Source organism: Camellia sinensis, chromosome 12 (genome assembly GCF_055761805.1).
Source record: "Camellia sinensis isolate YWXY chromosome 12, ASM5576180v1, whole genome shotgun sequence".
Taxonomy (NCBI): Eukaryota; Viridiplantae; Streptophyta; class Magnoliopsida; order Ericales; family Theaceae; genus Camellia; species Camellia sinensis.
In genome coordinates, this window is record NC_138972.1 from 100,499,104 (window position 1) to 100,643,282 (window position 144,179).

The 144,179-nt window shown below is 37.9% G+C and overlaps 2 protein-coding genes and 1 long non-coding RNA gene across 11 annotated transcripts; 2 read left to right on the plus strand and 1 right to left on the minus strand.

The window, feature by feature from the left end:
• Positions 1-27,697: 27,697 nt before the first annotated feature.
• Positions 27,698-38,307, plus strand: LOC114278122 (uncharacterized). Of its 7 annotated transcripts, none has more exons than XM_082899426.1 (11): positions 27,720-27,923; positions 29,408-29,911; positions 30,033-30,131; positions 32,111-32,171; positions 32,264-32,452; positions 34,356-34,492; positions 34,583-34,701; positions 34,816-34,945; positions 36,851-37,178; positions 37,272-37,447; positions 38,222-38,307. In XM_082899426.1, exons 2-10 carry the CDS (start codon positions 29,856-29,858, stop codon positions 37,428-37,430), a joined length of 1,278 nt encoding a protein of 425 aa, XP_082755552.1. In that variant the 5' UTR covers positions 27,720-27,923; positions 29,408-29,855; the 3' UTR covers positions 37,431-37,447; positions 38,222-38,307. The 7 variants fall into 7 exon arrangements, with proteins under 7 accessions (XP_082755554.1, XP_082755553.1, XP_028075930.1 ...); XM_028220127.2 differs by lacking the exon at positions 38,222-38,307 and adding an exon at positions 37,782-38,127; XM_082899425.1 differs by lacking the exon at positions 38,222-38,307 and having other exon boundaries at positions 37,272-37,728.
• Positions 38,308-57,233: 18,926 nt separating this feature from the next.
• Positions 57,234-59,077, plus strand: LOC114278121 (uncharacterized). Its single transcript, XR_003634822.2, has 2 exons — positions 57,234-57,698; positions 57,839-59,077. It is a non-coding gene; the product is annotated as an uncharacterized LOC114278121 (long non-coding RNA).
• LOC114278120 (uncharacterized) lies at positions 59,072-82,038 on the minus strand. 3 transcript variants are annotated; one of them, XM_028220120.2, is made up of 17 exons: positions 81,830-82,038; positions 81,558-81,630; positions 81,253-81,366; positions 80,979-81,110; positions 80,565-80,661; positions 80,380-80,475; positions 78,353-78,556; positions 76,358-76,441; positions 74,004-74,099; positions 73,861-73,911; positions 63,344-63,379; positions 63,135-63,206; positions 62,536-62,730; positions 60,435-60,723; positions 60,005-60,081; positions 59,677-59,731; positions 59,072-59,549 (listed from the first exon to the last, which is right to left on the minus strand). In XM_028220120.2, the coding sequence occupies exons 2-17, from the start codon at positions 81,596-81,598 to the stop codon at positions 59,365-59,367; spliced, it is 1,824 nt and encodes a 607-aa protein (XP_028075921.1). In that variant the 5' UTR covers positions 81,599-81,630; positions 81,830-82,038; the 3' UTR covers positions 59,072-59,364. The 3 variants fall into 3 exon arrangements, with proteins under 3 accessions (XP_028075921.1, XP_028075923.1, XP_028075926.2); XM_028220122.2 differs by lacking the exon at positions 78,353-78,556 and having other exon boundaries at positions 81,830-81,965; XM_028220125.2 differs by lacking the exons at positions 59,072-59,549; positions 59,677-59,731; positions 60,005-60,081; positions 60,435-60,723 and adding an exon at positions 62,250-62,444 and having other exon boundaries at positions 81,830-81,965.
• Positions 82,039-144,179: the final 62,141 nt, after the last annotated feature.

The window sequence follows — 144,179 nt, forward strand, 5'->3', positions numbered from 1 at the left end:
AATGAAGAAACTACGAAGCTGGGGCTTTTGTAGAGGATAAGGTGTTGAGTAGAAGACAGGTGGCAACATTCTGGTGGTCCTTGCCATTCTTGGCCGGCTGGCCAAAAATAGTGCCGACCGACCATCACTTTTGGCCGATCGGCTAAAAATGATGGCCGATGGCCATTTCTTGTGGCCGGTAGCCTTCCCCTTTGGCCGATGGCCTTCCTTCTTGTTCCCTGAGCTGTTTATGTATTGAACATGCTGAGAATTCATGACTGGCACCACTCCAAATGCCTTCTGATGATGATTTTGCAAAGTCGCGCCTCTGTTACTCCAATTTGCTTATTGAGTTGTATTTCACATTCTTTAAGTCTTTGTTTTGCTTATTGAGTTGTATTTACATTTAATGAGCTTATCGAGTTCTTTGTTTTGCTTATCAAGTTGTTTTTGTCGTTAGTCGATTCACTACCTGATTATTATAATGCGAGTGCTTAATTTTCAAAACAGAGTTCAATCTCATTTACATTATTATGTAATGCGATGCCATGCATAGAATATACAAATGTAACACTTTTTGAACGGAACAACTGTTTCATTTCATCATATGTCTTTTGCAAAAGTACATAGTTTTGAAGAAAATAAAACCTGCCTGAGGTAGTACAATGTGCTCAAACTACCGGTAAAAAGAAGAATAAAGCAGAAAGAGAAAAGCAACAAAATGTCTGAATAAAGCAAAAAAAAGAAAAACAGCGGAAGTCTGGATCAATATCAGTCATCTCGAGTGCGGGAATCCGTCTTGGTCCTCTTCCTGGACGAAGGTCTAGGAACATCACCACTGGCTCCGTAGTCTGAGTCTGTGCTATCTCCAGTCTCTTCCTCAGACGACTCTGCCTCTGCCTCTACCTCTACCTCTCCCTCCAACTCATCGTCATCTGGAATCGGCGCCCGTGAGCTGCTTCCAGGGTGAGTACGCCCGACTTTGGTGCGGGGGTGTACTGGGACTCCTTACCCTACTCCCCGAGCAGATACAGATGATCCTGCTGGAATTCCCCCTGCGGTCGGAATCTGGAATGGGGCCTGAAAAGGACAGTTGGCACACACATCAGTTATGCTATGCAAAGTCGAGTATGAATACGAATGTAGTGTATGAGTACGGTGTATGGATGCTGTGAGCAATGTATGAATACCGAGTATGAATGCCATGAGCAATGCCGTGAGCAGGATGTGAGTTACAATGTATTAGTGCAGTGAGTGCTGTGTGTCAGGTGCCGTATTGGTAATGCGATACGTCAGATCATGCATGGAATAGAATATGCAAAGTTTCAGGACTAAGTTTGAAAGAACTTACCGGGATCCCATAGATGGTGAGCAGGTCGATGCTCCACTGCAGCATCCCCATCACCGAGGCTGTCAGCTCCAACGCCTGCCCAGTGTACTCAATCGAAGCTTACAAAAGTGTTGAAGTCATTAGTATTCCGCGAGATATGAAATGAGATGAAATGACTATACAGAATGCAAGGTACAATACATACTGGGGTCGAACCACGAACTCCGACGAGCTCATGATCAGCCGAGGAGGAGCGATGGGTATCTGATAAGTCTCTCCACCCTGTCCTCGGCATGTCATAGTAGTAGGCAACATTAGCCACCCGGCTCCTTGTCCCCTTCGGGACCCACTCCTGTTATGGGCCCAAGCTGCCCTAGATGTCCCCACTCCTATCGCGGGCGCCGCAGGTCTCTCTCTCTCTCTCGACCCGGCGAGTGCCGGTCAAAAGCCGCATGAGATGCATCTGAATAAAGTCGCTATAGTCACCCTCCTCTCAGAAGAAGTCCGAATCCCAACCAACTGTGTAATTGACCATCTCCTGCCAAGCATATCTCTCGGTATGCCTCATATGGGTAGGAGGCGGTGTCAGAACTGCCTACTTCGGTAAACCGAGGGTCTGGCGCAAGAAGCGCTCACCCAGATACCATGCCCGGCAAACCGGACCCTCCAATAAAATCCTGAACCGAGCAGTCTCCCGAGCGCCCGCATACTGCTCCTTCACTGCGTTAGGCAATGGAGCCCAGGGCCGCCAAGTAATCTGCAAACAAGGAAATACACAGTCTGTTATTCATTGTTGAATGTACAATGTAAAGCGAAGCTTAAATGAACTATAAAGTTTTGAAATACCTCTACGGCGGTGATGGTGTCGAAGTACCTGCGAAAGAACGGGAAAGACTCCCGTGGTCTCCGCTCGTATCTCACGTCAAAGCGGTGAGAGAATGGGACGCCAAGGGAGATCTCCTCATCGGGCACTGGGGCAAGCCTCGGGAAGTAGGCGTACACCCACAACTACAGAGTGTGATAGGGCAAACATCAATATGCTTATCAGATAAAGCAGAATGCAGATAGAGTAGAAATCACAGAATAGTATGCAGATTGTGTAGTGTGTGCAGTGTACAGTCAGTGTAAAGCAGATTGCATGTTTGCAGTATGTGCAGTGTACAGATAATGTAAAGCAAAATTGAAAAGACAGAAAGGGAAAATATACCTCCCATGCTTGCCAATAGTCCCCAAGCAACTGTCCGCTGCAGCGAGATGATGAGCTCATATATCCATAGAGAGTGGCCAAGCCTGCGCCACCCCAGTCATAGCGGTGGATCCTGGTCACGTCCACCAGTGCGCTCAGCAAGTAGAGGGCAACGGTGTTCACCCGGCCGGTGACAAGCGTGGTCCCTAGCAGAAACATGATAAAACCGCAGGTGTACTGCTCCTCCTCCTCCCGGGTAGTGGGCGCCTGGACCCGGAAATGGTCCTCGAACCATGAATACCTCATAAATCCTGCACGGGCAAGAGGTGGCTGAGTGCCAAGCAAGTACAGCTGAGCGGCGTCCCATTCGTCCATATCAGTATCAAAGGGGATTGAATCACCCCCTGCCCCAATGCCTGTGAGCATAGAGAAGTCAAAAGGAGTCATCGTCATCTCCCCAGTGGCAGAAAGGTGGAAGGAGTCGATGGTGTCCCACAACCTCTCCACCAAAGCAGCGAGAAGGGGCCTACTCGCAGTAAGGTGCGAGAGTCCCATGTAGAAGGTCCCGAAGCCGGCCTGGTCAACAATCTGGCAAACTGCATTAGGTAGCTCCATATACCATCCTCGGGCAACGATATTCCCATACCCCCGGAAGGCATGGGAATCCCCCTGTGTTCAAAGACAAACAGATGCGAAGCAGTGTCAGATGTACAGTATTTGAATGCATTCAGAATTTGGGAAAATATAGTGTGTGTGCATGTGTTCAAATCTACACAGATATCAGTGCGAGTGTGCTCGCAGTGAACTACAGCATATGACGTGTCAGTGCGTTTGAGTTTAGTCCAAAATGCAGTGTGTGTGCATATGTTCAAATCTATACGGATATCAATGTGAGTGTGCTCGCAGTGAACTACAGCATATGAGGTGTCAGTGCGTTTGAGTTGTTCAGTCCAGAATGCAGTGTGTGTGCATGTGTTCAGATTTAAACAGATATCGGGTGTGGGTGTGCTCACAGTAAACTACAACATATAATATATCAATGTATCTGGGTTAAGCAGTTAAAGAACAGAATTGACTATTGAAGTTATACGGTCTACACTGTAGAAAGTAAAGAGGAACAATGTACCTCAGAAGAGCCGAATGAAAGGTGTGACTCAGGCTCACGCCGCAGGAGGTCCTCCGGTACGCCTCGCACATAGCTCCTGAACTGGCGAATGCCATCGGGAGGCAACACATGTACGACCAGCCTGTAGGTCGCCGGATCAAAAGGTTGAACACTCAACGACAAGAGCTCGACCTCGGGATCCACGTCCATCTCCGGAGGACTCCCACCCTGTGGAATGTCGTCAGCCATCTCAAGAAGAGTGCGAAAATGACCAAAAGTGGGAAAAATGGGCAAGAATGTGAAAAGTCAACCCTAAAGTCAACCCCGAGAGGAGAAAAATGGGAGGAAAGGTCGAAAGTGTCGAAAAGGCACGAAAACCAAGTAAACTCAGGGGGAAACAAACCCCAAGTAGTGGAAATCAAGAAGGAAGCACCGAAAACGAAGATTTGTTCGGTTCAAGGTGTGCGAAATGGGAAGGGTTTCGCGAATCGAATGACGAACAAGGCCCGAAAACAAGAGAAAAACAAGGATCTAAGAGAGGAAACTCACCTAGAGAGAGAGGGGAGGGATTTTCGACCAAGGAGGAATGAGGAAATAAGGGTTTGGAACCCTATATTTAAAGACCCGTGGCCAAGTGTCGAAACTACCCCGACACAGCCATTTTTGGCCGGTCGGCTAAATTGTTGGCCGGTCGGCTAAATATTTGGCCGATGGTCTCATTTGATGGCCGATGGATGGCCGGTGGCCTCCCCTTATGGTCAATGCAGCTCCTACACCCTTGTTTGGGTCAAATATGATGTTTGGGACCTCCATTCCTCAAGACAGTGCAAGAAAGTACACTTTTGAAGCTTAATCGGCCTTCGTGTTAACCTCGAACCGTTTCTTCTGTGTGCGACTCTCGATACGCATGAGGTGTATCCTTTTGTACTATGGCAAAATTCAAGAATTGCTCGAGAATTGCTTTTGAATATGTTGCATCTCAATATCGCAAATAACATGCCTTTACCATGCTTATGTTGAACATAGGCCTCCTTTTGCTATTGCATTACTATACACATTGCATACGTTGTCGCGTATGCTTTACTTACATGTGTTTATTCCTTGCTTTACACATTGTATGCGTTGTCGCGCATACTTTACTTACATGTGTTTATGCTTTGCTTTACACATTGCCTGCGTTGTCGCGCATGCTTTACTTGTGTTTATGCTTTTCCTCGCACTGAAACACATTGCTTGCGTTGTCGCGCATACTTTACTTACATGTGTTTATACTTATCTTGCTTTACATATTGCTTGCGTTGTCGCACATGCTTTACTTACATATGTTTGCATGCATCTCTCCGCATTGTTATGCGTCACACCTAAATTGCATTGTTATGCTTCTCTCTGCATTGTTATGCTTCTCACCTAAGTTACGTTGTTATGCTTCTCTCCGCATGGTTATGCGTCACACCTAAGTTGCATTGTTATGCTTCTCTCCGCATTGTCATGCGTCACGCCTAAGTTGTATCGTTATGCTTCTCTCCGCATTGTCATACGTCACACCTAAGTTGCATTGTTATGCTTCTCTCCGCATTGTCATGCGTCACGCCTAAGTTGCATTGTTATGCTTCTCTCTGCATTGTTATGCGTCACCCCTAAGCTGCATTGTTATGCTTCTCTCCGCATTGTTATGCTTCTCTCTGCATTGTTATGCGTCACACCTAGGTTGCATTATTACGCATCCCTCCACTTGCGTTGTCACGCACTTTTCACTTGCATTGCTATGCATGTTTCCAATGATATTATACCTGTTAAGTTTCTTTCTTATGTAGGCACGATATTGTATGTACGGTTCATTTGAAGCTGGCGCGACCAGACGGACCAGGCGATATTGTATACTCCGTGTGAGACGCAGCGAGAATTATATAATTCTCTTGCATCCTTTCTGCATGAAATGTAGTTTGGTTCATGTTCACTTGCTTAAAATGTTGTATTTGTTTTGTATGAATGCTTCATTACTACTCTCTTTGCATGATCATAAGTTATGTTCGGCATTGTGCGTGTCCTTTGCATCTTGCCCCTACCTGCGAGTGCATCTCTGTTATCTTGTATCCTTGTCTAAGTCTTCGGCCTCGTCAAAAATAGGTTGTCTCTGGGCTTTGACATTCACTCCCGTCATCTTATGACTTTCGAGTTCTGTCAAAGAGGGGCAACTGTAGACACCCCATTTTTGACCGTCCTCAAGACTTGGACGTCATCGACGGAACGCTCGATGATTATCCATGTTCGTGTTCATTTTGAGTTCTCGGAAGTCTCGGCCGCGCGCCTTGCCTCGGGATCTCTCAACTTGCTTGTTTTGTGCTTGGTTGTGGACCAAACACTTATGTTTTTGCTTCTGAGGGAAGAGGGTGGCTTGTTAGCCATTCCCTCAACCCACCGGCCAAGGCTTGAGGCCACCGGCCTTGTTTCCAGTCCATCGGCCAAAAGTGTTGGCCGATCGGCACTTTATTTGGTCGGCCGGCCATTTGTTTGGTCGATCGTCCTTATTTTCAGGCCGAGGCCTATTTTTCTGCTTTTGCAGACTTGGTGCATGCCAGCTGTGCCAGCTAGAAGGCACGGAATGGCTCCTCCATACACGTGTATGGAGGGATTTCATTCTTAGCTAAGCTTCGAAGCTTTGGATTTGATTTCTATAATAGGGAGTTCATCCTCCCTTCCCAAGGGTTTTGATTTTTGGCCGATATAGAAGATATATCACTCTCTCTCTATATTGGTGTGTGTTTTGATGCTTAAAAGGTGTTTTTGTTCTTAGTTTTGTACTAAAACACCTAGTGATAAACCATCTTTGAGTTACAGAGGTGCTAAGGAGTGGTTTTTAAAGTTCTTGAGTTGATTTTGATCAGAAGAAGGTGCTGGTTTTGTGTTCTTGGATGTGTTCTTCAAGGGTGAGCATTATTGCTTTATATTCTCCATTCTTGCATAAGCTTTTAGCCTATCTTGCATACTGTTTAAAGCTTAGTGTTCTACTGATAAAAGTTCTGATTTTTCATGCTTAAGATGTTTTATTAAGATCACTTTTATTTTTGGGGTTGTCTACCCCCTCTTAGGCCTTGTTTGGCCTCTTTTTATGCCTTTTCTTTTTGAGTTTTGGTACCTTCGTGTATTAACCTTCTTACCACTGAAATCCAGAGGAATTTCAGTGGTGGAGAAGTGGTTTCGAGGTCTTATATAGGAGAGGGACACCCCTCTCCCTTTTTGTCTCATTTGCTTGTATTTAGGGCTCATAAGAATAGCAAGTTTGCTTAGCTTTATTTGGCCCCATTTCAGAGGATATTTGGTGTTATTTGGTCATATTATACCTCTGTTTTAGGTTGGTTTGTTGGTATCGCATGCATCATACACTTGCTTTGCAATCCTCTCATTTGCCTAAACATGTATCATGCATTTAGACCATCATGCTTACATGCTTTGACTTAACTTTGAGAAGTTTTTAGTCATGTTTTACCATATTTAAGCTCTGTTTGGTATTGATTTGATCATAAATGCCATGCTTTGCATAGCCACCATGCATTCTAGCTTGTTGGCTTTGGGTGTGTGAGTCATTAGCATGCTTTACTTGGGTCATTTCAGTGATTTGGCATCACTTGTCATGTTATTTCAGTCCATGTTTCATGCTCATATGCTTGCATTTGCCATCCTTTCTATGCTTTGAAGAGTTGATGTCTTATGATCTATGTTTAGGCCATTGTGCATGCCTCCATGTTTAGATCATTTAGATGCCATCTAAGTGGGTTTTTGGGTTGACTTTAACATGCCATAGCTCTGTTTTTGGTTGCTTAATTCATGTCATTCTTGGTTGCGGTAGGTGTATGTAATGCTCTCATTGTAGCCTTCCATGCCCTATGTTTTGTGCTCATCTTTTTAGCATGTTTTGGCTTCATTCCATGCATGTTCTAGCCTTGTTTTGGTCTACCTTGGGACTGTTTTGGTTTATCTTGGCCTTTTGAGGCTTGGTTGATTTGGCCTTGGTGTGAACCCCTTGGCTAGTCTCAAGTTTTGGGCTCCTTTGCATGCTATACTTCACTTGTGTATTTGGTTTGGCACTGCTCTTAGCATATTTCCAGAGCTCAGCATGTTTGTAAAATGCCCATGTTTGTCTCTTTTAAGTGTGCGCAACAACTCCTCTTTTATGTCTTAGGTGATAGGCCATTGTGCATGCATGCTTGTATGTGTGTTTTATGCCTTTGTTGCATCATTTTGGCCACTGATTTGGGCATGGCTGAGGTTTGCCCATTTTGGTTTAAATCCATCTTTGCATGTTGTTGCATGTTTGTCACATTACATGTTGTTGCATGCTTGTTAGATTGCATGTTGTCATATGCTTGTTGTTAGCATTGTTGTTGCATGCTTATTACATTACATGTTTGCATTTTGCATGCTTAATACATTGCATGTTTGCATGTCTAGGTCGCATTACATTTTTGCATACTCGTTACATTACATTTGGCATGCTTAGGTTGCATTGCATAACATCTCCATGTTGCATGCATTGCATTGTGTTTGGTTTGGGTGTTAAACCAAACACGAGGAACGAGGGACGTTTCGTACTCAAAGTGACGAAACGTGCCTCAATCCTCGGTCGCTGACACTCTTGATTCAACATGATAGAGTGTGTAGCATTCATTTGTTTTGTTGCATTCATTCTACATTTATTTGCACACTTGACACCTTTGGCCATCATGCATTGAAATGCGTGATTGGTGGCCCGAGGGTCGAGAGCCGTACTCCCTTGAACTCATAGCATGATAGGGAGGGTAGTCGTGCGTACATCGTCCTGTGAATACCTTGCCGTGCACTGTCTGTCCTCTGCTGCAGCAAAACAGGGTTCTGCAGGAAGTTATGGCCAGTTGGCCATATTCAGTGCCGGCCGGCTACCAAAATCTAGCCGGTGGTCCCACTTTTGGCCAATTACCATTTTTCCATGGCCGGTGGCCCTATCTCCTGGCCGATGACCTCCAACAGTGCTAAGGGAGTGGTTTAGAAGCATCAAAAATATTTTCACAATTCTCAGAGGTGTAAAACAGTGCAAACAAAGGCAACATGTGGCATGGCAACGTGTTTCCGAGCGAGGCGCTCGAGCATGCATCATCCAATCATTCGGAGGCAGGGCTGTGGCCGCCTTCTTTTGTAATGAATCTGTTAATTAATTAGGGTTTTGTAATAATTAATTAGCTAGCTGATTAGTTAATTTGTATTATTCTTTCGGACCCTCTGTCGAGAGGGCAAATTTGTAATAAGTGTGCGTGTGTGTGTGAATGTCTTCCAACCCCACGTCTTTTTCCCTTTTACTTACTTGCTTTCAGTGGTTAGTTCTAGGGCATATTTCGATTAGCATACTTATGCTCACATGATTGCATTCATTCATCTGTCTTGCATGCACCGGGTTCGGCGCATCATACTAACTGCATTGTATTTCAATACCTATTTGAATACGTGTATCAATTGTCGCATTTCACATGACATCTTAGAATAACCGAGCCCATTTCTAGTTGCATTTTGCATGCGTTGCATTAGCCATTTTAACATGAACTAGGATCATGCATTGATTACTAACTAGTTTCTGTTTTGGCTTGGAGTACTCGTGAGTGTTTATGCTTTAGCATACTTGCATGGATGTGAGTGATTGCCATGATAGCATGCTTGCCATGAGACTATTTGCTTATGTGATATAACTGTCTGAATGCATGTGGGTGAAGGTTGGATTACTTGAATTGGAGCAATTTATCAAATACGATCTTTAAGCCCACTTGCGAGTGGCAAAATCATGTTTTTCTAAGCCCACCTGATGGTGGCAAATCCACATCTTAACCTACTTGCGAGTAGCACCTTCAAACCATTTTCAAATAAACATGAGATGTTTTGTTCCAATTTAGGAGTCTATACTTGTATGCTATACGTATCACATAGTAAATTCTAGGCTAATAACCGGAATAAGAGCACATGTGTTTTCAAAAATAAGATATCATGTTTAGTAGTGGCCGATCTTTGATCGGGCGAGCGAGGGTGCTCATAGATGACCTTCCCCAATCGTACCCAAGTTCCCGAGCCAAGGCAACTTTGGTGATGATGGACACGTGGCCTTAGGCAACGAGTCAGGGTTTCTTAAATTTCCCCCAAAATAAAATATTTAGGTGGCGATTCTGTATCTGGCAAAGCAGTCCATGTTTGGCACTTTTTTACAAAAATCAGTTTTCCAAAACGATTTGTCGGATTTGGACTCTTTGGTGATTTATCAATCTTGTATTGCATTTTGCGAGATCAGATTAAGAACCGTGACATCTGAGTCCGAACTGTAATAGTGAGCTCCTTGGGGGCACGTCTACAATGTGAAGTAAGAAAATTTGTTTGGTTGTGAGTTTTGGAAAAAGTTTTCAAAACTTAATTCAAATTGTTATAACTCATAACAAAACACACTATTTTCACACTATTAAAAATTCTGATCAACACTGATAATCAAACTCTTTTTAAAATTCAATTAAAAAAACTTATTATTAACAGAAAATAACATTAATCTATTTTTTAATTGAAAATACTACAAAGGAAATAATTTTTTTTCAAAATAAATATTCAAAAAATTTAAATCATAAATATTTAAATAATTTAAATAATCTAAAAAATTTAATAAGTAAAAAATTAAAATAAATATTCAAAAAAATTAAATTGTAAAAATTTAAATAATTTAAATATTCAAAAATTTTAAATAATTTAATATTTTAAATTTAAAAACAACTCTACACTCAAATTGTAACCAAACACATAAAGCAAAACTCAATTAAGAAATTATTTTTAAAAATCCTAACCAAACACATAACTCAAAACTCTATAGTATACTACTTTTACAACTCTACACTCAAAATGTAACCAAATACATAACAAAAAAATTAAAATATTTAAAAATATTTTTATAAAATAGAGTTTGAATTTATTTTTATAAAATATTTTAAATTTTAAAAAATTAAAATCATAATATTTAAAAATTAAATTATTTAAAAATATTCAAAAAATTAAAAATTAAAAAAATCGTAACATATTTAAATATTAAAATATTTAAAATCTTAACAAAATTAAAATATTTTTAAAATATCTAAATATTTAAAATATTTAAAAAATTAAAATATTGATTTGAATTGAGTTTTGAATTATGTGTTTGGTTATGAGTTTTGAAAGATAATGATTATGTTTTGAATTGAGTTTTGAGAAATGAGTATAGAATTATGATTTGAAAATTCAAAACAAACACTACACTTAAATCAATAGGTGAAACTATAATTTAAGAGACTTACCAAACAGAGCTCTATTTTCTTCCTAACCATTTTTCCCAACCATTCCTTACATAGAGCACTATGTAGGGGGAGCACGGTACAAGAATAAGTAAAGGAAAGAATAATATAATAAAAGAATAAGGCAAGATTTAAACATATCTATTAGGAAGGAGCCTATAATGTAAATAAGAAGCCTATAATGTAAATATGAAATACAAAGAATAATATATATATTTTATATATTAACATTCCGCCAGACCACCATCCTTTTCCAAGTAGAACTTGTTTAGGGTTTGGATTCGAAAGCCATTTGCGCAATCGGGGTTATTGGGATTCGAGCTTCTTGTTATGGTTCGCGACCATTTATCACTGAAACAAATCTCATCGGTCGGTCGGTTATCACCAACCTCTACATTTCATAACCCAACAGGTTGGTCATCTCTGTGCACACTCTCTCTCTGTGCTTGGGTTATATTGCGTGTTGTTGGGTTTCCAAGTTCACTCAGTTTTTTTTATTTATTATTTTTTTTATGTTTTGTTTTATGTTACACGTATATAATTGTCCATACAGTGAGTTGACTCAGTGATTCAATAGATTTGGGTTTCGATTCAGTAGATTTGACTCTGTTTTGATTTATTAGTCTATTAGGTTTTATTAAGATAATCTGTTGTCTCCGTGATTCAGAAGATTTGGGTTTTGATTCAGTCTATTTGGTTTGGTTTCTAAACAGAATCTGGCTGAGTCTCATTTTATGTTTTGGGTATTAAGTGCTTTATTTAGTTCATTGGAATGAGAGACAACGGAATTATCATTCCATTACATTTCATTCAAGTAAACCAACAACTATCTCAATGTTTTACCTCATGAAATAGGCAAATTTATGCTTAGAGCTGGTCATTTGGGCTGGGTATCCCTTGTTGCTAATTATTGCATTTATTTGAAGATCATATAAATGCCTGAATTACTCTGTTATAGCATATTATAATTATAGTAATAATTATTACTATTGTTATTTCACTGAAAACTGCATTCACACTACAACATTTTCTTAGTTTAGTGGCATTTGAAAGTGTCACAAAACTATTCTTCTAATGACATTTTTTGGTCTTGTGGCATTTTGAACAAGTGCCACTTCTATCGGTGCCACGGTAGATACGAGTGCCACGGTAGATACTTGCAAGTGCCACTGCACCATCATGACTGAAAACTTTCAATGACATTTTAATGTCATGGTAGATATTATTTGTGGCACTATCAAGCGCCATTAAAAAAAGAGTTAGTGACACTTGTAAGTGTCATTACACCATCAAGACTAAAACCTTTCAGTGACACTTTAATGTCATGGTAGGCACTATTCGTGACGCTATCAAGTGTCATTCATGACAATAATTCGTTGTAGAACAATGTGATCCGCTCTTGCGAAGACTCGAACCGCCAACCTTCCGCACCATAAACCTTATACACCACACTCTTCCCACTACACCTCTATAGCACCACATGATTATATATGCAACATATATTATTTATATAATACATACATCCATATCAATATAAAAGTATATGTATAAACATAATTATTTTATCGAACATAATTTATGTAAAATAAACTATTTACTACCAAAATAAAAAAAAATCACTTTTGGCGACTAAAAATATTTTTTAGTTGCCAATTCTATACTTTTGGCTACAAATTATTTTTTAATTGCTAAAAAACTTAACTTTTGTCAACCAAAATCGGATTTGGTCGCCGAAGATGCACTTTCAGTTACCAAAATTTTGGTCACCAAAAAATTTTATTCCCGCCTTAGGATTTTAGTTCTCCCGCGCTAAAAATGACCACTTTTGGCAACTAAACTTATTTTTTAGTCGCCAATTGTAGACTTTTGGCTAATAAAATTTTTTTTGGCACCAAAAAGCTTTACTTTTGGCTACTAAAATTTTTTTAGTCGGTAAAACCCATATAATCAGCGACCAAACTTATTTTTAGCCGCCAATTATAGACTTTTGGTTACTAAATTTTTTTAGTCGCCAAAAATCTTTACTTTGGGCTACTAAAAATTTTTTAGTCACTAAAACCCATATAATTAGCGACCAAACTTAGTTTTAGTCGTTAATTGTAGACTTTTGGCTACTAAAATTGTTTAGTCGCCAAAAAGCTTTACTTTTGGCAACTAATGCTGTTTTGGTCGCTGAAAGCTTTACTTTCAGCGACCAAATTTTTTTTGTCAGGAAATTTAGTCGCCAAATATGCTTTTTCTTGTAGTGTATATTGAGTTTAATTCATTTATTTTTAATCATTTACTGCATTTTAAAAATTTAGAAAATATATTGGTATTTTTTGTTTTTTCAAAAATGTCATTATAAGCTTGGAAAGTTTTTGGCTTAGTGGCATTTCTCAAAATGCTATAAAATATTTGTTTATGACACTTTTTACCTAAGTGCCATAAAAAGTAATTTGCACGTACCTAGTGTCCTGACATTTTTTAAAAAATGCCATTGCAAATATTCATAAAAAGTTTTTGTAGTGACATTTTTGTTGTAGTGAAGTGACACTTTTTTTAATTGGAATGCCACTAGAGCCTTGCATGTTTGTAGCTCTATGACATTTTTCTAAAAAATGCCACCAAATATTCTTTTTGTGACATTTTTTAAGAACATGCCACTAGTATGGTGTCACTAAAATATGTTTTTGTTGTAGTGTTGTGACACTTGTTCATTGAAATGTCACTAGAGCCTTTTATGTTTGTCGTTTTGTGGCATTTTTCAAAAACGTGCCACTAAATATCATTTTTGTGGCATTTTCTAAAAATATGCCACTAGTGTAGTGCCACTAAAGTATGTTTTGATTGTAGTTTTGTGACACTTGTTCATTGAAATGTCATTAGAGCCTTTTATGTTTGTCGTTTTGTGGCATTTTTCAAAAATGTGCCACTAAATATCATTTTTTGTGGCATTTTCTAAAAATATGCCACTAGTGTAGTGCCACTAAAGTATATTTTTATTGTATTGTCAATTCATTGAGTCCAACAAATTACCACAAATATTAATAAAGCCAACAAAGACCCCAAACAGATTTAAGCGAGAATATTTAGGTTGGAGAATATATCCTTTGAGTGTGTGAGAAATTAGTTTATTCAATTCAAACTTTAGGTTATTTATTTTCATTGGGTAAATGAGTCAACAACAGTGACTTTGGCTTATTATTTACTTTTGTCTCGTAATGGGCTGATTGATTTTAGGTACATACAGGCTTGCTCCATACATTGACCAGCTGTGCATTTCCCTTGCACTAACAACCGCCGTAAATTTTTTTCTTTTATTTTTTTTTTATATTACTAGTATAGAAAGCACGTGCATTGCACATGAGAAATAACATTATACATGTGTCCGTTTCATTAAAAATAAATAAATGATAAAACAAAAAATTGATAGCAAGTGAAAATAGTAAAAAGTGATATAAAATAAAATATATTTCATATATGAATTTGATTAGGATGAAAGGTTTGTAAAAAAATAAAAATAAAATTTCTAATTATAAACTACTTTTATAATAAATGTAAGCATTCGTGTGCAGAAAATATTTAACACTATTCAAAAGCTTCTACAATTTTACCTACAATGATATGATATGATAAGTGTTCATTTTTAATTTATTATACCCACAATGATGTTAGGGTCTAACTCTCTTATCACATTATTGTGGGTGAATTTGAAGATCTAAAATTATAAGTTTTTAACACTTATGTTCTTGTATTTTGCTATATTTTTTTGCAATGAATTAAGATCTTAGTTATCATGCTATCGTGAGTTACACAAGTAAATTAAATTTCTTATAACTTCAACTATTCATGCTCAACAAACTTGGAATTTATTATTATTATTATTTTTTTTTTTAATACCTTCCATTATTTTTATGCTAACCCAACTTAGCCTAACATGAAAGAAAATGTTTGAAATGAAAAGTACAAAAATAAAAAAACCAAATATATAGGGGGACATGAACAAAATTATTCATGTACAATAACTATAAATTATAATTTTTAGTTTGACATATAAATTGATTGCGTCAGTCCTATCTATTTTCTGCTTATTGTCATCTTATGAAAAAGGAAGTATGCATGTGCTATATGTTGCCCTCTATCTTAACCATTATATTCAGGCAACTCCTTATTTAAATTACTTATAAGTGGAGGTGAGACATATATTTATTTATTTTTATTTTTTTTTAAAGGCGAAAATCTTAGGGGATGCAAGTTTTTTTTAAATAATGTTTTTCTACGTAAAAAACACTTGCACCTTCACACAGATTACTATAGTTGTCCTATTTTATATAGGGGAAATCGGTCTAAGGTCCCTATCCAACTTTTAGTAATAGATTAGGTCCACAATCTGTTCTTTTGTAGTCTAAGGTCCCTCACCCCATTCCCACTCCTAAACTCACCCATCTCACACCACTCTCACCACCACCACCACCGCCGGAATCTCGCTACTCTCTTCCACTCCTCCAAATCCCCAAACTCAACCTTCTTTCTTTCTTCCCCATTATTATAAACACTCTGCTTCTAAAATTTTCCAGAACCTGCTTCATCTCTCTCTCTCTATGGTGGCCATCGAGTCTCTCCTGCTTTTTCATAATCTCAAGTTCATTTTGAGGTTGTTGTTGGACAATATGATGGCTACACTGAGGACCCGACAGTTTCAGACAACTCAAATACTGCCACTTTTGCAACTATGATTCTGGGAATTCACAATGAAATATAGGAATGTGTGATATAAGATATCTACACAAAGTGAAGCATTCTATCACAGATCTGGCGCACTCTCGAGTATTCGTTTCTGGGTTCTATTGCTGGGGTTAGGAGTTCCTCACTGCTCTCTTGTTCTTTAGTGGTTCCTTCTAAACAACAAACACTTGAACATCCCCAAAAACAAAACTAGGGAAATTCGAGTTTTCCCCAGATTTCTTCTTGTTTCACTAGATTATTATGTTGTTTTTTCAGATTTGTTCTGATTTCATAGATTATTTTTTGTGGGTTTAGTGAGAGATTGATCGATTGATTGATTTGTTGGGTGGGAGATGGGGCAGAGGTCAGTTCCGGCCCCGTTTCTTACGAAAACATACCAGTTGGTGGATGATCCGAGCAGCTAACATTCATCCCCCGCCAATCTACCAGTCTCTTTTTCTCTCATGGTATTCTCTATCCTCTCATTTCCCTGAAACTCCTTCAATTTTATTCATGCATATATATATAGAGAAAAGAAAGCTAATTTATATGATATACACTCATTGATCGAGACAGATTGGGCGATCCATGGCGGTGTTTCACTTCAGTCTTGTTGTTTCCTTGCTTCTATCGCTGTGCCTGCTTGCACCTTTCACTCAAGCCTCTGATGTTCGCTAATGTTAAGGCAATTCAGAAGTGGAATATTTGTCAGAAACAAAATTAGAGAGAGGGAGAAGATAATATTGACATGTATGGTGAACAACCCAAATTGCTATTATCCAGTACATGGTGGTTTTACGACAACTGTTGTTTGGTTTTATTCCTTGATATCTCAATCTTATGTAAATTTACTGAAGTTCAGATCAGCCATTTATTCGGTTAGGTGCAGCACTTGAGTTGTTGCTATTTCACAAGCAGCTCAGGTAATGCTTGCTCTCGTCACAGGCCGAGTATGTAAGCAAATCAGATTGAATTTTCTTTGGATAGTGTGATTTTTCTCTTGATGTGTGAATTTTCTCTTGATGTGTGATTTTTCTCTGGACTATGAATTTTTTCCAGATGTGTGAATTTTCTCTGGACGTATGAATTTTCTCTGTGCCGACTTGCAGTTCATAGTTTTCACACCTGTGTTGACAGGTAACAAAAAAACCCATTAGAGAAAACCTAAAAGCTAAGAAGGTGTCCAATAGAAACCCATATTCATGTTTCTTTTATATACATATATATCCAAAAATTCAAGTCTTGTATTTTTGTTAATATAATACAGTTCAGTTTGTCAAGATTTTGGATTTTCTCTAGTAAAGGATTTGAATTTTCTCTGGTTTCATAGAGACAAGATCCTATACAAAAACAAACAATTTTGTTCTGATAAATTTCATTTTTCTCTAGAGAGAAGGGAAATTTCTCTGGATTGGAGAGGAAGAATTTCTCTAGTTTGGGTTGGAAAGGAAGAATTTCTCTGGGTTAAGTGAATTTCTTTGGATTGGAGATGAGAATTTCTCTGGTTTTCAGTGAATTTCTCTACGCAGTCCAGAATTTCTCTGGAAATTTTTTTTGAGAAGTTGCCTTTCTTTCTCACCTTTGAGAAGCAAGGAAGTGAGTTGAGGTAGGGGAATTCCTATGTTCAAAAAAAAAGAGCAGAGAAATTTAGAAAGTTTAGGGAAGTCCGGAGAAATTTTCAAAATTTCTCTGGACCAATTTTCTCTGACTTGAATTTTCTCTGGTCCAATTTTCTCTGATTTGAATTTTCTTTGGACCAATTTTCTCTGACTTAAATTTTCTCTGGATCAATTTTCTCTGGATTGATGTTGAGGGACCTTAGACATCATGAAAATATTTGATGTCCTTTATAATGTAAAATCATAATATCAGGGACCTTAAAAAAAATACCCCTTTTATATACTAATATAGATTACATAAGTTTTTAGTTTTATTTGCTTATTTTTGTGAAGAGAATGACCTTTCTAACTTAGATCTAACGGAAATGTATACGAAAAGGGAACAATTTTAAAGTTGCAGAGATTATTCACCAAATAGTTGGTTTGAATGGAAAAATTGTTCAATCACAAAAATTGTAACAGAACAAAGTGTGCATTACAACAGAACAATTTTAAGAAAACACCTATTAAGGTGAGAAAAATTGTTCAATCATAAAAATTGCTATCTCCTTCAGTAGACAAGATTGGTGAAAACTATCTAAAGTTAAAGAGATTATTCACCAAATGGTTGGTTTGGATGCAAAAATTACTCTTTGAATTCAGAGAGCCCAATTGGGATGGATTTTCTTAAATTTAGAATATTATTTTTATAGCAAAATAGTGTGAAACACTAATGTTGTGTTTGGTTGGGGGATTTGGGGAGGGATTTGGAAAGGGAAAGGGAAAAGGTGTGTGAAATTAGGTGAAATATAGGCATGTTTTATTCACATTTCATCTACCTTTTCCATTTTCCTTTCTAAATCCCTCTCCAAATCCCCCAACCAAACACAACATTAAGGGAATCTGTACATTTATACACACCAGAGATTTTCTTCTTGAGTGATTTTTTCTATTGTTTTGATTTGATCGAGAGAGGAAATGCTAGTTCCCAAATACTGTTGTTGATAGTACCAGAGGCTAAACAAGGGAACTGAATCAATTTTGTTATCATGGTGCTGTGAGAAAACGGCCCAATGAAATGAAATTATAAAACTTGTGTATATCATTAAACTAATTCGATGTTGTTTAAGAGGAATATTTTCAGACAACTTAGGCACACATTTTGGCCTTTTGGAAAGTAAAATCTTAGGTGATAGGTATATGCATAAGCCTGTTCAAAAAAAAAAATGAAAAAAAAAAAGAAGGTATATCCATAAACAAGAAAATTCACAAATAAACAGGAATCATGTTTTCAAATGAGTAAATGTTTATGAGACATCAAAATGAAAAGTAGTAAGTTTGGAAAATGTTTACCTGATTTAATGGTTATCTGTGAAAAGTGAATTTTACCGTACCGTTAAGGAAGGAGATAGTTATTGTTGGAACAATCTTCTGTGTAAATAAAATAAACAGAAACTAATTCAAACAAAATAAAATAAAACTTACATAACTTATTTTGTTGAACCGAATAAATAATTAAAGACCAAGTCGAATGTGAGACACTCTGTCCTAAAGACAGATTCGCTCCGCTACGGTGCTTACCGTTATGTGGCGTCTATCTCCCAGGATACAATGATCTTAACCAATTTGTAGTAGCACTCCAAAACAAATTGAACAACGAACTAAACCTGCGTTCTAACTCTCTGAAATTTATTCTAAAACTAATATGAAGAATAATGCACCAAAGACAAAAGTTGGACAACACAAATGAATTAATTTCAGACTGTTTTTTTCCATAGAATACTGCTAAAAATGTTGGTATATAAAGGCATACAAAGGCTGTCCGAATAGGTAAGTTTCTGTAACTTCAACAGATGCTAAACCCTTGAACAGATTTAGTAAGGAAATTAGACAGATCTGCAACTGTGCAGATTTTGAATTTGTCTAGAATTTCAACAGATTGAAAACCTGTCTGGACAGAATTTACTTGATGTTTTGATCAACCAAAATTTGCTGGAACAAGTCTAGAATATACAGACCCGAACAGGTACTAATTTGAATTGAACAGATGCTGTTTGAAAATCAAACAGATCTGGCAGTTACAACAGATAACTGCACTATAGTTAAATCTGTTCTGGACAGTTTGAATCTGTTTGGGTATAACAGATTTTATTGTTGCAAAAATGGTGTTTTATAAGGCTTATTTTGGGCTAATTTTGAGCCAAAAATGGATTAGGCCCCAAACGTCTTTTGGGGTAGGTCCGAAAATGTGCGTGTTCCTTGCCGCGTGGCAAGTCACACGGGAAAGACAGCTCGTCAAAACCATTTATGAGTGAATGGGAACTTGACGTCGTTTTCGGGTTCATGGAATGGACATTTAAAGATTTAAATGTAGGTTTCCTTAAAATGGATTGTCCCACATTGAAACTTTAATAGAGCTTTTTTGTGTATATAAGCTCTAGACTACAACACTTGGGTTGGGCCCCAAGGGGCACCCCAAGTTTGTAAAAGGGAAGAGTTATGGACAAAGTGAACCTTAGCCCAAACCACCACACATGCGCGGGCCGTCGCCGTCCGTCCGGCCGTGCCGGGCGCGGTTGTAGGTCGGGTCAGTTCCAATATAAAATTTTTGGACAAAATTCATTTGAATTTTTTCCAAAATTCTTGCGTGAAAATTTTATTTTCTGAACCGAAATAAATTCAAAGTTGAATTTTTTTTTTTTGTCCATATATTTCCTCTTCCAGTTCATTATTTCTGAATAGATTTGAAAAACAAACAGATCTGGCAGTTATAACAAATAACTGCACCGCAGTTAAATCTGTTCAGGTGTAACAGATTTTGAGACCTGTTTGGCCTGATTATCTATTCAGAAATAATGGACTGGAAGAGGAAATATATGGACAGAAAAAATAAATTCAAATTTGAATTTATTTCGGTTCAGAAAATAAAATTTTCCAGCAAGAATTTTGGAAAAAATTCAAATGAATTTTGTCAAAAAAATTAATATTAGAACCGACCCGACCCGACCCACAACCCACACCCACACCCGGACGGACGGACGGCGCCCGCGTGTGTGGTGGTTTGGGCTAAGGTTCACTTTATCCATAACTCCTTCCTTCTACAAACTTAGGGTGCCCCTTGGGGCCCAACCCAAGTGTTGTAGTCTAGAGCTTATATACACAAAAAAACTCTCTTAAAGTTTCAATGCGAAACAACCCATTTTAAGGAAACCCACATTTAAATCTTTAAATGTCTATTCCACGAACCCGAAAACGACGTCAAGTTTCCATTCACTCATAAATGGTTTTGACGAACTGTCTTCACCTTGTGACTTGCCATGCGGCAAGGAACACGTCACCTTTTCGGACCCACCCCAAAAGACGTTTGGGGCCCACTCCATTTTGGGCTCAAAGTTGGCCCAAAATAAGCCTTATAAAACACCATTTTTCCAACAATCCCCTACATGAATGGAATTTGACGAAGAGATAATGCAGCAACATGATCTAAATACAGAGAGTACAGAAATTGAAAATATTCTGCAAATGATAGGTAACTTTTGGCTTTGAACCTTCCCTTGTGAGACACTATCAGATTTACTAGCTAACCAGTGAACATGATGTCTTGAACTGTTCAGCCGTTTGTGTAAACCAAGACAATAGAACTCACACAGTATATCCCCAAACATAGTTTAGTTTTCACTATTGTGTTCATTTTGGCCCTGAACAACCTGGTCTTTCATGAGTGCTCTAGAGAATTATAGCCCTTCACAATTCTCATAGAATCGGCCCAGTTCACACTCATATAGGTGATTCTTATGAAGAGTATCCTGCCATACTCCACTAGGTTTACCTAGATGTAAAAATCATTAAAATTTTACTTAACCTAAAACGCTGCAGACATCACTTATTTCATCATAGAAATAGGTAAGAGTTAGACTCTCTAGTGATCCTTCTGAGTCATTCACAACTCGGTTGTCCCTTTGAACCTAGATCTTGGGATCTCCAGTCAACTAGGTTGGGTTACTGTTGTAGTAACTCTTATTTAATAGGCTTAAGTCCCATTCCCCTCGATGAATTCTCAACTAACTCTCTTGCTAACCCTTTGGTTAGTGGATCTGCTATGTTGTCTTTAGACTTCACATATTCAATGGAAATAATTCCATTAGAGAGTAGCTGTCGCACGGTGTTATGTCGATGACGAATGTGTCGTGACTTACCATTATACATATGACTCTATGCTCTACCAATTGCTGATTGCCTATCACAATGTATGCATATAGCAGGCACTGATTTTGGCCACATAGGAATATCTTCAAGGAAGGGGCGAAGCCATTTTGCTTCTTTCCCAGCTTTGTCTAATGCCATGAATTCTAATTCCATAATAGACCTACCAATGCAAGTCTGTTTGGAAGATTTCCAAGATACAGCCGCTCCACCAAGAGTAAAGACATACCCACTGGTAGACTTTGAGTCTCTAGTATCCAATATCTAATTTGCATCACAGTATCCTTCAAGTACTGCTGGATATCTAGTATAATTAATCCCAATGTTACGAGTAAATCGGAGATATCTTAGAACCCTTATAATTGCTTTCCAGTGTTCTACTCCTGGGTTACTCGTATATCTACTTAATTTACTTACTGCATAAGCTATATCTGGACGAGTGCAGTTCATCAAGTACATTAAACTTCCAATAATTTGGGCATACTCTAATTAAGAAATACTTTCCTGTACATTCTTAGAAAGATACAAATTAACATCTACAAGTGTTCTAGCAAGATGATCATCATCATTGCTGAATTTGTCAAATATTTTCTCAATGTAATGAAATTGTGACAAAGCATATCTTTCTAATGTTTTGGTAATTTTCATACCAAGAATTACATCAGCAATGCCCATGTCCTTTATGTCAAAATGTTTATTCAACATTTTCTTAGTAGTTTTAATCATATCATTATTACTACCTATGATGAGCATATCATCTACATAAAGACATACAATGACATAACTTTTGTCTGTGTTTTTAATATAAACACATTTGTCACACTCATTAATTTTAAATCCATTTGACATCATTGCCTTGTCAAATTTCTCATGCCATTGCTTTGGCGCTTGTTTTAAACCATATAATAATTTAACCAATTCACACACTTTCTTTTCTTTTCCTAGAACAGAAAAACCTTTTGATTGTTATATGTAAATTTCTTCATTTAACTCACCATTTAAGAAAACGGTTTTTACATCCATTTGATGAATTTCTAAATTGTATAAAGATGCTATGGCAATTAACATTCTAATGGATGTTGTTCTACTAACCGGTGAGTATGTATCAAAGTAATCAAGACCTTCTTTTTGTCTAAAACCTTTGACCACAAGTCTTGCCTTGTATTTGTCAATTGATCCATCTGCTTTTATTTTCCTTTTGAAAATCCACTTGTACCGAAGAGGTTTACAACCTGGTGGCAAATCCACCAATTCCCAAGTGTGATTTTGCAAGATGGATTCAACTTCACTATTGACAGCTTCTTTCCATAAAGGAGCCTCAGGACTGGATATAACCTCTTTAAAAGTTAAAGGTTCATTTTCTAACAAATATGTTAGAAAATCTGAACTAAAAGATTTTGAGGTTCTAGCATGTTTACTACGTCTAAGTTCATCTTCCTCATGTTGGTCTAACTCTTGTTCTTGATCATGCTCTTGATCCTGACTAGTAATAACATCATGAGATCTTTTATTGTTAATAGTCTTTTGTCCAGTCTTATTTGGAAATACATGTTCAAAGAAAGATGCATTCCGAGATTCAATAATAGTATTTATATACATTTCGGAATGTTCTGATTTATGAATCAAAAGCCAATATGCACTACTATTCTTGGCATAACCAATGAAAATGCAATCAATGGTCTTAGGACCTATTTTAGTTTTTTTAGGACCAGGAATAGCCACTTTAGCCAAACACCCCCACACTTTTAAGTATTTGTAGGATGGTACTCTTCCATGCCACAATTCATAAGGTGTTTGATTCATTTTCTTTTGGGGTACTTTATTAAGTATATAATTAGCAGAAAGTATTGCTTCTCTCCACAAGTTCTGAGGTAATCCAGAACTGATTAACATGGCAGTCATCATTTTTTTTAAAGTCCTATTTTTCCTTTCAGCAATTCCATTTTGCTGAGGTGAGTAAGGAGCGGCGGTTTGATAAATTATTCCATGTTCTTTACAAAATTCACCAAAAGGTGATTCATATTCACCACCTCTATCACTTCTAAGTTTCTTGATTTTCTTACCAAGTTGATTTTCAACTTCATTCTTATATTGAATGAAAGTTTCCAAAGCTTCATCCTTGATTCGAATTAAATAAACATACCTATATCTAGTATAGTTATCTATAAAAGTGATAAAATATTTTTTCCCACCTTTTGTTTGAATTAATTTAAAATCACATATGTCACTATGAATTAATTCAAGTGGTTCCGTACTTCTTTCAATTGAATGAAAAGGAGTTTTAGATAATTTTGCCTCAACGCAAATTTCATATTTATAATTTGAATTAATTTCAAATTTAGGTAAACATTCCATATTAATTAATCTGCGTAAAGATCTATAATTAACGTGCCTTGGTCTACCATGCCATAAATTTGAAGACTCAAACAAGTAAGAAGAAGATGTATTTTTATTAATAACTGAGAGTACAACGGTCATTACATTCATTTTGAAAAGGCCATCAAACATGTAACATTTTCCTACATACATCTCATTCTTAGTAAGTACAAATTTATCACTCTCAAACACTAGTCTAAACCCATTCTTAATCAACAAAGATCCGAAAATAAGTTTCTTGCGAATGTCCGGTACATGCAGCACATTGTTGAGAGTGAGTTCCTTACCAGATGTCATCTTAAGAACAATCTTCCCTTGTCCATCAACTTTGGAAGTTGAAGAGTTGCCCATAAAAAGTTGTTCACCATTGTCTACTGTAGAATAAGATGTGAACATCTTTTTGTCAGCACAAATGTCGCAAGTAGCACTAGTGTTCACCCACCATTCTTTAGGATTTCCGACAAGATTTGCCTCGGAAACAACTGCAGAAAGATTGATGTCATCTACACCATTGGAAATATTATCCACTTCGGTCATATGGGCTTTAGCAACCTTTTTACTTGATCTTCCTTTGCCTTTACGTTTGTAACGGCAATCTTTGGCCCGATGTCCCTCTTTGTTACAAATGTAACACATGCCATTAATTTGTACTTCTTAGTTTCCCCTCCTTTAGATAGCATTTTCTTATGTCATTTTTTAAAAACAGTTCCTAAGAACTTCTCTGGTTTTTCACCATGATTCACTGGCACAATCCTAACATAAGGAGGGGTTGGTGTGATGGCAATCACCATACTAGTACTGGTTTGAATATTAGTTTGACTAGTTTCAGTAGCCATAAATTCTAAATTATAAAATAAAATTATAATTAGAATTTACACTACATAGAAAATTAAACCAAATTTATTGAATTAAATTCTGTAAAAAAAAAAGAAAAGAAACAAGAATGCAACTTTTATTTTTCAATTAAGTTGGAAATAAAATAAAATTTTATTTAACCAAAATAATTCCACACAGAAAATTAAATTTCTGTAACACTCCAATAATTAAAATACTGAAATAGAATTTTAATTAATAAACACTCAAAAAATAATTTCTAAAAACCAAAATTAATTTCTGACAAAATTCCACAAATAAATGTTCTGAATTGTTAATGACACCAGTATATTACTACTCGTTGTCAAAGGAAATAGACAGTATATTACTACTATCTGTCAACTAGCATATAATCACTATTTGTTTTTCCAACCAAAATATTATTTTGTAAATCCACAGAAAATAATTTTTTTTAAAAGAAGAAAGAGAAAAGGAAACAAACGAAAAATTCTGTAAATAAAATAATTCGAATCTGTCTTAAGATTGTTGGAACAATCTTCTGTGTAAATAAAAAAAATAGAAACTAATTCAAACAAAATAAAATAAAAATTACAGAACTTATTTTGTTGAACCGAATAAATAATTAAAGACCAAGTCGAGTGTGAGATACTATGTCCTTAAGACAGATTCGCCCCGTTACGGTGCTTATGGTTATGTGGCGTCTATCACCCAAAATACAATGATCTTAACCAATTTGTAGTAGCACTCCAAAACAAATTGAACGGCAAATCAAACCTGTGTTCTAACTCTTTGAAATTTATTCTAAAACTAATATGAAGAATAATGCACCAAAGACAAAAGTTGGACAGCACAAAGGAATTAATTTTAGACTGTTTTTTCCATAGGATACTACTGGAAATGTTGGTATATAAAGGCATACAAAGGTTGTCCGAACAAGTAAGTTTCTATAACTTCAACAGATGTTAAACCCTTGAACAGATTTAGTAAAGAAACTAGACAGATTTGCAATTGTGCAGATTTTGAATCTATCCAGAATTTCAACAGATTGAAAACCTATCTGGATAGAATTTACTTGATGTTTTGATCAACCAAAATCTGCTGGAACAAGTCTAGAATATATAGACCCGAACAAGTACTAATTTGAATTGAACAGATGCTGTTTGAAAATCAAATAGATCTGGCAGTTACAACAAATAACTGCACAGTAGTTAAATCTGTTCTGGATAGTTTGAATCTGTTTAGGTGTAACAGATTTTGAGACCTGTTTAGACTAATTAATCTATTCAGAAATGATGGACTACAAGAGGAAATATATGGACAGAAAAAATAAATTCAAATTTGAATTTATTTTGATTCAGAAAATAAAATTTTCCCGCAAGAATTTTGGAAAAAATTCAAATGAATTTTCTTCAAAAAATTAATATTAGAACCGACCCGACCTACAACCCACACCCGCGTCTGGCCAGACGGCGGCGGCGCGCGCGTGTGTGGTGGTTTGGGCTAAGGTTCACTTTGTCCATAATTTCTCCTTTCTACAAATTTGGGGTGCCCTTTGGGGCCCAACCCAAGTGTTGTAGTTTTGAGCTTATATACACAAAAAAGCTCTTTTAAAGTTTCAATGTGGGACAACCCATTTTAAGGAAACCTACATTTAAATCTTTAAATGTCCATTCCATGAACCCGAAAACGGCATCAAGTTCCCATTCACTCATAAATGGTTTTGACGATTTGTCTTCACCGTGTGACTTGCCACACGACAAGGAACACGTCACCTTTTCGGGCCCACCACAAAAGATGTTTGGGGCCTACTCCATTTTGGGCTCAAAGTTGGCCTAAAATAAGCCTTATAAAACACCATTTTTCCAACAGTTATATGGCAGAGAATTAAATTTCTTAGAGAGCTTTCTGTTTTCTTTTCTTTTCTTTTTTCTTTTTTCTTTTGTTTCCTTTGTTCCGTCTTTTACTCTCGTTTGGACATCCATAACCAAAGTTTTGCAAAGTGATCTGCAACAACAAGCATATCGTTACAACATAAACAGGAAAAAAAATGAAGCTTTCGCTCTTTTGCAATTCTATTCTTTTCCAATACTCTTCTTTCTTTTGCTAATATCTACAAGACCCAAAAGAATGAATTGTAATGTAATTCCTAATTTGTGAATTGCTCCAGCCCCTCATTGTAATCGCCGTCGTCCATTTCCCAATCGACATCCCTTTCCTCCTCTCTTTCAATCACAATGCCAACCCCCGTTCTCAACCATTGCCATCCATTCATTATCTTTACCCATCATAATGCCACCGATTTTTTTTTCTTTCTTCTTCTTCTTCAATTTGTATATAAAATACATGGTATATATAATATATACACACATTACAAGAAACAATGTGAACATTGGGTTTAATCTCAAGCTTTATATTGATTGTTTACTAGATGTGTGTAAAATCCATTCTTCACAGTTCATCCGTGTATAATCTATTATCTTCACCGTATATTCCTCAATTTGATGCACCAATGAAAGCAACAGAATTATGTGAATTCTTCCTATGGACTATAAAAAAATAGATTTGTGGTGTTCATTGCCTTAAAGAATGAGACGAACCATGAATTATCGGACTCTTGATACTACTGTGTGTTTTCATGCAATCATATGGGATAAGATTGTGCCAATTTGATTGTTGAAATCTTGTTTTGAGTTAGAAACAGAGCATGCCACATTTGGAACGGCAATTTTACTTGTAAATAGATAAATATATAAAGCACGGGTACTCCAAAATTGTTACCGTACAAGTATCGGGTACTTCCCGAGTGCGGATACACGTACCGGTACGGCTGCACGCGTACCAGGTACGCCAAAAATGCACCGGGTACGTTTTATACGGTTAGTATACGCCATGGGTACAACTGGATACGTCAGGGGTACGTTTTTGGGTACTCCGGTGTAAAAAATGAAATTTTTTATAAATTAAAGGGTACCAGAGCAATATTTTATGTCTATTTTGAAGAATTATAAAAATCTCGGGTTCTTTTGTAATAAATAAAACATGAAAACAAATAAAATTAGGGTTTTGTATTCTCTCTATCATTCGATCATCTCAGCTTCGTCCATATCTCATTCGAGTCATTCCGAAATACTCCAAGAAGACTGAAGAACTTCGAAGGTGCTAGGGTTCCATGTCTATTCGATCATCTCCTTCCAGTAATACTCCCAAGAGAGTCTGAAGAACACTTCGAAGGTGCGATTGAAAGGTTTAATCGAAGGTGCTGCTGATTGATTCTCATTCGAAGGTTTAATCATCTCTCTCTCTCTCTCTCTTTTTTTTCCCGATATATTTCCATATTTTTGAACTAAAATCTTTCCAGATTTGTTGAACTAAGATCTGTCCTTATTTTATTTTATTTTTTCTGATATATGTCCAGATTTTTGAACTAAAATCTGTCCAGATTTGTTGAACTAAGATCTGTCCTTATTTATTTTTTTCTTGATATATGTCCGGATTTTTGAACTAAAATCTGTCCAGATTTGTTTAACTAAGATCTGTCCTTAATTTATTTTTATTTTTTTTCTGATATATGTCATATATATATGCAATATGATATTGGTTGTAAAGCTTGATGACAAATTAAAATCCCTTGACACCTTAAATTCTCTTTTGTAGCAGTTTATTTTGAGGGGGAGGGATGGGGGTTTTGTAACTGAAAAACAGAGCATTAATTTGTGATGCATAACCATTGGTTTTGAGTTAAGTTATCTGTCTGTTTCCACATTGGTTAATTTCCTTGCAATGCTTGATGTTGTGGGTGGATATGATTGGTTATTGTTTCATTGTCTTTCATGAACTAAAATTAAGAGATACTTTGTAGGTCAATATGGGAATCAGATTGAAAGGTGTTGTAGTGTCCTTGTTCGTCATACTTGTCACTGAAATATATATTTTATTCAATATATGCAATATATTAGATCTGTCCAAATTGTTATTTACATATTTGATGTGCAAAAAGAACGATTTTTAAAATAAATTACATATTTGTCTTTTAGTTTTGTTGTTTTCTTTTTAGTTTTGATATTTAATTTTAATTTATAAGTTGGATCCTTTAACCATAATTATAAAAAATTATAAAAAAAATATATATATATATCGGCGTACCGCAGCCATACCCGTATCATACTTTTTTGGGATTTTGCTGTATCAGCATACCCGCACTCATACCCGTACCGTGCCTGCACCCGTGCTTCCTAAAATAATATAGGCATTTTCATGAATCAATATATATGGTTATTTTGAACAGTTGTATCCCTTAGTTACCAATTGTATCTTCTATACATTGAGAGTATTGGAACCACATTCCAACATACGTGTCTCTTCGGGTTGCAATGTACATTTAAGGGAGGGTTATTTTCGGAATAAAAAAGTGTAGAAAACACTTTCAAAATTTTCACTTTTTTATAGTAGTAGAGATAGAGATTGGAACTGCATTCCAACAGACATGTCTCTTCGAGTTACAATGTACACAAGTAATATAGCATTAAGGGAGGGTTATTTTTGGAAATAAAAAGTGTGGAAAACACTGCAAAACCTTCACTCTTTCATAGTAGTAGAGATAGAGATTTTTTTTTTGTGTGTGGTTACAATCGGGCCAAAGCCAACAGCCTACATAGAATGGAGCGAGTGCTTTCCTTACTTATTAGCAGTTAAAGCTGTCAACAGATCTGGTGGCATATCAGAAAGAACCACATTCCCATTAGATAATTGAAGAGCTTCTTTTGCTAGGAAATCCGCACACATATTAGCCTCGCCCGACTGAAAGGAAGATACACTGCCAGTATTGAGACATCAACTCTCGAATTTCCTGAAGGAGATTAAAGTTAGCATCAAGCACACTTGGGTTGTTAATGCCTTGGATAGCTTCAATAGAATCTGATTCAATAAGAACCTGACGAAATCCTTGAATCCATGGTAGCTGTAACCCATTCGAAATAGCCCACCGCTCTGCTAGAACCATAGAAGCTCGACCCACATGATATTTGAAGCCCATAATCCAATCACCCTGGTTTGATCGAATGAGACCCCCTACTCCCTCTCGGCCACTCCATTGTGCAACAACTCCATCGACATTGATCTTAACCATAGTTGTCAAATCGGAATTCGTATCGTGAATCGAAATGGCCTCGTACCGAATCGCGAATCGAATCGAATCGTGAATCGTAAAGATTTGGTAATGGAGAAGGAAATGATGAGCAAAGGATATAAGACAGCTTCCAAAATGCGTAAAAGGTTAAGTTCTACACTCTCTCTCTCTATCTCTCTCTCTCTCTCTACACAGTCAATTTGATCCTAACTCGATCGTCGGAGAATCTGCTGGGGGATTATCTCCCCCTTTTGGACTTTTTTGCAGGCACCTCATGTGGGCTTCAAGACCTGCAAAGCTATTAGAAGTGTGGACCAGTCCAACCTATCTTCCGTTGGAACTAGAACGTCATCAGGATATAAGCAAGTAACATTATTTAATGTCTATTTTGTCACTTTTTCTAAATTACTTAAAAACATATATCTACACATTTAGATGTTAAATATATCTTATGAATATAAAATATTTAGACTTAAATTAACAAAAATGTTATTTTGAATGATAATCACGTAATTTAATAGGTAAGAAGTTAACAAAGGTTCCTATGTAAAATCACCATCTTACTTATTTTTTATTTTTTAAATATTTTTTTATCAACCATTCTTAATAAAGATAATAACCTAATAGACAAACTATTAATTTCTAAAGTAACAATAGTTAACAATGATATTGATATTTGGACAATAAGCATATATACTTTTTTAAGTAAGAGCGAGCAAATAATAACAAAGAATTATTTAAAATATTTTATTTTAAAACCTAAAACATTTTAAAAGGTATAACTGACCTCACACATGTAATATTCAATTTAATAAAATAGTAATAGATAATTCATAGTGTAACTTTAATCTTAAACATCTTTAGAAGATATATTACAATTTTTTGAAGGGGAAAAAATGAGAAGAAAGGTTAAAAATATGTTAGGTCTGACTAAATCTGATTGGATACTATAAAAACTTCATGATCACTAAAATAATAACAAATCATACATATATATGTTGGTTATTTTGGTATTAAATGCTATTAGAAGTTGTATTAGGTCATTTTCACTAAAAAGATGGAAAAAATGAGTCGAAAATATGTTGAACGCAATAATTTAAAAAATTGCATAAATTGTAAAAAGTGAATCGAATCGTGAATCGATTGTGAATCGTGCGATTCACTAGAGATTCACTTCCAAAATAGATTCACTCATAGATTCGTATCGATTTTGCGAAAATTGCGAATCGAATCGCGAATCGTAAGATTCTGATAACAGAGATCTTAACCCAACCTTCTGGAGGCCTAATCCATTGAGATGAACCCTTGGGAGTGCAGCTCCCCTTAGCTAGACTAATTTTTGCATCCTCAAATTCCTTAACCCTGCCCTTAAGATAAGCAACTGGACAATAAGGTTGTTTAAAGGTAGGATCATGTAATTGTTTATTACGCCAGAACCACAGAGGAGATAGAGGCCAAAAATAACAGAATCCAACTTTGTACATCAGGGCCTACCCATGGGCAATTCCTCAAATTTGTATCCACCAACTCACCAAAGGTAGAGAAAAGAATCGTAACCACTGAGGGGGAGGAATAAGCTCATGCCATACCTGCTTCGCCCTTTGACAATCCTGAAGTGCATGGAGGGTTGTTTCACTGTAATGACCACTCAAAGAACTGGTAGAATTTGGGCTGAGTTGTCTTCTCATCTTCATAGCATTGGCTGGGAGCCTATCATGTCTGGCCAACCAACCACGCAAAATGCTTCCATCTTTGGGGACTAGAAATTAATGATGCCAAAACTTTGTCCAACCTGAATCAACCCCAGTTGAGTTGGACTCCAGATGAAGGCAATCAAAGGCGGACATAGTTGAAAATTTTCCTTTAGAAGAGTACTTGCAAATGGTTTGGTCCTCATCAGTCTTGAGCACCATTGCTCGCAAAGTATCAATTATGTTGTGTGGCAACCACAATGAAAACTTGGTCCAGTCCCAACCTGCCCTATAATCCAATACTCTCAAACCCGCTTGCCTATTATTTGGTATATTGGAGGGTAATCTGACTCTAAAGTGAGATGCATGTGTTCTAGCCATTGGACTCACCTAAGTGGTTAATGCTGATTTCCTTATGCGTTATAAATTGTAATTTATTTGTCATGAAATTTAGTGAAATTGCATTATGCTAATAAGTACATTCATGGTTTGTTCATTTTGCGCTTTGAGTTTCAAACTTATTTTGTTCTTCAAAATGTAGCTAAATGCCGAGTTTTGTTTTTATTTTTATTTTTATATAGAAGGACAATAGAACTCCGTCAAAATCTTTCTTCTCCTTTTTCTTTCTAATTATTTACTCTCTTTTAATATCAGGATTCTTGTTCTTTCTTTCCATTGTGATACGAGGAAGAAGTGCAACATGAGGAGCTATACTGTGATATTCTCATACTATTATTTTGTTTTTTTTCATTGGTTTGTTAAATTGTTTAATTATGATTTTTTATTAGAAATTCTCTTTATCTATAGGCATCTTTTGGTGCTTCTATTTGGACCGAAACTTCAATTTCTAGTAGCCAAGAGATGTATTTCGGGCAAAACAAGGAAGGTGGCACATTTCGTCTTGTGCAATTCCAGTCTTCTGATGAGGCCGAGCAACTTTATGGTGCTCTAATGCGCTGTCGACATCCGAACTTGGCGCATGTTTTACAATTTACGGTGAGACCTTATGTTTTATAAAGTAATCTAATATTATCTTGAGTATTTTTTGTACTTGCATGTTTTTGGATTGTGCATTTTTTACTAAATAATTAAAAAATATATAGAAAAATTTAAAGAAATATTACTAATTGGTTTAATTGAATCTTCAATTTTCATACAAATTTTTTTGACAAGTTAGTATATTATATAACATTTAACACATTAGATTTAGGCAAATTTTCCAAATTATGATGCATGAGATAAGCTTGGGTGGACACAAGTTAAGTGGAGATGGGTAGCACTCTATAGTAAGGGATGCTAATATTGACCCAAGTCCATCCTCTATTATTGACCTGGGGCTTATATTCTTCATCCTAAGACCGGCCCTATGATGTTTTTGTTGGGCCTAAGCTTGGCCTGACATCTTACTATGAAATACAAATCAATAGCTTAAATTGAAAAGAAAAAATAAATCACTACAACTACCACATGCCTTGATGGCTTAAGTTTTTATTCATATCTCACTGAGGTTAAGTGTTTTCAATATACTAACAAAATTATGTATATGAACATAGTATTTATGCAAACTTTGGCAAGGGGCCTTTAAGCACTAATCGCAAGCCTGGTCCAAAAAGTGTTTGTGGCTTAGCCTGTATAGATCCTTTGAGCCTAAACACTAATTCGAAACACTATGATAATTGGGTCGGGCTATCAAGTTGATGTCCACCCCGCTTTAAAACTGTAAAAAGTGCAAGTTGAATAAAAGTCTGATAGTCTCTTTCGCGCACACACCCATTTCCTTTTCTAGTTGCTTCTTTTTGATGTCATGTCTTCGTTATTGTAGGAAACATATGTCACTGTTGGAAATTGCTTTTTTTTTTTTAATTTTTTTTTAATTTTCTAGTTGCATACTTTCAGTGTTCTCATTATATATTTTTTCTGTTCTACCTATAATTTTTCTCTTGGCTAATGTTATCAATTTTTATTTTTTGGTTACTTTTTGGAGTACTTTTACCTCATTCCTGCTTTAGGTCTCCTTTGGTAATTCTGCATCCAAAGGAATAGATGGACCACGATTTATTATATATGCTATAGTGTCAATTCCTTCCCAGAATGGTTTTGACAATCTAGTGTGTATAGTCGTACTTTTTGCATGTTCATTTAAAGTTCATGCATTCTATAAAACACCCCTAAAGACCCAAAAAAAACGTCACATTGGTTTAGCTAGATGACTTTAGGCTTAAAACCAAAAAATGACAGAAACACCCTTCACTAGACGTCCATGTATATTACCCAATATACATACTTACCTGGTTTGTGTCATAGTTTAAACTAAGTTGTACAAAGATTAAAAAATTAAAGGTAAAGATAATGAACATTATGAAATAAAGTAGTAAATGGAGAATAAGGAAGAGTAATAGGAGGTAGAAGGGATTAAAAACAAAGAAGATATGGTAGCACCTTGTCTAGTTTCCATACAGCTTTGACAAAACTATCTATCTAGTGGTTTTGTTTTGGGTTGCATCCATTTAAGAACTGTATACTTAAAATGTGAGGTCACTACTAGAGGAAGTTACACGCAAACTATATATTTAATTTCAAGTTTATGCTTCAAATTTCTTTGTATGTAGTATGATTGTTGCTTTTATTTTGAGAAATATTATGGATACCCTTCACATCCATTGGTAGCAATCAGTGTCATCCAAGTTAAATATGCCGTGTGAAATTCTTCCAAAACATAAAAAATACAATAAAAGGGTCAACACTACAAAAGAAAATCCTAACATACGTTGCAAAAGAAATTAGAGATGGCATTCTATTGTTATATATTCTTTTGAAAATGAATTGCTACTATTGGTATACTTTTCAGTTAATTAAGACGGGCTAAATTGTTATTTGTATTTGACAAAACATATTTTAGGTGGAAGAAGAAGGAGGTTTTTTTTTAGCCTTCAGGAGACAAGGTACAAGCTTGAAAGACATTTTGGAGAAATTTGTTGATGTAAAGAAATTTTATGAGGATATTCGGATTACACCTTTCTACCAAAAGATTTTGATGTAAGTACTAGTACTTAAAATTTAGTATTTCATGATACAAATAATTATAATTCTTTTAATGCTTATTAATAAATATTTTTACCAATGCAGTGACTTACTTCTAGTGGTAAGGCATTTGATGGATACCAAAGTCAAGTGCACACTTGATCTGTCAGACATCTATATTTTGGATAAGGGACATGTTATGATGACAAATTTCAAATTGAGAGGTATGGCAAAATGTATAATTTATTGCTTACCCAAAAAAATGTATAATTTATTCTTATTATACAATTATTAGTACATACAAGTTTCTCTGTCTAAATAACACGGTTTAATTGCAGATTGTCCAAGTTCAATTTCTGAATGGAAAGAATTAGCCGTGGTTGTGAAGGCTATAAATGAAAATATCAATTATGAAGCAAACATGGAAATGAATATTTTTATAAAGTATCTTGAAAGTGAAAATGCAAAGTAAGTGCCTTATTAGATTTTTATTTTATTTATTATTTATTTTTATCTTTCAATTTTAAAGGTTGATTCTTATTAGCAAAGTTATTTGGGGAGCAAAATGAATCATTTGGATGATATGTGTACATTCTCTTATATTGTAATCTAATAAATTTGGCTTTTGTAGCAATAGTATTATATATGTTTTTTAAACTTGATTTAGGCCCAATTGCAGTAAATAAAAGTTCAAATTTTTACTGATTGTTACACCTTTGGCTATTAATCTTTTGTGTAGAAAATTCTGAACTTGATTTCATAATCTCGGCATGTTTTCCCTCTTTGTATCTTTGACTCCCTATTTAGATTCTCTCTTCTTGGATTTTTGTGGTTTATCTATGAATGAATATAATGCTCTGTGTCTGCTAGGTGTTTGATAAAATGCCATAAACAGAGTATTTGTCTCTTTCTCTGTGTGTCTATCACTGTCTCTACCCACCTTTTGTGTATTTTGCTGTAAATATTTATTTTCTTTATGTTTTATTTTTTTCTTGGTTTAGTTGTTGAAGCCATAAACAAACATATATAGAAGCTGTAAAGAACTTCATTGGGTCTTCGTCAAAATTCATAGCTGTGAAAGTGAAACAGTGAATGACTATTGTACTGAAGTCTTTTTAAATATAAACTTGTGTTTCATATTTCTTGCTGAAGTTATTTGGAATTGGATGATCTTTTCAATAAATATATAATATATAATATTTGTAGCGATAAATCTGAAACGGTACCGGAAATTTACCAATACCGATACATACCATACAAATGGAAAAACCGGTACGTTGTCTGGTATGAGATTGACAAGTTTGAACGATGTTGGTACTGTTAATAATAATGAAATAAGTGCAGTGGGAAGGCAAGCCACTGTCCACCTAATCCACTTAGGATCAAAACCCAACTTGGCCATCTTGTAAATAAGGCCTTTCTACTCTATCATAAGTTTTTGCTGAATCAAGTTTGAAACCATTGAATTGTGCCTCTTATTCTGAAGATAATGCTCCATTTCTGGGGCACTGAGAATGTTATAAAATATTTGTTGTCCCTTCTTGAATGCTCATCGGGACATGCATTACACTACTCAACATGTTGGACATAACCTTCACCACAATCTTGTAAACAACATTACATAGAGAGACTGGTTATAGTGGGTGAACTTTGTCACAATCTTGTAAACAACACTACATAGAAAGATGGACTATAATGGGTGACTAGAGAGGAGGGATTTTGATCTTTGAACTAGTGCAATGTGTTTATAATTCATGGTTTGTAACAAATGACCTGAGTGGAAAAACCTATGGATTGGACAGGAAAAATTAGCACCCACCACATCCCAAAAATGTTGGAAAAAGGCTAAATTTGTGCCATCAAGTTTGATACATATCAAATAGAGCGATTGGTTGCTCCACTTGATCACTAATAGACTTCTTCACTTGACTATGTAATTTGTCTCTATAAGTTACCTACTCGTAGCGATATTTGTTTCTGTCTTTGTGCATATATATTTCCAATTTATTTATTTATTTATTTTTTTAAAGAAGAAAGTCTTCATCCATCATTAACATTACAAGTCAAAAAATTTATAGGTGTAATTTTAATTTTTTATTAGTTGTTTGTCAAACAATTTTTTTCAGACCATTGTCTAATTTGTTGCCGAAAAAATTAAGTGACTTGAAAAATCAAATATAAGTGTTCAAATATTTTTGAGTTTAAATTTTAAATTTGGTTGAGGTTCTTTTCTCATGGAGAGATGCAATTGTGTTATAAAATTTTTGGTAAGGGATTGATAGATGATTAATTAAAATATTTGAATAGTATTGGTAGGTATTTATAACAATTATTTTCATAGTTATGTTCTTATTTTTGCCATTTTTCTTGTAGGAATTTTACAAACTTGTCCAAACTGCCTCTCTTTTGGACACCAGAAGAGAGAGGATTATTTCCTCGTGCTGTTTGGGACTTCATAAAAGCAAAACCTTCTCTATCTAGTGTGATAAATAGCTCACCTTTCGAAGGAAGTGTCAATGTGTTTCAAAACGATCCTATATTGAGGCAACTAAAGCAGGGTGTGGACAATTACGAAAGTCAATTCGGAAAGGATCCAGATGAGTTTTCTGGTTTCGATATAGCTGAAACTGAAGTTAGGAACACCTTGGGCATAATCAGGAAGTGCTTGTCCCACTTTCACAAACAGAACATTACAAGCTTGGTAACAATTTTTTTTTTCCTTCCTTTTTCATGTGATGTACTTTGGATATGATGTACTAAAATATTTGTTTTTTGAAATTATGTTATTTGATAGGGTCTCAAAAATGAAGATGAAGTGGCAAAATATTTTGAAAAATCATTCAAGGACTACATCGGACAACTATATAAGTGGGCACTGATTTTTGAATCTAGTTCACAAGTAAAATTACTTCCGCAAAGGACAATTTTGAGTAAGCTAAACAAGGAACCATGAATGTTGATGTTTTTGTGGTAAGTGGGCTTTTGATTCACAACCAAGAATTTACATTTGTGTAAGACAAGTGTTATGTATTCTGGAGGTCTTGATGAATCTTGTCATCTTGTTTGTTTTGGCTCAATTGACTATCTTTCGTTTATTCTTTAGGCTTCTAGGAGCTTAGAATGATAGCTAGGAGCCATGACACATGAAGCTCAAAATTCGATGAATTCATAAGTTTCCATAAGTAAATGTCAACCTGTGCACATGAATACTTTTTATTAGTTTTCTTCAATTGGTTGAAATTTTAAGCTAATCTTCTGTTTAAACTTAGCTTATTACGCGATACAATCCTTTCATTTCTCCTAGAACATATGCTGTGCTACATATACAATGGAGATAAATGCTCTGGCATATCAGCTAAAATGGGATTGTTTGGAGGGAAACCAGTGGGAGTAGGTGCAGAAGTGAGTCTCAATGGCACCATTAAAGGTGTCCAGGGCTCATCAGGATGTTGTTGGATAGCTAACTAAAGTTTTTATCCATTTTGTCACTTGGGGACCTGTTTTTGTGGCAACAATCTCTAAAGGCGGCCTGTGATTTAATGGTCCTGTTGCTACTATCTTTTAATGTTTTGTAAGATAATGGTTTCTTGAGACTGTGACCTGAATATCTCTTATTGTGAATTGAAATTATGAACCAAAATTTAGCATTATTTGTTTGTAATGTTACTCTGCAGATTTCCTCTTGTGGAATTAAGATATAATTTAAGTTGCCAGCAGCGATAAACTGTGGTAATTGCTCTGCAGGGGCTTTGTGAATTTAATCATGTCAATCCACAAGATGATGAGGATGTAAAAGAGTTTTTGAATGCAAGAGCAAGTGTTTTTATTAAGTGATACATGGAAATGATCTTTTCCTTTCTTCTTCTTCTTCTTCTTCTTTTTATTTTTTATTTTTTATTTTTTATTTTTTTTATGTTATGCTTGGTTGGGAGGATTTGGAAAGGGAAAAGAAAAAAGTGTGAAATTACGTGAAATGTAGATATTTTATTTACATTTCATCTAATTTTTTTGTTTTTCAAATCCCTTACTAAATTTCCAAACCAAACACATCATTAGGGTATTAAAGTGAGTTATGATTTAGGCCAAGTTTGGGAAGACTAAAAAAGTGCATTTTTTGTCTTTTTGGACTAAAAAATTGAGGTTGAAAATATGGATGTTTGGGTTAACTTTTTGACTTTTTATTGAAAAATGTGTAATAAAAAATTGTAAAAATTGATTTGTAGGGAAAATTTTGAATTGGGAGTTGTGCAGCTGTAATTGTTGACTTTTGGTGAATAGTGTTAACTTTTTAACTTTTTGAGTAACTTTTTAGCTTTTTGGCTTTTTTGGATCTTCCCAAACTTGCCCTTACTCACACATTATCACTACTATAACAACCTTTCTGTATGTCATGTAGCATTTTTTTCTCTTATATATTGACCTTTTGTTTTTGGATGCTTGAAAAATCTATTATATCTCAACGTGACCCGCATGCTATCTTAACATGGGAGAATGCAATAAGTCCATTGAAGCATATAAGAAGGGGATACATCTCAACTGTGACAAACCTAGTTAACTAGCTGTCTTGTTTGATTGCTGAACTTCATTGGTTCATTGCTGAGTCAATTGGATATTTAAATTGGTCAACAGTCATTAGTTAGGTTATTGAAATAAATGATTGTTTTCTGCTGTCCTTTTTTTGGTTTCTGTTTTTCATATCTCTCTCTCTCTCTCTCTCTCTCTCTCTCTCTCTCTCTCTCTTTTTCACACACACACACACAATGATTATTATACCAAAGCACCTCTCTCTCTCTCTCTCTCTCTCTCTCTCTCACACACACACACACACACACACACACACACACACACACACACACACACAATGATTATTATACCAAAGCACCTCTGAAAAATTGGTCATTAAGTTTACGTCATTCCTGTGGAGTTCAACATTTGACAAATGGTATTTGCAATAAGAAGTGATATTACTTCATCCATGAGTTGAATGACCTTAGAATTAATCTGCTAAAGTTTGTGACAGAGAAGGCCTGAAATTTGGTGATCACATTCATATGAAAGCCTCTGGATATAACACAATTCAAGCTTCCACGGCACAGTAAAGCTCAGTTAGGCTAATCACTTTGATGGTCTAAATGAATAGTAGTACGGGTTAATACCATATGTGGAATCTAAAATGGGAGGTGAAAAGCTTTTTGGATAGGCTACGCAACTCCTAATAAATGGGTTGAGTTTTGATCATCTGATAATGAAATTTTAAATGATAATAATAATAAACTTCTCGATAATACTAACTTAGAGTCTTGGCACTGATCCATGAGTCTTCTCATGCATACATCTTGTATGAGAGGGTTTAAGAATGTTGTCGGAAAATTTGAGAGGCCATGGGAAATTTTGAAGATCGCCGGAAAGCCTGAATTCTCTAGAAATTGTGTGAGATTTAAATTCTTCAACAGTCGCAACTAGAAACACAGTAGCAGATAAATGATGGAGATAAGAGATTGGGTGAAAAAGAAGGCAAAGTAGTTAGAGAGAGAATAATGGCAAGACTCTCCTATGGATCTCTCACTTTCAAGGTAGATAACGGAGAAGGAAAATTAGTTCTTTCCCAAGAATTCTTTTCAAAATCCAGCCCTTGTAAAGCTATAGATGGGTGTTATTTATAAGCACTTCATAATGTAAGATGAGCCCATGTGTAAGGCACATGGGGACTATTCCCTCTAACTACCTTATCCGATGAGGTGACCTCTCCGAGGATGAGGAAAACCTTGAAGAGGAGATCAACCTCTTGGCGAACCCTTCTTCTTAGTCACATTTAACCAATGATCTCCAATCATCCCAAAGGGTCAGAGATAGTCCTAGAGAATGCCCTGTCCCAGAAGGGTCAGAGATACTTCAAGAGAACTCCCTGCTGCAAATATTTGAGTCTCAGGGATCCCCTGGATCGTGCCATCTCGACCCCAGATATAGGCTAGTTTAACCGAAGAATGAATTTATCTCCACTCACTGTCCTTGGGATCGGGTCCTTTGTTTGGACTCTATCACGCCCATGGTTCTGGTGCGTAGCTCCCGGAGAGCTCCAAGCTTGCATGTGTTCTAGGATTCATTAACGGAGCGACTTTTAGATTGCGTTCGAATCCATTCAAAACCAAGTGTTTCGGATCTCTAAGTACGTGGATCTAGCCCTTTCAAGTCCGAGCTTAAATAGGTCTCTAGGTTCGTGGTTCCGAGCCCTTTCAAGACTAAACCAATATCTTGGAGAATGAATCTCCTCCAAGGGTTTCATCTCTCCTAAAAGCAACGGTTAACTTCTTAGGATGTCTGTATGATTTGGGCCTCATCGGATGGGCCTGTTGGATTCTCCTTAGATATATAAGCCCGATGGGTCCTCTTTGGTCCAATTTGTTGACTTTTTCACAAGTCCATTCAATAGAATTCATTTAAGACCACTTGGTGATAATTTTCCTGAACCCATTAATTTTTGGAATTTTCGATTGGGCACTGATTAGACCTAATTAATTTAACGGGCTCAAGTTAACCCCCTCCAAAAATGGTTAACCGGTCCTCGAATCTTCACCCGCAATCACAATGCGCATAGCACGGCATATCGAAACATAGAATTACTCTCTCGATCAAATTTATTTCTCTTAATCTTTTCTTAGTCAAATAAACCAATCCTTTACTTTGCTCCTTAACCAGTTATTTATGTTGGTTCTAAACTCACTAGTCCTCAATTTGTCATAATTCATATCTAGGAAAATAGGAAGAAATGAAAGGAAACTGGGTTAGGAGAAGAAATAGCATGAAACGGTTAGAAAAAACGTGAACAATCTTCTCTAATTTGAACATATTTATTTGTGTACTGAGAATTTGGATGTGAGACCACCACCGTTAGAAACTTGACTTCCGGGGCTTGAATTTAGACTTAAGAATCACTTAAAATAGAATCTGGATGAGAGAGATATGATTAGTTAGGCTGAAACCGGAGAGTTCTGCACGTACGGGACCAAAACCGCACGTACGGGAAAGCCAAGGCACGTTCGGGGGGCACATGAAATTATTTCAGAAGAAAAATAGTTGTTGGAAATAGACTTCCTGCACGTGCGAGAAGCCCTACAGCATGTGCGGTTCTGGGAAAAATCTTGCTACCGAAATATCCATTGGTTCTATCACTTGTTCTTCCATTTTTCAAGTTAGGTTTCAACCCAAATCACTCAAAAACATGTAAAACTAATAGAAAACATGAGATTATGATTGTTTTCTAAATCAAAACATCAAAAATACAATGAATCTTCAAGCAAGAAAGATCAAAATTCTTGTTTTAGTTCTTTTTCAAACTTTTTCAAAACTTCTTCTTCCAAATTCACATAGATCTTCATTTTGTATGTAATTTTATGAGTTCAAGCCATACAAAACCTCAAGATTAAGGCTCAACTTCTCACAATCAACTTCAAGATAAGCAAATATAAGGGAATTAACTCTCAAATCTGACAAATGCAAAGATCCATGTTTAATTTCAAGAGTATAATTTGCTCAAGCTTATGAGTTACAAACCCTAACTCATTTGAGTGTGAAATCTCTAATTTAAGTCTTCATTTTACACAATTGAAGAGGTATTTTTAGTTGATTTATACATACCTTGAATTAAATCCTTGAATTTCCTTATAATCCTTCAATTTCCTCATGTTTCTTCTTCAATCTTGAGTTTCTCTCTCTCTCTCTCTCTCTCTCTCTCTCTCTCTTGATTTTTATTTTCCTTTCTTTTGTTGAGTCTATCTCAACTATGGTCCATATACTTATATATATAAATATACGATATAATATTTAATATCAATTTAATTCATTCTGAATTAGATTTTTACAAAATTTCATACTAGGCTCTAAAAATCATGTTGATCATAAATATTTAATCCGTTTTGTTTTCTGACACGTCTAAGATCCTCAATTTTCAGTTTAAAGCTATAACTTCAACAGATTTTCTACAATCAACAGATATAACTTTAAATCGTTATAATTTACATCCTTAGACATGCAATTGCACAATAACCACATAATTAAACTAATCATGACTAATCACAAATCCCACATAATTTATTTAACCTAATTTGACTTTCATTAGAGCCCAATTAATTATATTTAACTTTATCAGTCTAAATCAAAATTTTAATCAAACCCCCAAAAGGCCTCAAATATCTAATTAAGTTTATTTTCATCATCAATTGTGTTTTCTCACATCAGTAAGGCCCTTAATTTCTGGTTAAACCCAAGGTCTCCACCAATAAATTACATACTCAAATTGAATACCTCATTGTTAGGTTTTTTTTTTTTTGGCAAACCCGTTTGACAAAACTCCTTTGAGTTGTAATTTTATTCGCATTTTTATTTCAGTGAGACTTTGAGTGTTTAGATGCAAATCCAACCCGAATCAAGCATTTCATAGAAGTTTGTGATGATAAAGCTTTCAAGATTGCCACTTGTAGACGCGCCCGCGGGCCTCATGCTACAGTTCGGACTCTCAATTTGTGTCACGGTTCTTAATCTGAACCAAAGAGTCCAAATCTGGCAAATCGTTTTGAGAAACAGATTTTTGAAAAAGTAGTGCCAAACATGGACTGCTTTACCAGATACAGAGTCGCCACCTAAATATTTTAAAATGGGAGAATTTAGGAAACCCTGACTCGGTGCCGAAGGCCACATGTCCGTCATCACCGGAGTTGTCTCGGCTCGGGAGCTTGGGTACGATCGGGGAAGGTCAGCTATGAGCACCCCCTCTCGCCTGGTCCGAAGACCAGCCTCTACTAACCGTGATATCCAGTTTTGAAAACGTTATGTGTTCTTATTCCAATTATTAGCCTAGAATTACTATGTTATGCGCGCAGCAAACAAGTATAGACCAAATTGCCCAAATTGGAACAAAACATTTTATGTTTGTTTTGAAAATGGTTTGCTACTCGCAAGTAGGCTAAAATGCAGGTTTTGCCACCCTCAAGTGGGCTTTTAGAAAAGATGGTTTTGCCACTATCTAGTGGGCTTTAAAATTCACAGTTTTAATGTGTTATCCCAATTTAAGCAATTCGACCTCCATCCACAGGCATTCAAGCAATTTATCTCATGTAAACACTTAGCCGCATGGCAAGCATACTATTATGGCAACATTCACACGCATGTTGGATGCTAAAGCATAACCACTTACATTGTACTCCGTGCCAAAACAATAAACTAGTTAGCAAATGTGCGTGTCCTAGTTCATGTTATTTTGCCTAATGCAACACATACAAGATGCAATTTTAGTTAGGCTCGGTTAACCTAAATATGGCATACGATATGCAACCAACTGATTCATGTATTCAATTTTGGAATTTGAAAATACGAATGCGGTTAGTATGATGTACCGAGCCCGGTGCATGTCAACAGATGCATGAATGCACGCATGCACATCATAAGGTATGCTAATTTCAAAAAATGCCCTAATCTACCATCATAAGCAGGTAAATAAAAGGGAAGAAAGAAATGGGGATTGGAAGACATACACACACTCACCCACACTTATTACATGTTTACCCTCACTCAGAGGGTTCGAATTAATATTACAGTCCCGAAATAATGAACAAATAAAATTATTACAAAATTTCCTAATTAATTAAAAAGAAAGGAAGCAAAAGAAAGAAGAGGGTGGCCACAGCCTCTGCCTCGGGGTGCCCAGATGATGCATGCTCGGAACTTCGCTCGCCCGAAAAACCCGTACTGTACTCCTGTCGCCTCTGTTTGTACTGCCTTGTCTTTCTGAAAATTGCCAAAGTACTGGAGCAAGTTCCTTGCGTCCTGCAGAGCACCACCGGCCGGACAGAATTACCACCGGCACTTCACAGTTCTCATCGGCACTTTATTGGATTCATCGGCACTCCAGATAGTGCCGGTCGGCACTAAATTCTGCCGGTCGGCAGAAACTTCCTGCAGAAGACAATTTGACAGCAAACAGAGAACATACAGTGCATGGCATGGAGTTTTTGGACACATGTAAGCATGGTCCTACTTCTTATCATATTTTGAACTCAAAGAAGCATGACCTTCGACCTTTGAGCCATCAATAGTGCATGATGACTCAAGGGATCAAATTTGCCACTTAATGTAAGGATGTATGCAACAAACAACATGAAAACCGGGGCCTTATCAAGTTGGAGTCAAAGGTCCCGATGACCGGGAATCGAGGCACATTGCATCACTTGAAGTATGAATGGTCCTTGATTCCCACACTTAGTTTGACACCCCAAACCAAGTAAATGCAATGCATGTAATGCTCAACAAGGCTCAAATGTATCATGCCACAAAGATGTAAAGCACAACAAGCATTATGCAACCAATATGACAAATGTATAATACCAAGCATACAAGGTACAAACATGATGCAAACATGGACCAAATTGACCATGGGATTGATGTGCTACTAAGCTTAATGGAACAACTATGCAACAAACATGGAGCAAGCATGCAAGAGGGCTTAAAATGGCAAAGGGGCAGGCCCTCACCCTTCTCAAAACAGTGGCCAAAAGTGCTCAAAATGATAGACAATCAACTCATGTTAACAAGCAAACTTATGGTCCCAAGGTTAAGGCACAAAAGGAGACAACTTACCCCCACCAACATGACCTCTCATGGCATGATCAAAACAAGTAAAAACAGAGTTTTTGCATGCAAAATAGGACCCCAAAAACTCCTAATATGGCAGCTAAAATATCTCCCATGAAGCATATGCACTAAGGCTCATTCTTAGGCATAAGAGGACACACCCTCAAGGTATGAAAGGGGCCATGCATGCACACATACAAGCATGATTCTTGGACTAAAATGCGGTCCTTAGATGATGTTAAATCATGAGGGATAATCACAAACATACATGTTAGAGGTCAACATGCTCAAAGCTTTTAAGCTAAAATACAAAGCAACCCTAACAAACATGTCAAGCATGGCTAAATGGATAACCAATAAACCTTAAGCATGGAAAAACATCACTAAGAACTTCATGGAACTAAGCCAACTCTCACAAGAATCATGGCCTAATCATGATATGTACTTCTAAGCAAAGTAGAGCAATACAAAGCAAGTATTACAAGCATACAAGGAGGCACAAGTTTGACCAAAAACAGAGGTTATATATGACCTAAGATGCCTAAAAAAATGCTGAAATGAAGCCAAGAAACATCAAGCACACATGCTATCCTTTTGAGCCCAAAAAGCAAGGAAACAAACCATGAAGGGAGAGGGGTGTCCCTCCCCTATGCAAGACTTCAAACCATCCTTTTTTGACACTAAAATACACTGATTTTCAGTGGTCAAAAGACCAAAACACTGAAGTGAACAAAACCTTATGAAAGGAGCAACAAAATGGATCAAACAAGACCTATGAGGGTGAGTTTGCACTCAAACCACAAAATGACCTTAATGAAAGTGCTAGAGCAGGAAAATTTAAGCCTTTTTCATGTTATACACAAGAGCTAAAATAGTAAAAAAAATAGGTAGAAAACCAATGCAAGTTTGGGGAATAAAAGGGAAGATGCTCACCCTTGAAGAACCCTTGAAGAACAAATGGTCTAGCCTCCTTCTTTGGATCAAAACCAGTCCAAAACTCAAGAAACAACTCCTCCAAGTCCCTCAATCTCGGAGTAAGGTGTAATGGTGTGTGTAATGGTGCAAAAGTAAGGTAAAACACACATTTTGAGCTAAAAAACACACACAAAGGAGGAGAGGGGGGAAGGTATAGAGATAATATGTATCTATATTGCTAAGGGCTGGTTTTTGCTTCTGTTTTTCTAACCTAGAACCAAGAGGAAAGCCCCTCTCTTATAGGACTCCCTCTTGCAAAGCTTATACAACAAGCTTGGCTAGAGGGAAATCCCTCCATACACGTGTATGGAGGGGAGAAGAGTTGGTGCCAGCTATCACAGCTGGCACAAAATATCTCCATAAAGTGGATGAACAGTGGTCGGCTGCCCAAAAATGCTATTTCGGCAAAAAACAGTGCCGATCGGCAACATATTATGCCGATCGGCAATAAAGTGTGCCGACCGGCAAACAAAAGTGCCGATGGAAGAGAAAGACCATCCGGTGGCTTCCAGCCACTGCCGGTGGTGTGTGGGGATGCCTCATAAGGCATTCCCTGCCCTTTCAAGGCAAAACACAAGTGTTCGGTGCAAAACCAGACACTAAACGGTCAAGTTCGGAGATCCTGAGGCAGGGCGCGCGGGCCGAGACCTCTGGGAACTCTGAACGAACACAATCATGGATAATCACCGTGTGTTCAAACAGTGACGTCCAAGTCTTGAGGACGGTCAAAAATGGGGTGTCTACACCACTTCGCTGATTATGATGGGGATCGAGCTGCCCGGTCAGCTCGCGGGGTCGAGGGGGCAGCGCCCCGTGGCGGGTCCGGGGCAGCGCCACGGCGGGGTCGAGGGGCAGCGCCCCCGAAGCAAAATGCAAAAATGCATTCAAAGTGCCTGTTCGATCATGTTATATTTTTCTAGTTTTTCCAGTTTTGGCCTGTCCGCTCGAGCGGGGAAACGGGCGCTCGAGCGGGGATTGGAAGCTCTCAGCATCTTTGCAGTCGCCTGAAAAAGTACTGGATGGTGTGATTCGCCGCTCGAGCGGCAAAACCGACGCTCGAGCGTGGAGCCTGTATGAAATCACAGAATTTGAAGTCTCCGCTCGAGCGGGGAAAAGGGCGCTCGAGCAGACCGCGCGATCCCAGATTTTCAGATTTGATTAAAGAGTTGGTTTTCTTCTGAAATTAGGATTGCTTTGGTTTTCTATAAATAGTTGGTTTTCTCCCAACACTAGGGGAACTTCTCCAGATCTTCTTTTTGGTTCTTAAGGTTTATATCTGGGGATATTTTGTTTGTTTTCTTTGATGTTTTTATTGAGTCTTCAACTCATGATTTAAAGAGAGTACATCAAAGGTTTGTTTGTTATACACAAAAGAGAGAGTTATTCTTCAGTTGTGGATTCTGAAGAATTCGAGCCTGAAGCTTTGGTGGAATCCGGAGTGGCTCATTAGAAAGACAATTCCGTGGTGAAGATGGGGTTGGAAGAGGCACATAGAGGTTGGTTCAATTAGGCGTTGTGGATTCGCTAGGTAATTGAGAGTATACCTGTGTAATTCCTTTAAATCTTCTTAGTGGATTGTTTTGTGGCTGTTGCCCGTAGTTTTTTTATCACAGTTGGAGGTGTCCAATTGTGGTTTTTCCACGTAAAATCGTTGTGTCTCTTTGTCTTGATTGTTTGATTGGGATTGTTATATTCTACTTAAAATTGATACATAATCACAAATCAACATCTAGGGGATTTCTAGATTTTTCACTCATAAATAAATTTAACTCGCAATAATCTTAATTCACACTCCTCATAACGTGATTAACTCCAATTTCGACCCAATTAATTTAATCTCAATTTTACAAATCTGAATCGAATATTTAATTAAACTCCCATATGGTCTAATACTCGAAATTAAAATAATTCGACTACTACTTATTCTTTCTTGAGCCAATTAGGCTTTCAATAAATAAATCTTCAATAAAATCGTATACGAATTAGTCTCCATAATTTTCATAATTTCCAAATTAAATCAGAATAATAGGCAATTAAAATTCAAATCTCCGTCATTAATTAAATATAAAGTATTATATGATGGGGTTATCTCAGTACTTGTTATGTGAATGAATCCTTATCATATGGTGGGCGTGTAATTGGGCTAATATGTAACCGAAATAATGAACGATGTGTTGACTTTGTCCACAAATCATAATGGAGAATGACTTGAGGAATTGATGGATTGGGATGTTGCTTTGGGGTCCGTTTCCCGCCGTATTTGAGCCGACAAAGCGTGGCGTTTAATAAAGGTTTCGCATTCCTTCTAGAGTAGCACCCGGTAAAGCGTATGGGTTGATGAGACGTGTAAAGGTTCCACATTCCTTCCAGCTTGTGACCTGTAAAGCTTGAAGTTTTGCATTCCTTCCGGCTCATGACTGGTAAAGTATGAGGTTCCGTATTTCTTTTAGCTCGTGACCGGTAAAACGTGGGGCTCCGCATTCCTTTCGACTCATGACCGGTAAAGCGTGAGGTTCCGCATTCCTTTCGGCTCCTGACCAGTAAAGCGTGGCAGTGCGATGATGTGCCTTGGTAATGGGAGAGAAGTTGGAGTTTTAGAGTGAGGTGCTTTCCAATGAAGGTTTTGAAAAGGTAGAGAGAGAAAGAGTCAAAGAAAAGTGATCCAAAATGTCACTTTTTGAACTGATATAAAAGTCGCCCCGCTCAAGCGTGGAACTTCCCGCTCGAGCGTCAAACACATACTTACGCTCGAGCGTGAAAAGCGCCGCTCGAGCGTCGATTGCACACTTCCAGAAGTTTTGCAGACCATGGTCCCCGCTCAAGCGTCAAACTCTCTGCTCGAGCGGAGGAACAAAATCGAAGGGTCACGCTCGAGCGTCAAAACCCTCGCTCGAGCGTCCGATGACCTGCAGAGAAAAATACTGGGAGATGGATATTCACGCTCGAGCGTCAGAACTCCCACTCGAGCGGAGAAGCAACAACAAAGGGCTCGCTCGAGCGTCAAAAGCCCCGCTTGAGCATGAAGGCCAAAATCTGGGCATCAACTCTAGGTTTCCAAACACAACCAACCTGTTTCAAACCTGCCCAACACAAACCAAGACTCCAATACAAATAGTAAGGGATGGAAATGAAAATAAGACAACAACACACTCCACGGAACCGAGTCCGGAATACAATAAATAAAGAAGGGAAAAATCGGGATCGCTATACTACATTTTAAGAGGCACATAAATTGTTAAGTGATATCAATTGTGGTTATCAAACAAGCATAATTGATTATTACTTAATGCATTCAGTTTTAAGTTTTGAATTAGCTTATCACTTAATTTTTGGAATTAATAAAACTAAATTGAGTACTGAAATGTTTAAGCATTAAACTGGAATTGCAATTTTTATACGAAGTAAAAAAATATGTGGATATAAAAAAATTCAAATATATCAACTAATTTAATAAAACAGAGTGCTGCTATTAGCACCCTATCAATTATTTTGGACCCTCCATTTTTTAGCTTCTTTTTTTTTTTTTTATTATTGCAATAATAACCTCAAATGAAATTACTAAAAAGGACATCAAAATTTTTGGGACACCCTATCTCACAATTAAGCCTACACACCCACTACATCATGAGTTAGGGTTTACGAGACCACCCACCTATTACACGATCTTGGGTAGAACTCACCTCAAAAGCTAGCTATTAAGGTGAGGGCGCCCTCATGCTTATATGCGTAATATTACTTTAGTACTCAGGTAATGTGGGACTTCGCTTCACATCCTCCCTCACGCCCAGCGTGCTTACTTGGCAGCACCTGTGGCGTGTGGGCTAGGGACATGCGCCCTACCCATCCTTTAGTACTCTGGCTTTGATACCTTGTTAACTTTCTAAATCAAATTGTATATTCAATTGTGTTTTAATACAATGTGTATATCTGATATATATATATATATATATATAGCAATTCTAAACCTAATCCTAAATAGGAAACAAGAATAAACCTAAACCAATACTAAATAGGAAACAATATTCACATAATATATACTATACTAATATTATTCTCAGACCCCCGCTCAAATTCAAGGTGTTTGGGTAGAAAACACTGAGAGTTTGCTAAGAAGAAATAGAAACCGAGCAGTAGTGTGAGTCTTGGTAAAGCAGTCAACAAGCTGCAGAGCTGAAGAGATGAAAGGAAGCGAGATAAAGTCAGACTGCCAATGCTGACGAACAAAGTGACAATCAATCTCAATGTGCTTGGTCCGCTCATGGAAGACAGTGTTATGTGTAATCTGAATAGCACTGCGGTTGTCACAATAGAAGGAGGACGGAGAAGACTGAGAGACGTCCAAGTCAGAGAGAAGACAACGAAGCTAGACAACTTCAGCAGTAGTATGAGCCATAGCACAATACTCAGCTTCGGCAATAAAGCGAGCAACAACAGTTTGTTTCTTACTTTTCCAAGAGATCAAGGAATCGCCAAGAAACATACAGAAACTAGATGTGGACTTGCGATCAGTAACATCACCAACCCAATTAGAATCAACATAGGCCACCAAATCTAGAGAGAAAGTAGAGGACAATAGTAAACCCTGAAATATAGTACCTCGGAGATAGCGAAGAATCCGAACCAAGGTAGCCCAATGTGTGGAGCGAGGAGTAGAGACAAACTGGCTAACCACATGAACCGCATAGGCAAGATCAGGACAAGTAACCGTTAGATAGACTAAGCAACCCACGAGCTCTCGATATAGAGTAGGATCATCCAAAAGAACACCATCAGTAGTGTTGAGCTTTACATTAACCTCAATAGGGGTATCAGAAATCTTAGTGTCAGTAAGACCGGCGCAATGAATAACCTTATTGGCATACTTCGCCTGAGAGAGAAAGTAGCCCTTGGGAGAAGAAGTTACCTCAATACCAAGAAAATACCATAATAGGCCCAGATCCTTCATTTCAAATGTGTGGAAAAGATGCTGCTTGGACTCAGATATAGCAGAAGAGTCAGAACCAGTGATGATCATATCATCCACATATAGTAATAACGCAACAAATCCAGTAGAGGTGTGGAGAAAAAATAAAGCAGAGTCTTGGACACGAGGATAAAACCCAAGCTCAGTAACAGCAGTCTGAAAGCAAGCATACCAAGCACAAGGAGACTGTTTCAGACCATACAGAGCACACTGAAGGCGACAAACCTGTCCAGAGGAATGGTGAAGGCCAAGGGGAGGACACATGTAAACCTCTTTAGTGAGATGGCCATTAAGAAAAACATTTTAACACCTATCTGATAATGAGACCAAGAACGAACAGCAGCGACAGATATCAAAGTACGGACAGTAGTCATCTTGGCAACAGGATCAAAGATCTCCTTATAATCAATACCATACTCCTGTGAGAAACCTTTGGCAACCAGACAAGCTTTGTAGCGTTCAAGAGAACCATTAGAATGAGTCTTGACTTTGTAGTCCCATTTACAACCAACTAGATTCTTACCAGTATGAAAAAGAACCAACTCCCAAGTACGAGTTTTCTGTAAAGCAAACAACTCATCCTCCATAGCTTGAACCCAATGAGGATCCTGACAGGCCTCCTTGTAAGATTGAGATTCTGAAAAAGAGTGAATAGCAAACAAAAAATATGATAGGAACCAGAAAAACATGTATTAGACCAACCTAACCAGTTTGGAGGATGACGCGTTTGAGTAGGATATCGGTGTGTAGCAGGATCAGAGTCGTCAGAAGCAGGAGGATCAACAATAGGGGCAAAGACAATCGGTGGAGTAGGAGCCTTGCGACGAAAATAAACTAACAATGAAGGAGGAGAAGAAACTGAAGGAGAAGAAGATGGAACAAGCTCAGGAGAACTGTGGAGATGTACTAATTAGATGGAACCTTGGAAGGAAACGGATCAATATGAACCAAATCCTCTTTGGAAACTGGGGCGGTGAGAGGAGGAAGCTGAAAATAAGGTAGACGTTCGAGAAAAGAAACATGACGGGAGACATAAAGATGACGGGAAATAGGGTCATAACACCGATAGCCTTTCTGAGTAGGACTATAACCCAAAAAGACACAGAGGGCAGACCGTGCACTAAGTTTGGTCCTATCTTTGTAGGGAAGAAGGGCAAAATAGGCAGACCCAAACACATGAAGGAGGGAGTAGTTAGGAATTTGGGAGAAAATGCCTCATAAAGAGATCGGCCAGAAAGAAAGGGAGTAGGCATGCGGTTGAAAAGAAAAGCAGTAGTAAGAACTACCTCCCCCCAGAATGGAACCAGAACTGAGGCAGAGAGAAGAAGTGACCTAGTTGTCTCAAGAAGATGACGGTATTTACGTTCGGCTCGACCATTTTGGGCAAGTGTATCTGTACAGAAAGTTTGGTGAATGGTACCTAAATTGGCCAAATACTCATAGAACTCATTTTTAAAATATTCCTCACCCAAGTTAGACCTTAACACTTTAATTGTAGACTCAAACTGAGTAATAATCATAGATTGAAATGTACAGTATATCCGACAGAAATCGGACTTATGAGTCATAAGTTAAACCCAAGTGTAACGGGTGCAGTCATTAACAAATGACACATAGTATGCAGAACCCCCTTTAGTAAGGACACGAGAAGGGCCCCAAATATTAGTATGAACTAAAGAAAATAGTGTATCAGATATAGAAGTAATTTTACGAAAAGGTAAGGTTGTCATTTTGGCAAGTTTACACCCCCGACATTCAAGAAGGTCACTAGGAAAAACTTTACCCAATATACCTAACTAAGCTAAAGACCGTAAGCGGTCAGCAGACAAATGCCCTAATTTAGAATGCCACAAGTAGAAATGAGTGGACAGAGAATCTAACTGAAAAAAGAAAAAAGCAGTTGGAGAAGTTGTTATCTGCAGATGCAAGCTCTCCACCACATAGAGGTCTCTAACTTTACGGCCTATCTCAATCTACTGCTTAGACATTCGATCCTACACAGAACAGATAAAAGAAGAAGAAGAAGAAAAGATAATATCAAAACCGGAAGTATCAAGCTGATTGATAAATAATAAACTGACAGATAACTAGAGAACAGAAAGGACAAATGGAATAGAGACAGCAAACATAGCAGACGGTAAAACAGACCCAACAGATATAACAAACATACCAAACCCATTAGTAGCATTAACAGTAATAGAAAAAGGAGGGGGAGTACAATTTTAAAGTAAGAAGAGATGGAGAGTCATATGATGAGAGGTACCAGAGTCAAAAATCCAGACAAACGAAGAGATACCTGAAGAAGACCCAAGCAAACCTGAATGAAAAGAGGAAATAATGGAGGCAGATGGGGATCGTTGGGAGGTAGACAGTGTATGTTGAAGCTGACTGATTAATCTGAGCACTCAAGGAAGCCAGGTCAGGATCAAGAGCTGGAGCAGATGCAGTAGAACTGGCGAAAGCCTGAAAATTACTCGGAGAAGAAGGGCAAAATTGGGTTTGAGACTGCTAAGAATACGAGCCAGATAGACATCCCTTCTTGGAACAATGATACTTCCAAGGCAGAAAGCACACTCATCCAGAGCTAGAGACATCATAATAACCAAAAAGCTAAGAGGTTCAAGTGTAATAAACCCTAAATAGCCAAACTAGGGGTCAAAGGATAATAAACAAAAATCTGATGGGGCAAAATCTAATAAACTAATGCCAGATGGGCCAAATATGACCAAACATAACTAGAAAAGGAGTTACGTAATTCCCAAAACAGATGTAGCGAACCAGAGAAGAGATGGGTCAACCAATCTGACCTAGAACTAGCGAGAGAGAGAAAGCAGACCGTCGCAAGAACCAGACGAAGTACCCAAGTGAGATGGGTCGACTACGTAAGACCAGAGATTAGGATCAGAGATGGCTGCCAGGGTACTTTGAAAATTCAACAATCCATATTCTCTAAATCCAACAATCACCACCTCCATCACCACCCATCCATCTTTGCCAAATCCAATAATCAAAACCTACCCACTATCAAAACCTTGAAAAATCTTTGGCGTCAATATTCCGGCTGCAATGATGGCTACTATTTGATTGCATACACTTTTCCAGCGATGACAATGAGTAGAAGTTTTTTCGACAACCACAAGTCCATGAGACGAGAGGAATACAACAATAAAAACTCAAAACAGATTCACAACTTTGATGGTTTTCTTAGTTTAGAGGAGATTGGCCTTGTAAGGGTAAGTATCTTGAAAAAAATGGCAAAAATAATAAAAATTGTTCGTTATTTTTTCAGGACTGAACTTCCAAACATATGACCAAAATCTGGAACACAGGTCCGAACATTGTTTGTTTGTTCAGGAATTAGGAACCGAACATTTCTTATTTGTTCTGGAACAAATAACCGAAGCAGCAACAGAAGCAGGCAGACAAAAAAGGTCCGAGCACCCTTGAGTGGTCGACTGGTGGGTGGAATCTTGTCTAGTTTTGCTCACACAATGAGTCCATGGATAAATGACAGAAAACCAACTAGAGAAGCATGAGAGTAGGTTGTGTTGTATGTGTGACAAAAGATAATAGGGGGAAAAAAAAATAGATTGACAGACATCATAATGAAGCAAAGAAAAAAAACTTCTTAATCAGCACAAATTTTTTCTACTGGTTTTCAAAGGTTCTACCGTCATGGGTTTTGTTAGGTTTTGGGAGAGAGGCTTTTTTGGGGTGTGGTGGCGTGCATTTGAATGGGTGGAATGTTTTTACAAAGATGATTTTGGTATCATTTGGGGTAAGAAAAAATATTTTAAAGGTTTTAAAATTTATAAGTGGGAGTCCAAAGAAGTAAGGGATCCAAAATAATTGATGGAGTGCTAATAATAACACTTATAAAAAAAACATAGAACCAACTTGCATTTAAAGATTAGCTTTCAGTGACTAGTCTCATTGGCATAAGATTCAGAGGTTTTTTTATTTATTATTTTAAAGAAGATTTTCAACTTTAAGGTGGTAACCTATTGTGTGCTATGAAATGCACTTGATTGTCCAACCACTGAATATATCATGAAGTAAGCATTTCTTATATCTCAAATCTTGATAACAAAAGCATTCAATTTGTACGAACCTCAAAATGTGGTCAGTTTGAAGAATTGAATGCTGTGCATTTTTTTTTTTTTTTGATCTTACGTGCATTATATGTTCTTTTGAAATCATCTTGCAAGAAGAGCCAAAACAAAAATAAGGACAATAAAATTCTCCCTATTGGTGAAACATCCCAAAAAGTGTTTATGTAAATCGAATGAACCCAACTCCCACACAAAATAATCTTGTTGCATGTAAGAATCGAAATTTGCAAAATAGATTCACTAGAACATTTTCGTTTGATAATGTTGTTGATTTCTTGTTTTCTGTTTACAAAAAACAGAAATTGAGTTTTAAATAATCTAATAAATGTGAGTAATGAAATTTTAAATATTTGCAGAAATTAGGGGCTTTTATGGACCCGACCTATTTGCCAAAAATGACCAACCTGATTCAATCCACCAACTTTTAAGCAGTTTCAATAGTATGGGTGGATGGATGTAGATGGAGATTTCTAGATCCTCTTATGTTCGGAGGGATGGCAGATGAGAGGCCACTAAAACACCATCTAGGAAACCAATCCAAAAAAAAAAAAGATATTTATTGACAACATTATAAATACACTTCTTGTTTGCTTAAAATATGAGCTTTGTAATTTGAAAAATTATAAATATTTATTATCAATTTTTTTTTATGAAAAATTAAAATTTGTAACTGATCTCCTATACAATGATAAAATTATCCAAATTATTAATTGAAATAAAATTATGATATCATTAAAATCTGTTAATTGACATCATAATTTTTTAATAAAATAAGTCATTTGTTATGAAATTAGAAATTCAATGAGTGGGATATAATTTTTAAAAAGGTTTAGCTTGTTTCTAGTTGGAGATCAAGACTAGACCGTACAGTCCGCAACATGGGCCCACTTTTGGATCCCATCTCGATGATCTGAACCGTTCACATTTTACAATTCGTTGAGTATATCATCCATGCAAAAAATCAAATCGATCGAATAACAACAATCACTCGTTCGAATCAATTTTATATCAATCATTTATTTTTTTATCGTCCATTTTTTTTTTTTACCTTTATTTGCCTTTTACCCTTATTCTTTATTCTCTCTTTAGTTGTTTGCTAGTAATTTCTTTATTCTCTCTTATGGAGGGAAAGAACTTCTAAAAAAAGGTGTTGTTCTGGGTTGTTAATGACACTAAAAGATCTTTTTGAAGACCAATGGATACCTACCACAAACAATGAAATGTTTGGTCGAAGAATGGGTAGATTTTTATCACTTTTTCAGGTTGCCGACTGAATAGAAAAAACTCCAGAGCTTGGAGGGAACCATTACTCAAATCTCTTTTCCCGCTAGAGATGTGCAAGGAATCAATTGACCCGACAAATCCGTCCGATCCGAATAGAACCCAGGCTCTATGGTCGGCTTCGTCACTCTGGACAGTCAGCAATGGTTTCATATTCTATAAATTTGTTATTTGACGTTCAATGGATTGATCTAAAATATAATTATTAAAACCGAACCGAGCGAGATATATATTATATTATGGGGGTGTTTGGGAAGAAAAAAAATAGCCTAATTTAGGTTAAAATTTACAAAAATACAAACAACAATGCTTGAGGGCCACAATTTTTGTGACCACAAACATTTTCTAAATACAAAATAGGCTAAAATAGCTAATAAGACAAAATATCACATCAAACCCATAATCATTTCACTTTTTCTCTCACAAACATCACATCCAACCATAAAAAAATCCAATTATCTTCCCAAACACAAAAATTTTAACCTACTAAAATAGCCAAAAACTAAAATAACCTACTAAAATAACAACTTCCCAAACGAAACCTATATATATTCAAATAGATAGTGGTCCATCTTGGGAATACACACCTCTCTTCATATAATATTTTATATGAGTAATACTAGAGACTCTAAATATTTTACTAAAAATTTTACCAAATGTCTCACATGGGTGTGGGACCCATACAATGTGAGTTTCATGTGAATCCCACACCCATATGAAACATTTAGTAAAATTTTTAATAGAATTTTTAGAACCTCTAACATTTTTGATTTTATATTTACCTAAGAAATACACACTTGTCATCTCTCTTTTATCACTTTGGAGTTTGATACAAAGTAACTCAATTTCCACTTTATCACAGAGTTAGATAGACTGTCACACTTCCCTATTTTTTCCATAGCCATTCAATGTCCTCTCTCTCTCCCCTAAACCCTAAGAAATTTCTCAGAAAACTAATCTTCAATCTCGATCTCATCTCTCTTCTTCATATCTGCTCTCCCCCTCTCTCTCTCTCACAAACGATTTCCCAAAAAACAAAGCAACTCTCATCTCTCTCCGTCATCTGTTTCTCACTATTTTACCTCTTATCATCGATCTTTAATTTCCTCTTTAATAGTGATTGTAATGGAGAAGTGTTGTGAACAAGGGTGTGGAGATGTTGGGTGATGGCAGTCGTGGTGGTTGCGACTAGTGGTTGGTGGCTGTTGCTGAAAAGAGCGAAGGCCGTGGCGTTGATAGAGCGACAAGCAACGACGGGAAAAGAGTGGTGAGTTTCTTCTCTCCCCTTTTCCCCCCAATTTTCACTTCCCTCTTTCTCACACTGATCTGTAAGTATATATATATATATATATATATATTATATGAGTTTTATTTGTTGATTTGAAATTTGATTTCGTTTTTGGACAGATTTTTTCCACACTTATCAAATTCTCGAAATCACTCGAACCGACTGCTAAACTGAGTTCTTTGGTTCGGTCGATTTTGAACTTCACAACGGTCGGCGATGCATAACAAATTTTCTCACCCGATGCTGTCGGTTCGGCTGACGGGCTATGGATAAACCTGAGCCGACCCAACCCGACCCATGCACACCCCCTTCCACATCAAATGATCAATATTCTCAATACCCACATCCCACTTGACAATAAACCATACATTGTTATGTGGCACCAAACTAAACATGGGTGCTATTCGATTAAGTCAGGCTATTACATGGCGTTGAAAAGACCATTTTACGTTAGCCAAAAATGATAAGGGGATTGATGGTGATATTTGAAAGAAAGTTAGGAAACTAAACTTTCCAGCCAAGTGGTCAATGTTCATTTGGAATTTTATTCGCAGAGTATTGCATGCTGATCTATCTCTTGCCAAAAGGGGATTTCAAAATGATTTTAACTGTCCTAGATGTCAAGAAGAGATTGAAACCCTTAAACATGTATTTTTCTGTTGCCCCTTTGCAAAACGAATTTGGAGAGGATAATGTTTGGGGTGAAAATTTGTTATAGGAAACCCAATAGAGGCTGATTCTTGGTTTCTTGAGTGGATCAAAACTGCACTTGATAATGAAACTATCGCTGAATCCATCAAAATTCTTTGGGTAATACGGCTTCATCACAACAAAGCATCCTCTGAACATATTGTAGAGGACCCAATTTGACCTGTGGTTTCTGTTAACCAACTGGATTTTTTTTGGGTATTCACTAAAAATATTTTTTCATTTCGCGGACGTCCTTGTCATCTATGGCTGTTGAAAATAATTCTCTGAATTCCGTAATTTTTTCTAACAATGCACAATGCTTTCCAAAGACTACTTTTGACAGGTTTATAATAGATGGAGCTTGGAATTCAAAGAAAGCAAGGGCTGCCTAGCTTGTGTTCAACAACAATGGACAACAATCAAGGCCTATGGAGTTCTCTTTTGTTTTTTTTGCCTCATCAACATTGATGGCTGAAGCTTGTGCATGCTTAGAAGTTTTGGGATGGGGCGTGTCCCACAATGTCAACACAGCTGCTATCCATACTGACATTAGTTAACAGTATTACAAATAGTAAAGGAAGTGAATGGGATGTAGACGATGTTATTTTGGATATTTGAAAATATATATGCATCTTATCTCTCAAAAAAACAAAAAGAAGGGATTTTCACGAGGCCATAGTTTTTATTCAAGTTTTTTTATTTTCTCCCCCCCGCGGGGTTCTACTTGGGAGAAGCAACTCCTCGTTTGATTAACTAAAGTATGTACTACGTAAGGAGTGGCCTGGTGGAAATCAAGAAAGCTAGAGCTAATAATTTGGACATCCTTTACAAATAATTTACAAAAGTTTAACTTAAAACCATAATATGCTACTAAAAGCATGGTTGCTAAACTTGTCACTTAAAAACCACTTCTTGTAAATATAACTAATGCAGAATTTAACATAATATTCCCACATCATGTACTTCTCGGGCGAATTTCAGGCAACCTCAATCCAGTCCCAAAAGCATGGGTCAATGCTTTCACCTCAGACACGTTGTTACAAGTCACGCGTTCTCGCTTAAAACATTCTTCTGGCAGACACTTCAAGCAGTCATCCTTCCAGCTATTCACAGCACATTTGCCATCGGCTTTTCTCAAAACTGGAGGCACGGAACAATATGAGGAGCAAGCATGAGCACAATTCCACATGAAAAAGAAAAAAATAACTAAAAATGAGAATATGAATGCACTAAGGATCAAAGACACGAATAAGATGTTGCTTCTCACTTTCTAGGAGTTCGGCGTCCCTTTTCTTGCTGTCATCACTGGCCACGTAAGTCCACTTGTCCAGTGCCATGCCAAGAAATGATAATAACAGTATCAATGTATTTACACACGCATAAAAATAATATAAAGTACCCCAAGACCTTATGTCACTTGTCAACAAGGAATATGCTTAAAAGAAGTTGAATAACACAGGTAGCTAACCATGACTGAAATGTAGGGGCCACATAAAAGGCATAATAAAAATATTAAATAGGAATATCTAACAAAATAAATAACCAATAGATAAGACAACTTGGACTCATCTTCCCAAATCTCATTGGCCCCTTACCTCATTTGGACAATTGTTTTCCAATTTCGTTGAGACGATTACGAAAGCCAAATGCTCAAGTCGTACCATCTCGTCTCCTGCAATGTAAATTATTAAAATATAAAAAAACAAAAACTAAAATACAAAACACAAAATGAAATGCACGAACCTAATTCATCCAAACTACTCAATTGTGATGCAATCCCTACACCGTTTTCCCACATGGCAAAATATGGACATGGGTATATGTTCTAGACAGATATTCCATGGTCTTACTCTATGCCTCAAGCAAGCACAAAAATGCAAACTATTACTCACCGTAAAATAACAACCTTAAAAGACATGATATAAGACTACAAATAAAAGTCACTCAACACAATTCGAAGCTAGTAAAACCAAGGAAGAAGAATTAAAATCACCGGCGGGTCCAATGGCAGGAGAGAAATCATACCATAAACACTCGCCACATCCCCTGATAACTTGTAAATGATGTATATAGGAACTTTCACAGGCTTCAGAGCCAAAGAGTTTAGCGGTCTATCATTGAGGATCCTCTGGACAGTCTCACCAACTCTAGATAGAGAGAGGCCAAACAAAATATGTTTTAGATTGATGAAACGGTGATCCTGCATTCTTCTTTCGTGATCAGCAGTCTGAATTACTTCAATAACCTCATCCGCAAAAAGTCCAAAGACACCACATGATAAAGGAAAAGTTACTGCTTCCTGAAAACGCTGCAACTGTTGTGCGCATGCACATGCGCATGTGAGAGAAGAAATGGAAGAAGTTGACAAACAATTAACAGGAAACATCAGTATGCACCACCAAGCTATCTCTATCTCTACTGACGGAAAAATATAGTGACAATGACACATGAAATTTATAAACATGAAAAATGACAATGACATTCACAAGTAAAAAATTAAAGGAGCATGTAAAAAATTGAAGGAGCATATAAATCATGCACTTCAAATCATCACAAGCAAGCATATCACACGACGACATACTATGAAACGTAGACAAAGACATGAATACGGAAACGGGACAGTAGACACAGATACGACATCACACGGATACATCAACGTGGAAAATTTCAGAAAAGACAAACCATATGCTAATACATTTACATAATTGTAACACGTCTCTCATCCTTTTAAACCATATGCTAATACATTTACATATCTTTGTCATTCAATTTTATGTGAAAGGTCAATAGGATCTATTCTTAAGAACTATACATTTTTTTAAGGGTATAAGATAATTATGTCAAATTCTCAACTTTGAAACTAAGACGTCAGCAAATTTCTAAAAATTGTTGGTCTAATGTTTATATTTTAGAGACAAACATGGCCAAAGAAATTATGGACATGTCGCAAAATGAATGTCAAACTCGTGTCCAAAATTCAGATTTTTATGTTAAATTATGGACATGAAAAAATATATATATATATATTGAGCGTGCGTTCCAAAGTGTCGGAGCAGCGTTTAAGTCTGACACGGACACGTCACTTTCTCAGAAGTGTTTGTGATTCTTAGCCGTAGAATCCAAAAATTAGCAAAGACTGCAAGACGAGATAAAAATAATGCACATCACACTCCCAAAATAGTACAGTATACCAACATCCCAAATCCCAATCATCTTACATATTGACTACACTTTATGCAGAAGTTGTACAACAGATGCTACCTGTGGAAATATAATGCAGCATACAATTGCAAAAATAAATAAATAAATTTGCACAAACCTACTACATTTAGCTAAGAAAACAGCAAATACTGTCGAAAGTTTTTCCTAAGAAATTCAAACATAAGCCAAGAAATTAAAAAGCACCCTCCACTGCGATGAATTAATTCACAAGTTAATCAGTAAGATAAGAGACAAATCAATACAAACTACTTTCATCCCCGTGCTACGCACATGCATATGCAATTCTGTATAGAGTTCGGAAAAAATAGCTGATTTAAAATTAAAGTGCGCTGAAGTTGACCTTAAACGGAGTTGGCAAATGCAGTCATTGGGATATCTTTGATAGCAATATACACGCCAGAACCAACAAACAAAAACCAAATGCACACATAGGCCATTAGTAGTATCAGCTAATAATAAGAACAGATAAACCCGCTTTGAGCCGGATACTGCCAATTCCTCTTTGGAAAGCGTATACAAAACATGCACAAGGATTGAGTATAGCCTACACATATAGTTATAACAAATAAACAGGTTTGGGTAAAAATATGATGTTATCAGATATAGAAAAAGGGGAAATGATCACACAATGTTATTTTTTTATTGATAAGTAATCATACAATGGTATTCATTTAACTGCCACATCGCATTTGGTGGAAGAAAAATCATAACATAGAAGGAAACAGTGTTGGTTTCAAAAGCAGCATATGCAGAATTCAGACAACTATGGACATATGCTGATGCACGAAGCACTACCCAATCCCTCCATCTACTCTGTGACCAGGAAATAAAATATAAATTGGAGGATAAAAGTCAAATAAAAAAAACAGACATATGACACAAATAAAAAAACAGAAGGGTGTACCACGGATATTTTGAGCTCGGCCAAAGAGAATAGCGCACCCTTGAAAGAACGAACAAAACCAAGGAGCTCAGAATTTTCTAAATTAACTAACTCCTCAAACTTGACACACTTCCAAGCCTCTACAAACAAAGTATCAATAACATGGTGACCTCTTGCGCGCCTCAACTCCAAAGTTAGCTGCATTTTACAATCTTCCTGGTTTTACAAGAGCAAAATTGAACATAATGATTCACCTCTTTAAAAGAAATGTAAACCATAATAAATGAGATACAATTTTGGAAACACATCAAGGCACATCAGCGAAAGAGTTAATATGCCAACAAGATCAGACTGGACTAGAAGCCCAACTGACTGGACAGAAAATCTGTTTGCCATTATCATCAATTGCGATGCCTTTGGTACGCCAACAAGATCAGACACAAATAGCACCCCAACTCACAAGTTTGGAACACCAAACATTTTAGAAAAATAATTTGATCATTTTGATGTAAATTTTAATACAGATTGTTTAATAAAAGTAAAGGAAACTGATGTTAAAAGGAAAGAACCAGACAGTCATACAGACTTTCATAACACCAAAATTGATTTCAAGCTCATACCTTCAGAGGCACATACTTCTGCATTTCAGCCAATGCAAGGCTTCTATCACGCGGGCTGCTAACAATATCCAACTACAACCATAAGAATCACAAATTAGCATAGCACGATGAGGAATTCATCATTGGTAAATGAATTAGTAGAACAATTAGAGTATTCTATCTAGAAAAAGTGCACAATTTTAGTCCATAAGTTGAAACAAAAATATTACCTTGGCCTCGGAAAGATCAAAATCCCAAAGAAAAACCTATATTGAAAAGTAAGCACGCAAAATCAGAGTTCACAAAAAGAAAATAAAGAATAAAGGAAAATTACCACAAAAAAAAAAAAAAAAGAAAAAGCAAAAGAAACCCACATCAAATAATTATTTGAATGAATGACAAAGATAAGGTTTGAAGTGAAAAGCTAGTTAGAGGAATTATAAAAAAAAAATAAAAAAAATAAAAAAAACACAACTAGCAAGAGACAAGCGATTTGGAAAGGCATTATTTGCAAAAATGAGCCAGAAGACAACAGTAGTGATTATCTAGAAAAAAGGTTTGCATGGACTCCGAAAGACGAAACATTTTTTAAGTTGCTAAACAACTGACAAATAAGAGAACAAACAAGGGAGCCAAAAGGGTCATCTAACTCACGTTCACCCCATTTATGTTTCAAGTAGCTGAGTGCAATAAATTATGGGGAAAAAGTACTGAAAATTAACAATTAAAGCAACCAGCGAGAAAGAAAGGGTGAGCATTGGGCTGTGATAACACAAATTGAGTCACTCAAATGGGCAGTTCGTTTTTCCTAAATTAGAATACAAACCTTGAATTAGATAAAATGGGTAGATTTGCAGGCTGGGCCAGAATTGGGAGTGCCAGCTGGTGTCTGAGTTTTAGACTTCATTAAGGCTTTATAACTCTTTGACTATTTCTCGTGTCATCAAAGAGGCAGCAGCGAGAATATTGGGAGCAGGTGGATGCACAGGGGTAAACAGGTGCAAATCAATTGCTGCTCAGCAGACAGATGTTGTTATAGAATATATGGTGTTAGAATTTACCACTCACCTACTACCTCCACTATCTTTCTCCACACCTACCACCTCCACTATACCACTCACCTACTACCTCCACTATTTTTCTCCACACCTACCACCTCCACTATCACACACTCCACTACCATCTTCTCCTCTATATATAGGAATTGTAATATACAGAATTTATCAATCTTGTAATACAACAATCAATATATCAATCAATAATAATACATACAATTTATTCTCTCTCTTTCTCTATACATTATTTCTTACATGGTATCAGAGCTGGTTTAAAACCTAGTATTTTCGCTTCCCCGGCGGGCGGCAACCTCACCTTAGCCGCCCGCCGGACCTCAACCTATTCCGCTGATAAAATCAACAAAGATTTGTGCAACTGTAGTCATGTGTGAGGCTGATGGAGAAGAATTCTTCACCTCATATGACGAGACAGTCTGCTCTGGAATTCTGCAGCAGCTAGATTATAGCTTGGTTGAGTGCCAAGCTTTGGTTCTTCCACCCACTCTTGAACTTGCCCAGCAAAGTGTGAAGGTTCATGCTTGTGTTGGAGGGACTAGTGTGCGCGAAGATCAGCGCATTCTCTCCAGTGGGGTTCATGTTGTTGTTGGTACTCCTGGTCGTGTGTTTGACATGTTGCGGAGACAATCACTTCGCCCTGTTTACATCAAAATGTTTGTCTTGGATGAAGCTGATGAAATGCTGTCACGAGGTTTTTAAAAATCAGATCTATGATATTTTCCAGTTGCTGCCACCCAAAATCCAGGTTGGGGTGTTCTCTGCCACAATGCCACCAAAGGCTCTTGAAATCACCAGGAAATTCATGAATAAGCCTGGAAAGAGAAAAAGCTCATGCTAGGATTTGCGAAGTGATTCGCTGCAGGAATTTTGGCTTTGGATGAAACCCTTACCATACTCCACTCATTCTCTCCAACTGTTCTAACTTTTTATTTTTTTTTATTATTATTATTATATCAAATAATCAATGCACTCATGTTCCCCACTAACAGTGTCCACTTTTGACCCAAACCATTTTCAATCCATCATTTCTCCTTCACCTTTTGCACCCCACTCACCGACTCTCTCTCCACTTTATCACATGGGTTTGTCCCTCTCTCTCCTCCATTTGATTTCAAAAATCACTTATTTTTATTTATTTTTTCCAAGTCACTTTTCCTCTTTTTTAAATACCCCACTTTATTTTGAAACAATCGCACTGATGTTTTTCATATAATCCATCTATAAATATTTTTTATCTATTTTCTTTCTCCCTTGTTTTCTTTCATTTTATTTTTATTTTTTCAACAAAACACTCCCAAAAAAAAAAAAAAAAAAAAAAAAAAAAACAACATTTTACAAACTTGTCATTTCTTCATGCCGGGGATCAACCCCGATCAGCATTTTACACCATAAAAAAAAATAAAAAATAAAAAAAATAAAAATAAAAAAAACACAAAACAAAACAAAACACAACCAACACAAATCGGAACAGTGGGATTTTTCTTCTCGCCTATTCTGCCGGTCTTTTCTTCTTGCCACCGTCTTGGGCGGCCCTTGCCGGTGTTGCCTCCGTGTTTCCCACTCCACTGGGCATGATCACTACTCCCTGCTCCTCCACTGCAGCATATGGCGGCCCTCCAAATCGGAACATAAAACTGGCCTTCCGCTTCAGCTCCTTGTTTTCCGCCTTTAGCACACTTATCTCTGCTCGCGCATCCTTATACATGCGTTGGAGCAGAGCCAGTTGGGCGTTTAACTGCTGCACCTCATTTGTCCTACTCTGCAGCCGGTTCGACAAATTTGTAACCGCAGTCATGGTTTCCACACATGACTTCAAGGTAAACTGATTGGCCTCCACATCCGACTGCACCGCCATTTTTTGCTCCACCGACCGCATCGGAAAGTTCAACGGAGCAAAACCAGAGGTGTTTGGTTGAGGTTCACTGGCCACCGCACCAGTTATTTCTCTTGTGGACTCATTCAGTTCTGGAAAGAGCGTAAGTAGCCCACGGGAAGAGGAGGCCATGTTCTGGTTAGCTGGACGGGAAGAAGAGGCCATGTTATGGGTTGCAGAGTGTTTCAGAGAAGGGTTGGTTACAGAGTGTTTCAGACTGCAAAGGTTCAGAGGTTTCAGACTGGTTTGTTATGCTTCCCAACCTCAGCCTCCGCTTCGATTTATAAAGACCCTGACGAAGCGGCAGACACGCGCATCATGCGCCGCTCGACGACAATATGGGCGCGCCTTTTGATGGCACGTCTTTTGATGGCACGTCTTTTGATGGCACGCCTTTTGATGAATTGGGCACGCCTTTTGATGGCACGCCTTTTGAAAGATTGGGCACACCTTTTGAGGGTGCAACTTTTACGACGGTCCGACATGACCCTATAAACTGTCCCGACATGGATTCCGGTTAGTTTCTACAAGGGTCCGACAAGACTCTGTAAACTGTCCCGACATTGATTCCGGTTAGTTTCTACAAGGGTCCAGCAAGACTCCGTAAACTGTCACAACATTGTCTTCTACAACGGTCCGACATGACCCCATAAACTGTCTTCTACAACGGTCCGACATGACCCCATAAACTGTCTTCTACAACGGTCCGACATGACCCCATAAACTGTCTTCTACAACGGTCCGACATGACCCCATAAACTGTCTTCTACATCGGTCTGACACCACCATACAGTGTCCTCTACAACGTTATGACACCCCATACAGTGTCTTCCCCAACGGTCTGACACGACCATACAGTGTCTCCTATCTTTTTTTTATTTTTATGTATTTTCTTGTTTTGCTCCTCTCTCCAAACTCAAGTTGGTTAGTTTCTATCCTCCTTGAGTTTGCGGGGGGCTGTTAGAATTTACCACTCACCTACTACCTCCACTATCTTTCTCCACACCTACCACCTCCACTATACCACTCACCTACTACCTCCACTATTTTTCTCCACACCTACCACCTCCACTATCACACACTCCACTACCATCTTCTCCTCTATATATAGGAATTGTAATATACAGAATTTATCAATCTTGTAATACAACAATCAATATATCAATCAATAATAATACATACAATTTATTCTCTCTCTTTCTCTATACATTATTTCTTACATATGGATTGATGGATATGTGGGTTAGATTCCTTGGACTGCCACTCCACTCGTAATGTGTTTCAGGCTTTGGAGATGCACGTGGTGGCTTTGTCAATGGATGAACATGACAAAAAGCTGGCAATAGGTTTTCCAGCATATCTCATAAGGCTTCAGAATTTTCCAGTGATGACCAAGAAGCTCAAAGGTCACCAAAGCCAAGGATGATGAATAAAGGTGTATGACATATGGGAACTGCACAGAGACTGAGTGTGTGGAGGGTAATGAATACCTTATGGGATAGTGGTACAATTGTCCGACAGATGGAGATTTTTTCAAAATTTAAGTGTAGAAGCAAAGGGGTATGTGGATAAAGAAGGTTTGACCGCGTGACAAGGATCTGAACGTACCATTTTTACTATTGGTATGGTACACACCGATACCGTTGAATTTTGGTATACTGTTTCAGATTTATAATCATAAACAAAATATTAAAATTTAGGGGTTGTTTGGGGTGTCCTAAATAAGTGCACTTTTTGTCTTTTTAGACTAAAAAGTTGAGGTTGAAAATATGAATGTTTAAGTTAACTTTTTGACTTTTTATGGAAAAATGTGTAATAAAAAATTGTAAAAATTGATTTGTAGGGGAAAATTAGAATTGGGAGTTGTGCAGCTGTAATTGTTGACTTTTGGTGAATAGTGATAACTTTTTAACTTTCTGACTTTTTAACTTTTTTGAGACTTCCCAAACTTGGCCTTAATTTAGATGTATATATTATAACAATAAAAAATTTATTTAAAAAAAAAAAAAAAATCTTGACCAGTAATCAAATTCTCCTATAACAAAGAAAATAATAATATTAATAACAACAACAATAACAAGTGACAGAAATTGTTTGCTTTTTAGAGTGTCAAGAAACCTTTCCCAAGCGTTTTATTCTTCTTTTTTCTTGATTTGTTGCTTGCTTCAAATTCTTTGCAAAGTAGAATAATGCAGTTGTCATTTCAAAAACCATGTCATCACTTCAGGAAGTGAGAATTGTACACATTCTATTCTCCTTCCCTCCCTCCTTTCTGAATGCAGCATACAACTCCCTGTTGTACTGCGCTCTCTCTCTCTCTCTCTATTTCTCTGTGCATGTGTGCCCTTGCGGGGCACTAGATACTTCTCTTCCATCTTCTGATTTCAGCATATCGGACAATAACAGAAACAGAAGACGGAATAGCCAGAGGATGAAAAAACTACAAGATAGACAGAAACAGTCCAGTATTTTGAGTGAAAGAAAAGATGGATGTGTGTACCATTTTTGTGCCGGACGGGAACACCCTGGGATGTACTGACTAATACAATACAAATTATTAACATTGGTCCGAACCAGGTTTGAATGGTATGTAAGTGAGGCCATGAAATGTGTCATTGGAAGGAAAGGGAGAAGCAATAACTAGATGGAGGACAAAGGAAAAGAAGCATCTCTAGGCTCAGAAAGGCGAGGGAGCCAAAGAAGCTGGATAATAAAGTGAATTCCAACAAAGGAATGTACAGTTTATAGGCTCTAACTTTCATGTATGGCTTTCCTCCTTTTTTGCATCCTCTTGCTAATAAAAGTTTATATACCAAACCAAAAAAATTGATGAAATGTGAAAATAGGTATATAACATCACTTGATATATTTGGAATCCACCTCCATGCAATTTAGATAAAATAATCAATTTGAGAACCACATAACTCCTTAATACTCAAAAGAGACCAAATTTCTCAGCTTGACAAACCAAAAAAAAAATCATTCATTTAAGCAGTTACACGAATCCACCGACTATAGCTCATTGTGTAAAATCATATTCGCGGTTAAATCAACATACAATCGTTCAAAATTTTGACAATACAAACAACACCTTGATTGAAAAATTCAATTCAGGTGGTTTTGAAAAAGAAGGGGGAAAAAAGGAAAAGAAAAGAAAAGAAAAGATAAAACTATATATACAGCCCAAAAAAATACTAAATAACATAAATCCCACGGATATTGCATAGTTGTCACAAGGTTTCACTGAGCATTTGGTGGGAAAAAGTATATATGTTGCTATTTCTACTATATGTTAAAAAAACAAAGACAGAGAGAAGCTGAGAGCGACAAGAGTGGAAATAGAACACTTTTTTTTAGATCGGCCAAAAAAAATTTGTATTATAGTAAGTGCCAAAAGGCCACAAACCATATACACTCACAAGGATAAAAGAGAGTCAGAGACAAAAATGAATAGGGTATGTGTTTGGAAGACGAGGAGGAGATAAAATGTGAAAAAAAAATCAAGGAAGAAAGGCAAAAGTAGGTTAGAATAAAAGAGAATAAAGATATTTAATAGCCCTCAACAAAGAAAAAGAACGAAGAAATACGATGGATATATGCACAGGCCATTATTGCCTAACAAAGTTACCTAATAGGACCCAAATCCTATAGTAAAGCCACTAAAAGTCCTAAATGCAACACAACGCATCAACATTCCATAAAAGACTCCTAATAATACTAATCACTTCACTTCACATGCATCCAACAAGTAGAACGCAATAATTCCCTCTTGTTCGAGAAAACATGAACTTAAGTTCCATTCAATAACTAAAAAAATAAAATAAAATAGAACCATCTAAATCTTTATCTTTCACTGAAGTTTTTAAAAAAAAAAAGTCTAAATCCTCATCTTGATTTTTGCTTTGATTTTAAACTAATGCAACTTGGCCAATCAGAAAAACCTAATGCACCTTAGTCTTCATGATAATTTATCAAACATGAACGGGCAACTATAACATGCAAACTTCATGTTAGAGAGATAGAGAGATAAAGAATAGATGATAATGGACAAAGAAGGAGATAAGGGCAAAAGAACAGGAGGTGAAAAGTGGGAAGTAGGAGGAAACGCATAGAGAATCTCAAGAAAGGAATAAGAATAGAGATTGGGAAGTAAAAGATGGGAACAGAACACAATCCCAAAGCAATATTTCAATCTCAATTATTCAATACTCAAATCATATTAACTATGATAAATATTGTCGTTTCAAACCAACTTTATTAATGAGCTTTTTTGTCATTGTTTATTATTTTCAATTTTTCAATCACCATTCTTGTAACACCCTAGAATTTTTCCCTCCGCTCGAGCGCAAGAGTGACGCTAGAGCGGTCTTGTGAGGCTCCCAGTACTTTTGCAATCTATCCAAGATTCTGAGAGTTGTGAATTTCCACAAGAGTGGTCGCTCGAGCGGTCAGCTTGGTTAGTTCGTTTGCTCGAGCGCAAGATTGAACGCTCAAGTGGTCTGCCTGATTGAGTCTGAATTTTTGGGACTAGTGGGGTTGCTCTTGACATTTTAATTATTGTGTTTGGAGCCTCCTTGTTTTATTTTGGGACATTGATTGAAGTGGTAACACGATGGTTGAGTAAGATTAGACCAAAAATTGACTCGGGTAATTTTCCTACGAACAACCATCACTCTTTTGCCATTTTCTTTTTCCACACTTTGAATTTGGGCGTGAGGCTAGAACCATTGAAAAACTTATTTCTGAGGCTTCGCTTTGGACATAAGAATGACGTAAAGCGAAATCTAGATGAGAGAGTTATGCCCATTTGAAGTTTTAGTATCTATGCTGGAAGCAAGTGCACTCGAGAGCAGAAAGTGGCGCTTGAGCAGACTGTGCGAATTCAGCAGTTTAAAAAATGATTTTCTTGATCATTCTCTCCATTTTTCTTCTCTCTCTTCCTTCCTCTCATCCTAAATCCGAAAAACCCTAAATTTTTTACCCAAATACCTTCCATAAAGATTTGAACAAGATCTCTTACCAAAAAGTGAAGAAGGCTTGAAGATCTTACTTTTCTACCGATTGAAATTTGAATTTGCAAAGGATTCTTCTCGGAGCTTTGCTTTCTTGCTTGATCCTTGAGGTAGTGGTTTCTAGTTCTCCTTTAATACTCTCATTTATAGATAGATTTGTGGTATTTTCCTTATACAAATAGAAAATTTATATTTTTAAGCATATTGTGATAAATCATGAGATTGGGGGTTTAGGGTTTGAAATGTTGGGGTTTACTGGTTGGGTTATGATTATGGGCTTAGGAATTTGGGTGTATAATTACTAGAAAAGTTGGAATAAAAAGTGTTGGGTGAAAAGCTTTAAGTTTTCTTAAAACCCTAGCTTGGTACATCATGATAGATGATGGTTTTGCTTAAATTGAAAGTAGTATCATGAAATTGAGGTGTTAAATTGAACATATACAAGTTTAATTGAATTTTGGAAGTGTTTGGGAATTTATGTAAAAGTTGCGATTAAACCCTTGTTGTCGATATTTTAAATTATGTGATAATATGAAACAAAGTTTGGGGGCAGAAATTGTTAATGGCATGGATGATATGAATTTTGTGATGAAATGATGAAATTGAGGTTTAAGAGGTTGCATTGAAATATGTTGAATTGCATTGAGCTATGTTGAACTTGCATCGAATTATGTTGAATTGCATTGTTTGGTGTTGAGTGTGTTGAATTGTATTGGGTTGCATTGAACTGTGTTGGGTTGCGTTGAGTTGTATTTGGTGGTGTTGTATTGGTACCCATGCGGGGAGTTGAAAAAGTGTCCAATTGCTTTGTCTAGGCTTATCGCTGGACAAATGTGAAAAAAACGATTTTTGGGTGTCCACACAGTCCCGCTATATAATAGCTGGCAAAAGTGAAAAAAATGATTTTTGGGTGTCCTCAAAGTCCTGCCGTATTGTAGCCGGCAAAAGTGGAAAAACGGATAGTTTTGAAAATGTTTTTGGGTGTCCACTTCCTGCCATATAATAGCCGGCAAATGTGGGGATGGTTTTTAAAGTCAAATGTTTTGGGGAGTTCACTTCTTGTTGGGTGCCCGCTATCCCACCGTATCAAGTCGGAAAAAGGTGGAATGTGTTGAGAAATGTGTTGAGTTGGTGATGATAAGTGTGAATTGTGATGAACTTATGAAATTACAATTTGAGGTGTACTTTGATACCGAAGGAGAATGCATATAAAAATTATTTGAAAAGAATGGATAATGAAATAGTAATTAGATAAGAGGTTGGTAATAATGAACTCACCGAGTTGTTTGTATTTATAAGGAAAGATTAAGAGGTTTGTTTTTGTAATTAATTGAGAAATTGAATTAAATGAGTTTATTATCCTTGTGTTATGTAGAATTATAATTGATAATGCAAATGTGGATATGATGTAGTTGTTAGACAAGTAGGAGTTGAGTGTAGGAGAATTGTTATTGAATATAAAAGAGATTTGGATTTCTACATTATGGAGTTATAGCAATAATGGATAGACAAGTGAGAATGGATTGTCCGAGGGCTATTTTTGGAGTATTAAGGGAACGTAAACTTTCAGGTTATGGAGTTATACCAATTGTGAATAATAAAAAGGTAAATGGAAATGAAATGAGGAATACTTTAGAATTGGGTTAATAATTTAAAATGGCGTTGTTCCTTAAGCATATTTGTTTTCAAAAAGGATTTATGATTTTCTGATGATAAGGGATAATTTTTATGGCTAAAGGTTTTTCTTAAATGTTCAAATAAATTTTGAGAAAAGGTACTCTCTACGTATGATATTTTGAAATTATAAAACGTCACCTTACTAAATGGTAGCTCCCTGCATGCATGATCATTTCTATCTGTGTTATCTACTGTTGTAGAACTATGAGATTCCTACTGGGCAATTATGCTCATCCCTTATTGTCACATTTTTTTTACAAGAGAATTCGAATTTATTGGTTGGAATTAAGAGGTCCATGCGTCTTTTATGTGTAATTTCATCATAGATGTGAAAGAAATAAATATTGTACATTGATATTTGTAATTATTTATTTGTAACTCCACAGTTGAAGCTTGACATTTATTATTGTTATTGTTGTATTCATTGAGAGAAAGAGCATGTATTATTATGTTTTCTATTACTCAAGGGTGATAGATATGTGTAAAAAAAAAAATGACCTAAATTAAAGGCTTTTGGTAATGTTTCCAAGTAAATAAAAATTGAGGCGTGAAAATTCTTCCTTTTTTTAAGCAATTTTCAAACAATAAATGCCTAAAAAGTCATAAAAATAAATAAATACATAAATAAAACCAAATGAAGAAAAGAACGTTAATTTTTTTTTAAAAACAAGACAAAGAAGGCAGCTAAAAAAGATTGACGTTAATCTACCGACCCCTATGACACTCCACATGGTTAACTAATGAATAATGATGATTCATCCATTTCCTAATCACACAATTCATTTTACAAATATTCACCATATAACTTATGTAGCTAACACTAAATTTACAGAATTACTCCAATGCAAGGTGACACCAGATTCCTAAACTATCAATATGGTTAGGTAAATCCAAACAATCATTTAAAAATTTCAATTTCAAATAGATGATATGACCAATTTATGCAACAAAAAAATTAGGGAAGACAGCACTAACAGGCCCATCCAAAATTGTTATCCATCTTGCTTTAAATAAAGAACCAAGTAGCGAATATCTTGGAAAAAATCAACCAACACAACTCAAATACACTTCTAGAAACAAAACCAAAAGACGGAATATTACTACAGAATTACCTTGAAGGGGTACCCAAGATCTTTTAATAGCGATAAGTATCTCTGATATTGCTGCATACATGCAATTATCCATGCAAGAAACACATGGAATAGTAAGTATTAAGATTAAGACTCATTGCCACACAAAAGGAAATAATTGTTACCTGCAGCATCTCACCAACATCATGTTCCCTTAGGATAGAAAATGCTTTTACATCCATCCCCCCTACAGCAAAGGCTTTCAGAGGACCATCATCAGACTGCATATCAGGGAAGGAGTTGAATCATCAATTCCTCAAAAGAAAATGGGTAAAAAAAACAGAGGAAAAAAAGTGTTCAAGTCAGGTGCTGTTTAAAAAAGCTAAAAACTAAGGACTGAAAATTAAGTATTAAGAACTGAATTCTTAATTTTTAAGCTAACAAACCTGTTTGATAACAATTGTGCTGAACTAAAAATAAGTTATACGTATTAGATCAAATTTGAAATTTATTATTTTGAACTTGTATGTTACAATTTTTATATTGTGATGATGGTGGTAGTGGTGGGTTGTGATGGTATGATGGTGATGGTCATAGCGATAGCGGTGGCGGTGGCGGTGGCGGTGGCGGTGGCATGGTGGTGGTAACAGTAGCAATGATAATGGTAGTAAATGATGGTGGTGCTCATGGCAACAATGACAATGGTGATGAAGGTGACGGTGGCGGTGGCGGCATTGGCATGATTGTGGTGGTGGTAGTGGTGATAGTGGTAGCGTTGGCAGTGGTAGTGATGATGGCATGATAATGATAGTGGCGGCGGCGGCAATAGCCGCAACGATGGTGGTGGTGGTGGTGGTGGTGGTGGTGAGTTTATAATAGTGTATATCGATACTTATGTTTAATATTTATATATTCAATTAGAATTAAGTAAGTTTGATATGACTTAAAATTTTCTTAACTTTTAACTTACATTTTAAGAGGCACATAAATTTTTAAGTGATATCAATTGTGATTATCAAGGAGGCATAATTAATTATCATTTAATACATTTAGTTTTAAGTGTTGAATCAGGTTATCACTTAATTTTTGGAATCAATAAAACTAAATTGAGTATTAAACTGTTTAAGCACTGAACTGAAATTGCAATTTTTATAAAAAGTAATAAAAAATGTGGATATAAAAAATTTAAATATATCAACTAATTTAATAAAAAAGAGTTTTGCTATTAGCACCTTATGAATTATTTTGAACCCCCCATTTTTTAGCTTTTTTTATTACAATAATAACCTCAAATGAAATTATTAAAAAGAACATCAAAAATTTTGGAACATCCCATTTCACAATTAAGCCCACACACCCACTACATCAATAGTTAGGGTTTATGAGACCACCCACCCCCATCACCACCCATCCATCTTTCCTAAATCTCACAGTCAAAACCTACCCATCACCAAAAACTTGCAAACCCTTTGGCGTAAACATTCCGGCGATAACGGTGGCAACTATTTGATTGCATACACTGCTTCAACAATGACAATGAATGCAAGTTTTTTCGACAACTACAACTCCATCAGAAGAGAAGAGTACAACAATAAAAACTCAAAAGAGATTCATAGCTTTGATGGTGTTCTTAGCTAAGAGAAATTGGTCTTGCAAAGGTAAGTTTCTTGAAAAAAATGACAAAAATAATAAAAATTGTTCGTCATTTTTTCAGAACTGAACTCCCAAACATATGACCAAAATTTGGAAACACAGGTTCAAACATTATTAATTTGTTCAGGAACAGGTAACCAAACATTTCTTATTTGTTTCAAAACAGATAACCGAAGCAACAGCAGAAGTAGGCAAACAAAGGAGGTTGGACCACCCAAGGGTGGTCGATCGGTGGGTGAAATCCTGCCTAAATTTGCTCACACAGTGAGGCCATAGATGAATGATAGAAAACCAACTAGAGAAGCATGAAAGTGGGTTGTATCGTGTGTGTGAAGAGATTACAGGCAAAGAAAAAAAAAAAAATCAAATAGATTGACAGACCTTATAATGAAGCAGAGAAAAATAATTAATCACCACAAATTTTTTCCACTAGTTTTGGAAGGTTCCACCATCGTGGGTTTTGTTAGGGTTTTAGAAGAGAGACTTTTTGGGGTGTCAGGGCATGCATTCTAATGGGTGGAATATTTTTACAAAGATAATTTTGATATCATTGGGGGCAAGAAAAGAAATTTTAAGAGTTTTAGAGAATATAAGTGAGTGTCCAAAAAATAGGGGGTCCAAAATAATTGATGGGGTGCTAATAACAACATTCATAAAAAAACATAGAACCAACCTGTATTTAAAGATTAGTTTTCAGTGACTAGTCTCACCGGCATAAGATTCAGAGGGTTTTTTATTATTATTTTAAAGCAGATTTTCAGCTTTAAGGTGGTAACCTGTTGTGTGCTATGAAATGCACTTGATTGCCCAACCACTGAATATATCATGAAATAAGCACTTCTTATATCTCAAATCTTGATAACAAAAGCATTCCACATGTACGAACCTCAAAATGTGGTTGGTTTGAAGAATAGAGTGCTGCACATTTTTTTTTTTTCTTACGTTCGTTATATATTCTTTCAAAATCATCCTGCAAGAAGAACCAAAACAAAAATAAGGACAATAAAATTCTCCCTATCGGTGAAACATCCCAAAAAGTGTTTATGTAAATCGAAAGAACCCAACTCCCACACAAAATAGTCTTGCTACATGTAAGAATCAAAATTTGCAAAATAGAATTACTAGAAAATTTTCGTTTGATAATGTTGTTGATTTCTTGTTTCCTGTTTACAAAAAACTGAAAATAAGTTTTATAAACAAACTTTGAAAACAAAAAATAAACGAATTTGATAAGTTGCAGTGACCCATTGTTGAGGGTGGATGGAAACTTGTTTGGTGTACAAAAAAAGTTTTGAAAACAAAAAAAACAAGTTTGGTAAGTTGCAGTGACTTGTAATTGAGGGTAAACGGATGTGGTGGCCTGCGGTAGGGGCTGTAAAGGGTGGAGGTTGGAGTTGGTGCTCGAATTATTGCTAGAGGTCACGATGAGGCAGAGGGTCACAGGAGGTGACCATCTGATAGCCAAAAGGTGGTCAGAGCTTACAGATGGCCGCCAACAGTGGGTGGTGGTGGTGGTGGTGGCAGTGAATGGTAAGTGGAGGTGGTGAGAGAGGAAGAGTGAAATTTTGTTTTAAAACAAGTGAACACTCGTTTTTTTTTTTTTTTCCAAAATTTTAAAATTAATTCCATTTTTTTAAATCAAAAATAAACCAAACAAGTCTTCATTTTCAGTTTCCAAAAAAAAAAAAACACACACACACACACACACACAACAACCATACTAAACAAGACCTTACATTTTTGCTGAATTTCACCCCAAGAAAATAATTTCAAATTTAATCAAGTCCATACATGTCATAAAAATCAAGCACTAGTAATAAGCATAATAAACATAGTAATTACCAGTGTACCATGCAAATGTTAACTTGATGTGCCCAAAATTGAATAGTGTGCATGTCACTAGTTTGCCCAACTTACATACATAATACATTAAAAGAATAATTGTCTTGCTTCATAGTTCAAGATGATATGTTTTTCAAATGTTCCTGACTACCAAAAGCAATATATACTAAAAACTCAGTAAGGGCAGCTTCGCCCAACAGCCAATATGCCATTAGTGCTTCTGGTGGCGCAGGTTCAAATAACAGATAACAACCTTTTGGGTGCCACATACCCAATATCCTAGAAATCAACTCCCAAAACCCATCAACATCTCTCATAATCAGAACTTGCCAAAAAACTTGCCTCATATATTCAGAGCTGATTCTAAGCAAACCAGAAAATTATTCACAAAGGCTACAAAAAAATTGGCATAATATGTAATCCTAACAGCTGGGTAATTCTATGTGCACACAACACACAGAATCTCAGCAAACAACATTTGTATTGTTCGGATATAAACTTCCAAACAAAAAAAAAAAATTGTTCAATCATACATTCAGTTCAATAATTTATATCCAAACAGCTGTCTTTTGTATGGAAGTTTATATCCGAACATTTAACTTTTGTTTGAAAGTTTATAACCTAACGGCACAAGCCGTGTGTGTTGCGATTTTCTCTAGTGTGAATAGAATTTCCCCTTGACCAAGCCACTCACCCAGTATATCGAAACAAAATTGGATGCCATAAACACTCAATTCATTTCGATTCAGTACCCAATCATAAATGCCATGCTAACTCAAAACTCTTATCAGGCCTTTATAGAGAGGCTCAGTAATCATTCTAGTATCTTTGTCAAGCAAATGATGAAACACTATTGAGTCCAGCAAAAACTGTTAAAACCAAAAATAAAGGATTTAGAGCATTTGCAACAATCATTGAATATAATGCATGCATATTGCACAAATAAATAAACTGCTAACAAGAAGGCAAAGAAAATTGATTGTGAAAAAAACAATAACCACAAAAAGTAAAGGTGTATGCACAATAAAACAGAATTTACCACATCAAAAATGCTCAAGACAAACTTTGCAATAGTTCCAAACACACTGTCCCGAACAGTATTGGGTAACTCCTCCAACGTATCCCAAGGAAGAAGGAGCATCCCTCTCAAAGTCAATGCTACAACGGCCTCTACAATCTTCTCTACTTCTCCACGGCATTTTCGGTTTCCAGTTGCCGCAGGCCATAAACCAATTTGCAAGTGCTAAAATAATGTTCTTTGAAAAATTAGGGATTGGAGAGCAAATACACAACAAAGAAACCGTATGAAATAAACACATGGAGTAAAATCAATCCATATTTTATAATTTGGTTTGGATAACAATTCCTTTCAACTATGCTTCTAATTCAAAAAAAAAAAAAAAAACACAAATTGAACCCCGCTAATAAAATCCAATAGCCATTTATATCCTTTGGATGTCAATCGAGATAACAACAGCGCTGCACTATCTCATCATATATACAATCACCCGCAAGGAATCCAACGCATAAAGGTTTGCACTACAACTACTACTTGAGCATTAGTGCACAATTCGGTAACTTGTGGAAAACCTCTCTCTCTCTCTCTCTCTCTCTCTCTCTCTCTCTCATTCTCTTATTGGAACTCTAACTCTCTTTTTATTTGATCAGATGAAAAGACTTTCATTTATCAAAAATATAATGGCCTTTACTATTTTTTATAGTTGATGTAACTAACCATTTGTTTTTAATTTGTACATTGGTATATGTGTTTTAAAGTTTCAATGCTATTACTCATTTTAAGATTTTTTCTCTACGTTGTATGTTTTCTTAGAATGCTTGAATTTATTAATTAATTTTGTTCTTATGCCTAAAATGATTTTTATTTGCTACTATTTATTTTTTAAAAAACAAATTTATTTAAAACTCGCCATATATTTTTAAAAATATATATTAAAAAATGTATCCCCGTACCCATATCCAACTTTTTATCGATGTCCCCATACCCTAAAATCATAAAAAATGGAGAAGAATCCGACTCTTAGACACATCCATGTCCAACATTTCTACTAAGTCCGTGTAACATTGGTCACCACTACCATCACCATTAGTAACCACCACAACGATAACAATACTTCTATAAAACAAATGAGCTTCCAAATAATGTTGGCTTTACTTCTATAAAGCACAACAAAAAAGCTATGGTGAATCTGCAAATCAAATAATATGGCACAGAATCTTTTGGTGAATTCATTCGACTCCATAGTGATTAAATATTACACTCTCCTTGAAATCACTTATTACTATCAAACGTTTTAATAAGCAAAAAAAAACTTTCATGAGCTTTTAGTCACAACTGGAGGTATGCCACTACAAAATTGCAAAGAAAATAGCTGTATTCCTAATAATACTACCAAAATAATCATAATCCTTGTTGCTTATGTATATATGCTTTTGACAGTTCAAGGTATACATAATTATGGGGATTGCAGGTTCATATAAACTCATATCAATGCATTACTCAGTTAGCACAAAATAATTAAGACAAAACAAAGCCACCAACCATTTCTTAAAAATGAAACCATCATAGAATGCAAAGCAAATAACAAAGTCTATCAGCAATAAATAGCTAGACAAAAAGACATAGAACATTATTTACCTAGTAAGATAGATGTGCAGTACAGTGTATCAAAAGTACATGTAGATTTGGATATGGTTGGTTGTAGTCTGTGTGTACATAATTACAGAGGATGTATTCATTCAAATTTTAGTCAACCAAATCTTCTACACACATACATAGTAGCAATTGTTCCATATCGCTATCATCAAAGTTCAACAAATATGAGAAAAAAAGGAAACAAATCAATCTAAACTGACAAATTTTCATATTCATCGAATCAAATAAGACCAATAATATACGAGAATACATTTCTAGAAATGATTTTTGGCAGGCATTAAAAGGGAATCATGATTGTGAATGCAGCACATAAATGTGTCAGTGTGTTTCCGTAATAGATGAGATCAATCTGATACTGCCCATTAAAAATCTGGGAGATGATGAAGTTTTACCTCTTTACCACATGAGTCTCTTCCTCTGGCCTTCGATGTTCCCCTAACTTTCCTCTTTCCAAGATGTTGTTTCTTATATTCGTTAACAGTCATCTCCTGTAAGACACAAACAGGGAAAAGATAAATGGCAAGTGAGTTTTCAATTACACACAGGTGGTCTTCTGCACTCGGCAAGTAAACATTACCGTTGAACCATCTTCTTCTTGAACCTTTTCAACATAACTATCTAGAGTAACTCCTTGTTTAACGTTCCCGCGTTTAGATACAATTAGAGCAGCATCCCTGTTTCAGATAAGTAATGGAAGACTGGTAAAGAAGGGTGAAATTTTAAGAACAAAAACAACCACCACCAAAAAAAAAAACAGGGCGTGACAAGAAGGAATCAGAGATAAATAAACAAATGCACATCACAATCATAAACATATAGTCAGGGTGCAAACTCCACAGTAGATGAAGCGAAGAATGGGAGAATGGGTATTAATATACATAAACTGTAAAGGATAAGGACAAACAAACATCCCAACCAACCATGTAACAAAATCAATAGGAACTAAAAGTACAAATAACAACAAGGAGGAGAATAATGACTTAAAGCTCACCATCCATCCCAAACATGAACAACGTTACTGCTACTAAAAGTCACTGCATAATCATCATCAGATTCAGAGTCAAACTTGTATTGACGAGCATTCAAAAATAGAGCTCGGCATACGCGTAACGCTTCAATAGTCCTGATTTGGTAGTCCAAACAAACAGAAGGCATGAATTGATATATAAATTAAAGACAGTCCAATTAAAAAATATAATAATAATAATAAATAAATAAAAAAGAATGTGATAATCTAACAACAGATAATAACAAGGCATGCTTACTCATCTCGTCGATTCAAATTCTCCCTTTCAAGTATCTTTTGGCCATCATGGGAATTGCTCCCACTTCCTTGTACTCCATCATCCTTGGATTTATTGTCCTCTTCAACAATTACCCTAAATTTGGCCACACAAGATAGATAATACATAATAAATCTCTTTAGTTTAGACCATGAACAAATGTTCGTTATTAATGTGAAGCAAAGTCCCGCATCGCTGGAGTACAAAAATAATGTTATAGCTTTTAGGGCATGTAATAGTTAACAGTTCACATACTGAATCAAAGAAGAACAACTTGTAAAGATTACCTTCCAGCACAATCATCACTATAACCACACATCATATCCATCCCTGTGATCACCCCTCCTCTTTGATTCCTCGCTGAAACCAAACAACCGATCCTCCAATCAGAATATGTTTACAGATTTCAAAAAATAATAATATGTTTAAAGAAATTAGGGCATAGAATTAGAGAGAGATTATTAAGTTAGGAAACACAAAACCTAAAAACCAAATAGAAAAATAAATTATAGAAATTTAGGGTAAACATGAGCTAAAGAAATAGAGAGAGAGAACTCACCAGACGTGGATGCCTGGTCAGCGACGGCGTCACTGCTGCTCTGTTGGTTGTTCGCCTAAATCCGGACGCTCGCTGCTGCTGCTGCCTAGTCGCTGCCAATATTAACTTCTAAATTATAAAGTAGCCCTTTAAGTTCTTCTTAATTATGAAAATGTCTGCTCTATTTAATATATTTTCACAAAATACTAAAATAGAAAAGTCACTTCCTGTATTACCATTGGAGACCCTTAATTTTGGCACCAAAACCTATAAATATATAGAGATGGCAATGGGTATGGTATGGATCGAGACCTCTTACCCCACACCCACCCTAATTTTAGTCATTTGCCTCATTCATCCCTAATCCAATTCTTATAAATTCTTTTCCATCTCACTAAAACTCGCAAATGTAACCTCTCATCCTCGCTTCTTCCTACGTTCGGGGCAAAGGGCAAATATAATACAAGCTAGTTGCAATCTATTTCAAGACAAATGGATTTGAGTAAGGCAAAGATCTAGAGGCAAGTATACAGGTCAAGACTAGCCTTCGCTCGACTAATGGCCAATTTCACACTTTTGAGAGAAATAAACGACTTCATAGCTCACCTACATCCCTTCTTTTGCTCGGGCGATTGAAGCACACTCTAGGGACCCACAATCAGAAATTTAACAATAATTATATTTATAACATAACAGAAACTCATACATTGTTTAGATATTATATATATATATTTTTAAAAAAAATTAGCAATATATTATACACATATTACATATATAAATATATATATATATATATATATAATATTATTATTTATTTACTACTATATTTACGGATCGGGTAGGGCTTAGGTAAAGAATACTCTTCCTCGCTCCCGATCCGAATCCAATTAGGCTGTTGAAAAGTTTTTCTAAACCCGACCTTACATTATTCAACCACTCTCGAACCCCATTCCTTTTGGGCTGGGTATTTTGCCATGCCTAAGTATGGATATATGGCAAATCCTAACATGTGCTCTTGTGATACATGCTACTATTAGGAATATGAGAAAATGTGTATTGCAAAATTGAAAAAAGATTATAAAGTGTTTTATAATTCATAAAAAGTGTATTATATTTAGTAATAAATATTTCGGGATTAACACATTTTTTATCCTTTTAATGTGCCCTACGCCATTTATTTATTTATTTTTAAGAACATAGGGCACTTGTTAATATGACCCTAGGTATATTTGTTAAACACAAAAAATAATACTTAATACATGATATAATGTATGTAAAAAAATTAAAATAAAATATTAATCATGTAAATAGTAAAACTAAAACCATGAGATCTATTAAATAATCTAACGAATGTGAGTAATGCAAGTTTAAATATTTGCAGAAATTAGGGGTGCTTGCGGACCCGACCTATTTGCCAAAAATGACTAACCCGATTCAATCCACCAACTTTTAAGCAGTTTCAATAGGATGAGTGGACGGATGTGGATGAAGATTTTCTAAATCCTCCTATGTTCGGAGGGATGGCAAATGAGAGACCACCATAACACCCTGTAGGAAACCAACCAAAAAAATATATATATTTATTAACAACATTATAAATACACTTCTTACTTGCTTAAAATACGAGCTCTATAATTTGAAAAAATTTAAATATTTATTGTCATTTTTTTTTTATGAAAAAATAAAATTTTTAACTGATCTCCTATACATTGATAAAATTATCTAAATTATTAATTGAAATAAAAATTTGATATCATTAAAATCTATTAATTGATTTCATATTTTTTTTTAATAAAATAAGTCATTTGTTATGAAATTAGAAATTTAATGAGTGGGATGTAGTTTTCAAAAAGGTTCAGCTTGTTTCTAGTTGGAGAATAAGACTGGACCGTGCAATTCGCGATGCAGGTTCATTTTTGCGTCCCATCTCGATGATTTGAACCGTTCATAATTTATGATTCACTGAGTATATCCTCCATGCAAAAAATCAAATCGAACGAATAACAATAATCACGCGTTTGAATCAATTTTATATCAACCATTTAATTTTTCACCGTCTATTTTTTTTGCCTTTATTCGCCGTTTACCCTTTATTCTTTATTCTCTCTTTAGTTGTTTGGTAGCCATTTCTTTATTCTCTCTTATGAAGGGAAAGAACTTATAAAAAAAGAGTTGTTTATGGGTTGTTGGTAACGACACTAAAGCCAAGTTTGGGAAGATCAAAAAAAGTTAAAAGTTAAAAAGTTACTCAAAAAGTTAAAAAGTTGTCACTATTCGTCAAAAGTCAAAAATTACGGCTGCACAACTCCCAATTTTAATTGTCCCCTACACACTAATTTATATAATTTTTTAATACAGATTTTTCCATAAAAAGTCAAAAAGTTAACCCAAACAATCATATTTTTTTCCTCAACTTTTTAGTCTAAAAAGACAAAAAGTGCACTTTATTTAGGACACCTCAAACAACCCTAAAAGATCCTTTTGAAGACTAATGGATACCTACCACAAACAATGAAATGATTGGTCGAGGAATGGGTAGATTTTTATCAGTTTTTTCAAGTTGCCGACCTAATAGAAAAAACTCCAGAACTTGGAGCGAGCCATTACTCAAATCTCTATTTCCACATCAAATGATCAAACATATTCTCAATACCCACATCCCACTTGATAGTAAACCATAAAATGTTACGTGGCGCCAAACTAAAAATGGGTGCTAATTCGATTAAATCAAGCCATTACATGGCGTTGAAACGACCATTTTACGTTAGCCAAAAATTATAAGGTATTGATGGTGATATCTGAAAGAAAGTTGGGAAACTAAACCTTCCAGCCATGTGGTCAATGTTCATTTGGAAGTTTATTTGCAGTGTACTGCAAGTTGATCTATCTCTTGCCAAGAGGGGATTTCAAAATGATTTTATTTGTCCTAGATGTCAAGAAGAGATTGAAACCCTCAAACATGTATTTTTCCATTGCCCCTTTGCAAAACGAATTTGGAGAGGATCCTGTTTAGGGTGAAAATTTGTTATAGGAAACCCAATAGAGGCTGATTCTTGGTTTCATGAGTGGATCAAAACTACACCTGATAATGAAACTACTGTTGAATCCATTGAAATTCTTTGGGGAATGTGGCCTCAACGCAACAAAGCATCCTTTGAACATATTGTAGAGGACCCAATTTGACCTGTGATTTCTATTAACCAACTGGATTTTTTTTGGGAATACAATAAAAAAAAAATCATTTCGCGAACATCCTTGTCATCTATCGCGGTTGAAAATAATTTTGCAAATTCTATAATTTTTTCTAACATTGCACAATGCTTTCCAAAGACAACTTTTAACAGGTTTATAATAGATGGAGCTTCGATTTGGCATTCAAAGAAAGCAGGGGCTACCTAGGTTGTGTTCAACAACAATGGGCAACAATCAAGGTCTATGGAGTTCTCGCTTTTTGCCTTATCAGCATTGATGGCTGAAGCTTGTGCATGCTTAGACGTTTTGGGATGGTACGTATCCTACAATGTTAACACAGCTGCTATTCTCACTGACAGCCTACTAATAGTTAACAGTATTACAAATAGTAAAGCAAGTGAATGGGATGTGGATGATATTATTTGGATATATGTAATCTCTGTTAGTCCCTTTTAAGACTTAAATATATATGCATCTTATCTCTCCTAAAAAAAACAAAAAGAAGGGATTTTCACAAGGCCATAGTTTTTATTTAGGGTTTTTTTTATTTTCTTTCACACGTGGGGTTCTATTTTGTTTGATTAACTAAAGTATATACTACGTAAGGAGTGGCCTAGTAGGTATCAAGAAAGCTAGAGCTAATAATTTGGACATCCTTTCCAAACAATTTACAAAGTTTAATTTAAAACCATAATATGCTACTAAAACCACCGTTACTAAACTTGTCACTTAAAATCCACTTCCTGTAAATATAACTAGTGCAGAATTTAACATAATATTCCCATATCATGTACTTCTCTAGCGAATTTCAGGCAACCTCAAGCCAGTCCCAAAAGCATGGATCAGTGCCTTCACCTCAGACACGCTGTTACAAGTCACACGTTCTCGCTCAAAACATTCTTCTGGCAGACACTTCAAGTGGTCATCCTTCCAGCTATTCACAGCACACTTGCCGTCGACTTTTCTCAAAATTGGAGGCACGGAACAATATGAGGAGCAAGCATGAGCACAATTCCACATGAAAAAGAAAAAAATAACTAAAAATGAGAATATGAATGCACTAAGGATCAAGGACACGAGTAAGATGTTGCTTCTCACTTTCTAAGAGTTCGGCATCCCTTTTCTTGTTGTCATCACTGGCCACATAAGTCCACTTGTCCAGTGCCATGCCAAGAAATAATAATAACAGTATCAATGTATTTACACACGTATAAAAATAATATAAAGTACCCCAAGACCTTATGTCACTCGCCAACAAGGAATATGCTTAAAAGAAGTTGAACAAAAAAGGTAGCCAACCATGACTAAAATGTAGGGGCCACATAAAAGGCATAATAAAAATATTAAATAGGAATATCTAACAAAATAAATAACCAATAAAACTGGGACTCATCTTCCCAAATATCATTGGCCCCTCACCTCATTCGGACAATGTTTTCCAATTTCACTGAGAGGATTACGAAAGCCAAATGCTCAAGTCGTACCATCTCGTCTCCTGCAACGTAAATTATTGAAATATAAAAAAACAAAAACAAAACTAAAAACCAAAACCTAAAATACAAAAAACAAAAAATGAAATGCACGGACCTAATTTATCCAAACTACTCAATTGTGATGCAATCCCTAAACCATTTTCCTAGAAGGCATAATATGGACAAGGGTATATGTTCTAGACAGATATTCCATGCCCTTACTCTATGCCTCAAGCAAGCACAAAATTGCAAACTATTACTCACCGTAAAACAATAACATTAAAAGATATGATATAAGACTACAGTTAAAAGTCACTCAACATAATTCGAAGGTAGTAAAAGCAAGGAAGAAGAATTAAAATCACCGGCGAGTACAATGGCAGGAGAGAAATCATACCACAAACACACGCCACGTCCCCCGATAACTTGTAGATGATGTATATAGGAACTTTCACAGGCTTCAGAGACAAATAGTTTAGCGATCTATCACTGAGGATCCTTTGGACAGTCTCACCAACTCTAGATAGAGAGAGGCCAAACAAAATATGTTTTAGATTGATGAAACGGTGATCTTGCATTCTTCTTTCATGATCAGCAATCTGAACTACTTCGATATCCTCATCCACTAAATGTCCAAAGACACCACAAGATAAAGGAAAAGTAACTGTTGGGTGCATGTGCGAGCACATGTGAGAGAAGAAATGGAAGAAGTTGACAAACAATTAACAGGAAACATCAGGAGGCACCACCAAGCTATCTCTATCTCTACTGACGGGAAAAATATAATGACAAGGACATATGATATTTATAAACATGAAAAACGACGATGACAATTACAAGTAAAAAATTAAAGGCGCATATAAATCATGCACTTCAAATCATAACAAGCAAGCATATCACAAGAAGACATACTATCAAACGTAGACACAGACATGAATACGGACACGGGACACTAGACACAGATACGACATCACACGGATACATCAACGTGGAGAATTTCAGAAAAGACAAACTATAGCAAAAACATAACTGTAACACGTTTCTCATCCTTTTAAACCATATGCTAATACATTTACATATCTTTGACATTTAATTTTATATGAAAGGTCTGTAGGATCCATTCTTAAGAACTATACATTTTTAAAGGGTATAAGATAATTATGTCAAATTCTCAACTTTGAAACTACAATGTCAGCAAATATCTAAAACCTATTGATCTAATGTTTTATATTTTAGAGATAAACATGGCCAAGAAATGATGGACACGTCGCAAAATGAATGTCAAACTCGTGTCCAAAATTCATATTTTTTTTGTTAAATTATGGACATGAAAATATATATATATATATATATATATATTGAGCGTGTGTTCCAAAGTGTTGGAGCAGCTTTTATGTCCGACGCGGACACGTCACCTTCTTAGAAGTGTTTGTGATTCTTAGCCATAGAATCCAAAAATTAGAAAAGACTGCAAGATGAGATAAAACCAATGCACATCACACTCCCAAAATAGTACAGTGTACTAACATCCCAAATCCCAATCATCTCACATATCGACTGTACTTTATGCAAAAGTTGCACAACAGATGCTACTTATGGAAATATAATGCAGCATACAATTACAAAAATAAATAAATAAATAAATTTGTACAAACCTACTACATTTAGCTAAGAAAACAGCATATACTGTCGAAAGTTTTTCCTAAGAAATTCAAACATAAGCCAAGAATAAATTTAATGATATAAAATCACCCTCCACTACAATGAATTAATTCATACGTTAATTGGTAAGATAAGAGACAAATCAAAACAAACTACTTTCATCCCCGTGCTACGCACTTGCAAATGCAATTATGTATAGAGTTTGCAAAATATAGCTCATTTAAATTAAAGTGCTCTGAAGTTGACCTTAAACGGAGTTGGCAAAGAATGGCTATGAATTAATAAAATATAATAGCTTTCTCTAAATCAAACTGACATCTTTTAGATCGTTTAACTGGATAGGATTCAAAACATAATCTTCTAGCACTTTCAATGACACCCAAAAACAAATTTTACAGTCATTGGAATATCTTTAATAGAAATATACACTCCAAAACCAAAAAACAAAAACCAAATGCACACATAGGCCATTAGTAGTATCAGCTAATAATAAGAACAGATAAACCCACTTAGGGCCAGATACTGCCAATTCCTCTTTGGAAAGAGTATACAAAACATGCACAAGGATTGAGTATAGCCTACATATACAACAGGTTTGGGTAAAAATATATTGTTATCAGATATAGAAAAAGGGGAAATGATCACACAATGTTATTTTTTTATTGATAAGTAATCATACAATCATATTCATTTAACTACCACATCGCATTTGGGGCCGAGGAAGAAAAATCATAACATAGAAGGAAATAGTGTTGGTTTCAAAAGCAGCATATGCAGAATTCAGACAACTATGGACATATGCTGATGCAAGAAGCACTACCCAATCCCTCCATCTACTTTGCGACCAGGAAATAAAACATAAATTGGAGGATAAAAGTCAAATAAAAAAACAGACATACGACACAAATAAAAAAAAATAAAAGGGTGTACCGTGGATATTTTGAGCTCAGCCAAGGAGAATAGCCCACCCTTGAAAGAACAAACAAAATCATAGAGCTCAGAATTTTCTAAATTAACTAACTTCTCAAACTTGACACACTTCCGAGCCTCTACAAACAAATTATCAAGAACATGGTGACCTCTTGCGCGCCTCAACTCAAAAGTTAGCTGCATTTTACAATCTTTCTGGTTTTACAAGGGCAAAATTGAACATAATGATTCCACCTCTTTAAAAGAAATGTAAACCATAACAAATGAGATACAATTTTGGAAACACATCAAGGCACAACAGTGAAAGAGTTAATATGCCAACAAGATTAGACTGGACTAGCAGCCCAACTGACTGGACAGAAAATCTGTTTGCCATTATCATCAGTTGCAATGCCTTTGGTATGCCAACAAGATCAGACACAAATAGCACCCTAACTCACAAGGTTAGAACACCAAACATTTGAGAAAAGTAATTTGATTATTTTGATGTAAATTTTAATACAAATTGTTTAACAAAAGTAAAGGAAACTGATGTTAAATGAAAGAACCAGACAATCATATTGACTTTCATAACACCAAAATTGATTTCTTCTGCATTTCACCCAATGCAAGGCTTCTATCACGCAGGCTACTAACAATATCCAACTACAACCATAAGAATAACAAATTAACATAGTACAATGAGGAATTCATCATTGGTAAATAAATTAGTAGAACAATTAGAGTGTTCTATCTAGAAAAAGTGCACAATTTTAGTCCATAAGTCGAAACAAAAATATTGCCTTGGCCTTGGAAAGATCAAAATCCCAAAGAAAAACCTATATTGAAAAGTAAGCACGCAAAATCAGAGTTCACAAAAAGAAAAGAAAGAAAAAAAAAATAGGGAAAATAACCAAAAAAAAGAAAAAAAAGAAACCCACATGAAATAATTATTTGAACGAATGACAAAGATAAGGTTTGAAGTGAAAAGCTAGTTAGAGGAATTAAAAAAAAAAAAAAAAAAAACACAACTAGCAAGAGACAAGCGATTTGGAAAGACATTATTTGCAAAAATGAGCCAGAAGACAACAGTAGTGATTATCTAGAAAAAAGGTTAGCATGGACTCCGAAAGACGAAACATTTTTTAAGTTGCAGAACAACTGACAAATAAGAGAACAAACAAGGGAGCCAAAAGGGTCATCTAACTCACATTCACCCCATTTAAATTTCAAGTAGCTGAGTGCAATAAATTATGGGGAAAAAGTACTGAAAATTAACAATAAAAGCAACCAGTGAGAAAGAAAGGGTGAGCATTGGGCTGTGATAACACAAATTGAGTCACTCAAATGGGCAGTTCGTTTTTCCTAAATTAGAATACAAACCTTGAATTAGATAAAATGGGTAGATTTGCAGGCTGGGCCAGAATTGGGAGTGCCAACTGGTGTTTGAGTTTTAGACTTCATTAAGGCTTAATAACTCTTTGACTATTTCTCGTGTCATTAAAGAGGCAGCAGTGAGAATATTGGGAGCAGGTGGATGCACAGGGGTAAACAGGTGCAAATCAATTACTGCTCAGCAGACAGATGTTGTTATAGAATATATGGATTGATGGATATGTGGGTTAGATTCCTTGTGTTAGGTTTTATTTATTGGCAATCCCGTTTGACAAAACTCCTTTGAGTTGTAATTTTATTCGCACTTTTATTTCAGTGAGGCTATGAGTTGTTAGATGCGAATCCAACCCGAATCAAGCATTTCAGAGAAGTTTGTGATGATAAAGCTTTCAAGATTGTCACTTCGCTGATTATGACGGGGATCGAGCTGCCCGGTCAGCTCGGGGGGGTCCAGGGGGCAGCGCCCCTTGGCGGGTCCGGGGCAGCGCCCCCGAAGCAAAATGCAAAAATGCATTCAAAGTTGCCTGTCCGAGCATGTTATATTTTTCCAGTTTTTCCAGTTTTGGCCTTCCCGCTCGAGCGGGGAAAGGGACGCTCGAGCGGGGATTGGAAGCTCTCAGCATCTCTGCAGTCGCCTATAAAAATACTGGAATGTGTGATTTTACGCTCGAGCGGATGCTCCTACGCTCGAGCGCATCTCAGTTTGTTCGCACGCAGTTTTTGGTCAGTCCGCTCGAGCGGGCTGTGTTGAGCTCGAGCGGAGATCGCGGGACAGATTCTATAAATTCGCGTATTGGGTCAGATTTTTAGGGGAACTGCTCCAGATCTTCTTTTTGGTTTCTAGGGTTTATATCTGGGGATACTTTGGGAGTTTTCTTTGATGTTTTTATTGAGTATTCAACTCATGATCTAAAGAGAGTACATCAAAGGTTTGTTTGTTATACACAAAAGAGAGAGTTATTCTTCAGTTGTGGATTCTGAAGAATTCGAGCCTGAAGCTTTGGTGGAATCCGGAGTGGCTCATCAGAAAGACAATTCCGTGGTGAAGATGGGGTTGGAAGAGGCACATAGAGGTTGGTTCAATTAGGCGTTGTGAATTCGCTAGGTAATTGAGAGTATACCTGTGTAATTCCTTTAATTCTTCTTAGTGGATTGTTCTTGTGGCTGTTGCCCGTGGTTTTTTGATCACAGTTGGAGGTGTCCAATTGTGGTTTTTTCCACGTTAAATCACTGTGTCTCTTTGCCTTGATTGTTTGATTGTGATTGTTATATTCTGCTTAAAATTGATACATAATCACAAATCAACATCTAGGGAATTTCTAGATTTTTCAATTGGTATCAGAGCAGGTCGTTCTATTTTTTTTTTTTTTTTAAAAAAAAAAAAAAATTCTTTTAGAACGAGATCTTGTTTGATTTGTGATAATGGATACAATTCGTGAAGGAAATTCTATGGTTCGACCACCCCTACTTGACGGATCCAATTATCCTTTTTGGAAAGCTCGGATGAGATCTTTTTTAAAATCTATTGATGAAAAAGTTTGGCAATCCGTCATGAATGGGTGGACTGAACCAACAATTACTGTTGATGGAGTTACAATCCCCAAACCAATTGATCAGTGGGACACAATTGATTACCAAAATAGTAGCTGGAATAGTAAAGCTATCAATTCTCTCTTTTGCGCTGTCACACCTGAAGAATTTAGTCGTATTTGTAATTGTGAAGTCGCAAAAGAGGCTTGGGATATCTTACAAACTATTCATGAGGGCACTCCTTCTGTTAAACGCTCAAAACTTCAAAGGCTCACATCTAGTTTCGAAAACCTTTCAATGAAAGATAGTGAGACATTTGATGAATTTTATGCGAAGTTGAGTGACATTGTAAATTCCAGCTTCAATTTAGGTGAAAAAATTCCAGAATCCAAAGTTGTGGGAAAAATTTTGAGATCCTTGCCCGATCGGTTCCAACCAAAAGTTACGGCTATTGAGGAGGCTCAAGATGTTGACAATCTCAAGCTGGATCAGTTGGTTGGAAACCTTCAAACTTATGAAGCACATAGGAATTTAAAAAAGAAACAAAAAGATATTGCTTTTAGTAGTGCTCATAAAGTTAGAGAGGATTCTGATGAGGATTATGATATAGATTCCAAGATTATGGCTGCTTTTGTTAAACAATTTAAAAAATCTTTTTTGAAAAAGAATCCTAATCTTTTGGAATCTACTCATTCTCATAAATCTAAAGGCAAAGATAAACTCAAAATTAATTCTATAGCCAAGAAGGAGAAAGGAAAGATACAAGGAAACTCTGAAAGACTCCAATGCTATGAATGCCAAGGATTTGGCCATTTTGCTCAAGAATGCCCCACTCGTTTGAAGAAGAAGAAAGCCCTTGCCATCACTTGGGATGATGAATCTGAATCTGATGAAGATGAAAGTGACAATGAAGGTCAAGGCGAAGAGGGTCATAAACAATTTCTTGCTTTCATGGCGGCTTCTGAAGCTGAAGGACAAACAGATTCTCCAAAGAGGTCAGTTGAGAATATCACTGATGATGAATCCTCGGAGAGCGATCATGAAGAGCTTGAGCAAGCCTATGAAAAGTTGTATAAGGAGTCTCTTAAGTTATTCAAATTGAATGACAAACTCACAAAGAAACTCAAAGCATGTGAATGTGAGAATGTCAAACTTAAGGAGGAGATTTCCGAGGCCAGGATTAATGCCATCAAGGCAGCTGATGATCAACAAGTTCTTTGTGCAAAACTGTTGACTTGTGAGACGGAGAGGAATGAGCTACTGCAAACCCATGTCATGTATGAAGAAAAGATTGAATCTCTCGAGATGTCACAAGTTGCTTTGGAAGAACTAATGGTCAAGAAAGAGGAAGAGCTCAAGTGTGCTATGGCTACCATTGGTCTTTGGAACAAAGGATCAAAGACTTTGGAGGATATCATTGGGTCTCAACAAATGAGTTGTGACAAGAGTGGCATTGGCTTTGGTGGTAAGAAAGAGCAAAAACAGATTGCTTCCTCATCTTATGATACAAGAACTCAAGGAAAGGGAGGACAAAAGATTCAACAAGATGAAAGACTTCTCAAACTCCCTAGAGTTGGTAAGGTAAAAGAAAAGAAGGTACACCCTGTTTTTATTTGTCATCATTGTGGTATGCATGGTCATATTCGCCCTTATTGTTATAAGTTACATGGGAGAGTGCCTCAAAAGGGTAGAAATTCGATTTACATGTCTAGGCGGAATACCAAGATTCATGCGGATGTTCACTACACCACGACACTTACCAAGACCGCTAGACCTGATTTTGTTAAGACCAAAAAGATTTGGGGTGAGAAAAGTTGACTTGTGTTAATTTGTTTGGTCGTTTTAGTTTATAGGTTTTTGTGTGTTTTTTTTCGGGTCTTTTAATGTGTGCTTGTTTGTTTTTTGTCTTGCTTTGGTTAAGAAAAAAATTGAAAAAAAAAAAAATTCCAAAAAGATTTTCTTAGTATGGTTTTGCAAGCTTGAAATTTTTGAGTGGTCCTTGGTACATATTGGAATTGATGAGAAAATCCATTACATGTTAATATGTGTGTGCTTTCTGTGGTCATTACTCATTTTGGAGTGTGTGTTCTTTGATTAGTATGTCTCATTCTGTACACATTCTTGGATTAGCAAATTCTGGAGTCTTCCGCCCTAGTGATTATTTTTTTTCTATGGACTTCTGTCATTGATCTTTTGTGTTTCTAGAGGAATTGACCTATACTAGCATATCATGGGTGATGTTGAGTCTCTTAACCACCTACCATCTTTTTTGCACCTCCATGGCTTTCCCCTTAATTCTTTGCAGTCTAGCCATGAGGAAAAGGCTACCTCAGAGTCACCAACCAGGCCATCCTTATTATATCCATGCTTTTCTGGTTCGGTTTCCATACTCTTGAGCGTGTCAGCCACCAATGATTGTGCAAAAGGAAAAGAAAAAGAAAAAGAAAAAGAAAAAAAATATATAAAAGAAAGAAAAAAAAAATGTGCAAAAGAAAGAAAAAAAAAGAAGGGAAAAGATTCATTGATTGAGGGGGAGCCTCCGCCTTTACTCACCAAATACCCCTTGATTCCTAGTGGTTTGACTTTCCTTTGTCGTGCTTAAGATTCTCTTGTCGGAGGTCCAGCTTTCATATCACTACTAGGATTGAATCTAGTGTTTGTCGAACTCCAAGAGTCACTCACACACTTTTTATCATGGGATCTATGCTTTTCACATAATGCATCACTTTCTTTCATGAGGAATTTTCTACAGACTGTGCACATTGTGTTTTCTTGTAATGGTGCTTCTCGGATAATCTTATGTGTTTTACGGTACTAATATGAAATTCCTTGCTTGCTCCACCATATTATTTTTTGTCGTTTTCTTCTTGTTCACTGTTTTCAGTGTTTGTGGTTGTTTTTAGTGAGGGGGAGTTTGGTTCATTTTGATATGTTTTGGTAAGGGAGATTGGCTATTTGTTTTGCATGTTGCTATGCCCTATTTGCCCTTCTTGCATGCCCCTGATATTTACATCGTCATATCATTGCTTGTGTGGTTTATGATCTTGCTTTGGTTGTTTAAAAGTAGTTGTTCATGAGTCTTAGTTTTCATCTATTCATGTTTTCCATCTCATGTTTCAAGATAATCGTGTCATATGTCTCTTGCTTTTTTATATACTCTTGTGGGACTAATAGTTGTTTTGGAGATTATGGCACTAATAGCTGTTTTGCAGATCATGACCTTGAGAAAGAAGTTGGCTTTTGTTGGCTGTAATGGGTTGGGGTGTTTAGGATTTTATTTGTTAGGTGTGTTTTGTCACGGCATTGCCAAAGGGGGAGATTGTTAGGTTTTATTTATTGGCAATCCCGTTTGACAAAACTCCTTTGAGTTGTAATTTTATTCGCACTTTTATTTCAGTGAGGCTATGAGTTGTTAGATGCGAATCCAACCCGAATCAAGCATTTCAGAGAAGTTTGTGATGATAAAGCTTTCAAGATTGCCACTTCGCTGATTATGACGGGGATCGAGCTGCCCGGTCAGCTCGCGGGGGTCCAGGGGGCAGCGCCCCTTGGCGGGTCCGGGGCAGCGCCCCCGAAGCAAAATGCAAAAATGCATTCAAAGTTGCCTGTCCGAGCATGTTATATTTTTCCAGTTTTTCCAGTTTTGGCCTTCCCGCTCGAGCGGGGAAAGGGACGCTCGAGCGGGGATTGGAAGCTCTCAGCATCTCTGCAGTCGCCTATAAAAATACTGGAATGTGTGATTTTACGCTCGAGCGGATGCTCCTACGCTCGAGCGCATCTCAGTTTGTTCGCACGCAGTTTTTGGTCAGTCCGCTCGAGCGGGCTGTGTTGAGCTCGAGCGGAGATCGCGGGACAGATTCTATAAATTCGCGTATTGGGTCAGATTTTTAGGGGAACTGCTCCAGATCTTCTTTTTGGTTTCTAGGGTTTATATCTGGGGATACTTTGGGAGTTTTCTTTGATGTTTTTATTGAGTATTCAACTCATGATCTAAAGAGAGTACATCAAAGGTTTGTTTGTTATACACAAAAGAGAGAGTTATTCTTCAGTTGTGGATTCTGAAGAATTCGAGCCTGAAGCTTTGGTGGAATCCGGAGTGGCTCATCAGAAAGACAATTCCGTGGTGAAGATGGGGTTGGAAGAGGCACATAGAGGTTGGTTCAATTAGGCGTTGTGAATTCGCTAGGTAATTGAGAGTATACCTGTGTAATTCCTTTAATTCTTCTTAGTGGATTGTTCTTGTGGCTGTTGCCCGTGGTTTTTTGATCACAGTTGGAGGTGTCCAATTGTGGTTTTTTCCACGTTAAATCATTGTGTCTCTTTGCCTTGATTGTTTGATTGGGATTGTTATATTCTGCTTAAAATTGATACATAATCACAAATCAACATCTAGGGAATTTCTAGATTTTTCACCTTGGACTGCCACTCCACTCGTAATGTGTTTCAGGCTTTGGAGATGCACATGGTGGCTTTGTCAAAATGGATGAACATGACAAAAAGCTGGCAATAGGTTTTCCAGCACATCTCATAAGGCTTCAGAATTTTCCAGTGATGACCAAGAAGCTCAAAGGTCACCAAAGCCAAGGATGATGAATAAAGGTGAATGACATATGGGAACTGCACAGAGACTGAGTGTGTGGGGGGTAATGAATACCTTATGGAATAGTGGTACAATTGTCTGACAGATAGAGATTTTTTCAAAATTTAAGTGTAGAAGCAAAGGGGTATATGGATAAAGAAGGTTTGACCACGTGACAAGGATCTGAACGTACCATTTTTACTATTGGTATGGTACACACCGATACCCGTTGAATTTTGGTATACTATTTCAGATTTATAATCATAAACAAAATATTAAAATTTAATTCAAAACTATATATTATAACAATAAAAAAATTATTTAAAAAAATGAAGAAGAAGCAAACTTGAACGGTAATCGAATTCTCCTATATCAAAGAAAATAATAATAGTAATAACAACAACAATAATATGTGATGGAAAGAGTTTGCTTTTTAGAGTGTCAAGAAACCCTTCCTAGGCGTTTTATTCTACTTTTTTCTTGCTTTGTTGCTTGCTTTAAATTCTTTGTAAAGTAGAATTATGCAGTTTTCATTTCGAAAACCATGTCATCACTTCAAGAACCGAGAGTTGTACACATTCTATTCTCCTTCCCTCCATCCCTTCCGAATGCAGCATACAACTCCCCGTTGTACTGTGCTCTCCAAGTGTGCTTGTTCCCCCATTTTTCCTTACCAAATAAGATTCTCTCTCTCTCTCTCTCTATCTATCTCTATCTCTGCGTGCATGCGTGCGCTCGCGGCGCACTAGATACTTCTCTTCTATCTTCTGATTTTAGTATATCGGACAATAACAAAAACAGAAGCCGGAATAGCCAGAAAATGAAAAAACTACAAGATAGACAGAAACCGTCCAGTATTTTGAGTGAAAGAAAAAATGGATGTGTGTACCATTTTGTGCCAGAGGGGAACACCCCGAGGTGTGCTGACTAATACGATGCAAATTATTAACATTGGTCCGAACCAGGTTTGAATGGTATGTAAGTGAGGTCATGAAATGTGTCATCGGAAGGAAAGAGAGAAGCAATAACTAGGTGGAGGACAAAGAAAAAGGAGCATCTCTAGGCTCAGAAAGGTGACAGAGCCAAAGAACCTGGATAATAATGTGAATTCCAACAAAGGAATGTACAGTTTATAGGCTCTAACTTTCATGTATGGCTTTCCTCCTTTATTATATCCTCTTGCTAATAAAAGTTTATTTACCAAACCAAAAAAATTGATGAAATGTGAAAATAGGCATATAACATCACTTGACATATTTGGAATCCACCTCCATGCAATTTAGATAAAATAATCTATTTGAGAACTACATAACTCCTTAATACTCAAAAGAAACCAAACTTCACAGCTTGACAAACCAAAAAACAAACCATTCATTTAAGCGAATCCACCGACTATAGTTCTGTAGACGTCCCCGAACGCCCCGGGAGAGACGAGCTCCCGTTCTGTTCATTTGGGGTCACTACAGCTCAAGACTATAAAAATTGTCACGGTTCTAAGTCTGAACCAAAGAGTCCAAATCCGACAAATCGTTTTGAGAAAAACAGATTTTTTTGAAAGAAGTGCCAAACATGGACTGCTTTGCCAGATACAGAGTCGCCACCTAAATATTTTATTTTGAGAAATTTAGGAAACCCTGACTCGTTTGCCTAAGGCCACGTGTCCGTCATCACCAAAGTTGCCTCGGCTCGGGAACTTGGGTACGATTGGGGAAGGTCACTTCATGAGCACCCCCGCTCGCCCGATCAAAGATCGGCCTCTACTAACCATGATATCAAATTTTGAAAACATTGTGTGTTCTTATTCCGGTTATTAGCCTAGATTTACTATGTGATGTGCACAGTATACAAGTATAGACTGGATCGCCTGAATTGGAAACAAAACATTTCATGTTTGTTTTTGAAAGATGGTTTGCTACTCGCAAGTAGGCTTAAAATGCAGATTTTGCCACCCTCAGGTGGGCTTAAGAAAAGATGGTTTTGCCACTATCTAGTGGGCTTAAAACTCACAGTTGATGATTTGTTCCAATCCAAATAACCCAACCTTCACCCACAGGCATTCAGGCAGTTATATCACATAAGCATATAGCCTCATGGTAAGCATGCTATTCATGGCAGTCACTCACACGCATGCAAGGATGCTAAAGCATAAAACTTACCGAGTACTCCAAGCCAAAACAAAAGCTAATTAGAAATCCATGCATGATCCTAATTATACAGAAATGCCTAATGCAACACATGCAAAAATGCAACTATAGCAGGCTCGGCTATTCTAAACATGGCATATGAAATGCTACAGCTAACATGTATTCAACTTGGAATTGAAAATACAATACAGTTAGTATGATGCGCCGAGCCCGGTGCATGCAATACAGATGAATGAATGCAAACATGCTATCATACTGTATGCTAATTTAAATATGCCCTAATCTAACCATCATAAGCGGGTAAATAAAAGGGAGAAAGACGTGGGGTTGGAAGACATACAACGCACACACGCACACTTATTACAGTTGTGCCCTCGCGCAGAGGGTCTGAATAAATATACAGTCCCAAATAAATAATTACAGTCCCGAATAAATACAAAAATCCTAATTAATTTACAAATTAATCTAGGAAAAATGATAAACTGGTATGCAAGCCAGGGACTGCCTTGACTCTTCTTCAGATGATGAATGATGCATGTCTGGGCTGCCTTGCGCGAAAATCCACTGGGATACCCCAATTAGCCTCTGTTTTGCAATTACTCTTGGAAAGCGCGCCAAGCTCCGGAAGGTTGTTAATTCTTGATTTGCTGCAACAGAGAGCAGAAAAGGGGCATAGCAATGTATTTTCACAAATCTATGCATGCCTCGATCCTCGTGCCACCAATCATGCATCTCGATGCATGATGGCCGAGGAGTCGAATTGTGCAACTCAATATAGAATGAATGCACATGAAAACAAAACAAAACCAGACTCCATCATGGATAATCCGGAGTGTCGGCGACTGGGAATTGAGACACGTTCCGTCACTCGGAGTACGAAACGTACCTCGTTTCCTGTGCCTGGGCTAATTCCTATCCCAAACACAATGCAATATACATGACATGCATGAATGCAACTAATATACAACCTAGCATGCACAATGCTATGAAATGGCATACACGATGCACGAGATAACATGGCATACACAATGCGCTAACATATAACCTAGCATACGCAATGCTACGAAATAAAATGGCATACACAATGCACAATGGACTTACACCAACGTGAGTAGACCTCAGCCACACTCACATAGGAGGCCATGAGATGAAAATGAGACAACTCGGAATGCGCGCACATATGCACACAAACCGAGGACCGACCCTAAGGCACCAAATGCCACTCTAACAAGACATGGCAAGGCATGAAATATGGCATACAAACATGCAAGTTTCAGCAGCAAAACATGACCCAAAACAGCCCCGAATCATAGGAATATGGCACCCGATGCATGAAATGGTCCCGAAATGCAAGATTAAGCACATGAAATGACTTGTAGCTACATCAAGCATGCATTATTTGATCATGACATGTGAAGACAGATTCAAGGCAGCCCCAAAACAAGCATGTTTACAGTTTTAAGGAAGGCCAAACAGCAAACACAAATAGGGCAAAACTAGCATGCAAAAAATGGCCCTAAATGTGAGATAAAGAAGCAACTCACAGCTTCTGATCCCAAACAGATTAGGGCCCTTCAACAATGTTGAAGAGGGGCCCAAAATATGATATTTTACAGTTTATGACAAACCACAAAAACCAACACAGGTATGGCTAAGCTCTCATGCAAGAAATGGGCCAAAAGAGGGATATAACACAAAGTATATAAAGGATGCTCCAAAAAGTGAAAGACCCTTAATGAAACATGAAGATGGGGTCAAAATAAGGCCATTTGTAGTTCGGACCAAAGCTCAAAAATAGAAGCATAAGAGGCTAATAAATCATGCAAAAATATGGCCAAAAGAGAGATATAAAGGCGAGTGATAAATGAAAGCCTCAAACTGCAATGAGCCCTTCAACAATATTGAAGAAAGGCTCAAAATAAGCTACTTTTTAGTTCATGACAGAGCTCAAAACAGTTTATACATAGGCCAAAAATACTACACAAGACAATGGCATACAAGGGAGATAATGAAGCAAGTGCAACAAGGAGACCTCAAACAGGTAAAGACCCTTAATCAAACATGAAAAATGGCTCAAAATAAGCCTAGTTCCAGTTAGGGTCGGAGCCCAAAACAGCAAGCAAGAATGGCTTATAAATGAATCAAGAAAATGCTAGAAAAGGGAAAATGGAAGCTCACCCTTGAAGACTTGTCTTTGGCAGCTCCTTGGCTTGAGTTGCAGCACTCCTAGGCTCTGGAAAACAACTTCTAATGGCTGCAATGGAGGTTGGAGGTATGGTGCTAGGTGGTGTAGTGCAAAATGGTATAGGGTTTGAAGGATTGGAGCTTGGAAGAGAGGGAGAAAGAGAGATACAAAGCAAGGGCTTAGGGGGGATTTTTTGTAACCCTAAACCAGCAGCTGGAGCTGCTGATATATAGGCCAAAGAGGGGGAAAAAGGGGGGGGGGAAATGGAGGGAAAATGAGTCAAGTTTCCCCCCAAAAGGGCCAAACCCTCGGACATGGGTGAAGTGTAAAACAAAATACATGGCTAGAATGTACTTGGGGCAAGGATTATGGCCGACCAGCTCAAAAAGGGCAAAACGGTCATTTCACCAGCTAGGTGGCCGGCCTGCTAGGTTTTTTGGCCGGCCAGCTACTTTCAGGACAAAAAAATGGACTGTCGGAAAGAAAAGTGGCCGGTGGGTGGTAGGAAGGTCCAATTGTGGCCATTCAAGTGTCCAAATTAAAGCCCCAGAAGTTGGCTTTCCAATGGTGCAAACCTTGCATTAAAATTCCTCCTGTGGAAAAAGTTATGCCCTTTTTGGTGAAGCCACACAGATTTCGGTCCAACCGGAGTGATGCCCTACTTCAATCAACTATATCTTCCCCGTCCGGAATTGGATTTCAGAGATTTTTGAGTGCAAAATGAAGCCCCGGAAGTATTATTTCCAACGGTGGTGGCCTCATAGCTTGATTCCAAGTATGCCAATGAATAGGCTCGATTCGGCGAGGGCTGTTCGACTCTTTCTTAACGGTTCATGCCCATTTTCTCCCCCAACTGGATTTCTTCCCTCTTCTCCTCTTTTCTTCAACTTCAAACCCCTAAGCAAAGTGTTTTGAAAGATTTTTTCAAAGATTTCATCTCTCTTTCATTCTTTTCCACTTTGCCCTTGCTCGGTTTACCGAAAAGCGCAACATTTAACAAAATGCGAGCGTCAGAACATCGTAGGAACTTTATTTCAAAAACGTTTTTGAGAGAGAGGGTTTTAAGACTAAAATCTTTTGATCAAGATTGTTTTGGTCCAGAACAGGGGTATGAAGTTGAGATTTGACTCTCTCTCTTTGCCGAAGAAATTGCACCTTTCCCCTGCACACCTTTCTCCACCAAGTAAACCATCAGTCACGTCCAAGTCTTAAAGGTAGTCAAAAATGGGGTGTCTACAGTTGCCCCTCTTTGACAGAACTCGAAAGTCAAGAAGTGACGGGAGTGAATGTCAAAGCCCAGAGACGACCCATTTTTGACAAGGCCGAAGACTTGGACAAACAAACAAAATATAGATAAATAAATGGTTGCGCCCGCAGGCTGCCTACGTATCCCTTTGCAAGAAATCAAACCAGCGTAGTTCAAGGGCATGATGCAAAATGATATGCAAAAATATTTTGATAATTGGACTTATACGCCACGCGAAGCCGGTTTGAAAATTGGATTTACACGCTACGCGAAGCCGGTTTGATAATTAGACTTATACGCTACGCGAAGCCGGTTTGATAATTGGACTTATACGCTACGCGAAGCCGGTTTGAAAATTGGACTTATACGCTACGCGAAGCCGGACATCACTCATGATCATGCAAAGAGAGCTGTAATGAAGCAATTATGCAAAATAAATGCAACATTTTAAGCGAATGCTAGGCAAGCAAGTAAACTCGAGCCAAACTACACCTCGTGCAGAAAGGATGTAAGAAAATTATGGAATTCTCACTGCGAATACAGTGTGCATGTGTGATAGATACACAGAGCGAACATGTGATTGATACACAAAAGAGTGAGTACAAAGTGTGATAGATGTACTAAGTGAACAAGTATGATAGATACACAAAGCGAGAGTGTGTGATTGATACACAAAAAGGTGAGCACAAAGTGTGATAGATGCACTAAGTGAACAAGTATGATAGATACACAAAGCGGGAGTGTGTGATTGATACACAGAGCGAACGCGTGTGATTGATACACAAAGTAGGCATAGTGTGAGCGTGTGTGATTGATACACAAAGTGGGCAAAGTGAGTGTGTGATAGATACACTATTTGAGCAAAGTGTAATTGATATACAAAGGGTGAAGTGAGCAAAGTGTGATGGATACACTAAAGGTGAATACAAAGTGTGACAGATGCATTTAGTGAACTAAGTATGATTGATATACTAAATGTGAACACGAAGTGTGATAGATGCACTTAGTGAACAGAGTATGATTGATATACTGAAAATGAACACAAAGTGTGATAGATGCACTATGTGAGCAGAGTATGATTGATACACTAAAAGTGAACACAAAGTGTGATAGATGCACTATGTGAACAGAGTGTGATTGATACACTAAAAGTGAACAAAAAGTGTGATAGATGCACTATGTGAAACAGGGTATGATTGATATACTAAATGGGAACATAAAGTGTGATAGATGCACTTAGTGAACACAGTATGATTGATACACTAAAAGCGAACACAAAGTGTGATAGATGCACTATGTGAAACAGGGTATGATTGATATACTAAATGTGAACACGAAGTGTGATAGATGCACTATGTGAACAGGTATGATGGATATACTAAAAGTGAACACAAAGTGTGATAGATGCACTACGTGAACAAAGTGTGATTGATACACTAAAAGTGAACACAAAGTGTGATAGATGCACTATGTGAACAGAGTGTGATTGATACACTAAAAGTGAACACAGAGTGTGATAGATGCACTTAGTGAACAAGTATGATGGATATACTAAAAGGGAACATAAAGTGTGATAGATGCACTTAGTGAACAGAGTGTGATTGATACACTAAAAGCGAACACAAAGTGTGATAGATGTACTATGTGAAACAGGGTATGATTGATATACTAAATGTGAACACGAAGTGTGATAGATGCACTTAGTGAACAAGTATGATGGATATACTAAAAGCGAACACAAAGTGTGATAGATGCACTATGTGAACAGAGTGTGATTGATACACTAAAAGTGAACACAAAGTGTGATAGATGCACTTAGTGAACAGGTATGATGGATATACTAAAAGTGAACACAAAGTGTGATAGATGCACTATGTGAACAGAGTGTGATTGATACACTAAATGAATGAAGTGTGATTGATACACTAAAAACGAACACAAAGTGTGATAGATGCACTATGTGAACAGAGTGTGATTGATACACTAAAAGTGAAAAGAGTGATTGATACACTAGATGAATGAAGTGTGATTGATACACTAGATAAATAAAGTGTGATTGTCACGCCCCTAACTTGCCCTTAAAAGTTTGGGCATGACCTAAGCAGAAAAGGACACTTACCTTGGTTCCAAAGAGGGGCCTGACCGGAAGCTGTAATAATAAGTGATATAAACCAGAAAATATGACATCCATTGAGCTACTAAGTCATGCCAGGATCATAAAAATTTTATAGGACAAGTACACCAAAAGCCAAAATACATTTGAGAGTTAGTTATTTACAAGCATATACAAATCCAACCCCGAGGTAGGGTATATAACAAAATCATTAAGTACATAATAACTTAAGCCAATAGCAAAAGTATAAGCCATTATCTAGCAACTCCACAAAAGTAGGGTCCTGACCCCAAACTTGGCTGTGCCTAGGCTGACAAAAGTATGACGATGCCGAGCTAAGATCGACCTCCTGGTTGATCACCTACAGAAACAGACATAACACAGGGTGAGCCAAGCTCAGTGAACAATAGTACTGGTATGCTTGTAACATAATTAATGCTGAAATCATGTAATCAGTCTGTCTCTGTACAGCTTGTTGGGACAACATAATCGGTTTATAATTGTCATAATGTGGCCCCTGGCCTAAGAACTTCACACATTCAGAAAGGGTCCTTAGGTTCATAATGTACAATTCATCACATAGCCCTTTGGTTCCTTTTAATTCACAAGCTTACTATAGTATCATTCATATTTCACACATCGGCCCTTGGCCTCATGATTTCACTGTTCACAGATGGCCCTTGGCCACATTGATTCACAATTCACAATTGACCCTTGGTCACGTAGTTTCACATTAGGGCTCGTAGCCACATTGATTCACAAATGGCTCTAAGCCACATTGATTCACGAGTTCACAATTGCCTTGATACATTTCATTAGTCACAAGCTTTCACATAAGATGTGTGCAACTTCACAACCTTTTTCAATGTTTCCACAATTTCGTATTGAATCACTTATGGCAAATATATCATTTCATGCTAACACAAGTTTGATAGTGAAGTTTGTAACGTCAAGATATAATGTCAATACCTAATATGACAATACTTTCAACAAGGGTCACAACGTCAATAAAAATAAATACTGAGTAGAGGTACATTGAAGTACTATTACTCACTGTGTTGTGTCGGTGCACTTCCTTTTGAGGCGTTTCCTACACACACGAAAAATCACATTAGTCCCTTTTTATCCTTGTTAAATCATCATTCGGTTCACTTACTTTAATTGAATTAACAAACTTTCAAACAATATAAATTGCAGGTTTTGACAACATTAGAGGACCCAACACGCAAAACGGAGCATCCCAATTTTTCTGACTTGAGCCGCACGTGCGGCTAGGATCTCCCGCACGTGCGGCACACCTCCCGCACGTGCGGCATTGAGGCCCCGCACGTGCTTTTTTTGCAGTGTTGAAGTCCAAAATTTTGCCATTTTCCCGCACGTGCGGCAGTGACTCCCGCACGTGCGGCTGAGGTTCCCGCACGTGCGGCCTTAGGCCCCGCACGTGCGACGATTCTGCACCAAAAGTCCAAAATTTCTGCATAATTTCTTCCCCTTGTAGACATCTTTAGGACCTCAAAATCCAGCTTTAAATTACCAATATATAAGCTCAAAGCATATGAATACATGTGAACAAGGATCAAATTACATGTTTCATTTGAGTAAAAATCAAATCATGAATCCACTACTTAAATTCACTCCCATTCACAAGGTTCCTACTTGTTCTCACATCTCAACTCATAAACATAAAATCATGCCACATACTTGAATTCAAACAAGTCAATTGAAGAAATAGAGTAAAGTTTCTCATAGATACTTCAAATTGAGTCAAAACATGCTAGGTAAGGTCATATTGCTAATTTACTACTTCTCATACTCACATCACTACAATCCCAACTCTTAGGTACATGATTATAGAAACATCTTCACATAAATTATGACAAGAAGGGTTGTGGATGAAAATTAGACAAACATTTACATACCTTAAGCCCAAATCTCAACCTTCTTGAGGACCTTCTCTCTCTACCCCTTCAATTCTTAAGTTTAGAGTTATATTTCCTTAGCTTGTCAAATGACCAAGAACACTCATATATTTCCATAAAGAGAGAATGAGACGAAAATCAATCGTTTACACATCCGAAAATTGAAATTTCACAGAAGTGCTTAATATTACCTAAAAATTATGCTGGTTCCAAATATGTGAGCAATTTTGACTTATTAAGCCGCTAAGGCCCTCAATTTCTACTCTATCGTTCTAGTAGTAACAGATACATTTCTTTTCTAACAGATACAATTCATTCCACAAGGCATTACAACATAGTTACTTGAACTTATTTTCTTGTACAGTTTCATCTTAGACATTTAACAGCACAAAATAAAGGACGAACATATATCACAAGCATATATGAGGGTCAGGTTGTTACAGTGATTGATACACTAAATAAATGATCTTAAAACGGAACTTCTTTGAATGAACCGTACATACAATATCGTGCGTTATTGAGGAAGAAACTTGATAGGTACAATGCATTACAATGCATAATGCTTAAGGAAAGCAATAAATGGACAAAGCGGCGCTTTAGAAAGCACCTCATGAGGTGAGTGGCGATGAACCTCTCTACTCTGATGGGGATCTCCCCTCGTGATCTTCGAACACTTACCTTCAACTTACAGTACAAAGGCTCTGAAATGCTAACAAGGGTCCTTCACGTAGAACACTTGGGATGCCACTTTTCTTCCTGACCACATTCACAACTTTCCCTATTCTCCAACGGGGTGACAGACTAGGTTGGCTCAGTATCCAGAATTGAGGTGCATACATGCTATCTCAACCTATGGGGCTTCCATACAGATTTCAAGCCGGGGATACACCCCTAGGTATTTAAACCAGGCTTTAGTCCCGAAAATCCCGAACCTTTATGTTCTAGGCATCATCCATTCGAACTCTAGTTTCCACCGTCGCAGCTGGTCTCTTAGGAACTCATTGCAAACACGGCCAAGATGTCCCTGGCACGAAACGGTCCTCAAGGAGAGCACTTCTGATTGCTTATTCTGGCTTGAAGCAGACTTGATCTTGAGCTTGAGGTAAAGGTACATTCATACTTTGGAGCATTGGCAAGACCTGAAGAGGTACACACGGAATGTAGTCCTGGAACTTACTGAAGTTGAAACAAACTCAGATACCCGACATTTTCCTCTTTTGCTTTTGCTTTGCAGTCCGGAACCATATATAGCTTCAGATAGGTCCTAGTTCTACTGTTCTCACATGACCTGGGTTGAATCCTGCGATTTTATGAAGAACAAATTCTGTTTTGTACAAATGTGGAGAACGACACGGCACTCGGAGCACAAAACGATTTTATTTTTGAAATTGAGAGATGAGTTTTTGACCAAGTATTGAGCCTACGACTGAACACAGCAAAACGACTCAACAAGGAAATAAAAGGCACACAACCTAGACACATCGAGTAACACTCGAAACGACTCAAAACAAGAATTGAGATAAAGCAAAAAGACACGACACTCAGACGTGCACAGGGAGCCTGTTTCACTGGGTAGTGTTTCTCACCCTTTCTCATTTGTGGTTCTCACATCACTCGGCCCTCAAGCTCTGTTTTTTCTGAAAAAGCCCTCTTCTCACTTTTCCTCTCATCGCACATCTCTCTATTCTTCAATCTCTCATTTTTCATCCCTCCCCTGGGTGGTTGATGGACAAATAGAAAGTTGCGGGCTCTTGCCCCTAGCATTCCGATAGATTCTTCTTCTTGTTCACAACAGTGAGTTTCTCTCACAGAGGGGTTGCGATGCGGCTGGATGTGCAGCAGATCTGTAATTGACATTGGTTGATGATGCTCCACCGGGGAGTTTGGACGTGATTAGATCATTCCAGTTCGTGCTTTGCACTTGGCTTGATACCTCGCTGCTTGGAGGATGTTGAGAGCTTTCAGCCCTTTTCTGCTAACTTCAGTTGTGCCCTCTTCTGGCGAATATGATGCCCTTTCTGGCAAGTAGAGTGCCCTTTCTGGCAAATGCATTGACAACGAGGAAAAGACAGGAAGCCTGACTCAACTGTGCCCCTAGTTCATCAATTTGACCATTTTTTGTTTTGGCTTTCTAAAACAATTTTGATCAAAATGAGAGTTAGATTAACGCGCTTGTTCGATTTTCTGATTTGAAATCATGCAAGTTAGGCTGTGAGCACTGAAAATTTTCCCTTTTTGGGGTCCAAGAAATGGTCCAGTTTTGGAAAAATGGAATAATTTTTGAGAGAAAATTAGTCAACTTCATTAAAAATTCTCAAAAACTATTTTTGCAAACGGCCACTGCTCAACGAGCACGGAACCCGCTCTTGATATGCACAACTTCAGATTCGAAGGAAAATTGCCCCTTGCTTGAGGGGAACTGCATGGCAACGGAAAGTTGCCCCTTGTTTGAATGGCACCGCGGCGCATTGAATGGCAACGGAAAGTTGCCCCTTGTTTGGATGGCACCGCAGCGCATTGTAGGTAGTCCTCAGAGTGACGAACACAACCAAATCCTCAGATACAGAGAAGACAAAGATGGCCAGAACCATCGCATAGACACAATCGAATTGTTTTACGGCTGGACTTCAGAATGAAGTTGCCTACGTATCCCAAAGATGGGAATCAAGCCTTACGTAGTTCGGGGTTAAGATACACTCGGGTATTAATCTCTCCTTTTTAGGCTCTAACTTTTGCCAAGGCGCCCGTTGCGGGTTTTCGACCTTGCGAGCTTTGTTCTTCTTTCTTTCTCAATTCTTTTCATTTCATTTTTGATATTCTTTTCTTTTCTTTTTTTGCATTTTTTCTTTCTTTTTTTTTTCTTTTCTTTTTTTTTTCTTCTTTTTTCTTTTTGTTCTTTTTCTTCTTTTTCTTGCTCTAACTTTTGCCTGGGTCGCCCTTCCGGGTTTTCGGCCCAGCGAGCCTCTCAAAGAGTAAAAGTGTAACAAGTCCATGCCAAATGGTTTTAGGGTTTTGCAGCCATCCGTATCCAGGAGAGTGGCCGTTGTATTGATTTATTGAAGGATCCATCTTCGGCTCTTTGAGCATATCGGACATTTTTGCCCCTAGTTCGAGGGGTATTTCTGTTCTAGCTTTGCAAGCTTCTTCTGATCTTCTGATCTTTTTGATCTGACTTTCCTGGCCTCTTGTTCGAGGGCTGCGTCAAATCTGGCCACACAGGCCTCACATCGTAGTTGACCGTTGAACCTTCTGAATTCAAGTTCAAGGTTTGGAAGCGAAGGGGTTGAGTCTCGAGGCTGAGAGCGATCCTAGGCTGCACAATCTCAAGAGCGATTCCACATAGGTCTTTGTAGGACCACACAAAACATTTTGTTTTTGAAAGTTTTTAAGAAAGCGACAAATCGCTCGCGCTAAAGATAGTGTGAAACCAGTCTGGATTAAGCCAGGGTCCTTCTCAGTACTCACGCTAACAAGCATGATTTCATTCATTAAGGGCTTAGCATGCCTCTCTTTCTCTCAAATGATCAAAGTTTTGCAAATCCCAAGGAATTCCTTCCTCTTCGTTTTCACCGCAGTGCTCAAAAAAGTTTTGAAAAACTTAGGTCGATACAATGATTTCAAGGCACAGAAAAGACAGAGTTCTTTAGTCAAATACTGCCGTCTCATTCAGAACTTCCGGCATAACTGGCATAAGGCAGAAGCAAATGCGAGAGCGTGAAGATCACCGCTGTTTTATTCAAAAAATCTGTTGGCACAACTGGCTCCCTGGCAGAAACAGACTCAAAAGAAAACAAAAAGACAAATAGAAAACAAGCAAGTGATGCCCGAGGTAACACCCCCGAAATCACCTGACTCTAACAGGACTGACTCGATACAACAAGACAGACCCAACTGACTCAGTACAAAAGACTGACTATATACAAAACAACAGACTGACGCAATACCCATGTCAGAAAGTACAAAAACTAGCATTCACAAATGCTTGAAACAGTGCGTGCCATACGCCACATCAGGAGTAAACTGAGCGCCGCCCGTAGGTGGTTCATCCCTTGATCACATAATCACATTATCCCCCACAAGTTCAACTGATCAAGTGCCGATAGACTTTGTAGGACCTGGTGCGGCAATGACCCCGTTGTCAAACAGATCTTGTACATCATGGTGCAGACGAAAACAACTGTCGGTGTCATGACCGGTTTGTTGATGGTAGGCGCAGTATTTGGTATGATCATGCTTTGCAGGGATAGGATCGGGTAAGGGCCGTTGTTCCAATGGTTTCAGATGTCCTTTCCGGATTAAGACCTCTAGAGCCTTTGACAGAGGCATATGAAGTGGGATGAAAACCCTCTTGACTCGAGGTGGATATTTGGTTTCTTGTGAGCTACTCCTGGATGCACCAGTGAATGGGGTAGCTGTTTTTGATGCGGAGGTGGTAACCATGCCCACTTCAGAAGATCTTGCAGCTGCATCACCACTGGTGGTCGCATTTGAACTGCGGGAAAATGCCCTCCTGGGCTGCTCTTTCTCTTGGTCAAGAAGGCCTTGCTTCATAGCGTCCTCGATCTATACTCCCATCTCATGTAGGTCTGAAAAGGTAGGGAAGGGGAGTATAATCATCTTTTGCATCAGTTTTGGCTGGAGATTGCGCACAATCATCCTGATCTGGTCCTTGTCAGTAGGCCTCAGGGTCATCATAGAAGCCTTGGCCCTCCAGCGGGCTACGAAATCAGAAAAACTCTCCTTAGGCTCTTGCCTTGTTGTCTTAAGATCACGGGTTGTGACCTCGATTTGCGTGTTATAGGAGTACTGCGCAACGAAGGCCTCGGCCATCTCATCCCAGTTTCGTTTTACCTCATCTTCCAATTTCGCGTACCAGATAGCGGCCACACCCGATAGGGTTCGGCCGAACAGTGAAAGCTTTTGTGGTCGAGTTAGGCCCATTGGCCGCAGTATATCTGAAAATAACCGGAGGTGGACCATGGGATCCCCGGATCCATCGAAATGATCAATCTGCGGCATCTTGAATCTATCTGGCAACGTTACGGCCACATCGGTATATCCGTCCTCGATATCCGGAATAGCCTTTACTCCTTGTGATTTCTTGAAAACCTTCTCGAGCTTGCTCAGCTTCAGAGCTGTATGGTCTATCTCGAATTCGAAGGGAGAGTCCGGGTGGTTGGGTGTATGGGTCTTGGATAGTTGAGGTGGAAGCGGGGGCGGAGCTAGCCCCGTTGGAAGGTCTGTGTCCTCTTGGATGTTCTGGACATCGGGTAAGGTGTTCTGGGTGTTTGGCAGGGCATTCTGCACAGTTGGTGCTTGCTCGGGTAACGGGACCCCTGGTGGAGGAGGAATTTGATGTGAGGCCGATGCTACATTTTGTTGTTGCAGTCTAGTGATTAGCTCGGCCTGCTGAGCCATGACTGTGGCCTGTTGTTTAGAGAACTCTGCTTGGCGGGCAGCGTCCTCCTACATTTGTTTCATGCTCTCTTGGAGCTGGCGCATCATTTCTTCCATCCTGGTAGTATTCTACTGATCTTGCTGACCGACTGGTGGGGTGATTAAAAATTGATAAAAACTGAGGCCTCAGCCTGACTATTCACTGGTGGGGTGGATAAGGGCCACTGATCTGGTAACTGCTGAACCGGTGATCTGTGCCTAACTGGCCCCCTTTTACCCTGCCTCTGGCGGAGGAACACTAATTTGTCCTTGAACTGAATCTCTGACCCGACAAAGTCTATTAGCACAAGTCCGATGAACCTCGGGGGATATCGAAGCCTTCTGAAGCTATGGTTCCAAGACTACCTCCTAGCAAAAGAGAAAACATGAAATATCTCAGCCTGATTTCACCTGAACAGATATGAGCATAGTTGAATGAGTGTGCTCTCTACTGAATTCTGCCCAAAATTTTGCCGGTGAACTGATACCCTCAGGTGAACTGAATCCCAAAGTACTGAATTGGTGCCCGCAGGCCTGATGCCCAAACTACTAAACTGGTGCCCGCAGGCCTGATGCCCAAACTTGTAGACTAATACGTGCATTCCTATAGAGACGCACTCTAAAAGCACATAACAGATAAGTGAGAGCCAAAACACCCCTATGTTGGGGTAGGGTTTCCCTGTCCTATTTTGTCAGGAGCTAGGGTTTCACTACGCACGCAGCGGTTTCAAACAACCTATGATCGGGTAAGCAACCTGTCCTAGCTTGGAATGGTCACTACGGATCCGAATATGCACTAGGTCGAATGGTCAAAAGGGGTGCCCCGGTAAAACCGGGGTTTGTGTTCCCATAATGGCAGAGCCCACAACCGGTCAGCCTTATGGTCATGCCTTGACAAGACAAGCCTTCGGCAAACCGTTCAGGAATAGCAGATGGCAAACACGGTGTCCTAGGCGCACCAATGCAAATGCAATGCAAAGAAACACACAAGTGTAGTCAAAAACAGATATCATGAGTTCAAGTCAAGTTCTCTAAATCCCCAGCAGAGTCACCAGAAACTGTAGACGTCCCCAAACGCCCCGGGAGAGACGAGCTCCCGTTCTGTTCATTTGGGGTCACTACAGCTCAGGACTCTAAAAATTGTCACGGTTCTAAGTCTGAACCAAAGAGTCCAAATTCGGCAAATCGTTTTGAGAAAAATAGATTTTTTTGAAAGAAGTGCCAAACATGGACTGCTTTGCCAGATACAGAGTCGCCACCTAAATATTTTATTTTGGGAAATTTAGGAAACCCTGACTCGTTTGCCTAAGGCCACGTGTCCGTCATCACCAAAGTTGCCTCGGCTCGGGAACTTGGGTACGATTGGGAAAGGTCACTTCGTGAGCACCCCCGCTCGCCCGATCAAAGATCGGCCTCTACTAACCATGATATCAAATTTTGAAAACATTGTGTGTTCTTATTCCGGTTATTAGCCTAGATTTACCATGTGATGCTCACAGCATACAAGTATAGACTGGATCGCCTGAATTGGAAACAAAACATTTCATGTTTGTTTTTGAAAGATGGTTTGCTACTCGCAAGTAGGCTTAAAATGCAGATTTTTCCACCCTCAGGTGGGCTTAAGAAAAGATGGTTTTGCCACTATCTAGTGGGCTTAAAACTCACAGTAGATGATTTGTTCCAATCCAAATAACCCAACCTTCACCCACAGGCATTCAGACAGTTATATCACATAAGCATATAGCCTCATGGTAAGCATGCTATTCATGGTAGTCACTCACACGCATGTAAGGATGCTAAAGCATAAAACTTACCGAGTACTCCAAGCCAAAACAAAAGCTAATTAGAAATCCATGCATGATCCTAATTATACAGAAATGCCTAATGCAACACATGCAAAAATGCAACTATAGCAGGCTCGGCTATTCTAAACATGGCATATGAAATGCTACAGCTAACATGTATTCAACTTGGAATTGAAAATACAATACAGTTAGTATGATGCGCCGAGCTCGGTGCATGCAATACAGATGAATGAATGCAAACATGATATCATACTGTATGCTAATTTAAATATGCCCTAATCTAACCATCATAAGCGGGTAAATAAAAGGGAGAAAGACGTGGGGTTGGAAGACATACAACGCACACACGCACACTTATTACAGTTGTGCCCTCGCGCAGAGGGTCTGAATAAAATACAGTCCCAAATAAATAATTACAGTCCCGAATAAATACAAAAGTCCTAATTAATTTACAAATTAATCTAGGAAAAATGATAAACTGGTATGCAAGCCAGGGACTGCCTTGACTCTTCTTCAGATGATGGATGATGCATGTCTGGGCTGCCTTGCGCGAAAATCCACTGGGCTGCCCCAATTAGCCTCTATTTTTCAATTACTCTTGGAAAGCGTGCCAAGCTCCGGAAGGTTGTTAATTCTTGATTTGCTGTAACAGAGAGCAGAAAAAGGGCATAGCAATGTATTTTCGCAAATGTATGCATGCCTCGATCCTCGTGCCACCAATCACGCATCTCGATGCATGATGGCCGAGGAGTCGAATTGTGCAACTCAATATAGAATGAATGCACATGAAAACAAAACAAAACCTAGACTCCATCATGGATAATCCGGAGTGTCGGCGACTGGGAATTGAGACACGTTCCGTCACTCGGAGTACGAAACGTACCTCGTTTCCCGTGCCCGGGCTAATTCCTATCCCAAACACAATGCAATATGCATGACATGCATGAATGCAACTAATATGCAACCTAGCATGCACAATGCTATGAAATGGCATACACGATGCACGAGATAACATGGCACACACAATGCGCTAACATACAACCTAGCATACGCAATGCTACGAAATAAAATGGCATACACAATGCACAATGGACTTACACCAACGTGAGTGGACCTCAGCCACACTCACATAGGAGGCCATGAGATGAAAATGAGACAACTCGGAATGCGCGCACACATACACACAAACCGAGGACCGACCCTAAGGCACCAAATGCCACTCTAACAAGACATGACAATGCATGAAATATGGCATACAAACATGCAAGTTTCAGCAGCAAAACATGACCCAAAACAGCCCCGAATCATAGGAATATGGCACCCGATGCATGAAATGGTCCCGAAATGCAAGATTAAGCACATGAAATGACTTGTAGCTACATCAAGCATGCATTATTTGATCATGACATGCGAAGACAGATTCAAGGCAGCCCTAAAACAAGCATGTTTACAGTTTTAAGAAAGGCCAAACAGCAAACACAAATAGGGCAAAACTAGCATGCAAAAAATGACCCTAAATGTGAGATAAAGAAGCAACTCACAGCTTCTGATCCCAAACAGATTAGGGCCCTTCGACAATGTTGAAGAGGGGCCCAAAATATGATATTTTACAGTTTATGACAAACCACAAAAACCAACACAGGTATGGCTAAGCTCTCATGCAAGAAATGGGCCAAAAGAGGGATATAACACAAAGTATATAAAGGATGCTCCAAAAAGTGAAAGACCCTTAATGAAACATGAAGATGGGGTCAAAATAAGGCCATTTGTAGTTCGGACCAAAGCTCAAAAACAGAAGCATAAGAGGCTAATAAATCATGCAAAAATATGGCCAAAAGAGAGATATAAAGGCAAGTGATAAATGAAAGCCTCAAACAGTAATGAGCGCTTCAACAATGTTGAAGAAAGGGAGATAATGAAGGGAGATAATGAAGCAAGTGCAACAAGGAAACCTCAAACAGGTAAAGGCCCTTAATCAAACATGAAAAATGGCTTAAAATAAGCCTAGTTCCAGTTAGGGTCGGAGCCCAAAACAGCAAGCAAGAATGGCTTATAAATGAATCAAGAAAATGCTAGAAAGGGGAAAATGGAAGCTCACCCTTGAAGACTTGTCTTTGGCAGCTCCTTGGCTTGAGTTGCAGCACTCCTAGGCTTTGGAAAACAACTTCAAATGGCTGCAATGGAGGTTGGAGGTATGGTGCTAGGTGGTGTAGTGCAAAATGGTATAGGGTTTGAAGGATTGGAGCTTGGAAGAGAGGGAGAAAGAGAGATACAAAGCAAGGGCTTAGGGGGGATTTTTTGTAACCCTAAACTAGCAGCTGGAGCTGCTGATATATAGGCCAAAGAGGGGGAAAAGGGGGGGGAAAAATGGTGGGAAAATGAGTCAAGTTTTCCCCCAAAAAGGCCAAACCCTCGGACATGGGTGAAGTGTAAAACAAAATACATGGCTAGAATGTACTTGGGGCAAGGATTATGGCTGGCCAGCTCAAAAAGGGCAAAAAGGTCATTTCACCAGCTAGATGGCCGGCCTGTTAGGTTTTCTGGCCGGCCAGCTACTTTCAGGACAAAAAAATGGACTTCCGGAAAGAAAAGTGTCCGGTGGGTGGTAGGAAGGTCCAATGGTGGCCGTTCAAGTATCCAAATTGAAGCCCCGGAAGTTGGCTTTCCAATGGTGCAAACGTTGCATTAAAATTCCTTCTGCAGAAAAAGTTATGCCCTTTTTGGTGAAGCCGCGCAGATTTCGGTCCAACCGGAGTGATGCCCTACTTCAATCAACTATATCTTCCCCGTCCGGAATTGGATTTCGGAGATTTTTGAGTGAAAAATGAAGCCCCAGAAGTATTATTTCCAATGGTGGTGGCCTCATAGCTTGATTCCAAGTATGCCAATGAATAGGCCCGATTCGGCGAGGGCTATTCGACTCTTTCTTAACGGTTCATGCCTATTTTCTCCCCCAACTGGATTTCTTCCCTCTTCTCCTCTTTTCTTCAACTTCAAACCCCTACGCAAGGTGTTTTGAAAGATGTTTTTGAAAGATTTCATCTCTCTTTCATTCTTTTCCACTTTGCCCTTGCTCGGTTTACCGAAAAGCGCAACATTTAACAAAATGCGAGCGTCAGAACATCGTAGGAACTTTATTTCAAAAATGTTTTTGAGAGAGAGGGTTTTAAGACTAAAATCTTTTGATCAAGATTGTTTTGGTCCAGAACAGGTGTATGAAGTTGAGATTTGACTCTCTCTCTTTGCCGAAGAAATTGTACCTTTCCCCTGCACACCTTTCTCCACCAAGTAAACCATCAGTCACGTCCAAGTCTTAAAGGTAGTCAAAAATGGGGTGTCTACAAGTTCATTGTGTAAAATCATATTCGTGGTTAAATCAACATACAATCGCTCAAAATTTTGACAATACAAACAACACCTTGATTAAAAAACTCAATTCATGTGGTTTAAAAAAGATGGGGGGAAAAAAAGACAAAGATGGCAGCTAAAACAGATTGACGTTAATATATCAACCCCTATGACACTCCACATGGTTAACTAATGAATAATGATGATTCATCCATTTCCTAATCACACAATTCATTTTACAAATATTCACCACATAACTTATGCAGCTAACACTAGATTTACAGAATTACTCCAATACAGGTGACACCAGATTCCTAAACTATCAGTATGGTTAGGTACATCCAAACAATCATTAAAAAATTTCAATTTCAAATAGATGATATGACCAATTTATGCAACAAAAAAAAAAATTAGGGAAGACAGCACTAAGAGGCCCATCCAAAATTGTTATCCATCTTGCTTTAAATACAGAACCAAGTAGCGAATATCTTGGAAAAAATCAACCAACCCAACTCAAATACACTTCCAGAAACAAAACCAGAAGACGGAATATTACCACAGAATTACCTTGAAGTCATCGTATTGGTACCCATAATCTTTAAATAAAGATAAGTATCTTTGATATCGCTGCATACATGCAATTATCCATGCAAGAAACACATGGAATAGTAAGTATTAAGGTTAAAACTCACTGCTATACAAAAGCAAATAATTGTTACCTGCAGCATCTCACCAACATCATGTTCCCTTAGGATAAAAAATTCTTTTACATCCATCCCCACTTCAGTAAAGGCTTTCAAAGGACCATCGCTAGACTACATATCAGGGAAGGAGTTGAATCATCAATTCCTTGAAAGAAAATAGGTAAAAAATAACAGAGGAAAAAAAGTGTTCAAGTCAGGTGCTGTTTAAAAAAGCTAAAAACTAAGGACTGAAAATTAAGTATTAAGAACTGAATTCTTAATTTTTAAGCTAACAAACCTGTTTGATAACAATTGTGCTGAACTAAAAGTAAGTTATACGTATAAGATCAAATTTGAAATTTATTATTTTGAACTTGTATGTTACAATTTTTATATTGTGATGATGGTGGTAGTGGTGGGTTGTGATGGTATGATGGTGATGGTCATAGCGGTACTGGTGGTGGTGGCATGGTGGTGGTGGTAGCAGTAGCAATGGTAATGGTAGTAAATGATGGTGGTGCTTATGGCAACAGTGACAATGGTGATGAAGGTAGTGGTAGTGGTAGTGGTGGTGATGGCAGTGGTAGTTATGGCATTGGCATGGTTGTGGTGGTGGTGGTGGTGGTGGTGGTGATAGTGGTAACGTTGGTAGTGGTTGTGGTGGTAGTAGTGAGTTTATAATAGTGTATATCGATACTTAGGTTTAGTATTTATAAATTCAATTAGAATTAAGTAAGTATGATATGACTTCAAATTTTCTTAACTTTTAACCTACATTTTAAGAGGTATATAAATTTTTAAGTTATATCAATTGTGGTTATCAAACAGGCATAATTATTTAGTGTTGAATCAGGTTATCACTTAATTTTGGAATCAATAAAACTAAACTGAGAATTGAACTATTTAAGCATTGAACTGGAATTGCAATTTTTGTAAAAAATAATAAAATATGTAGATATAAAAAATTTAAATATATCAACTAAATTAATAAAAAATTATTGCTATTAGTACCCTCTGAATTATTTTGGACCCCCCATTTTTTAGTTTTTTTTTTATTACAATAATAACCTCAAATGAAATTATTAAAAAGGACATCATCAAACGTTTTAGGACACCTCATCTCACAATTAAGCCCACACACCCACTACATCAGGAGTTAGGGTTTATAAGACCACCCACCTCCATCACCACCCATCCATCTTCCCCAAATCCCACAATCAAAACCAACCCATCATCAAAACCTTAAAAACCCTTTGGCGTAAATATTCCGGCGGTAACGGTGGTAACCATTTGATTTCATAGAAGCTTTTCTGACAACCACAACTCCATGAGACGAGAAGAGTACAACAATAAAAACTCAAAAGAGATTCATAACTTTGAAGGTGTTCTTAGCTTAGAGAAATTGGCCTTGTAAGGGTAAGTTTCTTTAAAAAAATGGCAAAAATAATAAAAATTGTTCCTCATTTTTTCGGGACTGAACTCCCAAACATATGATCAAAATTTGGGAACACAGGTCCGAACATTATTGATTTGTTCAGCAACAGGTAACCAAACATTTCTTGTTTATTCCAAAACAGACAACCAAAGCAATAGCAAAAGCAGGCAAACAAAGGAGGTCGGACCACCCTTAGGTGGTCGACTGATGGGTGAAATCCTACCCAGTTTTGCTAACACAATGAGGCCATGGATGAATGGCAGAAAACTAACCAGAGAAGCATGAAAGTGGGTTGTGTCATGTGTGTGAAAAGAGATAATAGAAAAAAAAATCAAACAGATTGACAGACCTTCTAATGAAGCAGAGAAAAATTCTGAATCACCACAAAATTTTTCCACTAGTTTTGGGAGGTTCCACTGTCGTGGGTTTTGTTAGGGTTTTGGGAGAGAGGCTTTTTGGGGTGTGAGGGCATGCATTTTACTTGGTGGAATATTTTTACAAGGATAATTTTGATATCATTTGGGGCGAGAGAAGAAAATCTAAGAGTTTTAGAATTTATAAGTAAGGGTCCAAAATAATTGATGGGTGCTAATAGCAGCACTCATAAAAAAACATAGAACCAACTTGTATTTAAAGATTAGTTTCAGTGACTAGTCTCCCTAGCACATAAGATTCAGAGGGTTTTTTATTATTATTGTAAAGCAGATTTTTAGCTTTAAGGTGGTAACATGTTGTGTGCTATGAAATGCACTTGATTACCTAACCACTGAATATATCATGAAATAAGCACTTCTTATATCTCAAATCTTGATAACAAAAGCATTCCATATGTACGAACCTCAAAATGCGGTTGGTTTGAAGAATAAAGCGCTGCACATTTTTTTTGATCTTACGTTCGTTATATATTCTTTCAAAATCATCCTGCAAGAAGAACCAAAACAAAAATAAGGACAATAAAATTCTCCCTATTGGTGAAACATCCCAAAAAGTGTTTATGTAAATCGAAAGAACCCAACTCCCACACAAAATAGTCTTGCTACATGTAAGAATCAAAATTTGCAAAATATATTTACTAGAACATTTTCGTTTGATAATGTTGTTGATTTCTTGTTTCTTGTTTACAAAAAACAGAAAATAAGTTTTATAAACAAACTTTGAAAAACAAAAAATAAATGAGTTTTATAACAATTCTGGTCTTTCCCCTTTTGGTTGTTGTATTGGAACTTAGGTTCCGTAGAGATTGCTGTTGTATATACCTTGTTGTCATCCTTTAATTCCTTATTTTTGAGTTATAGGATGTGTTGGGCAGGTTTGTTATAGGTTGGGTGTGATTGGGAGCAAATGGTTGCTGTCCAGATCCTGGTGTCTTCGCTCGAGCGAGCCTTTTGTCGCTCGAGTGAGCTCTTTGTTTTAGATCCTTCGCTCGAGCGAGAGTTGAGTTTTGTGTTTGGTGGCTCGAGCGAGAAGTCTTGCGCTCGAGCATGCGTGCGTCTCATTTTGACCTGAGAGCTGTGTTTCTTGGCTCGAACGAGCTTTCCTTCGCTCGAGCGAGCGAGGTGTATGTTTTGAGTTTCTTCGCTCGAGTGAGCATTCTGTCGCTCGAGCGTGCTTTTGGGTTGCAGACCTGAAGCTTCGATTTGTTGGCTCGAGCGAGACTTTCTACGCTCGAGCGAGGATTCTTTGTGTTTGGTCGCTCGAGCGACCAATCCTTCGCTCGAGCGAGCCTGTGTTATATCATATCGCAACAGCGGTTTAAACATCACTTTTTCATCCTCTTTTAATTTCAAAACCCTAGGTCCGTTATCTCTCTCTCTCTCTCTCACACACCTTCTCTCTTAGGTTTCATCTATTTTTAGGGTGTTTCTACCCTAGGTTCTTTGTAAAAAAGGTAGAGGGTCGCGAGGGCTTTGTTTTAATCTGAACAATAGTGGATTTGGAGCATTTCGGGTTTCGGTCATTTTCTCTTTTGGGCTTCTTTTTTCGAGGTAGGGATACCCTACTCCATCTTATGGGTTTTGCCATAAGTTTTGGTCATTTTGATATGTTGGTGTTGTTTGGTAATTTTGGGAAAAGTAGGGTTTGAATTGCAATTTGAGAAAAAGGGAGTTTTTCTTATATTAAACTCCATGTGTTTGTAAGTCATGAAAAATGACATTGATAGTGTCAAATTGAGAAAATTGAACCTTAGGGTTGATTTTTGAGGAAAGGAGGAAAAGCCCTAACTGTTGTAATAGATTAATTTGTATAATTAATTTTGGGAAAATGTGGAATTAAGTTTAATTCATGAAATTGGGGAACTATGAGATTAAATGGTGTAGTTGGATAATTTAATCACTCACCTATGAAAATGTTGAGATTATGTCTGTTGATGCATTTATTTCCTGTTTAGAAATAACTGTTTTGGGCTATCGGTGGAGGATAGTCGTGATTGTTGTAGACATGGCATGCTGATTAGGGAAAACTGAAACTAATTAAATTGAATAAGTCATTGAATATGACGGCTGAATTAATATAGCAAATACGTGTATTGATTGAATATTGTATATGACAAGTGTTAAATACATTGTATATGCATATTGTTTGGGAGAAGATAGGGGATGTACTCCGTGGTTTGAGGGAAGATAGGGGATGAATCTCAAACCTGTTTGGCAGGAGAAAGGGGATGGACTCCACTAGTACAGCAAATATGTATACTTATTGATTTATGGAAGTGTTTTAGTATGAGTCTTAGCCTCATTTGAATTGTTGATATTGGAGGCAATATTAATATGAGATGTAGTCTCATTTTATTGTTTGGCCATGTTCTGAGCCACATTTGTATAATGGAAAATTGGATAAATAATGGAAAGTGAAACATATCATGGACATAATTGTCATGAAATTGTATTGTGATGCAATTGATTTATAAGTGCTAACCATCTATCGAATGCTATTGCTTTAGTCGTTGCTTATATTTAGTTTAGTATATCTCTGCTGGGTTGTGACTCACCCTATATAGGAACATCATCTTCAGGTCCAAGTGATATGCTACCTCCAAGGATTTAGCTTGGGAGGATTTGGAGTTAAAGACTCTTTTTAGTTATTTTGATATTACATATAAATTTGAGCCACGGGCTTAATATGTAGATGAGTTAGAACTCAGTTTTTGTGTCCAAGTGTTGGCTTAGAAAGCTGTAAGCCCGTAGGGGATTTACTTTCATTGTTACATGTAATATTTTTTAATAAGAATACTCTGATGAATGGAAGAATGTTTTATTCTCTTATGTCAATGCGTGTCAATATTGTATATATTATGGGTTTATTTTGAGGGCGTGACAACTTGGTATCAGAGCGTACCGGGTTTGAATATTTTGGGTACATGGGAAGTGATTAGTATCACAATGGGTTCGTCTCGTTTGATAGAGACTTAGCTGTACTGTTATATGCTTATATAATAACATGTTTATGTGACTATGTGGGTATGGAATGTAGTTTCTAGGAAGTTGATTGGACCCTTGAGTTTCTGGTAGTCTTGTTGGAAAGGCACTTGATCAATGTTGTTTCCAACCGGAACTCTAGCAACGCCACGGGACTATCATTATCCAGGAATGAAATTCGTAGGTGCTTATGTGATTATGTGCTTACGTGGAGTGAATTACTGTTGTCCAATGCATTAGGACGCGAGTGTTGTAGCTTCGGCACATTTATTAATGTGCTAACGTCTTTGTTACCTTTATTAGGATGTCAGGACGAGGATGAGGACGTGGTAGGCGTGGCAGGCAGGAGATGCCCATATCGGATGAGATTCCGGAGCAGCAGGAGGGAGTTGGTCAGGCCAACGTGGCCGAGCCAGTAGGTCAGCAGGCTTTGGGCGCCTTGGCTCGCGAGATAGCAGGAGCATTCAGGGAATCTGTGGGCATTCTCAGAGCTGAGAATCAAGCCCAGGTTCATGTTGCAGAGGCAGTGCCTTCTTTTCTGATGAGGGAGTTCTTCCGATCTAACCCGGACGAGTTTGTGGGTGATCCAAATGAGCCACTTAAGGCGGATGAATGGCTCGAACAAACAACGAAGACGTTTGAGATGCCTGGCATCGAAGACGGGGTGTTGAAAGTAACCTCAGCATCTTTCCAGCTAGAGGGGGATGCGGGTCAGTGGTGGAAGTTCACGAAGGGCCGTATAGGGGGGACTTGGGAGGCCTTTGTAGATGCTTTCCAGGAGAAGTTCCTGTCTCCAGCTGTTAAGGAGAGGTTGAGGGATCAGTTCTGCCAGCTTAAGCAGCTGAGTTCTTCAGTGGCCGAATTTGAGGCCGCATTTACTAGTTTATCCAGGTTTGCACCTAAGCTGGTGGCATTTGAGGAACGCTGATGCCTTGAGTTTGAGAAGAAGTTGAGGCATGGCCTTAAGATGAGAGTTGGGGGTTCTATGACCCAAGACTATGGACGTCTGGTGGATGCTGCAGCCCATATGGAGATCATGATGTAGGAGGAGGAGGAGAGACAGAGGGGCTCCAAGAGGAGTCAGGATGGCCAGGGTGATGGCAGGAGACAGAGGGGTTCTAACCCTCAGCAGTCTCAGGGTGGTTTTACTAGATCGACCTTTCCAGTATCGAGTGTAGGTCCTGGGAAAGGTAGCCAGGGAGACATTACATGTCTCAAATGTGGTCAGCTGGGCCACAAGTCTCCAATTTGCCCGCAGAAGGAAGGAGGACGGAGAGCAGCATCATCTTCAGCTTGACCTCAGAGCCAGAGTCAGGGTAGAGGCCAGCCGCTCTCTTGTTACCAGTGTGGTCAGGCAGGGCACCTGAAGAGGTTTTGCCTGCAGTTGAGTGGCACATCTGGTGCATCTGGTTTGAGGCAGACTCAGAGCCATCAGCCAGCTCAATCAGTTCAGGCCTCGAGGGCCAACCAGGGAGCTTCATCGTCCCAGTCTGCGCAGCAGTCTTATGCTCCTAGGGGTGAACAGGTAGATCAGAGACCTTCAGGGCGCGTGTATGCTGCTACCGCATAGGATCTTGTACCGACTCCATCTGTTGTGAGAGGTACCTTTTTGTTTTGCAACTCGGTTACTAATGTGTTGATTGATACGGGGGCATCCCATTCTTTTATATCTGCTGCATTTGCATCTGTTTTGGGGTTGGAGTTGGCGCAGTTAGCATCTCCTATTTGTGTTATATCACCTGTTAGGGGTGAATTGATTTTGAAACAAGGGTGTCGGGGCTGTGATATAGAGGTCGTCGACCGCCGACTTCCATTTCCTTTTGTGGTTATGCCTATGTCAGGTTTTGATGTTATTTTGGGTATGGACTGGTTACTGTCATACCGGGCTGTTATTTACTGTTACCACCATAGGGTCACTGTATGTATCTTGAGTGATGATTGTTTCCATTTCTTGGGGGATCGGGTTGGTAGTGTTTTGCCACCGGTGTATGATCCGCGAGGGCGGAGTGAGCTTAGTGGTCTCCTCGCTAGCGTTACAAGTAGTGAGTGGGATGAGACCCAGACGGTATTGCCGAAAGTGGTTTGTGAGTACTCGGACGTCTTTCCCGAGGACCTTGTCAGTTTGCCACCCCATCGAGAAATCGAGTTCTTTATTGACCTAGTGCCTGGCACGGCACCGATTTCTATGGCACCTTACTGTTTTGCCCTAGCCGAGTTGAGTGAGTTGAAGATTCAACTCCAGGAGTTGCTAGATAAGGGCTATATTCGCCCTAGTGTTTCGCCATGGGGAGCACCGGCCCTCTTTGCAAAAAGAAAAAATGGTGCCTTGAGACTTTGTATCGATTACTGGAAATTGAATCGGGCTACGGTCAAGAATAAGTACCCTATGCCTCGTATAGATGATCTGTTCGATCAGTTGAAGGGTTCCCGTTGTTTCTCTAAGATAGACTTGAGATCGGGTTACCACCAGTTGAGGGTTAGGGAGGAGGATATCCCGAAGACGGCATTCCGTACGCGGTATGGCCATTATGAGTTTCTGGTGATGCCTTTTGGGCTCACCAATGCACCGGCAGTGTTTATAGACCTGATGAACCGGATATTCTGGGAATTTTTAGATCGTTTTTTGGTCGTTTTCGTGGACGACATTCTGATTTATTCACCTTCTGAGGCGAAGCACGAGGGACACTTGAGAGTGGTGCTCGAATTGCTTAGAGCCCGTAAGCTTTATGCCAAGTTTGGAAAGTGTGAGTTCTGGCTAAGGGAGGTGAAGTTCTTAGGCCATGTAGTCTCCGGGGAAGGGGTGTTTGTTGATACATCCAAGATAGAGGCAGTGCAGGATTGGGCATAGCCTAAGAGTGTTTTTGAGATCCGCAGTTTTCTGGGATTAGCTGGGTATTACCGCCGGTTTGTGAAAGATTTCTCCAGGCTAGCTTCACCGTTGACTAGATTGACGCGGAAAGGGGTCAAGTTTGTATGAAGTGAGACTTGTGAAAAGTCGTTCCAAGAGTTGAAGGTTAGATTGACCACTGCTCCGATTTTGATTATTCTGGAGAGAGGTTTGGGTTATGCTGTTTATTGTGATGCCTCACGAGAGGGTTTGGGTTGTGTGTTGATGCAAGAGGGAAAAGTGGTTGTCTATGGCTCACGTTAATTGAAAATACATGAGAAGAATTACCCTACACATGACCTAGAGTTAGCAGCTGTGATCTTTACCTTGAAGATTTGGAGGCACTACCTTTATGGTGAGCGGTTCGAGGTGTTCTTAGATCATAAGAGTCTGAAATATCTGTTTACACAGAAAGACTTGAACTTAAGGCAGAGGAGGTGGATAGAGTTCATTGAGGATTACGACCTCGAGTTGCATTATCATCTGGGGAAGGCCAATGTTGTGGCCGATGCCCTTAGCAGAAAATCCATTAGTGATGTAGCTTGTATAGCCATCTGGGAGTGGGAGATGTTGGGCGCCCTTCGAGAGTTTGATTTGCTTCTGGGCAAATCTGTTGAGGTTGCGGCCTTGTTTTCTGTTGTTGCACAGCCTACACTTGTGACTAGAGTGTTAGAGACAGAGAGAGGTGACCTTGAGGTAGAATCCCTCCAAGAGAAGATCTCCAATGGGAAGGTTGAGAAGGGTTTGACTGTGTATCCCGACCTGAGTGTGAGATACCGAGACCGTTTGTTTGTGCCGGAGTCTTGCCGAGAGGAGGTACTCCGAGAGTTTCACCATTCACGCCTTGCGGTGCATCCGGGAGGCACTAAGATGTATCGTGATTTGGGCCGCCAGTTTTGGTGGCAGGGAATGATGAAGGATATGGCAGTTTTCGTGTCTATGTGCCTTACTTGTCAGCAAGTGAAGGCCGAGCATCAGAGGCCAGCGGGTTTGTTGCAACCCTTGCCTATTGCCGAGTAGAAGTGGGAGCATGTCACTATGGACTTCGTTATAGGTCTTCCGAGGACTTAGCGGGGTAGTGATGCTATTTGGGTGGTTGTAGACAGGTTGACTAAAACGGCGCACTTTATCCCTATGCGCGTGAGAGATTCGGTAGATCATCTTGCCGACTTGTATATCCAGGACATGGTGAGATTGCATGGGGTCCCAGTAACGATCGTCTCGGATAGAGATCCTCGTTTTACTGCCAGGTTGTGGTAGAGTTTATAGAGTGCCTTGGGCACTAAGTTGACCTTTATCACGCCGTGTCACCCTCAGACTGACGGGCAGTCCGAGCGTACTATTCAGATCCTAGAGGATAAGCTTTGAGGTCGTGTCCTTGACTTTAGTGGGTCGTGGGAGAGGCACTTGCCCTTGGTAGAGTTTGCCTACAACAACAATTTTCAGTCGAATATCGGTATGGCACCGTTTGAGGCCTTGTATGGCCGACCTTCTAGGTCTCCAGTTTGTTGGGCCGAGGTGGGTGATGCACCTTTGTTGGGCCCGGAATTGGTGAGGGAAACTACGGAAAAAGTTGAGCTTATCCGTAGGAGGCTTGTTACAGCCCAAAGTCGCCAAAAGAGTTATGCCGACCGTAGGAGGAGACCGTTGGTATTTGAGGTGGGTGATCATGTTTTTCTGAAAATATCACCTAGGCGGGGATTGATGAGGTTTGGGAAGAGTGGGAAGTTGTCCCCTCGGTTTATTGGTCCTTTTGAGATCCTTGAGAGGATTGGCGAGGTTGCTTATCGTTTAGCTTTGCCGCCGCAGTTGTCCGGAGGTCATGACGTGTTTCATGTTAGTATGCTTCGGAAGTACGAGCCGGATCCATTGCATGTATTGGATTGGACCGACTTAGAGGTAGATGAGGATGCCTCGTATGAGGAGAGACCGGTACGAGTTTTGGATAAGCGGGATCAAGTCTTGTGAGGCAAGACGATTCCCTTGGTAAACGTTTTGTGGAAACATCACGGGTAGAGGAAGACACTTGGGAACGTGAGTTGGAGGTCCGAGAGAAATATCCGGATCTATTTATAGATGTTTGAACACTTGTTGCATATTTTGTTATATTGAGGAACCTTAAGAGCATTATGTATGTCTTAAGTTGTAAAACATTGTGTATGTTGGTTTATGGAAATATTGTGGAGGTATTAATATATATGCCTTGAGATGGAAGTTTATTTTAGCATTGTTTATGTTAAATGTGTTATAGAAATGCAAATGTAATATTGGCATTGAAAATGGTTGAAATTGAAAAAAATGCATGTTAATAATGCATGTTGGAACACATATTGTAAGCTGCCTCTTGAATAGAGATGGGATGACCGGTATTGGGTCACGTTGTGAAATGTTGATTGGTAACACTGTTGAAAATTGAGAAAAAGTTGTTTTTTGAAAACTTGTACTTAATTTCGGGGACGAAATTCCTTAAGGGGGAAGGTTATAACAATTCTGGTCTTTTCCCTTTTGGTTGTTGTATCCGGACATAGGTTCCGTAGAGATTGCTGTTGTATATACCTTGTTGTCATCCTTTAATTCCTTATTTTTGAGTTATAGGATGTGTTGGGCAAGTTTGTTACAGGTTGGGTGTGATTGAGAGCAAATGGTTGCTGCCCAGATTCTGGTGTCTTCGCTCGAGCGAGCCTTTTGTCGCTCGAGCGAGCTCTTTGTTTTAGATTCTTCACTCGAGCCAGGTTTCCTTTGCTCGAGCAAGAGTTGAGTTTTGTGTCTGGTGGCTCGAGCGAGAAGTCTTGCGCTCGAGCGTGCATCTACGTCTCATTTTGACCTGAGAGCTGTGTTTTTTGGCTCAAGCGAGCTTTCCTTCGCTCGAGCAAGCGAGGTATATGTTTTGAGTTTCTTCGCTCGAGCGAGCATTCTGTCGCTCGAGCGTTCTTCTGGGTTGCAGACCTGAAGCTTCGATTTGTTGGCTCGAGCGAGACTTTCTACGCTCGAGCGAGGATTCTTTGTGTCTGGTCACTCGAGCGACCAATCCTTCGCTCGAGCAAGCCTGTGTTATATCATATCGCAACAGCGGTTTAAACATCACTTTTTCATCCTCTTTTGATTTCAAAACCCTAGGTCCGTTATCTCTCTCTCTCTCTCTCTCTCTCACACACCTTCTCTCTTAGGTTTCATCTATTTTTAGGGTGTTTCTACCCTAGGTTCTTTGTAAAAAAGGTAGAGGGTCGCGAGGGCTTTGTTTTAATCTGAACAATAGTGGATTTGGAGCATTACGGGTTTCGGTCATTTTCTCTTTTGGGCTTCTTTTTTCGAGGTAGGGATACCCTACTCCATCTTATGGGTTTTGCCATAAGTTTTGGTCATTTTGATATGTTGGTGTTGTTTGGTAATTTTGGAAAAAGTAGGGTTTGAATTGCAATTTGAGAAAAAGGGAGTTTTTCTTATATTAAACTCCATGTGTTTGTAAGTCATGAAAAATGACATTGATAGTGTCAAATTGAGAAAATTGAACCTTAGGGTTGATTTTTGAGGAAAGGAGGAAAAGCCCTAACTGTTGTAATAGATTAATTTGTATAATTAATTTTGGGAAAATGTGGAATTAAGTTTAATTCATGAAATTGGGGAACTATGAGATTAAATGGTGTAGTTGGATAATTTAATCACTCACCTATGAAAATGTTGAGATTATGTCTGTTGATGCATTTATTTCCTGTTTAGAAATAACTGTTTTGGGCTATCGGTGGAGGATAGTCGTGATTGTTGTAGACATGGCATGCTGATTAGGGAAAACTGAAACTAATTACATTGAATAAGTCATTGAATATGACGGCTGAATTAATATAGCAAATACGTGTATTGATTGAATATTGTATATGACAAGTGTTAAATACATTGTATATGCATATTGTTTGGGAGAAGATAGGGGATGTACTCCGTGGTTTGAGGGAAGATAGGGGATGGACTCTCAAACCTGTTTGGTAGGAGAAAGGGGATGGACTCCACTAGTACAGCAAATATGTATACTTATTGATTTATGGAAGTGTTTTAGTATGAGTCTTAGCCTCATTTGAATTGTTGATATTGGAGGCAATATTAATATGAGATGTAGTCTCATTTTATTGTTTGGCCATGTTCTGAGCCACGTTTGTATAATGGAAAATTGGATAAATAATGGAAAGTGAAACGTATCATGGACATAATTGTCATGAAATTGTATTGTGATGCAATTGATTTATAAGTGCTAACCATCTATCGAATGCTATTGCTTTAGTCGTTGCTTATATTTAGTTTAGTATATCTCTGCTGGGTTGTGGCTCACCGTATATGGGAACATCATCTTCAGGTCCAAGTGATATGCTACCTCCAAGGATTTAGCTTGGGAGGATTTGGAGTTGAAGACTCTTTTTAGTTATTTTGTTATTTTGATATTACATGTAAATTCAAGCCACGGGCTTAATATGTAGATAAGTTAGAACTCAGTTTTTGTGTCTAAGTGTTGGCTTGGAAAGTTGTAAGCCCATAGGGCATTTACTTTCGTTGTTACATGTAATGTTTTTAAATAAGAATACTCTGATGAATGGAAGAATGTTTTATTCTCTTATGTCAATGCATGCCAATATTGTATATATTATGGGTTTATTTTGAGTGCGCGACAAAGGAATTCATGAATCTATAGCATGTGAAGCATCAAATCTCAAAACAATAAAATGCCCTTAAGGGCTTACATCTTCCAAGGCAATAGCCCGATTACACAAAATGGTCTCTCAGACCCAAACACATTAGCCCTTGGCTTTCAAAAAAAATCACAACAAAAATAAGAGCTATGTACTCTTTACAAATATCCACGCCCTCAACTTGGCGGGATCACCACATCTTTACCTGCACCAAAGTCCCATAAGGGTAAGCGTAAAGCCCAGTAGAGAATTCTAACAAAGTATATACAGTAATGCAACTCTCAATAAAAACGCAAATGTTCGTGCTATGCCATGCTTCCTTAAAGTAAATTTTATTTCAATTAAAGTTAGCAAGCTCAACACATTTCAAAAGAAAACTTCCAATTTTAATCAATAGGGGTGGTAAATACGACATTGGTAATCTCTAGGCTGGTGTCTGTAAGTAGGCTCTACGAGTACTACCAAATTGTCATTTTTACTGGTATTAACCGGAAGGCTCGACACCTATCTGCGCGGTTTTCTGGTCTTTCACCATGGACACTCAGGCCAACTTATCAAATTCATCTACACCCCCTAACCAGACTTACCACCGTATTTACCCTATACACAATTTCATAGTTCTTATCACAATGTTATTTTCTTTCATGACATAAATATCTTCAATTGAAATTTACAATGCAAAAATAATAATTGAATGAATATGCAATGCTTTTCCATATCTTGCAACATTTTCTCATTTCAAAATCTCTACAATAATGTCGACAATCACATCTTCCATTACCTCTTTTCAATGTTCTTCCCCAAGATAACCATATGTTATCTACACTTAGCCACAATTCACCTTTCACAATTCTTAGCAATATAGTCTCATCAAGACTACATGTAGTGTTTTTTTTTTCAAACATTAATTCTCACAATCCATAATGCACAACATATAGCGATTCGGGTTTTCCCCTTCCTTGTTTATTGTATTCTGGACTTGGCTCCGTGGTTATGTTGTTGTCTCATTCTCATTTCCATTCTTTACTCTTTGTATTTGAGTCTTGGGTTGTGTTGGGCAGGTTTGAAACAGGTTGGTTGTGTTTAGAAACCCAAGGTTGTTGCCCAGATTTTGGCCTTTACGCTCGAGCGGGGCTTTTGACGCTCGAGCGAGCCCTTTGTTTTTGCTTCCCCGCTCGAGCGGGCGTTTTGACGCTCGGGCGTGATTTTTCATCTTCCAGTATTTTTCCTCTGCAGGTCGTCGGACGCTCGAGCAGGACTTTTGGCGCTCGAGCGGGCCTCTTTGATTTTGTTCCTCCGCTCGAGCAGGGCTTTTGACACTCGAGCGGGGACCTTGGTCTGCAAAACTTCTGGGGGGTTACATCCGGCACTCAAGCGGCGGTTTTGACGCTCGAGCGTGAGTCTGTGTGTGACGCTCGAGCAGGGAGTTCCACGCTTGAGCGGGGAGTTCCACGCTCGAGCGGGGTGACTTGTATAACAGTTTGAATTTCTACATTTTGGATCACTTTTTGACCTTCTTTCTCTCTCTTACTTGTTCAAAACCTCCATTGGAGAGCACCTCACTCTAAAACTCCAACTTCTCTCTAGTGTTTGATCTAGTAGAAGTGACCTTCTAACCTTGGGCCTTTGTAAAAAGTGTAGAGCTTGTTGATGGCTACATTTTGATCCGAAAATATTGGGGTTTGGAGCACTTCGAATTTCTTCATCTTCTTCCTTTGAGCTCCGAATTTGAGGTAGGGATAACTACTCATTTTTATGGTCTTTGACATAAACTTTTGGTCATTTTGATTTAATGTTGATGTTGGGTGATTTTGGATGTTAGGGTTTCAAAAAATTATAAAGAGGGGGTTTTGTTATATTGACTCACATTTGTGTATTTTGGGTCATAAAAATGAGGGTATTGATGTTATTGAAGATATTTTGAGCCTTTGGGTCAACATTGGGAAAAAGCCCTAATTTTAAGTTATGAATTAATTTGTATAATTAATTTGAGAATGTTATGGGAATGTGAAATTAAGTTGGAAATGATGAAATTAGCATGATATGAAATGGAATGGTGGAGTCGGATTTATTAATCGCCCACCCTTGAAATTGTCGGTAAATTATCTGTTGATGCATTTATTATCTGTTTAGAAATAATTGCTTTGGGCTATCGGTGGAGGATAGTCTTGATTGTTGTAGACAATGCATGATGATTAGGTGGACTAAAATTAATCAATTGATTATGTTATTGAATATGACTGTTGGAATAATACATCGAATTTGTGTATTAATTGGCTGTGTATATGATAATTGTTTATATACATTGTGTTGTGTGGGAGGAGATAGGGGATGTACTCCACGGTTTGGAAGGAGATAGGGGATGGATTCCTAAACCGGATATTGTTGGGAGGAGATAGGGGATGGACTCCATAGTACAACAAATTTGTGTACTTATTGAAGTATGGAAGTGTTTTGATGTGTTATTGATACATCAAATCTGTGTATCATTTGTGACGTATAGAAGTGTTTTAATGTGTTATTCATACAGCAAATATGTGTATCTATTGTGAATTATGGAAGTGTTTTGATATGAGTGTTATCTCATTTGAAAATGTAATGTGCGTAAGGAAAGTAAAGAGAACATGGACATATTTGTCGTGAGATTGAATTGTGTTGTAAGTTGGTTCATATGGGTCAAACGTTTATCAAATGCTAATGTTTTAGTTATTGCTCATATTATGTTTAGCATATCTCTACTGGGCGTTGGCTCACCCTATATGGGACATTATTTTCAGGTGCAGGTGTTATGCCGCCTCCAAGGTCTTAGCTTGGGAGGTTGTAGAAGTTGAAGACTTCTCTTTTGTGATTATCTTTTTGTATTACATGTATATCAAGCCAAGGGCTATTTTGTGTAAAGAGTTAGAACTCTTCTTTTGATGTAACCAAGTGTTGACTTGGAAAGTTGTAAGCCTATAGGGCATTTACTTTTGTTGTCAACATGTAATATAATTGTAATGAATACTCTGATGAAATGTAATTATGCTTTATTCTCTTATGTCTAAGCATGTGCAGAATGTATGATTTATGGGTTTTTTTTTGAGGGCGTTACACAACAATTATCATCTTCCACTTAAATATTTCTCCACATTCAACAATAGTTTTTTTTTTTAAAAATCCTCCACTCTTTTATATCAAGGAAACTATCATTTCATTATATCACATTGTGAAATCCATACTCATTTACTTATTTGAACACAAGAAAATAAGACTTTCATAGTTTTTCTCATGTTTTCACAAACCCCCAATTTCTAGGGTTCTCATCAAAACCCAACAACCCTCCCATTTCATGGTGAAACCCAATCAAAAACCATATTTTTCTTAAATTTAGCACAAAGAACATTCTCATGGACAAAAGAAGTTGAGATTTAAAAGCCCTCTTTCAAAACTCCTTTTCTCTCTCTTCGTTTAGTGCAAGATTTAAAATTAACACAACAACCTCATGGAAGCTTTAAAATCAACATTTATGAAGTAAAACATGTATATATGACTCAAGAATTCCCTACATCAAAGATTGATGAAGAAGATGATGAAACCCTAGCTTTAATGGAGGATCCTTCACTCCTCTACTACACCAAAAAGAACTCTAGCTTAGATCTCCAAAGCTTTGAGAGGGATGATGATGGATTTGGACCTCAAGATAGCAAAATCAAAGTGTTTTAGTGTTTTGTGATGGTTTTCTAGAGAGAAAGAAGAGAAAAATGACTTTTAGAGTGAGAAAATGGAGCCCTAAATGAGATGCAACTCGGCTAAAAGGGATAAAAATAACAGAATTTTCGGATTGGACTCGCCCTGCACGTGCGGAGCCTCACTCCCGTACATGCGGCTCCCATCCCTGCACGTGTGGCCCTCCACTCGTGCACTTTGCTCCGCACCTGCATATAATGCAGTGTGCTGCCCTAGCTTCCCCTGAAATCCGTACGTGCGGCTTGGCCTCCCGCACATGCGGCCAGTGACCCCCACACGTGCGGCTGAGTCCAGACAGCCCAAAAAATTTTTCCTGGTCAAAATCTCGGCACTCCGGACCTAACCTTGTACTCCCCGAAATAGGTGAAACTTGACACCGAACAACACGAGAATAAGAACTTTATTTAGGGAGTTATTTCCGAACGTTTCAATTTCAATGGAAGCAAAAAGGAAGATGGTGTGAAGAAGGAATAAAAAGGGAAGAAAGAGACCCGATCGTCACATGTTGGAAAATATTGCTAGTGTAAAAGTGAGTTTATGACTTAGTGTTAAAAAATTAATTTTGGAGTTTTATTTATACGTAGTTGATTTTAGGGTGAGTTTTGGTATTATTGATTTTATGAGTTTGGCTCGGGTTATAGGCTTAATAGCCAATATTGTGGTCTAGTACACTTAAAGAGATAATAGATCCAACTATTTGCGGGTATGAACCCTGGACACTACTCAATTGAGAGGAATAATAGCCTTTGTGGCGAGTCAATTATATCCCAAAACACTTCTTTTGTCACTTAAATTCTGCTTAAATTTAAGAAACAGATAATGGGCACATTTTATGAGGTAAACCAAAATTTCATAATTAAATGAGAATTGGCTAAGAAAGTGATTTTGAGAATGAATTAAGTAATAAATAGAGTTTTCACTTAAAAACTTCATGCTTAGGTTAATTAGTTTCGGCCTAGTTAATTTTTGAAAATTGGGGCGTGACATAGACCAAACCGCATGGTTTGGTTTGGTCTTGGTTTTTAAAATAGACAAATCATACTTAATGATCCAGTCAATGATATATAGTTAGGGGCGTAGCTATGTAGGGCCCAGGGGGGTCACGTGCCCTCCTGGGTTTTGGGATTTTTTTTTATAACATAAAGAAAATATTTTAAATAAAAATATTATTTAAAGTGAAATGTCAATGACATTTTTAAAATTATGAGAGCGATAATGGTTATTTTGATTGAAAATAAGTCATATTATTATCTATGAAAATTTCAATATAATGGTGATGATTATCATTATTGACATGCAAACATAATTAATTTCAATAATGATATGAAATTTATTGGATTGTTAGTTACATTTGATATGTGGAATTTATCCTTCATGTGGAGTTTATCTTCCATGTGTTTCTTTCCATTCATAAATAAAATGACCACTATATAAATTATAATCAAGTAACACATCTTCAATTATAAAAAAAAAAATAAAATTATAATAGGTCATAACTAATATTAGAATGAATCATAACTAACTATTACTTGATATATAGTCGTAACCGAAATAACAACCACAAGAAGTTATAACTAAATTATATCTAACACTATAATGTGTTATAACTAAAGACCATAAAAATCATAATTGCGACATATGATAGACACTTTTTTGCAGTATGTTTTATAGAATTTCTCTACTAAAATATATCTTTTATCTCAACTTATCTTCTTTTTTAATTTTCCAATCCACCTGTAAAATAGTTACTCCCCAATTGTATAAAATTTAATCTCACATCCTTTAATTTGAAATTCACATTTATTCAAATGAACTCTTAATATTTAAGTTTAGTAATATCTCATTGTTGTTTATTATGAAGAAAAAAAAAATTAATGTTGTCATTAATTTGTGTCCCCTCTTTATTGAATTCCTAGCTACGCCACTGTATATAGTTATGGATCTAATTTGAAATTGAACCGAACCATTTATATATATATATATATATTTTGTTACCTAGCTTAAATACTCAAATATCTTATTTATATGAAATATATATATAAGTAGTAATCTTTAATTTTTGCACGTTTGTTCTTGTACAATGGTAGAATTAGTTGTGAACAATTGCTTAAACAATTATTAAATGATGACATTAGTTTTTAAAATTGTGGTTCTAAATCAAATAGAGCTGTGGTTTATTAGTTCGGACATGGTTTAGTTTCGAGATTCTCTTGGTTTGATTTAGTTCCAAATTTTATGAAACCGTTAGTAATGATTCAATCTCAATTCACTTTTAAATCGAACCAATTCAAACGGTGCCCACCTTATTTAATCATGCAACGTACCCTTTAAATAAAATTTTCTCCAAAATGACAGCATAATAATTCCATTATCAAAGTGGCTACTCTCTTTAACTATAGCATTGATCAAGCACAAAGCATGAAAAGGCCAACCAAATTAAACTAAAGTAGAAAATCAACTGAAACAGAGCATGGTACAAATTCAGCTTTTGTAATTCTGAAAACGAAGAAACAAAAATAAAAATAAATAACTAAAAGCAAGCATCCTATTTGTTGGAAACCTGCATGCATGCTAAGTAGATGCAATAATAGCAGGAATAGATTCCTTCTTTGTCTCAGCTTTTACTTCCTCATTCACTTTAGCACAGCAACCCCTTTCCCCTTAAGCCCAGCTCTTATTTGTTGGAAATAGTTGAAAGGTTAGAGTTCTTTCTTGTTTTAAGAACGGAAGTGTCGCAACCCCAATCCATCCCTAGAGGTTAGAATGGTGATCGGCTAGTAATCATAGATTACCTACGGTCTGAAGTGGAACTAACAAAAATAATTTCGTTCATTGAGCAGTGTATAAATGATATAACAAACACATACATTTATTATTAAATACACGTAACATATATATACATCCAACAACATTTACATTTACAAATTTACAAATCTTGACTTCTCAAAAACTTTTCAAAGGAGGCAATCAAGGGCCTTAGCTCAGGTGACATTTTCAAAAGCTTCACAAAGGTTGACAAAAACAAAACTCTAAACTTGAACCTCTTGTTGAATACGTACATACATAAAAGGGAAGAGGGTGAGCTAAACCCAATGAGTAACATTAATGTAAAGGAGTTAATGAATAAGTTCCAAAATTTTGAAAACATTCTTATCATATTCAAAATATCAGTCAGAGATATAACATACATAAGTTTCATCAAACTGATCAAAGTTAAGCAAATTATGTGATACATCAAATGGCATCAAGAAAATTTTTGTGCGATTCAAAAGTTCATCAAGGATCAAAGCTTTACTTAAATTCTTACGAAACCTCATGCAAAACCCTTCTTAAATTATGTAATTTCATAAAGAAATATAAAGACATGATCAATTTCCAAATCATTTGCCTTAAAACCTCTTTAATTGCATGATTGAAGCTAAAAATCACATGCATGCAATATTTGCAAAACTTTCTCTCTTTTCTTTACAATTTGAAATTAAAGTCTTAAAACTCTTAGAAAAGCATTTGCATGTCAAAATATTTATCAAAATCAAACTAATTCTTGATTGTCAATCCTAAACCATAATTACTCCTTAACTTGTCCAAATTTAATTTAATTAATCTTCTTCATATCAAACCCAATTTCAAACGATTTACATCAAAACTCCTGTAATTTGTGAAAATTAGAATCAAACTTCATGAGCTCATGATTTTCAAAACCTTGTTCTTGTTTCTTCAAAGTATGAAATCAATTCTTAGAAACCAATGATGCATGTACAATTAGAGTATTAAAACTTGTAAAATTTGTTCATGCTTGTAAAATGAAACTCAAATTCATGCAAGACATTGAAAATCAAATCCAACATAATTAATTTCCAAATTTATTTCCATAACCATGAACCTAGATCAATTTTTTCATCCCTTTGCCAATTTCTTTTTAATTTCATGAAATTGAAACCAATTACTTCTTAATTTCAGCTTTTAAGTGATATCTACAAGATTCAAATTTCAATTTCATACCTACAGTCTTCAATTTGGTGTATTCTTGACAACTTCTTCACTTCTCCTAGATTCCTTAGCTTTTCTTCAAGATTTCCAGCAAATGTGTTCCTTAGCTAGAAAGAGGAATTGTTGAGAAAATGGTAGTGTTGGAAAATGTTTCAAGTGTAAAAGAGATTATGACAAAGTGTTAAAAAATTAATTTTAGAGCTTTATTTATATGTTGTTGATTTTCGGGTGAGTCCTGGTATTATTGATTTTGCGAGTTTAGCCCGGATTATAGGCTTATAGCCAATATTGTGGTCTAGTATGCTTAAAGAGATTAGATTCAACTATCTGCGGGTTAGAACCCCGAACATTACTCAATTGAGAGGGATCATAGCCTCTATGGCGAGTCAATTATATCCCAAAACACTTCTTTTGTCACTTAAATTCTGCTTAAATTTAAGAATCAGATACGGGCACATTTTACGAGGCAAACCAAAATTTCATAATTAAATGAGAATTGGCTAAGAAAGTGATTTTGAGAATGACTTAAGTAATTATAGCGATCCCGGTTGTCCCTTCACTGTTTTGTTGTGTTCCGGACTCGGTTCCGTGAAGTTGGTAGTGGTATCCATCTTGTTGCCGTCCTTTAATTCCACTTGATTGAGTTTTAGGATGTTTTGAGCAGGGTTGTTACAGGTTGGTTAGGCCTTGGTTTCAATTCCTTGTTGTCCAGTTTTGAGATGATCCGCTTGAGCGAGTCTTCTTGCGCTCAAGCGGGGATTGCACACCTCTAGTATTTCGTGTTCCTGCAAAACTTTTGCAGATGTGATTTTTACGCTCGAGCGGGTTTGTTTACGCTCGAGCAGTAGCGCTTGAGCGGGTTTGTCGGCGCTCGAGCGGGTAGTACTTTCTGGGTATAAGTTCTGGGAGCGAAAAATCTACGCTCGAGTGGATTGGTTTTCATGCTCGAGCAGATGTGCTTTATTCTTGTGTCTTGGCACTCGAGCGGGTCTTTTTGCGCTCGAGCGGACCTAGTTTTTGCTCTTGACGCTCGAGCGCTGTGTTTTCCGCTCGAGCGGGAATGTCGTATATCAGTTGGCTGTGGGACAATTTTAAATCACTTTTTCCACTTCTCTTCTCTCTCTTACTTTTCCAAAAACACCATTGTTGAGCTTCTCACTCTAGAGCTCTACCTTCTCTCTAGGTATTGATCTAGTAGGAGTGACTTCCTCACCTTTGGCCTTTACAAAAGAGTTGTTGATCGTCGAGGGCTACCTTTTGATCCGAGAAGTTCGTAGTTTGGAGTATCTTCGTTTCCATCATCTTCTTGGTTGGGTGTCATTCTTTGAGGTAGGGATAACCTACTCCTTACTATGGGCTTTGTCTTTAAATTTTAGTATTTTGAGATGTTGGGGTTGGTTTGGTAATTTTGTGAAAGTTTGGGGCCTTTGTGTAAATTTACAAAAGTTGGGGTTTTAACTATATAAAACCTAGATGCACGTTTGGCATGGAGAAGTGAAAGTAATGTTAAAACATTAATGAAAATGGAACCTAAGGGTTGTAATGTCAATTATGGAAAATGCCCTAATTACATTGGCTAATTAATTCGTATAATTAATTATGAGAAATGAGGAATTGATTTGGAAAGGTATGGGATTAAAGGGTGTGATTGGATTATTTATCGCTCACCTAGTTGAAATGTTGATTATATATCCATTGTTGTATTTATTTTCTGTATAGAAATAACTGCTTTGGGCTATCGGTGGAGGATAGTCTTGATTGTTGTAGACAATGCATGATGATTAGGCAAATTGAAACTAATCACTGGAATGTGTCATTGAGTATGACGGTTGAAAGAATACATTAAATTTATGTATTGTGTGATGATGTATATAATTATTGTTTATATGCATTGTGTCGTGTTGGAGGAGATAGGAGATGTACTCCACGGTTTAGGGGAAGATAGGGGATGGACCTCTAAATCGGGTGTTGTTGGGAGAAGATAGGAGATGGACTCCATAGATAGAGCTCATATTCTTATCTAGTAATGTGTTGACATAGCTCATATGCTTGTCTTTGGAAGTGTGATAGTGCTCTTATGCATATCTATGGAAGTGATGATATAGCTTGTATGCTTATTTGTTGATGTGTTGATATAGCTAGTACGCTTATCTAATATGAATTGGGAAGAAGTTTAATATGAGTTACTGTCTCATATAAGTTGTTTGGCCAGGTTCTGAGCCATGGTTATAAATTGAGAATTGAAAAGAATTGGAAAATGGATTGTAACATGGACTTGTATGTCATGAAACCGTAAAGTGTGATAAGGAAAAGTATCAGTGTTGGCCATCTATCAACTGCTAATCTTTTAGTCATTGTTCATATTTGGTTTAGTGTATTTCTACTGGGCTGTGGCTCACCCTATATGGGAATATCATTTTCAGGTACAGGTAGCATGCCACCTCCAAGGACGTAGCTTGGGAGGTTAGAGGCGGGCAGACTTTTGTTGTTTAGTTTCTTTGATGTATTACATGTATATTCAAGCCAAGGGTTTAATTTGTAAATGAGTTAGCACTCTTTTGTTGTAACCAAGTGTTAACTTGGAAAGCTGTAAGCCTTTAGGGCATTTGCTTTTGTCGTTAACATGTAATACTTTTTGGTAATAGAACTCTGATGAATAGAAGAATGTGGAGCTTTTATATATATTAATGCATGCCTATATTGATGGGTTTAATGTTATTATTTTGAGGGCGTTACAACTTGGTATCAGAGCGTACCGGGTTCGAATACTTTGGGTACGTGGGAAGTGATTAGGATCACAATGGGTTTGTCTCGCTTGATAGAGACTTAGATGTAGTGTCATATGCTATGTGCTTAATTGATAACATGCTTATGTAACTATGTGGGTATGGGATTTAGTTTCTAGGATGTTGATTGGATCCTTGGGTTTCTATGAGTCTTGTTGGAAAGGCACTTGATCAATGTTGTTTCTAACTGGAACTCTAGTAACGCCTCGGGACTATCATTATCCGGAAATGAAATTCGTAAGTGCTTATGTGTTTATGTGCTTACGTGGAATGAATTGCAGTTGTCCATGCATTAGGACGTGAGTGTTTAGTTTTGGCACATTTGTGAATGTGCTAACGTTCTGTATTACCTTTATTAGGATGTCAGGACGAGGAAGAGGTGCTAGGCGTGGTAGGCCTGCGAGACAGAAAGTACCTTTACCGGATGATATTCCGGCAGTGCAGGAGGGGGTTGGCCAGGCCAATGTGGCCGAGCCAGCGGGTCAGCAGGCTATGAGTGCCTTGGCCCGAGAGATAGCAGGAGCTTTGGGTATTCTCAGAGCAGGGAATTAGGCAGCTGAGGCAGGGCCTTCTTTCTTAAAGAGGGAGTTCTTCTGGTCTAATCTGGACGAGTTTGTTGGAGATCCGAAGGAGCCACTGAAGGCTGACGAGTGGTTAGAACAAATAAGTAAAACGTTCGAGATGCTTGGCATCGAGGACGGGGCACTGAAAGTGACCTTGGCATCCTTCCAGCTGAAGGGAGATGCGGGTCAATGGTGGAAGTACGAGAAGGCTCGTGTTGGTGATACATGGGAGGCGTTTGTAAGCGCTTTCTAGGAGAGGTTCTTATCTGCAGTGGCTAGGGAGAAGCTGAGGGATCAATTTAGCCGGCTTAATCAGCAGGGTATGTCTGTGGCAGAGTTTGAGGCCACTTTTACTAGTTTGTCCAGGTTTGCACCTGAGTTGGTGGCGTCTGAAGAACGCCGTTGCTATGAGTTTGAGCGTAAGTTGAGGTGGGGCCTCAAGTTGAGGGTTGGTGGGTCTTACATCCGAGAGTATAGACATTTAGTGGATGCTGCAGCTCATATGGAGCTTATGATGCAGGAGGAGGACGAGGAGAAACATAGAGGCTCCAAGAGGAGCCAGGAAGGTTAGGGTGATGGCAGGAGACAGAGGGGTTATAACCCTCAGCAGTCTTAGGGAGGAGTTACTAGATTGACCTTTCCGGTGCCGAGTGCAGGCTTGGGGAGAGGTAATTAGGGAGGTTTGACTTGCTTCACCTGTGGCCAGTGGGGTCACAAGTCTTCGGTTTGCCCACAGAAGGGCGGAGGTCAGAGAGCTGCTTCTTCTTTAGCTAGACTGCAGAGTCAGGGTTTGGGCAGAGGGCAGCCCTTATCTTGCTATCAGTGTGGACAGCCTGGGCACCTGAAGAGGTTCTGTCCACAGTTGAGTGCTACTTCAGGAGCGTCTGGTTCTAGGCAGACGCAGAGTTTTCAGCCAGCTCAGTCTGTGCAGGCCTCGAGGGCCAATCCGGGAGCTTCGTCATCCCAGTCAGTGCAGCAGTCTTTTGCTCCTAGAGGCGAGCAGGTGGATCAGGGGCCTACGGGGCGCGTGTATGCTGTTACCGCGCAGGATCTAGTACCGGCTCCATCAGTAGTGAGAGGTACCTTTTTGTTTTGCAACTCGGTTGCTAATGTGTTGATTGATATGGGTGCATCTCATTTTTTTGTATCTGCTGCATTTGCATCTGTTTTGGAGTTGGAGTTAGCACAGTTAGTATCCCCTATATGTGTAGTGTCACCTCTTGGGGGTGAACTGATCTTGAAACAAGGTGTTAGGGGTTGTGATATAGAGGTCACCGACCATAGACTTCCTTTTCCGTTTGTGGTCATGCCCATGAAGGGTTTTGATGTTATTTTGGGTATGGACTGGCTATCGTCATACCGGGCTATTATCGATTGCTACCGCCAGAGGGTCACGTTATGTACCTTGAGCGGGGAGTGGTTCCATTTCTAGGGAGACCGAGTTGGTAGTGTTTTGCCACCGGGGTATGGTTCGCGAGTGCGGAGTGAGCTTAGTGGTCTACTTGCTAGCTTTGAGAGTGGTGAGTGTGGTGAGACCCAGCTTGTGTTGCCGAGGGTGGTTTGTGAATATTTGGATGTTTTTCCCGATGATCTCGTTAGTTTGCCATCTCACCGAGAGATAGAGTTCTCTATTGATTTAGTGCCCGGCACGACGCCGATTTCTATGGCACCTTACCGTTTTGCTCCAGCAGAGTTGGTTGAGTTGAAAGTTCAGCTCCAGGAATTGCTAGATAAGGGCTTTGTTTGCCCTAGTGTTTCACCGTGGGGAGCACCGGCCCTCTTTGCTAAAAAGAAAGATGGTGCCTTGAGATTGTGTATAGACTACCGGAAGTTGAATTGGGCTACGGTCAAGAATAAGTACCCTATGCCCCGTATAGATGATCTGTTTGACCAGTTGAAGGGTTCCCATTGTTTCTCTAAGATAGACTTGAGATCGGGTTACCACCAGTTGAGGGTCAGGGAGGAGGATATTCCTAAGACGGCATTTCGTACGCGGTATGGCCATTATGAGTTTTTGGTAATGCCATTCGGGCTTACCAATGCACCGGCAGTCTTTATGGACTTGATGAATTGGATTTTTCAGGAATTTCTAGATCGCTTTGTGGTCGTCTTTGTGGATGACATTCTTATCTATTCGTCTTCTGAGGAGAAGCACGAGGAACACTTGAGAGTGGTGCTTGAGTTGCTTAGAGCCCATAGGCTATATGCCAAGTTTGGGAAGTGGGAGTTCTGGCTGAGGGAAGTCAGATTCTTAGGCCACGTGGTATCCGGGAAAGGGGTGTCCATTGATGCATCCAAGGTTGAGGCAGTGCAAGTTTGGGCACAGCTTAAGAGTGTGTTTGAGATCCGCAGTTTTCTGGGATTAGCTGGGTATTACCGTCGGTTTGTGAAGGATTTCTCCAGGCTAGCTTCGCCGTTGACTAGATTGACGCGGAAAGGGGTCAAGTTTGTATGGAGTGAGACTTGCGAAAGGTCGTTCCAAGAGTTGAAGGTTAGATTGACCACCGCTCCGATTTTGATTATTCTGGAGAGAGGGTTGGGTTATGCGGTTTATGGTGATGCCTCACGGGAGGGTTTGGGTTGTGTGTTGATGCAAGGGGGGAAAGTGGTAGCTTATGGCTCACGTCAATTGAAAATACACAAGAAGAACTACCCTACACACGACTTAGAGTTAGTAGCAGTGATCTTTGCCTTGAAGATTTGGAGGCATTACCTTTATGGTGAGAGGTTCGAGGTGTTCTTGGACCACAAGAGTTTGAAGTATCTGTTTACACAGAGAGACTTGAATTTGAGGCAGAGGAGATGGATGGAGTTCATTGAGGACTATGATTTTGAGTTGCACTATCACCCAGGGAAGCCCAATGTTGTGGCCAACGCCCTTAGTAGGAAATCCATTAGTGATGTAGCTTGTATAGCCATCCGGGAATGGGAGATGTTGGGTGTACTTGGCGAGTTTGATTTGCATCTGGGCGAATCCGTTGAGGCTGCGGCCTTGTTTTCTGTTGTTGCACAACCTACACTTGTGACTCGAGTGTTAGACGCACAGAGAGGTGACCTTGAGGTAGAATCCCTCCAAGAGAAGATCTCAAATGGAAAGGCTGAGAAGGGTTTGACGGTGTATCCCGACCTGAGTGTGAGATACCGAGACCGTTTGTTTGTGCCGGAGTCTTGCCGAGAGGAAGTACTCCGAGAGTTTCATCATTCACGTCTTGCGGTGCATCCCGGAGGTACTAAGATGTATCGGGATTTGGGTCGCCAGTTTTGGTGGCGGGGTATG

Coding starts and splice junctions, on each gene's coding strand:
- LOC114278122 (XM_082899426.1), top strand. CDS start 29,856: ATGGAGAAGGAAATGATGAGCAAAGGATATAAGACAGCTTCCAAAATG. Junction 29,912..30,032: donor GCTTCCAAAATGCGTAAAAG/GTTAAGTTCTAC, acceptor ACTTTTTTGCAG/GCACCTCATGTGGGCTTCAA. Junction 32,172..32,263: donor GCAACATGAGGAGCTATACT/GTGATATTCTCA, acceptor CTTTATCTATAG/GCATCTTTTGGTGCTTCTAT.
- LOC114278120 (XM_028220120.2), bottom strand. CDS start 81,598: ATGGATATGATGTGTGGTTATAGTGATGATTGTGCTGGAAG. Junction 80,662..80,978: donor GTTCATGTTTGGGATGGATG/GTGAGCTTTAAG, acceptor TATCTGAAACAG/GGATGCTGCTCTAATTGTAT. Junction 63,380..73,860: donor ATCTTGGGTACCCCTTCAAG/GTAATTCTGTAG, acceptor TTTTCAATATAG/GTTTTTCTTTGGGATTTTGA.